Here is a 124,523-nt window from a genome sequence, read left to right as displayed (position 1 = left end):
AATATGTTACCCCATATGTGTTATAAAACGTTGTGAGTGCGTGCGTGTGTGCGTGCGTGCGTGCGTGTGATATCATATTGTGATCGTAAGTTTCTTTATGTTCTTGCAAGTTACTTTAATAACACGCCGTGCTTACACTTTGGTGTCATAACAAACTGTGTTGTGTTGCATGCTAATGTTCTGACAAGTTGTGTTCGCATGTTAATGCCACGAGGCGTTGTGTTCGCATGTTACGGTCATGAAATATTGAGTTCGCATTTTGATGTCACATCACGTTATGTTCGTATTTTATGGAAATGACACACTGAGTTCGCATCTTCGCCCCATGACACGTTGTGATGCATGTTAGTGTTAAGACAAGTTGAGTTTGTATATGGGTGTCATGCAATGTTCTGTTTGCATGTTAGCGGCATGACAAATTGAGAACGGATGTTTGTGGCATGCCACGTTGTGTTCGCATCTTATTATCAGAACATATTGTGTTCGCATGCTACTGTCATGACACGTCTTCTATAACACATTGTGTCGTAATATTGATGTAACAACACGCTGTGTTCGCATGTTAAAAAAACGTTGGACTGTGTATGTGTGTGTGCATACATACATACATACATACATACATACATACATACATACATACATACATACATACATACATACGTACATACGTACACACGTACATACGTACACACGTACATACGTATATATATGTATATATATGTGTGTGTGTGTGTGTGTGTGCGTGCGTATACGTGTCTGTATTTGTGTGCGTGTGTGTGTGTGCGTGAATGGGTGTGTATGTGTGTGAATATGTTAACAGAACACAACTTCTTTCGATTATCTATCCTAACACTTACAGATCCCATTGATAGTATGTCATACAGACCCTAAAACAAATATATCCAGGACTAAGATGTTTGGCAAGTCTAGATTACTGCAGTATCTTCTCTAAAGTCTCTGGGCTCCTTTTTATTATATTTGATAACTATAATTAAACAACGGTTTTTTTCTGTATAATAAGCTCATTTCAGAGACTAGATGTTAGGCTAACCCCATTAAAAACAGGCACGAAAGCGGTGAAATATATATGAATGGATCACTGACTAGGTCACTAGGACGCTATTAAGGGGGTAATTGGCTGTCCCAGCAAGTTGTTTTAAATCGTTCAAGCACCACTTTGTCTGCTGACAAAACATTTATGATGTACATGTATGGCAATTCAACACACAAGGCGCGCTCTACAACATCCATGCCTCAACACAGGAACCATGGAACATGGTGCTTACGTAAGGACAGGCTCCGTCTTACATTTTGTAAGTCACAAGACATAAAAAATGGAAAACAAATGAGGGGGTACGGGTGTGTGTGTGTGTGTGTGGGGGGGGGGGGGGGTATTCGAGCGCCCACGATCATCGTTTTTCGATGTCCAATTAGTGAAGTTTTACTTTCATGGTTACTGGCATGGGTTGTGGATACGGGAAATAGTGGAGACACTATTGTTTGACGCCGCAGTCAGCACTATTCCTGGTTTACCACGGCCTACGGGATATGAGCAGGGCGAGGGTATGCATTCTCGTCTTTTGTCTGAGTTTACTAAAGAGGATTCGTTCCTTTAGATATCTCCAAATAGTGTACATACATCATCTGCTATAATAAGAGTGAGTGAGTACGGTTTTACGCCGCTTTTAGCAATATTCCAGCAATATCACGGCGGGGGACACCAGAAATGGGCTTCACACATTGTACCCATGTCGGGAATCGAACCCGGGTCTTCGGGCGAACGCTTTAACCACTACGCTACCCGACCGCCTTGCTATAATAAGAAATATCTTACATAATCATGATCATTTCTAAATAACCGATTACATGTAGATAATAATGTAATTGCAATATGTTCTTCGTCTTTACTGACTTTGTTTATATATTTCTATTGCTATACCAAGGTTCCGTCCGTCCGTCCGTCTGTCCGTCAGTCCGAAAACTTTGTCCGCGCGATTTCTCTTAAACTATTCAGGGGATTCATCTCAAACTTAGAACATACAATCTGTGTCATATGGAGGGGTGCAGTCAAAAGACAAAAAATGTTTTTATTAATTTTCCATTGTTTATGAATTTTTCAAACCCTAACCCCATCTATTATTTGATTTGAAACTACTGACACAGTAGGCGGGTCGGGGGTATTAGCGAGCCACGCTCACTTTTGCCCTTGTTTGTTATCTATTTTGAATTTAAGTATTTATGAAAAAATATGCCAACTTACTGTTACACTGAAACACTTTGAAAACGCTTTGTTTTAAATTTTGATATATTTGGCAAAATGGCAACACAAACCAATTAAGTTGCTCTGTGTATTTAGATAATCAAAAACAACAACGTCGTTCGGGTTTCAATTTCATTCGACTTGAGCACAAAAAACACGTCGTGTCGGATCCTGAAATTATGATGAAGAGTTATTATTGTGTGTCAGCATATGATATTAAAAGATTACTGTACTATCATGTGAATGAATACATAGGCGGATCAAGAGGGGTGGGTGAGGTGGGGTGAGGGATGGGGGTGGGGGAGTGTGGATATTTGATATTTTGGTCCCCTCCCTTTTGAAAAGGCTGGATCCGCCCTTGGAATAGTATGTGTATGACATCATTAGAGCTGTTAATAGTTCATACATTGCTTGGTGTAAAATGCGTTTTCAGGAAACCTTAAGATTTGTTTGTTTTTTAATATACATATCCGTCATTTTTTATTTTGCTTTTGATGTATATTTTATCATGTTACAGATAAATAGACGAGTCAAATACTTCGCGCTAACTGTAAACAACACATGTAAAAACACTAAATTATTGAGTGTGTGTTCCACTGATGCAAACACAATAATCATGTCACGTTAGTTGATATTTTGTTTGAAGAAAAAGTGTGTGTATAATATCATTTTCAAACGGGTGCGACTAAATGTGGGGTGTGTGACCTCGCGCTCTCGACAATGACTGCACATGAGGGAATTCTCACATTCAAGCTCCGTATCACGCGAGGATGGAGATTTGATTACGGGCGTGAGCGGCTGGGCGTGACGGAACAGTCCCCACACAAAGAACCGTCACTATTATCATTCCACTCACAACAAACTCCCTGTCCTTGCGCCAGTACAACGGACGAGCTGGCCTCACAGATTTCCAAGTGACCTTGACATTGGTCGGAAAATCAATAACCCGAGTACCACAGTTGATGGAGATAATACAGTTCTAACTCATCATATACATCTCACGCGTTGCACGTATCGTGTCGCGGATCACGTGACCAACACGCGTTCATTGTCAAAACAGACATATAAAATAATCGATAATTTCAATTTATAAAACTTTCAAAATTTCAAAAATGGTCATTATCCCTGATCCGACATAATAAAGGATTTTTATGAAAGGTTTGATACTGTTTGGGCCTTGGACGCTGCCTTACAGAATCCCTTATGATTGATAATCTCTGGTCGAGGACGTGGTGTTTTTTTGCTATGCAAATTAAACTGTATATATACATATTTCTAAACAATGACCCTCACACACAAGCAGATGTACCTATATACGGTAATCAATATGGCCACGATCAGACTCGGAAACAAACTAAATCGATGAACGATCAATATATCTTACCGTGTGGATGATATATCAAAGATATACGTTTCTTAGTCCGATTATATGGATGACCCCCTTAGAACCATTAACTCCTCATCTGTGTAGAAAAACGCTCAGACTACTGCACATGCGCAGTGAGAACAGCAGCCGTTATCGATTTTCACATCGCCCGAGTTTACAGAACGCTCATTATGCCAGACAATCTATTTATAGCTCATAGAAGAAAGGGGGAAGTCTTTGAATCGATTTTCTGGTGTTTCCTTCGGAGTGGCGTGTTCCTTCAAATAAACAAAAGCGAGAAAACATTTTCATAATTATATTAAATCTATTCTAAAAGCAGAGTCCATTTTATGGTTCCGACCTAATCAGGATTATGCGTTTAGGATCAGCGTTCCATTATCGAGTCATGTGACCTACTACAGCGTACGAGTCACGTGATCCGTGGTGACCTGTAATGGATTATTTTCAAGTTGTTTTTATATTGTCAGCTGAATGTTTTTATTTTATATTACTATTGCCCATTAATCGTTACACTTTACGTTATTCGAGTGATTAAATCTATGGTGGTTGTAATAAAAGCGAAAGTAAACAACGATTGATAGAACACTATCGTAGCACGCGATTAACATGGTAACAAGAGTTCTCTCCCTTCTCACAGTTTCAACAATGAGGCGATTTCAGTAATGGCGATATTTCTACACACAGACGTGCCATTGTCGTGGTTCACTCTGGTATACTTCTATGTGGTGTGTGCATTAAATGTCCTTCTGTCCTGTTTTGTCGGTTATTATGTAATTTGTGCCGTAGGTTAGCCTTGCTGTGAAAGGGTTCGCTCGTCGAGCACTAAATGGTTTCGACCTGTGAAGATCCGAGGTAGAATAGATCTTCAGCAACCCATGCTTGCCGTAAGAGGCGACTAACGGGAGCGGGTGGTCAGGCTCGCTGACTTGGTTCATGCATGTCATTGTATCCCAACTGCGTGGATCGATGCTCATGATGTCAATCACTGGATTGTCTGTTCCAGACTCGATTTTTTACAGGCGGCCGTCATACAGCTGGACTATTGCTGAGTGCGGCGTTAAACAACAATGCTGCTGAGTGCGGCGTTAAACAACAATGTTGCTGAGTGCGGTGTTAAACAACAATGTTGCTGAGTGCGGCGTTAAACAACAATGCTGCTGAGTGCGGCGTTAAACAACAATGTTGCTGAGTGCGGTGTTAAACAACAATGTTGCTGAGTGCGGTGTTAAACAACAATGTTGCTGAGTGAGGCGTTAAACAATAAACAACAAAAACTAAACGGTTTCACTGTGAAACACCCGTTATTGGCATTCACTGACATTCCCCTCGTTCTCCTTACCCCCCACCCCCCCCCCCCCCCCCCCCTTACTCACCAACGAACCACTCACTCACTCACTCACTCACTCACTCAGTTGAATGTTTTCTCATCAAATCTATGTCTTTGTCAAGGGAGGAAGCAGCCGTTTCTTTGTAAAGGAGGAGTGAATGCTGTGCCCATAAGTTAGGAATACAATCCAGCTTGCTAGTCGCGTGATCTTTATTGAAGCAAATCACCAAATTAGTTACTTATAAATACACAATACCTTTCGGGAAGTGGTCAAATACAACAAATGTCATATTTGGGATAACATGTTCTTTGTAAACTTTTTTCAGCTTCCGTCCGGGATTCGAATCCAAACACTCAAACTCAACCCGAAAAGGTACGAGAACTTGTACTTAACTAAGAAAGTGTTCAAACCCAGATACAAACCCTGGTATGCCAGTCCACGTGGCAATGTACAGGGCCATGTAAAACCGTGTACATTTAACATGAATAAATTATGTCAAAAAATTAAAAAATAAAAAAAACTAAGAAAGTGTAATCCCCAAAATAAAATCTGTTGAAATATAGTTAGTTATAGTTTTGTCATATGTTTACACTTATTTAGACACATAAATGACGTCACATGTTTCTAAATACCGATAATCACAAATTCACTCACTCATTCACTGACTGACGCATCATCTATCCAACACCTCGTGGAAGGATATATATATAGTTGTATACAGCTGTCTGCATTGACGTCACTGAGAATGGAGGGTCAAATCAGGGTCAATCACTTTGTAATGGTAACTTCATGCATATTCATGATTAGCCATGCATATTAATCGTCTATCCTCCAAAAACAAAAATGTTCAATTGGTAGATGCGTGTGTCCGTCCCACTTGATCTGTATCAACCAGAAGCCAGCTGTTGTCTTTAGCTGGCTAGACAGCTGTGTCGTTTTAGAAATATGCCTGATGGATTCAAGAATCATGCCTCATGACAGGCTAACCGCTAGTCACAAGAATTGGAACTCATATTGTCGGCAATATTGGCCGACGTGAACATACAGAATATATTCAACCTCGCCACCTGGCGTAAATACGAAATCTTTTTCCAGCAAAATACAAGATATTCTTATGGGAAAATATCTTATAAGTTGTCAGGAACCTTTATGGAGAAAGTTTATACTGGTACAAGCAAACTCCGTACGTGAAGGATTTTTGAAGATTGTTTTTGCTGTGAAAATTATGCCAAGAGCTGAAAACCTTTGAGTTATCGTTCTTCCTGTGCTAAATATAGATGTGGCGGTGCACCTTTCAGAGACGAAACAGGCAGATATGTAGACTTAAAACTTGAAGACAGAGTGTGTTTTTACTGTTATCATCTTATTAAAGATGGGGAACGTGTTTTACTGTAATGTCCCCTGCACCGTTATATTAGATTTACGGGGCGGTGGGGTAGCCTAGTGGTTAAAGCGTTCGCTCGTCACGCAGAAGACCCAGGTTCGATTCCCGACATGGGTACAATGTGTGAAGCCCATTTCTGGTGTCCGCCGCTGTGATATTGCTGGAATATTGCTAAAAACGGCGTAAAACCATACTCACTCACTCACTTATATTCGATTTACATTATTAATTAACATAACGGCTACAATGTCCAACCTATTAACCTGTCAAACAACGACATATTGTGTGTCCTTTTAAAAATAGGTTATATTTCACGTATTTACTAAAAAAAATATATTTAGCATTGTCCATTTGGTTAACGATTTGTATATGTGTATATCATTTAGTTTCGTATCGTCCCTCATTCCTTCATATGAGTGGTGCTGCATTATTATTTTATCATACTTCAGCAGGCTAGTCTTTATCTGTCGGAAGCCAGCTGTTGTGTTTTTGTGATGATTAGAATGTTAATACAAATCGTCAAATAACTCAACCGACTGTGTGATACTCGTCCAGTGCTGAACACACATTATGTATCCCAGATATGCTGTCAATGACCTTGTGCACTGAGAGTGAGTGAGTTACAATATTTCAGCCACATCGCGGCGAGAACTTAAACATAATAAATATATTTACATGCATATAGGTGAGTGAGTGAGTGAGTTAAAATTTAACGTCGCATCGGCATTATTCAAGCCATATAGCGACGAGACCAAGTTTAATATGTTAACAATTGAGTCATCTATGCAAAGTAATATTTAAAATCAATTCATGCATACTATTTTTCAAAAAACAATTTATGAAACATATTTGAGCATAACAATATAATACAGTTTTAAGACACGGGCTATAGGCCACTACATGCATATGGAATAAAAATCTGTCTGCGAAGGACGGTAGAATAACTAGAGTATCAGAGTTTCGATTTTAAAACTATTTGAGAACATTTAAAAGAATACATTTTCAATCAACAATACACTATTAAAATTGGCTATAGATCACCAGCAACCAAAGTTAGGCCAGCTTACTGGGGATGGTCACTGTGAATATTGAGTGGACATGTCGTCTCCCGACTCCTGATACACATCCACGTCACAATGGCTCCCACCGGTGATATCGTTGGGTGAGATTAATTAAACTGGGCGGCAAAAGAAAGAATAGGTCGAGTTCCATGATCGATTCAAAAACAAAAACAAGAAGAGGTTTTGTTGTGAATTATAATATAATCTAGGGAGGGGTAACAAATGATTGATCAACCACAGTTTGAATGAAATTGTGCAATCACAGGTAATGTAAGCTCAAGGTAAACAATGGTGGGGTAAGAAACTTCATTTTCAAAGGTTGTCTGATATGTCACCAAAAAATTGTCAGACACACTACAAGTTCATTGTCGACACAGTTGCCTTCAATAGTGTGTATGACCTCCAGCTGCCTCAATGCATGCTGTGATACGCCGCCTCATCGATGACGTCAGTCTTCTGAAGACATGGACTGGAATCCGTTGCCACTCGTCTCTCAGGGCCTGCTGCAATTCTTGTCTGTTGACGGGAGGCTGATGGCGTGCCCTAATCTGTCTGTCAAGATGGTCCCACAGATATTCAACAGGATTCATATCGCACGAGTGGGCAGGCCAGGGCAAAACGTCAACGTTCTGCTGGTTTAGAAAGTTCCGAGTCAGTTTTGCAGTATGGGGCCTGGCAATGTCGTGTTGAAACAATGGCCCCTGGTGTTGGTTTTGTAAGAACGGAAGCACAACTGGCTGCAACACTTGGTCTCTGTACTGCACAGCGTTCAGGTTTCCCTGTATAATCACCAAATCAGTCTTCTGATCTCCACAAATACCGCCCCACACCATGACACCTCCCCGCCGAATGGATGGACCTCTCGAATACACGCCGGAGCCAAACGTTCCCCTCTGTGTCGATAAAGTCGTTCTCTGCCGTCATTTCGAAACAAGTTAAACTGTCTTTCATCAGTAAACAGCTCTCGACGCCAATTTCTCACTTGCAAGCGTCGAACCTGCCTCGCCCATCGCAGTCTCAGGCGTCGATGTTGAGCAGTCAGTACCATTTCCCGGAAAGGACTATACGCTCGGATTCCAGCAGCACGAAGTCGTCGTAGTACTGTACGTTGGCTAATGGGATGTCCCAACGCTGTTGCTGCCGTCGCCGTCGCAGTTACGAATCTGTTTCGGAGGTGAATGAGCCGTATCTGACCGTCTTCCAGTGGTGTTGTCACGGGGTCGTCCGGTTCTAGGCCTGTCCTGTGTCCTCCCTGTGTGCCTGTACCGTTGAATCAGCCTGGCTACTGTCAATGGTGTACAACCAAACCTTCTGGCAATTTGAACCTGTGTTGCCCCCATTTCGGCCATACCGATGGCTCTCTCTCTCTCTCTGCTCCTGTGACAGTCGTGGCATTTCTTTTGTGTGATTTCATCACGTGTGAAGATACCCTGCAGACGAACGCATTTATACAGCTAACATGCACATGCAGCTTATGCCATAGGCGGGAATCTGTTTCACCATTTTTTTGTCACCGCACGACCGCCGTCAAAGGTGGCGCGTTCGGGTGAGGTGTTTTGGGGTACCTGTTCCTGGGCAGTCATATTCCTTAATACCCACTTTCCACTAGTTATAGCTGTTTTTAGTAAAATTACAAATTGCCAACCTATACTTTCTTTTGCCGCTTAGTTTAATTGCATAACAATGCTTCACAGACCATTGTTACGTCAGTGGTGATCAGGACGTCACAATCAAATCACTATTATTTTTTTTTTTTTTTTTTTTTTTTGTAAGCGTATTTTTTACAATCAAGGCACCGGATAATAGGAAGAATGAGTTTTGATGATAGGTATAATTTCACCATTGTAGGACGAAGTTTTAAACTTTTTTCGACTCGTGTTGATTATGTTTCATGTGAAAAGACACTCAGGTGACATTGTCTATGTGCACAATAGACACAGGGGGCGCTCTAATCTCAACTTGCAATTGTGACAAGATGCGATGTGTATCGGTTCATATCCAAGATTCTTTCCAATTATATTCGTAGGTTTCGCCAAGTTGTCAGATTCTATGGTCTCCCATCCGACCACACTTCGTACTGACAAAAGCCTGGTTCATAGTCCGTCCGTAGTCTCACATAAGCTCACATACTCTCGCACTTTCTCACATAGTCGCACCAACAGTATCAGTCTCACATTGTCTCACCTCGTCTCGCGTCGTCTTACATTGGCTCAATAGCCTCTCCCTGTCTTAGTTAATCTTGCCCGAGTTTCACATTGCCTTACATTGTATTTCACAGTATCTATTGCCTATGTTATAGTCTCACATACATATCGTCTCACCTAATGACACCTGCAGTTTTACAGGGACGGTTGGGTAGCCTAGTGGTTAACGCGTTCGACTGTCACGCCGATGACCCGGGTTCGATTCCCCACATGGGGACAATGTGTCAAGCCCATTTCTGGTCTCCCCCGCCGTGATATTGCTGGAACCATGCTCACTCACTCACTCACTCACTCACTATGACATAAGTATGACATAAGTATGACATAGTATTACTGCCTTTGTTATAGGCACGTTTTCTCACACAGGCTCACATTGCCTTACAATTAATACAAGCGAAAAAATCCTTTCCATATTCATTAGATATATCTGCCAATCTGTGGATTGTACGATTCCGACTATATCATGACCGTGTGTTTATGAATCACTATCAAATAGTGTTGATACCAGGTGTTCGCGAAAAGGTAAGCGCATCTTGCCCCACCGATGGCAACCGCCACAAACACATGCAAAGGCAAGTGAATTGTTCACCTGAAAAAAAAGACGGGAACATATTGTACAAGTCAAAATGCGTCAAATTTGGAAATGTCCTCCAAATCCTCAATCATTTGAAAGCTTTACTGAGGCCTTGAATGTTGTAACCTTGATCAAACAACTTCTGAGCCAGACTCTTATGACGTTCTTTGAAATCTTCGGCATACTCGGTTGTACCTCAAAAGTTGTTAAATGTAAACACCAATGGCTGGAGGTGCAGAAATATTGCTCGACCCAAAGGAAAAGTTCACTATAACTGAAACGTTAAAGTTGAAAGAAAAGGTAGCTAAATTTGTATCGTGGACACTTAAGTTTAAGCCATTAGAATATTTTACTTATTTAACGTGAACCCAAGAGAATAACCAGTTTCAATTACCCACCGAAACAGATTCCACTGGACATCAAAGACAAAATAGCGGAGAAAATGATATGCATGGATCAATGAAAAAGTAAGCATTCACCTAAATAGACTTTCGGCATAGAAATCAAACATCTTAAGAACAAATTATGCATCCAAACATCTAGTAGAGAAACACATTCTGAAACCCCAAGAAACCCAACAAAACCACCCAAAGCCCAAAGCCCAAACCCAATGCCAAGCCAGGGCCGTTTCCTTAGAAACCGTTCAACAAAGAAATGAAATCTTAGTTCTCAAAACCGCTAAACAAAGAAATCAAATCTTAGTTCAGGAAACCGCTTAACAAAGAAATCAGACCTCAGTTCTCGAAACCGCTACACAAAGAAATCAGATCTTACTTCTCGCTCCTTCTAAACAAAGAAACCAGATCTTAGTTGTCGCTCCTGCTAAAGAAAGAAATCAGATCTTAGTTCTCTCTTAGGCCGAGACTATTTGTTAGTTCTTCCTACGGGCTATGCGAAGTCAATTGTTTATTCCCATTGAAGCGAGAGATTTAAGGACTTGTTTGGTATCAAATGCCATGAACACCTAGTATGATCATTATCTATTAGTTATTAATGATCACATATTAATGACATAGTCGGAATCTAGAAGAAGATGTTTATTCAGGAAATGTGGGGAGACCATCGGTCCATCACACAAAGCGTTGAAAACAGGTCCCATTGGAGAGAGAGAGAGAGAGAGAGAGAGAGAGAGAGAGAGAGGAATACATTTTCTGTTAATTCACTGTACATTGTGTTGTTAAATACACTGCATGGTTTACGTACATTGCAAGATGTCTCATTATACATGGATCAGAGGAAGACATCAGTACAGTACATTTTCAACGAGGAGGGTAACATACAGAAATGACAAATGTATTTTCCCCGAATTGCATTTGAAGCATTGCAAATCATAATAAAACGAAACTAATGTTCAATAGTGTTAGAGTTAAATAATTCACACCCTCGTAGTTCTCTTGATTGCCGAATATATCTTCTTGTTTCTCTGGGGTGTTTATATTTTGGTGTGAACTACATCTACAACTTGCAAGGGCTCCTCTAAAATTTAAACAATCAAAATTTTAAGGTACAAGTCCGAGAAAATTATAGGTTTTGGTGCAGGTTGGAGCGCAGCGTGCCAGTCTTTCGCGTAAATCGCCTTCACACGAAATACGATTTTTTAGATAAAAGTTGAAGTAGTATGTGCAAATTGTTGTTACCATATCAAGTCAAATCCTACAGAAAAGATTAATATTTTTACTTTTAGAGCACAATTAATTGTAACAAACATGGACATTTTCAAAAGCATCACTCACACACACAGACACACACACATACACACAAACACATACACATACACACACACAAAAAACACACACACACCAACATCCAACACTTTAGACAAACGTAACTTAATTGGGCTGTCTTTCGCCTCCAATATAATTGGATATGTTTTAGAATTACTGTGACTTAATGATACCATACATTATTTTACTGGTTTGAAGTGAAACATTTACAATATAATCGACCGTGACATTGTCTTCGAAAAGAGAATATTTGTATTTAGAATATTTTCAATTTCTAAACATCTGAAGTAACATTTTCCGTGTTCAGATATAATACCCCAAGTCATAGCTTTTGTTTTATCAAGAATTTCAGTTAAATGGTAATCTATACGAAACTTTTCAAATGTATAAACATGTCTCTATAAACCATATATATAATATTTATCATAACACATGCAATGGCAAAACCTATAGCTCGTAACAGGACACAGAGCGACACGCCCGACAAGAGGTATCGTATAGCAACTCAATTAACAATGTGAATATCGGGTGTGACCGCCATTTGCGCCACAGGCGAGGCAGCGGTGTCGCATCGGATACACCAGATGGTTGAAAACAGCCAGGGTATGTTGCTCCACGGATTGGTCAATATGAGCTGCTGGTTCTGGTCCTGTCGTAGGCGTCGACCATCTCATCCCGGGCATGTTCTGTGGGGAGAGGTCTGGAGAAATGTGTTGTCATGTCAGTACAGCAATGTTATGCTTAATGAAAATGTCTGTTAAAACAAGTGCAACATGTCAGAGGGCACTATCCTGCTGCAACGTGACGTTACGTCCGTGCTTTTGCACAAAGGGTACAACATGACCTCTTATGATGTCGTCCATTCAAATTGCCATTAACAATGATTCCTCCATGGGTTGAGATGCCACTTCATACAATGACACCTCCACCTAAACACTGACGACGTTGAGTAGCGTAAGAGTGGCTAAACCGTTCGCCTGGACACATGTAGGCCCTTGCACCACCATCAGAGCTATCCAGATGAAACATGGACTCATCTGGGAACAGTATGCTGTCCCAGTCTTGTCTTCTGAACCTCAGGTGCTGTCTACAGGCTAGGCATGCCTAACGATGACGTGGAAGCAAAATTGGGCGTATCGATGGACGTCGGGGTCGGATGTTGTGCTCCCTCAACCGGTTGCATACATTGCTTTCATTAATTGGCCTCAACTCAGGAACTATCCAAGCTGTTAATATGGCAGTTTTAATTCCGTAGACGTCTTGTTGCCCTGATGTAGATATCGTCGCCAAGGGTATGATTTCGATGAAACAATAAGTCTGGTAACTTCGTTTTACGCCATTCTTTAATAATATTACCCTGTTAAGGCAAAATCATATGTCAAAATATGACCTATTTACAAAATCAAAGACTTTTTAAAAAGCACCAATGCAACAAAAAATCTCCCAATCTTTACAAACGCTGGATAAGTGCGAGCGAAATAGGTATATTATCATCGATGTTATAACTATAAACCATTCTACAATTTTAGCACATGTATTTGTCAAGAACACAAATTGATTGACAATAGATGTGTAAAATTTACAATGTACACCTACCAATTGTATGCCTCTCTATATATAAATGGAGCGGGGGGGGGGGAGGGGGGGTGCACGGGAGGCTTAGTCGTCTAAGACGCCGCGATTCGCTGTGCAACCCGTTGGCACGCCAGAAATCTATGACTGTGGGTTCGAATCCCGGTTCCCATGCAAATATCAAAGGTCAAGTAGGGACTACTTTCAGTGTTTATAAACAAACATGGCGTCGCCCTAGTCATTCGGCAGTCAGAATTAACCATCGGGAATCTGGATAAACTACAGAGATAATTGCTATCATTATCAAAAGAACAGTCTAACATACTGAAAATCAGTGTCTAATTGTGACGTAGCCGAGGTATTTGCAACTTTGGCGATATAAATTTCGAAACAATTTTGGGAGGGCACTAGGCCTAGCCAAGCAGGATCAGTAGCCATATCTGTGCTTGTAGACCTCTGTGGCTTGGAACCTTTTCCACAAATTAAAATAGTTGCATTTGGCCGAAATATGTTGGAATTGTTACCTTGTTTCGTTTTGGCGCTGTGTGTACATCTGGTTGCACTTCTTAAATTTATGACAGGACAGGCCGACTGTCAACAACGTCTGAACGTGTCCGTGACGTCTGACAGACTAGGGTTAGAGTAGCTTCCCTTTGACAAAGGGCAGTTACTCTAGCGGACAGACCAATGGATTGCGGCGAAAGGCAAGTAAAAACAATTGTTGTTTTGCGTATGTTGTTGATTTCAGTTGAAACTATATTGGCTACTGTCACTGTCCGACTGACACATCACTTACCCTGTGACGTAATAAATATTAATGCGCGCATTCCAGGAAAACTCGCATTGTTTAGGTAATGTTTGCGAGAGAGGGAAAGCGATTTCCAAGTACAGAATTAAAGAATGACATTATATGATAAAGAGGTTATCACGCTCGCCAAGGCTCGCTAAATACAATGTTTATTCCTAATACAGGATATTTACAATTCCCAAACACTGTCGCGTGATAACCTCTATGTATGTTACCCAGTCTGTCTGCTATTTCGTCTTCTATAAAATCTTGTTCTATTTTGGTCCATGCATTCAAGTCTCCACCAATTCCCAAACATACGTCACCAATCATTTGAAGGATATATACTGATAACTCTCTAAGAGAGGAGTTGCTCGTCATATTGTCCCTCTATGAATATACCAAGTTGATAATTGTGAGTTTATATATGTACAAACGTAAAATAACAAACAAAGTATTTTTCACAAACATTTAACCATTTTTTAAGTAACCCAACTCTTGATCTTTCAACTCTGAGTGTACTTGGTTGCTTGTGGTGCTTCGTGTTCGTGTAACAAGTTTCTCATTTCAAGTTTTGATCTAATGTCTGATCCCACTGATGTAATCTGACCCGTGAACATCCGTGATAGAATAGGTCTTCAGCAACCCATGCGACTATGCTTTTCGGAAAAGGCGACTAACGGGATCGGGTGGTCAGCCTCGCTGGCTTGGTTCATGCATGTCATCGTATCCCAATTGCGTGGATTGATGCTCATGTTTTCAATCACTGGATTGTCAGGTCTCGATTATTTACAGACCGCCGTCATATAGCTGGAATATTGCCGAGTGCGGCGTTAAATAACAAACAAACAAACAAATCTCTCAAAAACTCAGGTGGAAAGAGCTTGTTGCACAATTATTTACGACTGCGTTTACCGAGACTAGTCCGTAGCGCAGACTTCCAAAGGCCAACACACCGATTGCGGAATGTCGATCAAGCACCCATTTACCTTCTAGGTTACTGAAAACACCCACATCTGCTAGCGAATGGATTCCTTAGCGAGGACATTAAGTATGACAAGTAGTTTACACTTCAACCTGTACTGGGTCTGAATTCCCCGCTTCCTCGCAGGTGTAGAGGTCTGATGTTAAACTTAACGGTAGGGCTGTGAGTGAGTGAGTGAGTTGTGTTGAACGCCGCTTTTAACAGTATTCCAGTTATATCACGACGTGTCAGCTCAATGTGGGAGGAAAGCCCCAAGAGATGCAGGTCTCAGACGTTTACTACTTCGGTGAAACCCAGGGGCACGGGTATGGTGCTGACAAACCTAGAAACATAATCGGGGCGAACCGGGATTCGAACCCACCATCATAGGTTTCTGGCGTGCCCAAGGGGCGCAACTCTGCACAGCGAATTGCGGCGCCTTAGACGACTGGGCCACGCGTGCCCCCCGGTAGGGCGCTGAGCTCATGAGAAGATTTTACACGAAGTAAAAATTCAAACATGAAGCTTGCAATGTTGCTTGCAAATAGATGTGTCAATAACTTTCCAAGTCCAGTAGAGAACCAGCGTTTAACTGATGCCAAGTTAGTCGTACCGTTATCTAACATTGATAAGTTGTGACATTTGTTTTTAATTACACCTGCTGTCATCACTGATTTTTAGTGACCATGCTTATAGTTTCCACGCCTGTTTTGCCTTAATGAGTTTGTTTCGGAGGAAAATCAAGATACAGTATACTACATTTATAACGAACACGCTTATAACGAACTGACGGATATAACGAAAGGTGTTTTGATCACCTCCATTTGCTGAATATATGCTGTATATATGCTTATAACAAACTACGGTTATAACGAACTAAAATTAGTGGTCCCTTTGAGTTCGTTATAACCGTAGTTTACTGTATTCTCATTCCTTCAAGGCGCGGTCGGGTAGCCTAGTAGTTAAAGCGTTCGTTCGTCACGCCGAAGACCCGGGTTCGATTCCCGACATGGGTACATTGTATGAAGCCCATTTCTGGTGTCCCCGTGATATTGCTGAAATATTGCTAAAAGCGGCGTAAAACCATTTTCATTCATTCTTTGGATTTGAAGTTTAATATACTTGGAACAATATTAAAGGGAACCCCCAAATTTATTCAGAAATCATTATGTAAAAAAAGGATTTGTGTAATTATATCTTCATAGTAGAGTCAATATCTGCTCCATGGCCCGTGAACATCGATACAGGCACAGCATCATCTGGACATAATCTATATAAAACACCGGATTATCTCCCATGGTATCCTTCGCCATTCTTCTCGTAAGGTCTGACCAAGCCTTTCCAAATTTTGGGGACGCTGAGGTCGGTTGCGAACCCTTCGGTCCCCATTCTTCTCGTAAGGCTTGTCCAAGTTGTTGCACATTTTGGGGACGCTGAGATCGGTTGCGAACCCTTTGGTCCAGAACATCCCAAAAGTGTTCTATCAGTTACATACATGTCTGGATACTTGGCTAGTAATTACAACGTTGTGACACCTTGCTGCTTTAGGCAGTCGACTACAACACGATATGTCTGAGATCATCCTGGAACTCAAAGCCACCATCATACATTTCGTGCTCTTGGACTGCTACGGGACAGTACCTCCCTCAGCGCCGCCTTCAAACACGATGTGTACCATTTGTAAAGCATAACGCATTGCTCAGAAACCATGGTGCATCTCAAACGCCGCTGTTGTCGAACTCCAAACTGTTGTGCCCACTAGTGTCAAAATTAAGATTTCTGTGTCAGGCTTGTAGTTCTGGTGCAGACAAGAATCTATTCCCGGTGAGTACATGTCGATCCTTTCTTGTAGTGGGCTTTCTAGACCTTCCTCTACCCACCCTGATGTTTAACAAATACCCCACACCACACCTACCCTCCCCACCCAACCCCTCTCCTCCCCACCCCACACTCGCCCCCGTTTAACGATATCGTTCCATCAGTCGAGATATCAGAAGTTAAGATTTACCAAAGTGTCTGGAAACTGTATCTTTTTATTGGCCAACTTCATTCAAGCCCATTGCGCGCAATAGTTTCTCGTCGTCGTGTTGTATTTATCAGATTACTGAAAATCAGGGATGACACCAGGTGTCTGCGAAATGAGTAAGCCGGTAGCACCTTCCACTCACACAATCTGCTTAAAACAGTATGTGTCATCTTCCCTAGGTAAGAGAGTTGAGTTTCCAGTTTCCCTCCTTGCCGAACTACGCTGGAAGTCTGGGCTCGATCGCAGCGCCACCATGTTGGTGCATTTTTAGCTACACGTTTGATTGGACTATGTATAGACTCGTTAGTCCAGCAAACTGCTACTCCATGATAACAGCCTAGTTCGGCAAGGGTGGAAACTGGACTTTGATAGTCAGTTAACTCTCTTGCCTCGGGGAGATGAGTATGTGTTAGTTGCCTGACACTCCATCAGAAAGGTACATCAGTGTGACTCTCACATGTTCATCAACACTTTCTCTGTCCTAATATAATCTTCCAAATTTCCCTAGCCATATTTGGAGTCACCTTCTGCGATGCAAATTTGAATGGTTGGTTAAAATCACATATTCTGTTGGAAGGTCCCTGTGGCAGGTAGGCTGCTGGGGAAACACCAATATGTTTTCCCCCGATGACTTTCATGAGAATCCCCGTGATGAAGGCGTCCTCTATGGAGACATAGGGCATGTGTTCCGCTGCTTCCAGAACTCTGAATGCTAGTTCTGTCGGCATTACGTAAAAGTTCCCCTTTACATGCGGAGGATAGAAGTTGAAAGGATAACCCTCCTTGCCCAACTGATGCTTGCCTCCTCTTTCAACTGCTGCTGTTTCAAAATACGGTCCCATGACAGTGTTTTTCAAATCTAAAGTTCCCAGAATTTTCACAAGTGCGGCCATATTGATAAACGTGTCCTCGTCCACCTTGAGAATGTACTTTGCCGCAGGACAGAACTGTTTTGCCCATTTATATCCCATTAAAACTTTATAGGTCAGATTATAATAGGATTCTCTAAAGTCTGCTTCGACGATATCGTGGTGTACTTCATTCTCCTGACGAATGAGATCGGATTTTGAATTGTTGTCTGGTTTTCCCAGCAAGAACAATATCATGGTATTTTCATGAATGTCCGAATCTCCCCATTTTTTGGTCTTGACAACGCTGCCCCACGTGTCACGAATTGCCTCCCTTTCTTCCACATGGTCGTGCATCGTCATCACCAGCACAAGCAGCAAAGGATAGGGGTTGCTATGGCAACCAGGTGACCCAGTAACAGTAAAATTAAAATCAAGAGGGGTAATTTGTTTGGGGCTCTTCGCAAAATATTGTTCCTCACTAAGTACTTTGTCTTGGTGAACCTGTTTCTTTGGGTTAGCTGTTGTACTCGTGTGGGCAATAGCACCTGTATCTTTTGTTTTGACCTCTGGCTTCTTTGGCTGTTCTTGGATGTTTCCCGTGCGAGAACCTATTACGTTAGATCTCGTCAAATCCCGGTGTATGGTAGAGCTGGTGATGCCAGGTGACCGTGTGTATCGTACGACTGCCAATGTGAGGACAACGACGACCATAGCTATTCCAAACTGTCGGCGACGGCGAACAGCTACTGCCATCGTTAGGTTCTGAAACATTAACGGGATGTAGGTGAGTTTCTGTGATATGGTCATCAATATTTCCGTGCCTGTATGTGGAATCTACAATTTGAATGTGTTAGTTTGGGTTTTGTTTGATTGTTGTTTAACGCTGCACTCAGCAATATTCAAACTATATGACGGCGGTCTCTAAATAATAGAGTCTGGACCAGACAATCCAGTGATTGACATCATGAGCATAAATCCACGCAATTTGGATACGATGTCATGCATGCATAAGACCTGCATCACATAGGACTGTCCTCCAACATTAAGCTGACCGCCGTGATACAACTGGAATACTGTCAAAAGCATTCCATCACGTACCCGGTGTATCTGTGCAACATCACATCACGTACCCGGTGTATCTGTAAAACATCACATCACGTACCCGGTGCATCTGTGCAACATCACATCACGTACCCGGTGTATCTGTAAAACATCCCACCACGTACCCGATGTATCTGTAAAACATCCCATCACGTACCAGGTGTATCTGTAAAACATCCCATCCCGTACCAGGTGTATCTGTAAAACATCCCACCGCGTACCCGGTGTATCTGTAAAACATCCCCCCACGTACCAGGTGTATCTGTAAAACATCCCACCACGTACCAGGTGTATCTGTAAAACATCCCACCACGTACCCGGTGTATCTGTAAAACATCCCACCACGTACCCGGTGTATCTGTAAAACATCCCACCACGTACCCGGTGTATCTGTAAAACATCCCACCACGTACCCGGTGTATCTGTAAAACATCCCACCACGTACCCGGTGTATCTGTAAAACATCCCCCCACGTACCCGGTGTATCTGTAAAACATCCCACCACGTACCCGGTGTATCTGTAAAACATCCCACCACGTACCCGGTGTATCTGTAAAACATCCCCCCACGTACCCGGTGTATCTGTAAAACATCCCACCACGTACCCGGTGTATCTGTAAAACATCCCACCACGTACCCGGTGCATCCGTAAAACATCCCACCACGTAACAGGTGTATCTGTGCAACATCCCACCCCGTACCCGATGTATCTGTGCAACATCCCACCCCGTACCAGGTGTACACTACTGCCTAGAAGTTCATTCCCCTTACACGCATGGGCAACGCGTTACGCAACCAGTGTGCATCGGGTTGGTCACGCGTGTGATACCCGTGTGCAACGCGATGCACACGGGTGTGCACCCCGTCCGCCACTCGTGTGCAACGCGTGACACACTCATTAGAGGGGGAACAAACTTTTGATCAAAGGAGGACCCGTCTTAAAGGGGCACTGATCTAACGCAATTCCCCGGGACTGGTTGTTGCCTTTGTTATTGTTTTTTCCCAGTGAGTACCCGGATGTAGAGCAGAAATCTAGACTAGCTCGCGACCTCTGTTGCGCCATTCGTAAGCGCATTAGTCACTTTTATGGATACCGGTAGTAATAAGAGCGTATGGTCACATTGATCAACAAAATGAAATACAGTTTTCGAGATAATAAGGAAATGTAGGTATTTTTGTGGGTAGCATCGGTAATGGTGACGAAGTTTTGATATGTCACTTGCTTGGTAATTTTGCGATTTTCGTTTACACTATTTTGACTTGCAACACAAAGTAAATATTTCATCTGAGCATTGCTTTTTTTATAGTGTGTATATTTTTTTACTGTCAAAATGTGTAACATATTTATTAAACGTATAAATATTCAGTTATTTTACAAAGTGACTGAAAAACATTTCCATCTGTATTATTATGATAACGAATTCCAAACATTTTGATGTTTAATGTCATCACCAAGAGACTGAAAATGTTACGTTGAAAAGTACATTTCTATGTTGTTTGGCTTCTAATCCTACATAATAATCTGTTGTGATGTTTGTAGGCCCTTTTGATCGTCTTAATCAATCTGGACAGATCTTTTAGTCAAAATGACTGAAATATTTACACATTTTATAAATTGCCTGAGAGAATCACATTTTACAAATTGACGGTAATCTATACACGCTTAAAAGGAAATGACCTGTGAAAACAATGTCTATCGCGCATTGAAGAATTTCCCAACCAAGACGTAGAGAAACAAGAACGAATCGGTTCAAATGAAGGAAAACAAAATGCAAATACCATAATTACAACTTACCAAATTTATGTGTATAAATAGGCAGCTTCCTTGTTCGAGGAATGTATCCGTGAATATCCACACAAAGGAATAATGTCCCACTCATCTGCAGCTATACAAAATAACTTATTCGATGTCACGTGTCTCTGTAACTATCAAATATTCTAAAAGATATATATCGTTTCGGGATATTATAACCAGTGTTCGTTTCTCAACTGATCACTTGGATTGTTTCCAAGGGTTGGCTGAGAAAGGCCACGTGACAACTATTTTCATAACGTCCACGGTTCCTAAAACATCCACTGAGTTTGATAACAATGAGCAACCAATCAACGTATTATCAGTTAACCCTTTGAACAAAGTATGTTGTTTTTACATCGCCACTTCACGCCATGACATGAGTGTATTCCCTTTGTTTTAGTAAACCTAGACATGTAAACACTCACTTTTGACATATCCACTGTGCAAGATAACAGTGATTAATCAATCAACGTATATTTTCTGTTAATCCTTTGATGACTAGGAACGATCCGTTGATTTACCTAAAAACGTAAATCAACTGATCATTCATCTCTTGCTGGGCTGCCACGTGCATATTACATAACGCACATTTCACCTCACTTCAAACCTGGATATAGATTGAATAATTACCCCAGACACAATAAATGCCAAATGAGAACCTTTGTCAGGTAATCTAAGTGGTGCTACCACTAATTGTACCTGTAATAAATTCATTAACTGAGCATCAAGTGAATGACGACAAATTCACAAGTGTAGGGTTATACGAGAAAACGTTGATGACAACAAGGGAGTAGTAATCGTATTATCGACGCAATCCGAAATTGCTTTCACTGCATAGATACTTTTTTTAGTATTAAACTATGACCATCTGGGTTATTTCCAAATGACGACATCCGATGAGCTCCGCCGTTCTTTTTGTCTGTTTGTTTAGGCTGAAGAAATTAATCAACATGCGCCCTTTGTCGAAATCTTTATAGATCACAGTTAACCAATCAGTGTGTATGCAAAAATTCGTAAAGCAAATATTGCCTCCAGCCTCCAAGTTTATTTAGCTGTCTTTGCAGACGGTAGCCCAGTCTCTGGTCACGCTCAGTTGCGTTGCGTATCATCCGGGTACTCAAGGGGGAAAAAACAATAACAAAGGCAACAACCAGTCCGGGGAATTGCGTTAGATCAGTGCCCCTTTAAGGCATCTGTGTACAATTGCTGTCGAAGGATGCGATTCACATGCAACATGCGTGTTCAGTGGGGCTACGTGCACGGAGTAGGAACACACATATTAGCGATATTTCTATTTCTAGGAAGTTTGAGGCAATAGAATAATGTAAGGCGGGATGTTTTGTAGTCAGGTGGGAAAGGATGATAATCTATTAATTAATTTTGAATGGCCTAAAGTAGCGACTATGGTGTCGTGTAAAAACATCGGACAATCTCATTTTAGCCGAATGCTACAAATTGGTCTTGGAGAATTTTGTTTAGATGAATAATAATGTGATTATTTCTGTAACTGTTACAGCAATACTGCTGATGTGGCTTTAAGCAATATTTACTCTATCACTGACAGTGATATATATTGTTTCCAGGTTCTTCACACTTTAATGTTTTCACTATCCATGAACATTCATGTACACAATTTCTTTTGTTAAATTATGTTTAGCATGTTGAGGGTTTTAATTTAAAGTACATAGAAAACAGCACCAAAGGGAGAGGAGTCTACTCTACTCTACATGGGTCTTTGTGTATGTAAATTACATGATAGCATTTTCAAGCTCAAGTCATACATTTTCTAAATGCTACTTGGAGAAAGAAGAGAATGATAGAAGCATGACCACTGTGCAGGACTACTAATGTGCGCATGCGCCTTGACCTTCTGATATCACGCATGCGCACGGACAGCGTCTAAAACACTAGAACACGAGAATGCGACATTTGGACATGATGCAAAATCTGGTGGGGTTACTAACTCTGACTATTGTTTCCTGAATAAAATATTATTGACTTCAGATATACCTCTTATCTTTTGGTGTCATGTGACACCAGATGTTGTTATCAACCAATACTCCTGTATAGAAATATGAAACATCAATGCTTGAGAATGCTAGTGAATAACCAATTTCGATTTGCCAACAAAACAAATTCCTGACAACGTTGACAATAGCGGTAAGAATATATTCATGGATCAGTGATGACCCAGTTGTTTCCAAAAAGAAGCTGTTGCCTCAGATGAATAGATGAAGTTATGCTAGCTGGGACCACGTCAATACATCATGTATGACTTTGCTGCAGGCTTCAATGCAGGGTTGGAGTACACAAAAATTATTCAGAGACAATCAATTCAATTCATTAATCAGTGTAACTACCAGTGCAAATGAAGAATGTTTATTATAATATGTCATTATTATTTTCCCAAAGATCAAAGATTAAAGCAGTTATCAAGATTTATTTTCCATATCTTTAGAAATACTTAATCGTTACATTGAAACTGCCATCATGATGTATTATGATTATGATTATGATTATGATTATGATTATGATTATGATTATTATTATTGATGTACATATGGTTCGCACCATATGAATATATATCAAGTTTCCTTTTGCAAGAACATATGCATGCTGTTGTGTTTTTTCAAGGTAATCTTCGTTCTCTCATTGATAACAATATTAAAAGAACAAGTATTATAAAATATGATACGGGAATATATTACACACGTTATTTACGCATCCGGTTGCTCATAATACAATGCTAGTAAACAATATTTTTGTTCCAGGGAGTGAATACCAATTAGACCAAGCCAGCTCAACATCTCATTCACTTATAAAAGACAACTTCATCATAAACATAGTCATCATCGGAGTATTAACAGTTTTTATGTGTGACGCCACATTCCCTGCTATAGTGCAAGTATCCATGATAGAAAACGTATGATGTCTGGAAACGTAAGATCCGACGATTGTGTTATGAATAATAATAAAGGCATGTTTGATGCTGAACGCTCTGAACGAAAACAGGACAATCCGCCATTGTAGTCCGGCAACACAATGTTTTCGTAGTATTTTTAAAAAATAATCTTTGATAATATTTTGTAGATGATTTTTGCAAGGACTACCGTTTTACGAAACGCGATTTTCCGCGTTTCCGCCGATATTTCACATTATAACAATGTATATCTACAATGAAACCGACAGCTCAGAACAAACCAAATTCAACATTTTTAAGTAGTGATATCATAACTTGTTTGATAGGCATTACTTAGAAGTTGACGGATGAGAAGATAGACACAATTTTTATGGATAACAACTTCTTTAATACTGTAAAAAGGCGACGTTTCGGTTTGGATCCTTATACCGTTGTCAAGCAAGACTGAATGAGGGACATAGTGCAGAATATATATAGCAAGTGGGTGATTAACAATAGAGGATTAACAGCAACAACAAGGGCTTACTTACTTACTTGCTTGCTTGCTTGCTTGCTTGCTTGCTTGCTTGCTTGCTTGCTTGCTTGCTTGCTTGCTTGCTTACTTACTTACTTACTTACTTACTTACTTACTTTGGAGATTTAACGTGCGCTTTCCGACTGATGCGTATTTCGCACACGGGCCCGGCCAGGCCATTTAATGTGTTTCCGAAAGGGGCGAGGGTGGTCTGTGCAACCCAAGAGGGGGCTTTAGGGGTTGCTTATAAAGAATTTGGGAATTTTGAGATTTGGAATAGATGCCGATGGGGTTGGGGAGGAGAACTAAGGGAGCTGGGTATGGTGGATGATTGTTTGTTTATGTGATTTTGATTTGGTAGGTTATTATGGTTTTAGATGCGTTTTATTAGTTCCGTTTTGATTAAGAATACGCCTAAGGCCTTGAAGTTTTCTAGTTTATTTTGTGGGTTTAGTATTGCTTCTAGAGTGAGAGCCTTGTTTAGATTGAGGGTGGTTTGTAATGCGGTTCGATGTGTTAGGTAGTGTGTGCAGTGGATGAGTGCGTGTTCTGGGGTTTCTGGTTGTTTGCAGTGTGGGCAGTTACCTGTAGTGTGTTTTTTTAATTTTTTTAGGTGGTTATTTAGGTTGGTGTGTCCTGTTTGGAGTTTAGTGATTACTCTGTCGATTTTTTTTGATGGATGGAGAATTTTTGGTTTGGTTAGTGGTTTGCTGAGCACTCTTTTGATTTGGCTATTTGAGTTTAGATATAGGTTATGCCATTTTTTGTGATTTTTTGTTTGTTTACACTATTAATTTCTGATTTTGAGATGGGTAAGTTTAAGCTTATTTCTGGGATTTTGAGGGATAGTTTAGCTGCTTTATCGGCGTTTTCATTACCGTATATTCCTACGTGGGCGGGTATCCACAAGAAGGTTATTTGTTTGCCTGCCTTAGTTAGGTCGTTGGAGCTTTTAAGTATTTGATTTATTAATTTAGGTCGGTTTTTGGTATTTTTGTTTTGTAGGGCTTGTAGTCCACTTAGGGAGTCATTAAGTATTAGGATTTTTTGGTGGTTTTTGGATTCTTGATTGTGGAGGGCTGAGGCCATGCCCATTAGTTCTGCCGTGAATATTGATTGGTTATTTGGGAGTCGGAAGGATTGTGTGGTTTTAGTTGGTTGTGTGGTATGGACTCCGAAACCCGTGTGTTTGGAGGTCGGATCTGAGGATCCGTCCGTGTAAATGTGACACCAATTTGGCCAATTTTTGTGTATGTATGCTAGTGTGGTAGTTTTAGCTATGTTTGGGTCGGTTTGTTTATTTATTTGGCTAGCTAGTGTTGTGTCTATTTTGGGTATTTTAAGTTTAGGGGTGAAGATATTTGATTGTTTGCAGTTTTGTTTAAGATTTTTAATTTGGTGTTCATTTAGGTAGTTTGTTATTCTTTGGGATATTGGGGTAAGTAAGGGGTGTTTACGAGCTAGAGCTTGGTTTTTAGGGCTGATGTTTTGGTTTATTAAGTTTTGGATGAGAGGGTTTGATTGGGACGCGGCCCAGAAATTTAAGCTTAGCTGTTCCCTGCGTAGACTTAGTGGCATTTCTCCTGTTAAGGCCTGAAGTGATGTGTAGGAGGTGCCATGTTGGGTGCGTGTAATGAGTTTGAGAGCCTGATATTGTATTGAGTCAAGTTTTTTAGATAGAGAGTTGTTTAGGGTGTTGTATATGGCGCAGCCGTAGTCTAGTTTTGATCTAATTAGGGATATGTAGAGAGAGAGGAGAGTATCTTTGGAGGCTCCCCAGTTAGAGCCAGTTAGGCATCTTAGGGTGTTTAGGTCTTTACTGCATTTAGTTGTTAGGCTTTGGATTTGAGCATCCCAGGTGAGATGTTCATCGAAAATAAGTCCTAAGAATTTGGTTTGTTTTTTAAATTTGATTGTTTGATTGTTTAGCTGGAGGATTGGGGAGGCGGGTTTCATGTTTTCATATTTGAATACTATTCCAGTTGTTTTTTCTGAGTTAAGGGAGAAGCCCCATTTGTCAGCCCATTGTTGTATTTTATTAAGAGATTTTTGGAGTAGATTTTTGGCCATTTTCATGCTTTTAGTGCGGATCCAGATGGCTCCATCATCCGCGAATTTTGATGTGTTTACAGTTGATGATATGGTCCGAGATGGCTGATTTGCTGTCGGATTTGATGGTGGAGGTTTTATGCTCTTTGATTCTGGTGTTGATTGGGCGGGATGTTTCACCTACGTAAGATTGCCCACAGTTGCAGTCAATTTTGTAGACTACACCTTTAGCCTCTTGGGGTTTAGATGTGTAGTCTACAAAATTGACTGCAACTGTGGGCAATCTTACGTAGGTGAAACATCCCGCCCAATCAACACCAGAATCAAAGAGCATAAAACCTCCACCATCAAATCCGACAGCAAATCAGCCATCTCGGACCATATCATCAATTGTCCCAATCACATCATCAGCTGGGACAACGTCCAAATCCTCGCCAACAACCTCCATGACTTCACCAAAAGAAAACTAACAGAAGCAGTCCATATTCGCCGCCACAAGCCATCAATCAACAGAGATCAAGGCTATTTCATCCCATCCGCCTACCATGAACTCATCAACCAATAATCACCTGTTTATTGACTTCATGCCCCCATTGGCTTCTAGCTATGTGTTTTCTGTCCATCGTGTTGTGACAGCATAATCCCTTTGTTGTCACACCTACCTATGTTATCCCACTCTTGTATGCCCTTGTTGTTACTGTTAATCCTCTATTGTTAATCATCCACTTGCTATATATATTCTTCACTATGTCCCTCATTCAGTCTTGCTTGACAACGGTATAAGGATCTATACCGAAACGTCGCCTTTTTACAGTATTAAAGAAGTTGTTATCCATAAAAATTGTTTCTATCTAGTGATATCATAGTTTTCATCCTCTGTGCAATCCACTCTGTTGGCATATGAGCACGAGCATGTTACAAAACACATCGCGGCCTCCCCGTAAAACGAATCCAAGCTCAAACACTTTCAATACAGAAGTTACCGCCAATGCAATCGCCCCCGACAGCTAATCCTCTCTGTGCATTTGACCATAAAGTCTACTCACATACCAAGCACCGCGCCAGGAAAAGTACCAGACGCCTCAACCGCCCACCCGTCAATATCATTGCAAGGACAGTATGTACTCCGCTAACAGTGTGGAGTACTAATTAAACATTCCAGTAATGTTACCCGCCACTATATCAGTTTTTTGTAACTTGCTGATACTATTTTGCACATACAAAACAATTATAGAGCAATACATAGCAATTATCCTCCTTTACCAACATCTACAAAGAAACACAGTGCTTAACTTAAAACACTTCAATTTGCACATATATAATAATTATACACAAATACATAATAATTATCTCCCTTTACCAATATATACAAAGAAAACAAATTTGGATACACCATATATACAAATTTGTCTATTTTTGTATATGTCGTATATACAAACTTGTATATTTTTGTATATATCATCATTCTAATCTTGTATATCCTTTGGAAATATCATCTTTCCAAAGGATATACAAGCTTGTATGTATGGATTTTTTTTGCAGTGAATTAATGCTGCACTCAGCAATATCCCAGCTACACTACTGTCTAGAAGTTCATTCCCCTTACACGCATGGGCAATGCGTTACGCAGCCAGTGTGCATCGGGTTGGTCACGCGTGTGATACCCGTAGGCAACGCGATGCACACGGGTGTGCACCCCGTCCGCCACTCGTGTGCAACGCGTGACACACTCATTAGAGGGGGAACAAACTTTTGACCAAAGGAGGACCCGTGTTAAGCTGAACCTGGGGGTGGTAACAAGGAGAGAAAATTTTGTTATCCTGACGAAAAATGATGATACACATGTATTTGCTAATGTCTCCTTTCTTTATGTGATTTTGTGGGAATAACATGAATACTGTTGTGTTTAAATAGATCTGTCTTGTTTTATACGACCATTGCTTCTAAATCCGATGGTGTTAAGAGAATACATGGTCCTGGAACATGTTATTGCAATTGAAATGCTTTTATTGTGATTTGACATTAACCGTCTGTAGTACGACTTTCAGTGATAATATGTATGAGGTTTGGCGGCGCATTGTTTTTATTGGACCCTAATTACTTTATGATGACTTGGACTCTGAGGCCGTGAGGCTGGAAAAGAGCAGCATGTAATTAATGAGGGTGGGTTATATCATTGAGGATACACTTGAGGGAGAGAATACTAATTACCGTACTACAGGAAGAGACCTGTAGACGTAAGCGCGGGGTGGTGTTTTAGCTGGCCATTCGATAATGGCCGCCAGGAGAAGTGAGCTTTGACTGCGTCATCTAAAATAAATAATAAGATACAGCAGTGTTATTTTCACGGGTCTGTTGAATAAACTCCCAGCGCTACGGTCAGTGTATCTTCTACTTGATCCTTGATACATCATTTGGGCATTCACAATATATTAGTATATCAACGTACTAAAGAGCACTGATCTAAAGCAATTCCGCGGGAGTAGTTGTTACCTGTGCATTACTGTATTTTCCCAGTGAGTACCCGGATGATATAGCAGAAATCTAGACTCGTAAGCGCATTTTTATTGAAAGTAGAAGGACGTATGGTCACATTGATCAACAAAAATGAAATACAGTTTTGGAAATGTAGGTATATTTGTGGGGAGCATCGGTAATGGTGATGCAATTTTGGTAAGTCACTTGCTTGATAATTGTGCGATCTTTGTGTACACTATTTTGACTTGCAACACAAAGTAAATATTTCATCTGAACATTGCTTATTTTACCGTGTGTATATGTTTACATTCAAAATGTAAACAGATTTCACTAAGGAAATTTATTAAACGCCTAAATATTCAGTTTATTTTACAAATTAACTGAAAAATATGCCCATCTTTATTAATATGATAACGAATTCCAAATATTTGTTTATATTTAATATCATCACCAAGTACAGTTCTGTATTGTTTGGCTTCTTTTCTTAGCATAATTAATATATTGTGATGTGTTTAAGCTCTTTTGGTCGTCTTTATCATTTTTAGTCAGTCGGTTAAATAAATGAATGGATTATTCAGTCAATTTGTAAAATGACTGAAATATTTAGATATTTAATAAATTGCCTGAGTGAATCATATTTTACACATTGACTGTAACATATACACGCTTACAAAAGAAAATACTTGTGAAAACAACGTCTATCGCGCATCGAAAAACTTCCCAACCAAACGGAAAGGAACAAGAATGATTCTGTTCAAAGCTGCAGCGAATGAATGAAAACAAAATGCAAATATCATTATTACAACCTACCAAAGTTATAATGTATCCGGGAATATCAACATAAAGGAACAATATCCATTGCGTCTGCAGCTGTACAAAAATAGTTATTCGATGTCAAATGTCTCTGTGAGAATCAAATACTTTGATAATAATTATTTGGAAACAATATTTGGAATATATATGAAATATATTAAAATATTTAGATATATCGTTTTTAAACGTTATTTAAATGTATCGGATATTATAACCCGTGTTCGTTTCTTAACTGATCACTTAGTTACTTACTTACTTACTTATAATGGAGATTTAACGTGCGCTTTCCGACTGCAAGCGTATGTCGCACACGGGCCCGGCCAGGCCATTTAATGTGTTTCCAAAAAGGGGAAAAGTGAGTTTGTGCAACCCAGGAGGGGGCTTTAGGGGTTACTTATATAGTAATTTTGAAATTTTGAGATTTGGAAAGAATGCCAAGAGTGGGTGGGGGACGAACTAAGGGAGCTGTGTGTGCTGGGTGGTTATCTAATAAGGTAGTTTTGGTTTTAATATTTTATTTGGGGTTTAAATGCGACTAATTAGTCCTGTTTTTATTAGGTATATGCCTAAGGCTTTGAATTTTTCTAATTTATTTTGTGGATTTAGGATTGATTCTAGTGTAAGTCCGGTTTTAAGATTTAGGGTGGTCTGTAGTGTTGTTCGATGTGTTTGGTAGTGTGTGCAGTGAATGAGTACGTGTTCTGGTGTTTCTTGTTGTTTGCAATGTGCGCAGTTTCCTGTTGTGTGTAGTTTAGCTATTTTACGGTGATTATTTAGTTTGGTGTGGCCTGTTTGTAGTTTGGTAATTATTCTGTCGATCTTTTTGGATGGGTGTAGTATTTTGGGTTTATTTAGGGGTTTTTTGAGTACTTTCCTGATTTGGCTATTTGAGTTTTGGTATATATTTTGCCATTTTTTGTTAATTTTTTGTTTAGTGACACTTTTGATTTCTGATTTTGAGCTGGGTAAGTTTAAGCTTATTTCTGGGAGTTTAAGGGATAATTTTGCTGCTTTATCTGCCTTTTCATTTCCAAAGATTCCTACGTGGGCGGGGATCCAAATGAACTCTATTTGTTTACCTACCTTAGTTAAGTTGTTTGAGCTATTGAGTATTTGATTTATTAGTTTGGGGCGGTTTTTAGTGTTTTTATTTTTGAGGGCTTGTAGTCCACTGAGGGAGTCGGTTAGGATGAGGATTTTTTGGTGTTTTTTAGATTGCTGATTGTGTAGTGCTGAGGCCATGCCCATTAGTTCGGCCGTGAATATGGATTGGTTGTTTGGGAGTCGGTAAGATTGTGTGTCTTTGGTTGGTTGTGCGATGTGGACTCCGAAACCTGTGTGTTTTGAGATCGGATCTGAGGATCCGTCTGTGTATATGTGACACCAATTTGGCCAGTTTTCATGTATGTATGCTAGTGTGGTGGTTTTAGCGATGTTAGGATCGGTCTGTTTATTTAGTGTATCGGCTAGTGTTGTGTCTATTTTTGGTATTTTAAGTTTTGGAGTGAAGATATTGGATGATTTATTGTTTTGTTTAAGATTATTTATTTTGTGTTCGTTTAGGTAATTGGTTATTCTTTGGGAAATTGGAGTAAGTAGTGGATGTTTCCGGGCTAGGGCTTGGTTTGTTTCAGTTGTTTCACATAGGTGCCAAGTCAGCTGAGAAAGCCCACGTGACAACTATTTTTATAATGTCCCCGGTTCTTAAAAACATCCATTGAGTTCGATAACAATGAACAACCAGTCAGTGTATTATCAATTACCCTTTGAACAAAGTATGTTGTTTTTACATCTGTACTTCACGCCATGATATGAGTGTATTCCCTAGGTTTAGTAAACCTACCTTCATATGTAAACACTTACTTTTGACATATCCACTCTGCAAGATAACAGTAATTAATCAATCAACGTATTTCCTGTTGATCCTTTGATGTCTGGGAATGATCAGTTGATTTACAAAAAAAGTAAAGCAACTGATCATACATCTGTTGCTGGGCTGCCACGTGCATATCACATAACTCACATTCCACATCACTTCAAACCTGGATTTAGATTGAATAATTACCCCAGGTACAAGAAAGACCAAATTTGAACCTTTATAATCTGAGTGGTGCTACAACTAAGTATACATGTTATAAATTCATTAACTGAGCAGCAAGTGAATTACGACAAATACACAAGTGTAGGGTTATACCAGAAAATGTGGATGACAACAAGGGCGTAGTAATTGTATCATCCACGCAATCCGAAATCCGAAAATGCTTTCACTCAGGGATACTTTTTTATTATTAAACTGTAACCATCAGGGGTATTTCCAAATAACGACATCCGATGAGCTTTCGCCGTTATTTGTCTGTTTGTTTAGGCTGAAGAAATTAATTACCATGCGCCCTTTGTTGAAATCTTCATAGATCACGGGTAACCAATCAGTTTAAAAAAATGCTTAAGCTTATTTAGCTGTCCTTGGTAGCCCAGTCTCTTGTCACGCTCGGTTGCGTTAACGAGCAAATTGACTCACGGCAGCTAGAAAGCCCAAGCGGAAATCCAAAGGTCGTATTACCTGAAGAATCAACCTTCATTTGCGAAATATCTACTGCTCTCAAAATTAAAGTCAGAACTTTCTAACCAAGGATTACCAGTTGAAACTGGTCGATGGCTGAACATTCCCAGGGAAGACAGCCAGTGTCCACTCTGTGAATCTTTCGCTGTGGGAGATGAATTGCATTATTTATTCCAATGTGAAGCTTTTCACCAACGGCGATATGAACTCTTAAATAAGCAATATCTCGAGTTTCCAAACATTTAAGAAAATTATGACAACTAACAGTGTAAGAAATCTGAAAGGCCTATCTAAATTCCTTAACAATGTGTACAATACAATTGGTAAATTGTATTAGTATCCACGTATCCTATTTTTATTATTTTTGTTAAATTGTACATAATAAAATTGTAGATAATTGTATGTCATGTTATTCTAAGAATAAATGAGTTTGAGTTTGAGTCCAACACCCGAGAAGAAGCCAGAGATTAGTGCCCCTTTTTGAATAGTTTACAATCATGTGTTTTAGGGTTAGCTCTGTTGGCTTAAACGTATTTTTATTTCAAAAGAAATCTGGATCGGTAAACAAGCAAAACTTGCTTATGTAATACCTCTCCAGGTAACAACTTAACAACAGCTAGATATATATAAGAGAGTGATGAACATAAACATACAAAATGCACAAATGAAATACACGAAGCCAATACACTGAAGCAAGTGGTGTCTGTGAAATAAGGTAATGCAGTTTTCCTTTACTACATGCATAAAATTAAGCTACTCAAACCTTTTGCTATTGACAATGATGTCGTGAACTGATTTAAGAAGAGTCATGTTTGTAGAACTGCTTAACTACTGCCACGTAACATCATTTTTAGACCATACCCATGTGTGTAGAAATACACAGTGTTTCTGATATTAGCGTATTTTTTGACAGTCATAAAAAAATTAATTGCATCTTCAAGGTGATATCCACAAGTGCAGTCTGGTATGTCTGATACATGTCGTCTAAACTTATCAGCGTTTAAGTCACTGCAGCTGAGCCTAAGGCGACAGTGGACAATTTGGCAATCTATGAAAATATTTGAAGTCAAAATTATTAGTAATTGCATCAGAACGATTAATTAATGATTTGATTTCTTTTAATGAGCGAGCATTAGTTACTTCATCGGATAGAGGGTTCCGCAGGTTGATAATATCCAGAAGAAATTATTATTAAGCATAGGTCTGTGTTCTACATTTGATTGTTTGTATGTTGAATCTATTTCTAAGTTTATATGTGCTGTTATCAGAGAATTGAATATACACTTTTCAAATATTTTGGCTAAGCAACTTGTGAGTGCTACAGGTCTATAATTTGAGCATTCATGTTCATCGCTGACACTGACACCGTATCAGCCCGGCAGTGGACTTGACACAGTTATTTGCGCACCGATTATATAACTCCTACAGACAGGGTGGGGGTGGTTGTTTAAAGCGAAACGGACGACCCCGTCTGTTATCTAATAAATGCTGTGCGGCGCCTTTGATCTTGCCTCAAAACATACACCTTATAGTAGTAAACGACGATCAGGATGGCCTGGAAATAAACACAATTCTGTCTGCCCAGTGTATCCACAATTAACTAGAATGCTTCATATCCACAAATATATATAGAAAATAGATATTTGCCCACAGCAAATATTCATTTGCTTAATTGCATCAGTGTGGTTTATCAGAACATATACAATGCTTTCTTACGCTTGGTGAGGCAGACTGAAATTGAACATTAGGATAACGTCACCAGGGATAAAAGAGGTCATACCAAAGAACTTTATTTACTAGTGGAAAAGTCAGACATTCCGATCAACCACTACAAGCCCCGGCCGGATCTCAAGGTTGACCAGATCAACACCCCAAAGGAACATCTCTACGCCAAACAAGGAGTCATGGTGCACAAGAAGGGGGGACAGGACATCGAGTACGACATCACAAACTACACAGACTTGTACCACTTCTTCCAGAGTAGTGGCGTACCGACCGCAAACCACTTCGTCGCCAATACCGCCGTCCTCCTTGCCAAGAGCCTCTACCAGAATCCCGACCCCCAGGATGAGAAGCTGACCAAGAGACTACTAGAAGGATACCGCCGCTAGACTTCTAGCCACACATGCTCGCCAGCCGACGACGTGCCTTCCCACGCTTGCCCCCGCCCCCCCCCAGGCCCAAACTTTTCCATATTATTGAATATTCTTTCATCACCCACTCCCACCCAGCCAAACCCCAACCCCCTTAACTTTATTAGAATAGGCTGTAGTAAACTTATACATTTTTTTGGGGGGTGCACTTCTTTATTTAATCATTACGCTTTTTTACCCTAAAAGTATAAGTGCTTCCCCGTGTGCGAGATAGGCTTAAGTCGGAAAGCGCACGTTAAATCTCCGAGGTACCTATCTACCAGAACTTTATTTGCTGTTCTGGTCATACATAAATATATGTAAGTTACGTACATGGAGAGGCTAGATTATTTACAGCTAACAGCAATATAGTGCAAATATTATGTTCAATAAAAGAAAACGTTGATATATCTATAACACACTTTTTGTACTATTAAACAAACTGTGGACTTTTAAGACATTTTCGCTTATTGTAATAACATCTAGCTAACAAATCATGTCTATCTCTGAAATCCACAAGCATAGTTGCTGTCAAACCTAAAAAACATATTCAGGGAGGTCAGTTTTGACTTGCCAAGCACCTAAAGGTGAGTTTATTTTTAAACTGTCAAAAGCGATTGTCCCTTCAATGCTAGTATATGGCTGGAAGCTGTTTCTCGGACTGTTATGAGTTATGATGTATTTTATGATATTACTTGGGAATGTTCAAATTAGTTACTGTCATTTAATCCAACGTTCTAACTGTCAACTGTCTCAACAGGACCATAGGTTTGGTTATATATCTCCTCCCTGTCTCTATGTCTTAAGTTGTTAATCGGTAACTGCGGTCCAAATGTATAAACTTATTCATCTATTGTTGCAAACTTGACTGATTTAAACATATCTAATTGATCATGAACTACTCAGTCAGTCAAGCACCTGTATCAGAAATGTAAAACCAGCCATGTTTCATGTAGTCCCAATATCATTGAAAAATGCCGATGAAACGTGACATATAAATTTACTCACAGACAATATATTTTTCGTGAGAGTGAAGCACAATTTTATTAAAGTTTTATTAACAATTTCATAAACTATAATAATATTAATATCAAAATTCATCATCACTTGCCAAGTTTATGAAAATGTCCCCATTTGGGAGATGTCACATATAAACAAGGTTTCGAACTAAGTTTGATCGTCTTTGACACTGAGGTTTATCCCCACTTTGTTTATACAAGAAAAGATGTTACGCCAAAAACGCTCACAGTAGTTAGTGAGTAAACTCACGGCCTGTCATGACCTGGTTGAGTGACTTCCTCCAATCAACGTGAAAGGATTACCCACAGAGAAAGAAAAGGATTAATGTCACCCATAAATCTTATCCTAACGTAGTACTCCAACTTCTAAATGCCTCTCAAAGAAGGATTAAAATCCTAAAGATATCCTATCTACGTGGTATAGGTACTCACAACCTCTAATAATAAACTGTTACGTTTGGTATCCCCAGCAATACTCACTATGGTCATTGGGCAAATGTAAAAATCAAAAACCCTAACGAGATTCTGTCTACATGGTCACACCCGGTGATTGTGAAGATCTCAAATTCTATCAACAGTCAGACAGCATGGCTGTTCATATTCATTTACAAAATCCTCTTATAATTAGTATAAAAGTGTCCCACACAAAACCTTCTTTTTATTTATTCTTTCAAAATACAAAACAGAAAGTGGGGTGTGGGGAAATGGGACATATTCCTACGTGAAATAATGAGACATTAGTAGTGGTGGCGGCTATATCATAATTGTACTGTCTAAAGCAATAATTTGGCGAACGAAAACGTTACATTTGCAATCAAATGGAATGACTCGTGAGGGCAAATGAATATGTTCGCAATCCACAAACAATCATTTTATTAATGGCGAACATTTACCAACCCGCGACAATCGTGTCAACACTCGGGGGGTTCCCCTAGCAATAAACTCGCATCTAAATTCACTACTGTTCTACTGTCGGCTAGCCACAATGGCTAGACGGGACCCTAGTGGAATGGTTCATGCCATAAAAGTCTAACAACCGAACACTAATTAAGACGGGCCAACCTTGTATTTACGGTCTGGTGAACACAGCTCAATGGCCGCTCATTAACTCAAATTTCACATCTCACTGTTTTGTTTTATCTCACTATTCATTTGATAATTTTGTCAACTTCAACTGGAACCCGGTCCCGTGTTACACGCGTGGCACACGCGTGTGCAACGGGTTGCACACGCGCTGCACACCCGTTGCACACCCGTGGCCAACGGGTGCTCACCCCGTGTGCAACCCGTTGAGCACCCGTGTCACATGCGTGTTACACGCGTTCTCAACGCGTGTTAGGGGAATGAACTTTTAGGCAGTAGTGTATCTGTGCAACATCCCATCACGTACCCGGTGTATTTGTGCAACATCCCATCCCGTACCCGGTGTATCTGTAAAACATCCCATCACGTACCCGGTGTATCTGTAAAACATCCCACCACGTACCCGGTGTATCTGTAAAACATCCCACCACGTACCCGGTGTATCTGTAAAACATCCCACCACGTACCAGGTGTATCTGTAAAACATCCCACCACGTACCAGGTGTATCTGTAAAACATCCCACCACGTACCAGGTGTATCTGTAAAACATCCCACCACGTACCCGGTGTATCTGTAAAACATCCCACCACGTACCCGGTGTATCTGTAAAACATCCCACCACGTACCAGGTGTATCTGTAAAACATCCCACCACGTACCCGGTGTATCTGTAAAACATCTCACCACGTACCCGGTGTATCTGTAAAACATCCCATCCCGTACCCGGTGTATCTGTGCAACATCCCACCACGTACCCGGTGTATCTGTAAAACATCTCACCACGTACCCGGTGTATCTGTAAAACATCCCATCCCGTACCCAGTGTATCTGTAAAACATCCCATCCCGTACCCGGTGTATCTGTAAAACATCCCACCACGTACCAGGTGTATCTGTAAAACATCCCACCACGTACCAGGTGTATCTGTAAAACATCCCACCACGTACCCGGTGTATCTGTAAAACATCCCACCACGTACCCGGTGTATCTGTAAAACATCCCACCACGTACCCGGTGAATCTGTAAAACATCCCACCACGTACCAGGTGTATCTGTAAAACATCCCACCACGTACCAGGTGTATCTGTAAAACATCCCACCACGTACCCGGTGTATCTGTAAAACATCCCACCACGTACCAGGTGTATCTGTAAAACATTCCACCACGTACCAGGTGTATCTGTAAAACATCCCACAACGTACCCGGTGTATCTGTAAAACATCCCCCCACGTACCAGGTGTATCTGTAAAACATCCCACCACGTACCAGGTGTATCTGTAAAACATCCCATCTCGTACCAGGTGTATCTGTAAAACATCCCATCCCGTACCCGGTGTATCTGTAAAACATCCCACCACGTACCCGGTGTATCTGTAAAACATCCCATCTCGTACCAGGTGTATCTGTAAAACATCCCACCACGTACCAGGTGTATCTGTAAAACATTCCACCACGTACCAGGTGTATCTGTAAAACATCCCCCCACGTACCAGGTGTATCTGTAAAACATCCCATCTCGTACCAGGTGTATCTGTAAAACATCCCACCACGTACCCGGTGTATCTGTAAAACATCCCCCCACGTACCCGGTGTATCTGTAAAACATCCCACCACGTACCAGGTGTATCTGTAAAACATCCCATCTCGTACCAGGTGTATCTGTAAAACATCCCACCACGTACCCGGTGTATCTGTAAAACATCCCACCACGTACCCGGTGTATCTGTAAAACATCCCACCACGTACCAGGTGTATCTGTAAAACATTCCACCACGTACCAGGTGTATCTGTAAAACATCCCACCACGTACCCGGTGTATCTGTAAAACATCCCCCCACGTACCAGGTGTATCTGTAAAACATCCCACCACGTACCAGGTGTATCTGTAAAACATCCCATCTCGTACCAGGTGTATCTGTAAAACATCCCACCACGTACCAGGTGTATCTGTAAAACATCCCACCACGTACCAGGTGTATCTGTAAAACATCCCACAACGTACCCGGTGTATCTGTAAAACATCCCACCACATACCCGGTGTATCTGTTAAATATCCCACGACGTACCAGGTGTATTTTTCAATCATCCCACCCCGTACCAGGTGTATCTGTGCAACATCCCACCCCGTACCAGGTGTATCTGTGCAACATCCCACCCCGTACTAGGTGTATCTGTTCAACATCCCACCCCGTACCAGGTGTATCTGTGCAACATCCCACCCCGTACCAGGTGTATCTGTGCAACATCCCACCCCGTACCAGGTGTATTTGTCAATCATCCCACCCCGTACTAGGTGTATCTGTTCAACATCCCACCACGTACCAGGTGTATCTGTGCAACATCCCACCCCGTACTAGGTGTATCTGTTCAACATCCCACCACGTACCAGGTGTATTTGTCAATCATCCCACCCCGTACTAGGTGTATCTGTTCAACATCCCACCACGTACCAGGTGTATTTGTGCAACATCCCACCCCGTACCAGGTGTATTTGTCAATCATCCCACCCCGTACCAGGTGTATTTGTCAATCATCCCACCCCGTACCAGGTGTATCTGTGCAACATCCCACCCCGTACCAGGTGTATCTGTGCAACATCCCACCACGTACCAGGTGTATCTGTGCAACATCCCACCCCGTACCAGGTGTATCTGTGCAACATCCCACCCCGTACCAGGTGTATCTGTGCAACATCCCAACCCGTACCAGATGTATTTGTCAATCATCCCACCCCGTACTAGGTGTATCTGTGCAACATCCCACCACGTACCAGGTGTATCTGTGCAACATCCCACCCCTTACCAGGTGTATCTGTGCAACATCCCACCCCGTACCAGGTGTATCTGTCAATCATCCTGTATCATTCGCGCGGTGACACATGACACCACGCGTGGGTGGCTAAAACGCCGTGTAAGAAGTAAAACCACAGAATCAAAATCCTAACAACGTTGATAACAACACAAAAGTTAAGATATCAACACGTTTTTAAATTCAAACTAGAAAACTAAAGGACCAAACCCACAAAGCCGCTACATTAAACCCATCCGTTACCAGAATTGATGTGAGTCAACCGTGGTTTCTAAAAGCATGCTCAATTGCCACAGCCTAAACGCAGCTCTCTAATCATGTTCTACACTCGCGTGCCCTCCGTCCGATTTAATATTTAGACGGACATTAATTATTTGTAAAATGTCTGGGGCATAATGAAATGTCCTAACTCATTACCATTTGCGAGCAGTACGCCTATCCCCTTTGGTACCTGACTGGTGATGTCTGCCGGGGGTCATTAATTAATAAGAATCAGTTCTAGGCAGATGATGATGCAGAGGACAACGGAGAAATCTGGTGGCTTGTGTATTATCCGTGTGATGCCCCTACAACATCTGGCAGCTACCAGTCAAGCGTTGTCACTACTACATACGTAAATAAGTGTATTAGATATATGGAACCTACTGAACACTTTCTTAATCTTAGACCTGTTATGACCCATAGTTAACAGACAGTTTGAGATTCTGGGGCAACTGCTAATGGGATTATGTTTATCAAATGGATTCACATCTGTGGACTGATATTATATCTACCTATATACCACTTTATAGTGCCTCCGATCGCGGTATTTAAAGAAAACACGTGCTCAAAGTGAGGCCATTTTCCTTATGCATTCTCAACAAAGCCTCTATCAGAAGTGTTTGGCTTGTGTTGGGTGCGACTTGGCCCGGACTGTCAATCTCAATTTAAACCTCACAGGGGTATCATCAAATGGATTTACATCTATAGACTAGCATTATAATTACCTAAAAAACACTTCTTGTTGATCTTTCCATGTTTTATATTCAAAAGCAAATTAATTAATTTTAATTAATTTTATTTAATTCTTTGAAACATGTAGACTAAATGTATATACATGTATGTACATACAAAATATTAAGTAAACAAGAACCTAATCAGTGAGGGGTCCTTTATCCACCTTATTCGACGGCTTGTAAAATTCTGATATCTCAACTCACAGCTGGTTAATATATATTTTCTGCTGAATATTCGAAACAGAGTGAGTGAGCTGGTTTGAACGGAATATATCACACTTTGAGTTTGGTAATCTAAGCGTTGATGGGCTATAACAACACAAGTTCGTCTGAGGTTCCACAACTGTTTATATAGACAATGCCACTTAACTAAACACCCCTAGGCCAGTCACTCCTTTTGAATTGTCACGGTCTACAATTTTCTGACAACAACGTCCACCTCAATTTATTGAACACGTTCTGATTTCCACCTGTGGAGAGCATTACCAATACCACCTTTTGTTCTTCCAGAACTACTGACGGGGACAGACAGACAGACTTTGATAAAGCCTTATTTCCAAATGAATGTTTCTCGTCATATCTTTCAAATACCTGCTCGAGTTTTATTAAGCTGTTTGTATTTCAGGGAAGTGGAAGTGAACACCAAAGAAAGAATCTTCTGGCATTCAATAATTTCGAAAAGTGTATGAATTTTCAATTATCTAAAAATATTAAAATGTCAACAAAAATGTGTCTTTTAACGTCTTTTGGTATGACGTGGCCGGGGATCGAACCCGGGCGTTTCGCTCTCCGGGTGCACGCTCTACCACTAGACCACGGAGGCGGTCCATAGTGAAAGAGGAACAAGTGAGTAAACAGCAGTGCGATAGTTGTGTGCTTGAACCTTTGATGACTGAAAAGAGTTGTAGATCTAGAGCCGACTTACAAATAATGAAGAGCAGGTGTACATGTGCCTCATTCATGTCCCGACACAGCAGATCGTTGCTTTATACCCAACACCCGATTAATTTCTACCCGTCGTTGCATGGCTGGTACGTTGCTAACTATTGTATAAGACTACATCACTTATTCACTTGGTCATTACGAAAGTCTAATGGTGTCACTTTGGAAGCATCATTTAATTTCTTTTTTAATCAAAATTTCTCGTTATTACAATTATTTGTATATTTCTCGATATTTCGATATTTCTCGCGTTATTTCGATTATTTTCTCGTTATTTCGATTTTTTTCCCGTAATTTCAATTTTATATAAAAAAAATCGAAATTTAGATAATTTTACATAAGCTTGAAAAAACAAAAAAATAATCGAAATGTGGAAATAATAATCGAAGTAATAATAAAGTAGAAAATTAGAAAAAAATAAGAAATAATTTAAGTAGCGAGAAATTTCGATTTATCTAAATAGAAATATGCTACGAAAGTGGCATCATCAGGTTTTTGTAGATCATGGAGAAGTGAGTGAGTTGGGTTTAACGCCGCTTTTAACAGCATACCAGTTATATCACGGCGTGTCAGCTTCATGTGGGAGGAAAGACCGAAGTGATGCAGATCTCAGACGTTTACCACTTCGGTGAAGCCCACGAGCACGGGTATGGTGCTGCACAGCGAATCGCGGCGCCTTAGACGACTGGGCCACCCGTGCCCCCTCATTGAGAAGGTTTTCTGTCCTGGTATTTCCAAGGCGCATGTATATAACCCATCACTATATGACATGCCCCTCTATGGTTGGGTATGATATATAAGCGACAAAACCCTTTCCATAGTCCTTGTTCCTATGAGAAAACACAGGAATCAAAATAGGGGATTGGATCGGACATCATTTTTGCCACTCATGCGTCAAATTTGGAAATACCCTCATAATGTCCACCATAAAAAAATATTGAAAACTGAGGCCTTGAATGGAATTTTTCTTGATAAAGAAAAAGTCTTACCACATGCTTATAAATCTTCTTAGAAAGAGCATGCTTGATTGTACCTCATGCACACAACGGTTGTGAGGTGAGGTGAAATGGGGTTTAACGCCGCGTCCAAGATTATATAGCGACGTGCATGTACGTGTGTGTGTGTTTGTGTGGCTGCTTGTACTAGTACGGATGCCGATTTATAGTGCTAGCACACTGAGATACCATGCCGCAGTTTAACATAAATACCCCACTCAGACACAGTATACTGACTCCGAGCCGACCAGTCCTTGTTTTAGCCCCTTAATGCCGAGTGCCAGACAGGGTAACAACAAGTTCCATCTTTAAACGTCTTTTGGTATGACGCGGCCGGGTATCGAACCCCGGACCTTCCGCTCTCCGGGCGGACGCTCTACCACTAGACCACGGAGGCGGTCACATCGGTTGTGAAAACAAAGCACTTTTGTTTCAATCATCCAGCATGCACATTCCATTATGCTGTTGCTGTTCAAAGCTAATGGGGCTGTTAATCCAAACGTGTTTCATTGTTTCGCGTGAGAATGTACCGTTACAGATGTTTATCAACTTTAAGGTATCGTGTGACAATTAGTTGCCATGGAGATGACTATCCAATTAATCTCTCACGCCGGAAAATACATAATTTATTAGTACCGTTGCAATCAGATTACCTCGGTAAAGAAAATACGCGACTGGGAAACTTGGTAACAGGCATTACCCGTACAATACAAGGTTAATCTGACCCTAGGGTTGTTTTACTCGAACAATAGGTTTACCTCGTACTCTGCACTATATTGTTAAACTGTACTAGTGTACATGACAAATGGGTAGAACCTTCCACAATACATGCAGAATTACTCACTGAGGAATGTAGAATGTGACAGACAGATTGTTTATTTGAGTCTCACCTTAAAGTTACACATTACAGCAAATGCACGGAGCCACCTGTTAAGGGTTACAAGCGACTTTAAATATATAACAGTATATACAACATAATTATATAACTTCTTTCAGTGGCATTTAGAAGTTTGTGTGATGAAGTATGAAGTTCTATGGATGAACAACTTCTTTATTACAATTAGTGCGACGTTTCGGTGTAGAGACGTTTGCTTGACAAAGGTGTTAGGATCTGCACCGAAACGTCGCCCTAATTGTAATAAAGAAGTTGTTCATCCATAAAACTTGTCTTACTTCATAAATATATAAATGTAAAGGAGTATTTAAACTGTACTACCGTTCACTAGCAATTTTTTTTTCTTCGTTGGAGAATATAAAAGCAGGTTTTGAATGACCAAATATACATAATATGTAAAAAGTAAATTACGTTTATCAGTTTTGCATAACTCTGGGAAGTTGGGATAGCTTAAACTGACCTGATGTGTGTGTCTGTATCTTGGAGTGTGAGTTTTCCTTTTTGAAGATGTTCTCTACATAGCAACCAAAAAAACACTGCTAAAATCAGAGTCTTAGTTAAGTCATGGTAAGGTCTTTCGATATGTTCAAGTAACACACCGGCATTGAGCAATTCCATCACATTATGATTGAGCAATTCCATCACATTATGATTGAGCAATTCCATCACATTATGATTGAGCAATTCCATCATATTATGATTGAGCAATTCCATCACATTGTGATTGAGCAATTCCATCACATTATGATTGAGCAATTCCATCGCATTATGATTGAGCAATTCCATTACATTATGATTGAGCAATTCCATCACATTATGATTGAGCAATTCAATCACATTATGATTGAGCATTTCCATCACATTATGATTGAGCAATTCCATCACATTATGACTGAGCATTACCATCACATTATGATTGAGCATTTCCATTACATTATGATTGAGCAATTCCATCACATTATGATTGAGCATTTCCATTACATTATGATTGAGCAATTCCATCACATTATGATTGAGCAATTCCATCACATTATGACTGAGCATTTCCATCACATTATGACAGCAATTCCATCACATTATGATTGAGCATTTCCATCACATTTTGATTGAGCATTTCCATCACATGATGTTGTCACTATTTCATAAGTGCCATCTTAATAAACACGGAATGAGAGGCTTAAGGCGGCTTCCAGTTCTAATTAACAAGGCTTTATGAAGCATTTGATTACGCTACACACTCCAATTCGTTTCCAATTTCAACATCTGCTAGGAATTGGTGGAAGTGATAGGATTCCTGGAATCATATTCATGTGCGACTACCCTTCAGAGGTAACGTTCAGAATGAGCGTTCATTTCATGTTATCTTCACATATGAAAAAACAGATCGATGTTTCTTTCACGGAATAGTATGATGTTTTGAAAACAAATTGAATGCAATATAGGTGTGTTGTAATCAGTTTAAGAATTGTTGTTGTAATAAATATTATGTTAGTTTACGTTATTTACAAACACGCCGAAATAACCTAAATCACGAGCGACGTGGGTGTTTTGTATGGGAATATATTAATCAATGCGTAACAGAGACATAATCAGCGTAGATGTGCACGGAGTCACCAGTGCATGTACAAATGATAAAATGATAAAAATAAGTGTGTGTATACATTAAAAACATAAGACTGAATATGACTGAAGCAAGATTGTCGAGGGTGGAAGGTAATCACTAACGAGACCACACAAAAGAAAAACAAGCGCACATCACTTACCTCTGACTACTGTGGTGCTACCTATAAAAGTGAGCCAATGTGACTTTTACAATACAAAACAATTGTTCCAACATTCCCGATACCACCTGACTTTACTCGTCCTGCCTCAACGTGTATAACAACTCCAACAGTTCAACTTAATCCTTAATCCTGGATTAAAGCGTTACACGTTTGTGTGGTACTTACTCGATCACTTCAGGCTGCGGGAACATACGCCAAGAAGTATGGTCCGAAACTGTACATATAAATTATGAAAGGCTGGCAACGCGTCGTTGTTCTGTACAGAGGAGGCAAAGACGTCTACCTCCGTTTCTAAAGGGTAGGTTGAAAAACAGCTGCAGGCAGAGATGGCACATATGGGGAACGTGGTATCTGGGTGAACTGCTTCGCCTTGATTATTCACTGCCCCTTCACTCGCCTTCACTCGCCTTCACGTACAATAGCTCATTGGATCTCGGCAGTCGATAGTAGACGATTCAGGGATGGGACATATGATCCCCCGGGATCACATCGTAGGATCACGACAGCTACTGAAACACACATTATATAGTCTGTGTAAAACTTGGATGACAAGGAATCTCCTAAATGCCAGGTGCCTTCCTTTCTTTTGCATTCTTCACAGCTATTTGGACTTCCTGGAAACAATTTCTTCATTAAAAGATAAATTCAGACATCCTTCCTTCTCCGCCGACCGCTCCCTGAGGAACGTCCCCCTTTAGAAACTTCGTATAATCCGTTTTCCATTTATGTAACACTGTTTCTTCATCTCTGCAGATTGAGCCATCTTCGAGTAGAATCCCCATTGGTATTTTCTTTTGTCGCCCACTCCCCACTCCTACATTTCCTATGGACTTCCAGAATACGTTTTGGTTTCCGTCAGATATCTACTCAAGGGGGGCACGGGTGGCCCAGTCGTCTAAGGCGCCGCAATTCGCTGTGCAGAGTTGCGTCCCTTAGGCTCGCCAGAAACCTATGATTGTGGGTTCGAATCCCGGTTCGCCCCAATTATGTTTCTAGGTTTGTCAGCACCATACCCGTGCTCGTGGGTTTCACCGGAGTCGTAAACGTCTAAATGCTTTCCTCCCACATCAAGCTGACGATATAAATGGAATACTGTTAGAAGCGGCGTTTAACCCAACTCAATCACTCATTCACTCTTCTCAAGGAACCTGTGCTCCTTATTTTATATTTCTGGGCACACCAATCGAACTGCTTCCGATGATTTATATAGACGGTCCATAAAAGCTTCTTTTTCGAACCAATAGCCCAACTCCACGCCTTTTCAGCAGCACACATTCTATTCCACATTTCTGTTAGATCATCATTCCACCGCGGTTGATTACACTTTATTTTTCGTCTTCTCTCCTCGGAGTTCACAATTCTCTTAGCTGGAAGTTGATTTTGCATTTCGCTGTGAATAATGCTCACACAGTGGTTGTACGCGCTGTCAATATCGGCCTGTTCTTAACGACATGAGGGGCGGTCGGGTAGCCTAGTGGTTAAAGCGTTCGTTCGTCACGCCGAAGACCCGGGTTCGATTCCCGACATGGGTACAATGTGTGAAGCCAATTTCTGGTGTCCCCCGCCGTGATATTGCTGGAATATTGCTAAAAGTGACGTAAAACCATACTCACTCACTCACCCTTACGAGATGATTTTAGATTATATATCACTCTACTTAACTGATCACAGACCTCGTCAGACTCAAAGAAATTCTTAGGAGGATTCTTAGTAAGGATAACCCGCTTTGTTATTCAATGACGACCTATTAGGAACATATTAACGTAAATGGATTACACATATTAAACGAACATTTGACAGCATGGACTATATCTGGTTTTCACAAAGAATAAAAAAACCTACTTGTCTAAAACATTGAGTCCATGAACAACTAAATGAAATTAACCTGTAGTGTTGAAAATGTGCAAGAAATAAGTCTTCAAAAGGCACAATGTATAGAATCATAAAAAATGATTGCCTAAATGATTTTGAATATTATTTAAACGTACTGAAGGAAAACGTTTGGCGAGTCTTACTTAAGTTTAGAACTTGTATCATAATCTACCAATTGAAACTTTGAGATGGAGTAGCATACCTTTGACCGAAAGGAAATGCCAACTTTGCAAATTATCTGACATAGGTGATGAATTCCCTTATTTGTTTATTTGTCCATCTTTAGAAAACGAAAGAAAACTTTTTTACACAGGTTCTACTACATCAAACCAAATATACATCAAATGAATTTACTGTTCAATAATTCACGACTTGGAACTTTGAGAAAACTGTCCCAATTCTGCAAAATCATCATGTCATTGTTTGAACCTATCAAGTAACTCTCCCTCTTTCTGAATTGCACATATATGGCTACTCTAGTGAATCTGTATAAATATGCATGCATGCTCGGCCATGATGTTTTTGTATCTATTTCATATTTATATGTATATGTATTATGTTGTTGAATTAAAGTTGTACTTCTGTTGCCGCTGATAGCGGCCTGAGTGTAAATTAAAACGTTAAGTTCAAAGATGTCACCAGGCGAAGATGTAAAAACTCAGCCGACGGCCAAAATGGCCTACGAGACACCAAAAGACTCAGAAATTTATATATATACACAACACATTTAGTAATATTTATAAATATAACTTTCATAATATCCCCGTATAAGCATCCTATATACACACAACCACATCCATTCCCACATCCAGCCCTTCACTCACAGCAGCTTACTCAAACCACGCAAACACACACGCTCATTCAAACACATCCAAACCCTCATTGACAACCGCTCAAGCACATCCAAACCCTCACCCACACCGTCACACAGTACCCCCACCCACACCCTATTTCTCAAACATCCCCTCACCTGTACCCATTCTCGCATCCACACCAACTCCCTTATCTGCATTATCATCCACGCCCTCACTCGCAACCACATCCGTTCCTCCTTCCACAAAAGGACGTTCCCTTGTCACATATGCACATCCCCAACTATGTAACACACATACACATACAATTAAACCCGACCATACGGAACAAGCATACAGCACAACCTTACAGGCAAGTCACTCATCACAAGTCGCATCATCTCCACACAACACACATACACATACAATTAAACCCGACAATACGGAACAAGCATACAGCACAACCTTACAGGCCAGTCACTCATCACAAGTCGCAGCACCTCCATTCAACACACATACACATACAATTAAACCCGACAATACGGAACAAGCATACAGCACAACCTTACAGGCCAGTCACACATCACAACTCGCATCATCTCCACACAACAACCATACAACACAGCAAAACAACAGTAAAAATGATAAGAATTATCACATGTCTACAACCACCCAATTTATTATTTTATGTTATATCTTCTTCTCTGAAACATTGAGAAGATTAAGGCAGCAAGTGGTTTAACCAGATCGTCGCACTGCATTAAGAACACGGTTTGGTCTGCTGGAGATATGGTAATACATGAGGGGTTAATAAGGGATAGTTTCTGCCAAAGATTAAGTCTTAGATCTCTATACAATCACACGTTACCAAAAGGTGAACTTCGTCTTCAACGGTTTGACCATTACATAATTTACAGACCGTTCAGAAACAGAAGTTTTCGGGCGTGTATAACGGCCTCTTTCTAATTCTAAGGGTAACGCTCCATAGCGAAGTCCAGCTAAAATGCTTCGTCGTGATCTATCCAGAATATGACGTACACAAAATGAAACATTCAGTGTATTCTTAAACAATTTAAACGTTCTAAGCTTATTACCTTAGTATGGCCAATGTCATTCCAAAGTCCATGAAACAAGTTTTCCCTATCAAGTTATATCAATTTTGATTTCAAAATTTGGAAATCTCTAATACCAATATTATACAAATCCAAAAATGGTAAATCCCAAGAACCAAACAATATTACAACTCTGCTGTCCCAGGACTTTCGGAATGACAGAGACAAATTTCTGATACAAGCTATTAATCTCTGATGGGGTGCTGAATTCAACTATTCCAGAAACGTACAACTTCAATTTTGTTTGTAGTAATAATCGATAACCAACCCGTTTCGTCTTTAAAATAGGAGTAGTTTTTCCTACACCCAAGAAAAAGCGGTAGGCTCTATTTTGGATGGCTTTTATGCAACTAAATATAAATTCTCTGGTCCCCAAAAATGCCGTACCATACGTTAAGATAGGCTGTACAAGATTATCATACAAAGTACTGAAAACATCATAGGTCATTCCGCCAACTTATTTAAATTTACCAAAGTCCCAAATATCTATTATATGCATTACAAATTTCAATATTCTCTCCTCCACAATGCATACTGACACTACTGACAGACTGCTCTCAATAATGGACAATTTTAGTTTTTTTGGGGTATACATTTGAGGACGCCATCGTGTGCACCAATTATCCAATTATTAGCATTCGTTGTAATGAGTGCTCGTGAGCACTATGAGAGCTATGAGGGCAATATCATCCGCATATTAGAGTAAACTAAGCATAGAATCATCGCTATATCAACACCACAGTGCAAGTCATTAATCTCCTCAGCCAAGTCGTTAATGAACACGGAAAAAAGGGTCGGTGATAGCACACAACCCTGCTTCACTCCACTGTACACAGGGAAATCCTCTGTCAAGTATCCGTTAACAGACACACAGGATCGAGTGCTACCATACAACGACTTCACTGCAGAAAAGAATTTTCTGTTAACACCAAGTTTAAAGAATTTTACTCTGTCAAACGCCTTAATTGCGGCTATATAAAATACAATATTTAATGTTAGTCTATCCGACAACCCAGAACGCTTAGGATAATTTGTTTTTACTTTTATCTCACTCATAAATTGAAAGCGTTCCCATGCATGATACCTTGAGTATTCTCCCTCCCTCTGGTACATACGAAGGATATATTACCCTCTGTACACAAGGCGAACTAGTGAGGATCCTGGTGCCAAATCTGTTTGACAAACAGTAAGTACATGTATCTCGCTGTAGAACATTCAATTCTATCTTGAAAGGGGAATGAAAGTAAACGAAATCCATAGAGCTATTTAGTTCGATCAGACTCCTTGGCTTAAAGCTTACATTGATTTCAACAATGAGAAATGAAAACAGGGCAAATTGAGGCAGAAAAGGTTATTTGGCAAACAACTCAATTTTGGTCGTATAATGATGAACGCACGTGAGCATGTTCATGTAGAATTAGTAAACACTCCAAACCAAGGTTATTGCCAAGTCAACACCTTAAGCGCTCAAAACATTAAATCCTAACTCGACGGTAGTTCATCGGAAGCAAATAAGCCTGTTTACACCGGATTCAGCATTTTAGATTACTAAAATTTGTAAAATATGATTTCAACTATAACTTCATCAAGGATAATGATGGCGACAGTTCATTTTTTTACAGACACATATTCCTTGTGTCACGCCATTCGAACTCTAGATCTTTGTTCGGATGTGAAGGAGCATGTCGACCATTTTATACCCTTTAGTATGACCCTAGTCACCCCTGTATTCAAAAAGAAATGCCAAAGTCTAAGGGAAAAAGAAAGACGTGTTAGGGGACTGTACGTTGGTCTCTATTTGTCTCAGCCCCCAAATGTACCCAATGTCCAAGAAAGACACACAGCAAAGGGGATATAACGTAGTATGAAACAAACAACAGCCAAGATCACATGTAATAATCTTTAACAACATGTTATTTGTAATTTAAATGTATGTCTCAATTACAACTTCAGTAGCTCTCTTGCACAGACTGTATGTCTTTAGGATAAAGTGACTTCAGTTAGAATTTGAACATACTTCAGTTACCACTTGAGTAAATAATGATTAAGTATTACTCTGTTTGTCCATATCTTCTGTTGTTGATTATGCTCTATTTACATACAGATACCTCTAATAAAACTTGGAAAACTTTGCCAATGCCATTTTGTTGTTTAAATGAAAACTACCTGTATGTCAAGGAAGCTACTCCAGCTATCTTTAAACCGACATCTATTCAAAAATCATGTTTCTACAACATTGGCGTGTTCATCCCACCACCTTCTGACATCCATTCTGGACATGTGGACTCCGTAGGTGACAGTACTTAAGGTCTGCTGTTACATTTTTATTACTTATAGTTTTTATAGATTGATCTCTGGGATTCAGCTGTTGAACTGATGAACTGTTTCATCATCTCTTTCTCTTCTCGAGAACGTTTTCCACTCGCCGCTTGTCAGCTGTCTGCATTTAATTTGCATCAACATCACCTTGAACCAGATCATCTGCCATGTATTTCACATGATAAACAGGCATGCCATCTTTAAAGTCTTCGAATAATAAATATGTCCTCAGTCCATCTTTTTTATAGCCTCGTTGAAGGTGTGTCTAAGATGAGAAGACTGTATTAATTAATCTTCAACTTCACTGTAAGGTTTTTCTACAGGCTTGTGCTTGGTTTGGGCTTTTGGTTTGACAGGTTTGATTAATATTTCCATCTACTGTCCTTACCAAAGCTTCATTATCCACATTATTGTCTGAGGTAACCTCTGGTCTAATGATCTGTGAGGTCAGTTGCTATTTTATGACAAGATCCTATAAGATATTTAGGTAATGTGTCCGCTTGTGAGAGAGCAGGGTATGTTGACGTAAAAAGATGCATATGGTACTAATTGTTACCCTTCCTGGCGCTCGAAACTAAGGGACTTAACAAGGACTGGTTGGCTCGGAGTCAGTATACTGTGTCTGAGTGGGGTATTCATGTTAAACTGGGGCGTGGTCTCTCATTGGGCTAGCACTATATTAACGTCATTAGTCCGGACTTGTACAAGCAGCCACATAAACGCATAAAATTGAAATTACAATAGTTATTACTGCTGTATTTCTTAAATAATGCACATCTTTTCTATTGAAATGTTTGCGACAGAGGAGAGTATTACGCTTGAATTTTTTAAACTTTGAACTTCACTTGGAATAGGAAGTTTACCTGAACCTGAAATATTATCATGCACAACACCTGTTTGCAGATATAGAGTTAATATTAACGTACAAGCTACGAGAAATTATATGTCCCGGGTGAACATTTACAGTCTCGAGCCTTGGGACCCGAGTTTCGAGTGATTTACACTCATTAATCAGTCTCGTTAATCCGCCACAGTGATCAGCGTACTCCGTGGCCATCTGCCTGCGAGTACACAGCCCGTGTTTTGATGCGAGATGAGTCGGCTGGTAGCTGCATATTACAACGGCTGCAGAGATAAACTTGCTTTAAATAAACAATTAATGCTTTAAATAAACAAAACAGGATTAATCACATGCTGAGATTACATCAATATCATTAAAATCAGATGCACGTTCTCGCTACCGCTGAGGACATCCATTTACAGGTAACGCCAGAACGAGCTTTGGTTTCGGTCGGCCTATTTTGCCGAAACACGTGAGGTTCCAGTTCTTGTGATTGGCTGAAAGCCTTTCCGCCCATAAAAAAACAACATGTTTATTCAATCGATCAGGCATATTTCTAAAACGACACCACTGTCTAGCTATTCACATCCACTGTCTGACAATCCATCCTGTATCCCCATTAAGAGCCAAATTAGGTGCATATCTACCCACGCCAAGAACAAACCTAATAGCACGGTGGTGTTCTGCATTACAGCAGATACATCACGGTTATCCCCCTACAGATGCGCCGTAGCTAAAAACAGACCACACCATGGTGTCATACAAGTTCTAAAAGTGCTAAAGTGCATACAGCCTATTGTCTTACACTTGGAAATAAGTAGGCCCAACGCTCTGTTAGCTGATTTGGCCGCAGTTTTTGCCATTGTGTTATAATCAATATGCTCAGTCAACAATAAACCCAGGTAGCTGTAACTGTTAACAATATTTAAAGCCGAACTACCAATACAAAACTGTTGTGTAGTTCTTGGGAAGCTAGGGTTTCTAAAATGTACAAGATGAGACTTATCAGCGTTAATAACAGCATCATTGGTTTCACACCAGTTATTCAATATTTGTAACAATTTTTTCAAGTCATCTTCAGATTCTGCAAATAATATAATCTCATCAGCATACGCTAAGGCAGAAATAATCGTGCCATCAATATTAATGCCAAGTTTGGAATACGTCATAACATTCAGCAAGTCATTGATGAAAAAATTAAACATTATAGGAGACATTAAACACCCTTGTTTCAAGCCACGATTAACATCGAACCAGGGCGTAAGCATACCATTTACAATCACACATTTGACATTGCGATAAAGTGACTGATACAACTTAATTTCGTTTATCACACTCATTAATCCGACATAGCCATATGCAACCAACCATGTCGGATTAAAGGTACTTGACTCTATATTGAGAGGTTACCACGCGAGCGTCTTTGGGGATGGTAAATATCCTGCATTAGGAATAAACATTGTATTAAGCGAGCCTTGGCGAGACCGCCACCTCCGGACAATTCACCTCCGGAACCGCTTCGTCACGGCGACGTTAACGGCAGCGACGGCGACACAGGATCACACGACAAACCGTGTACAGGTGAGCCCATGGTATCAGAACACATCGACCCTACCGAGAAGTGTGTTGACACCTCCACATCGCCTCGACAGATTCATATTGGCCAGGAGACTTCAACGTTGGCAACTGCGTGACTGCGAACGTGTTACGTCATCCGACGTTTGAAGTCATCGACCCGTCGACGTGCTCTTGCGTGCATTAATGATAAGGGTAACATACCTTGGACAGGACATCCCCACCCCCACCCCAGTACATTTGGATTAAAGCTCAATTAATTGAGCAACACAGTACGTTTGTGGACATATAACTAGATACGCACGTTTCGTTTTATTGTTCTGAAATCGATTTTAGTATTACCCGCTGGCCCGGCCCGGCCCGGCCCGACTTTTAGGCAATCCCTCTACAGTATCCCACAGCTGGGACACACAGACATGAACAAGTGACATGGTTTGATGACTAAGCGTAAATCTGTACGTACAGATTTTGGTGATTTTTGTAAAGATGGGTTCTAAATCTAATAGTTTTCAGTTAACATTATTCGAGTAATTAATCAACACGTTGACTGTAAAGAGAGCATAAGCATGGCAAGGATGGGATTTTGTATAGATGAGTGAGGGGAAGTTTAGTATTCGTAAACTGATGAATACACCTAGCTCAGGTCAGGTCAGGTCAGGTCAGGTCAGGTCACATAATTATTTCTTGTTACGTTTTCTGTCGACATGTCATCTGACACTAGCTCTAAGGTGTATAAAGCTGAAACCTTGTATGAACATTTCCAGCTCTTGCATTTTTGCATACATTCGCCATCTTGGATCGAAAACGAGGCTTGGAGGTGAATCAACGTATAGGGAACAGGGACTATGTTGTGATATAACTCCTTGTCCCTGCATTTCCAACAGGATCCTCTGTGTCTAATACTGAAGGTATTGCACATTTAATACTGAGGTACAACTAAAATATGCTTGTAATACTCCGGAATTCGCATTTTGCTGCAAGGAACCCGGAAGTACACCGGATAGTGCCATTCGTCACCACTCGCCCCTTTCCGTAACCTGCAAGAAGACTCGTCCCCCTATCGATGAATGTTATGTGCGAAAATACGACAAACCAATTATGTGCTTTAAATTGCATCTGAAATATATATAATATATTGGGAAAATGTGTGAACGATTACGCAACGAGTTGACAATTCTTTTAGGTATGCCCGTTTGCGCTAAGACGGAACCCGGTCGCAAAAATGGCCACGAGAGGTGCACGAGTCGCTATTCGGCTTGTCCCGGAATAACACGAGTTTGTCACGAATGCGGGTAGTACATTTCAGAAATAGATTGTACTAGAGGTGAAATGAGATTATTGCACTTATAAATAGTATGTGGCTGCTTGTACTAGTCCGAACTGATGCCGATTTATAGTGCTAACAAACCCACTGAGATACCATGCCGTAGTTTAACATGAATACCCCACTCAAACACACTGACTCCGAGCCGACCAGTCGTTGTTTTAGCCCCTTAATGCCGAGCGCCAGACAGGGTAACAACAAGTACCATCTTTCAACGTTTTTTTGGTATGACGCGGACGGGGATCGAATCCCGGACCTTCCGCTATCCGGGATGACGCTCTACCACTAGTCCTCGGAGATGGTCGATTGTATCAAAACCTCGGCGGCATTTGTATACAATGTGATAGTATATTCATTGATCTGAATGGTTAATCAGCCGCATTACATGAAACACTTCCATTTATTTTGCTATTTCTGTATCACGAATGGCTCAGTGACGAACTTGGGGTCGTCATGTATATTTACCGAGTTTTAAATTTGCTGCACCGCTCAATATCCTTTTGACATGAGGGCAGTAGACGTGAGGCACTTTTCTGATATGGTGTTCATCCAAACATATTACGATGTGAATGAAAAAAAGTTTACAAAATAACTCGTGTCTCAAACTATACTGATTGATAGTTTAGACAATATCATGCGCGAACACCTGAAGAAATACAGACTCGAGTATTGATACCTGTAACAGTTTGTGCACACAAAAGAAAACATTTTTATTCCACTTATGCCCATGAAGTCGTTTCATATTTTAAAGTTCGCCTGTGTTTGTTTAAAGTGAAAATGCACTTTTACAGACTGTTTTCTACCCAACATATACACACGTTCTTGGAAAGGTACTATAAATCATAAATTCATTTCCATGTAGATTTAAAATATAAACAAAATATTTTATAAGAATTAGAAAACACACCCTAAAATAGTTCTGTTCAACAAGTTTGTGTGCAATTTCTTAAACTTAAACGATAAAACTTTTTCCATTATCATGATAAATTTCTGCTAAATCCAGAGTCCATTGTTCATTTCCGACTGCATCATGTATATTAGTACGATTTGTGATACAGTGATATGGATCCTTGAAGTTGTGACCACTTTAACAGGGCAGTTCAGAATGCATCCATGTCTGAGAAAGCGTTGCAAGAATATAGGGGGGGATTTGTGTCATTCAAGCCACACACACCCAACAACACCAACCACATACGCCTCCAATAAATTGAAGAATTTGTACACAAACATACCAGAACATAAAATCAAACACGTATATTTGCTGGACATGCTAGCCCTTTTTGCGAACAACTGGTGTCATCAGAAGTACGATGCTTCGTCCACCTGACACATTTTGTGAGTGGCTGATGCTACCGACATTGCTGGACATGCTTCTGTGAGATTTGCCGATCCATTACGAAGAGGTATCACTCTCACGTTATTGTCCGGTACATTGCCTCCTGGACTATATTGATATTCGTGTGTCTATAGCAGCATACACAACATATGCCTTATTTGTTACAGAACAGAGAATGCCCGTTACTCGTGCAATATTTATAGCTCAACAACTGTAAGCCGCGGGATATGATCAACACTTGTTCAAGAGTGACTCCTTTAGGATCGGGGCAGCCACATCTTACACTTTTCCAGTTAATTGGCTACATGTCCCATTGGCTTCCACTTTGGTGTTCTCTGTCCATCGTCATGTGACAGTATTAGCCTTCTGTTGTCACTGCTTACTTATGTTATCCCACTCATGTATGCAATTTTTGTTACTGTTAATCCTCCACCTACTATGTATATTCTGTTCAATGTCTCTCATTCAGTCCTGCTTGACAACGTATAAGGATCTATACCGAAACGTAGCTTTTTAGAGTATTAAAGAAGTTTTTATCCATAAAGTTGTGTCTACCTAGCCACATCTACTTCCAGAGCAGTGGACCATCTTACTAAGACATTAGGTAGATGGTCATCTGACTGCTATGTTACATCCAGAAGAGTTATAACATCCTCTATTGCCAGGGCTCAGTCCTCTAGAGCTAACTTGCTCGTTTCTTAGTTATATAAACTTCTGTTTCTCCTTTGGGTATTATCCTCGTCGTGCTCAATAGGATTTCCATTCAGTCACAAGTGGTCGATGGTATGCATTGGACAAGCAGTAATAGGTTTGGGTAATCATTGAAAACACCATGAGATCATTTTGCTCAGCAGTGTAGTTGGTTGTGGACAAAGCTTACAAATAATCCACAACTGATCCCAAGCTGTTGCTTGGTACACACATTCCTAAGTCTCTATGTCCGGTGCATACTCTCTCAAATACAGAAGTGTCGTCAATTGTACATGTTGCTGACTGAACATTTAAGCCCCTAAATGGGGTTCATGTCATGTAACCACATTTGCGGTGTTATTTCCTGTTTGTACAATGTTTGCCTGTTGTTTTTTAAACATACATTTGTTATTTCAGAAGCAAACTTGTTTGATATTCACAGTCTGGGTTTGAGTTAGCAAGACCTTACACCAACATTGCAACCTACATACTGAAGGATAAACAGCCCATTTGTAAACAGCTGCAATGGATCAATCGTTTTATGGACTGACTTTTACATTGAATATAAATGTACTATATAAGTTGTTCTTTAAAATATTAAAATATTTTTACATACCTAATCACATTGGAATCATCAAGTATGTCCACGAAGGAACTAGCGTTGTACACCTATATGCAAGGTAACAGTAATGAATCAATCTACGTAACAGATAATTTACAGGTGTACTGGTCGCTAGGACAACCAAGGTCATCTCTTGTGTTGATATGGTGTACTTGTGTTACAAGCTTTTATCAGCTCTATTTGGCTTCCACGGGATATATCGCTTGGGTGATATCACACGATAAATTCTAGGAGATATTGTTGCAATGAAATTGCATCACAATGCTTTGCATGCCCTTGTGGCGTTATCGGCTACCATGACACCAGAAACAATTGACATCACTAATCACTAAAGCTTATCCGGGGGGCGTTGCAAACAGTCAATCGCTTTAAAGCGATGTACAGCATTCGCCTTACAAGGGCGCGCTATATTCAGCCACTTGCAATCGCACCGATCGCTGGCTGAGGTCGCTTCGAACTCAAACCAAAATGGCGGCTGACAGAAATTTGTGTTTGACAGCGGAACAAGAAATTCATGAAGGAAGAGAATATATGGATGTCAACTTCTTTATTATGAGGAACACAACGTTTCGGAGTATACGCTTACTCCTTCACCAGGTGATGAAGGAGTAAGCATATACTCCAAAACGTAGTGTTCAGGTGATGAAGGAATAAGCATATACTCCGAAACGTTGTGTTCAGGTGATGAAGGAGTAAGCATATACTCCAAAACGTTGTGTTCAGGTGATGAAGGTGTAAGCATATACTCCAAAACGTTGTGTTCAGGTGATAAAGGTGTAAGCATATACTCCGAAACGTAGTGTTCAGGTGATGAAGGACTAAGCATATACTCCGAAACGTTGTGTTCAGGTGATGAAGGAGTAAGCATATACTCCGAAACGTTGTGTTCAGGTGATGAAGGTGTAAGCATATACTCCGAAACGTTGTGTTCAGGTGATGAAGGAATAAGCATATACTCCGAAACGTAGTGTTCAGGTGATGAAGGAATAAGCATATACTCCGAAACGTAGTGTTCAAGTGATGAAGGAGTAAGCATATACTCCGAAACGTTGTGTTCAGGTGATGAAGGAATAAGCATATACTCCGAAACGTAGTGTTCAGGTGATGAAGCAGTAAGCATATACTCCGAAACGTAGTGTTCAGGTGATGAAGGAGTAAGCATATACTCCGAAACGTTGTGTTAAGGTGATGAAGGAGTAAGCATATACTCCAAAACGTAGTGTTCAGGTGATGAAGGAGTAAGCATATACTCCAAAACGTTGTGTTCCTCATAATAAAGAAGTTGACATCCGTATATTCTCTTCCTTATGTGAATCACTTCGAAATGCCTTTCAAAGAACTGTCATGTATAACCCCAAACTTGCTTCCACGGGCGATATCGATTGGGTGATATATGTTATCTTCAATGTAGGATGATGTGACTTCATCGGCTACCATGAATCAAATGATATCACTCATGATCGTCTCTGTCACTGAAGCTGGTTACCCGTACGTTTACACTCACGATACTTGTGCTTACTGTTTACACATTGAATGGTTGGCGGAATGATTTTGGATAATAATATGATTCTCTATCTAGTTTAGAAGACAATGGGCAGGATATATACGCAAGCCTTGAGGCAGGTGCTGGTGCTAACGGTAGAGCGACCTGTAAGAAGAGGACTTTAGCAACCCATGCTTGCTGTAAAAGGCGACAATGCTTGCCGTAAGAGGCGACTAACGGGATCGGGTGGTCAGGCTCGCTGACTTGGTTGATGCATGTCATCGTATCCAAATAGTGCAGATCGATGTTCATGATATCAATCACTGGATTTTTTGTTCCAGACTCGATTATTTAAAGGCAGCCGCCATATAGCTGGAATAATGATGAATAACACATCAAACAAACAAAACTGGTAGGGCAGTACATGCGAGAGCTTGGTGACGTTGCAAGATTTCGGAAATCCATTTTTCTGGTTTCTCCGCTGTTTCGCAGATTTCGCCAGTGGAGACTGTGTAGGCGTATGATCTGGACTGATTATTCTCGGGCGTTGATGTTTTGTATTATATTAATATGCATTTTTGTATTATATTAATATGCATTTTTGTATTATATTAATATGCATTTTTGTATTATATCAAAATGCATGAGTTTTTAATACACCTACATATAAATACCAATTATGAATGAAGGTTTGCATGCATTTATTTTCTTACACACTTATTAAAAATGTCTATTGTTGTTACTCTGCATCTGAGTGTGTGTAGTTTAATACGACGCACACCCGTTATGTCATAGCAGTCTTGAACAAGCATTTCATACCAATGCTCATTTGTGAGAAGATAATTCGATGTCGCTGATGATACCACAACAGTGTCCAGCATATTTCATATTTTTCATACATTTTTCACATATTGATGACCATCGCCCCAAACAAAAATCCGCTTTCATTTTGAAGGAATAGAGTGAAAAACGGCGTAAAATCTTACTTACCCACGCAGTCAAAATAGTGGCCTTCATACTCCTGATGTTGATTCTGGAGTATCTTATCCAGATAAACACTAACCACCTCGCACCTCGGCCTCCTTCGTCGTTATCATGACGATAACACCAAACACGACATGGCGATAAGTTCGTGATAACACGCTCGTGTGTGTACTAGTCTTGGATTTGGGTTTGTATGAGTTCCAGGATATTAGTAATAAAAGCATGTTTTTATTTATGTTCAAACAAATACTTGTTGATTACTTACAACAAACATTGTACAGCAAAGTCACCAATGTATCAAACTTATATTCTTATAACTATTTTAAATCCATTTTAAATATTGAAACTGATCACATGTATCTATGGACCCGTGAGGATCCTGAGTAGTATAGATCTTCAGCAATCAATGCTTGAAAAGCAACTATGCTTGTCGAATGAGGCGACTAACAGGATCGCGTGGTCAGGCTCGCTGACTTGGTTCATACATGTCATCGTATCCCAATTGCGTGGATCGATGCTCATGATGTCAATCACTGTCTGGTCCAGACTCGATTATTTACAGACCGCCGTCATATAGATGGAATATTGCTAAGTGCGGCGTTAAACAACAAACAACGAAAGAGTCTGTAGGGGGGAGGTGGGCGGTTTGCTTGCACTAGTCAGGACGATTGTTGGTTTACAGTGCTAGCCAATTGAGATACCAGTCCGTAGTTTATCATGAATACCAAACTCTAACACAGCATACTGACTCCGAGCCGACCAGACCTTGTTTTTCCCCTTATGCCAAGCGCCAGACAGGGTAACAACAAGTATCATCCCTTAACGTCTTTTGGTGTGACGCGGCCAGGGTGTGACGTTCTATCAACTAGACCCAGGGGCGGGAGCAGATGAATTGAATGAATAATATGATTTTAGAAACGTCATCGAATATTAATAAATGGTTTCAAATGCAAGTTTAACCTTCAAGCGGACTCGTGGAATGATGGGTCAGCAAGATGCATCTGTTTGAATCCCTTCTTCCAACGTAAATGTTTACAAGTAATGCGACTATACTGTGAGTCCGTCTCCCAGACCTTAGTGATTTAATTAAAATTGAATCCTACTCAAGTCTAGAATTATTTGGCAAGTCTACATTGCCTCTGTTGTTGGACGAAAACTCGACTGAAGTGATACAGGTCTTAGACGTTTACCCTTTTGGGGCAAACTCACGAGCACGGGTATGATGCTAACAGACCTCGGAATATATCGGGGCAAGCTGTGATTCAAACCCATAATCATAGGATTCTGGCATGTCCAAGGGACGCAACTCTTCACAGCGCCTTAGAAGACTGGGACATCCGTGCCCCCTGTCGGCTCATGTCGATGCCACATGTGTAAACACATAAACCGGGAATGTTTCCATACCGATCAGTCTTCCTAAACCTGACAATTATTACCGACAGAAATGATCCATAGTGGCGCCACTTTACTCAAGGTCGATCGATCTCACAGGTCTGACAATGCCTTAGCAGCACAATTTAATACGTATTCAACCTGTTCGTGGATATTACACATGGTTTGATTGATATCATGTTTCGTAATTTCGTTCGCACTAATGGAAAATCACAATCACATGGGAACCAAATAGAAGGATTCCACCATTATTCCCATGTTCCATGTGCGGCATGACATAATTAAGCATCTTTGGCTCCTCATCTTACCTCGCCTTTAAGAAAAGGTCTTCAGCAACCCATGCTTGTTGTAAAAGACGACTATGCTTGTCGTAAGAGACGACTAAGGGATCGGGTGGTCATGCTCGATGACTTGGTTGATGCATGTCATCGTATTCCAATTGCGTAGAACGATTCTTATGACGTCAATCACTGGATTGTATTATAGGCCGCCGTCATATAGCTGGAATATTGTTAAGTGCGGCCTTAAACAACAAACCAACCAACCAAAATTGTAGTGTCGCTTTTTAAAAGACTTGGTGAAGTCACAAAGGTCACAACCACAACATAAATCAGATATCACTGAGAGTTGAACTGTGATATCCGTGTAATTTTACGTGTGTGAAATACTAGCGAGCGTTTTGCCAAGCATATGACTTTGGATATATCCCCTTTCTGCCAATTGCAATTTGTGAATGATTACACATCTAACATACTTGAAAATAAATAATGCTTATGTTCTTTTAATTGACGTATTAGGTGGCCTGTTATTTTTATTCACAAACACCTTTTAGATATACCTCATTTTAAGGTACCAATACAATCTAATCAATTCACCCACATTAATCATGAAAGAATATGTTGCCTTTAATCAAGCAACGCTGACGCTTTCTCTCATCTCTTATACTCCGAAAGTTTCCCTTTACTCTTTAATTGGCTTAACCAAATTTGGAATGATAAAGTTCAAATAAATGGAAATAAACTACGCATTTATCGTTTAATTATCCCCCGCCCCAACGAAGTGTGTGTGTGTGTGTGTGTGTGGGGGGGGGGGGGGGGATATAGAAATTGGTTCTGTCCGTGCGTGTGTGCGTGTGCGTGTGTGGGTCCCGAAATCGTTTCCGGAGCATAACTCAGAAGCCATTAATTTTTTCTCTACGAAACTTTGCATGTCTATCAGACTCATGCTGAACTGGTGCCTTCTGCTATTTAGGAATTTAAGAAATTTATATTTTTTACGTTTCCATTGCAACAAGTTGGACTTGTTAGTGCTGCAATTAGGCCATTTATGAAAAGGCCCCTTAAACATAGTTCACAGGAGCTAATGCACTGCATACAACCGGACATGTCCTACTGGCGGGGGATATGAGTATGTCATGCTTGTTAAAAGTTCTTTTAATGCAGAGCGTTATGTTTCTGCTCCAATAAAAAGAAATCATAGAAGCATATTATGTAAACTACGTTGTGGCACTCTGCCGGTAGAAAGAGAAATTGGTAGTTTTTCAAAAGTTCCTTTACAAAACCTCTGTAAATACTATAAAAGTAATATTGTTGAAGATGAAGTTCACTTTTTGACCACATGTGACTTGTATTCTGATTTAAGATATGAGTTATGGAAATATATTTTGAATATTGATCCACTATTTATACAGCTTCCACCAATTGACCAGTTTATTTATTTAATTCAAATTTGTGATAGTTATTCATGTACACTCCCAGAAGAAGAAAAATAGTTTATTCAAGTGTCCAGCGGTGTAAACATAAAATTACATCAATTTATACAGTAGATAAAATATATTAAAAGATATACGTCGCCCGGCCAGCGTGGGCCTATTAGACACTTATGTTCTTAAAAGCAAGTGCTAAAATATTTATAGTGCACAATGATGAATTTATTTATTAATGGTGCACAAAATACGTGATAAAAGTATAATACTCATAAATTTATAACAAGCATTGGCATACAATGACATGTTTTATAAAATATACATTAATACTTTACGTTAACATTAATACTTAATAAGAGGTTTTTAAATGTTAAATATTTTATCAGTTATTTAACTACATGCATTTTGTGCATTTATATTGTTATCGTAGTGATACGAGTGTCTCGTGGGCCTCTTTGGCTGGATGTTGATGTTTTTTATATGAATAAAATCTAAGTTATCTGCTTATGTCCAACATGTGACGCTTTAATAAAATATCATTCTTCTTCTTTATCCTTTTACGTACCATTTTTTATTTGTTTTATCTTAGTTGTTTCCTTTTTTGTCCTTTAAAATATATTTCTACGTGTCTGAAACGGATAATATCGATAGTACTGACAGATTTCTAGAAGACGTTTTACGAAGTTAACATCCTAACCATATGTGTGACATTATTTGACATGTCATTGTCACTTATACCAATTATAATACGTATGCCACCTGTTTACAAATAAGATGATCTATACATACAAGTAGTTCAGAGTAGGTCTTTGAAAGGCATTTAGAAGTGATACACATAAGGAAGAGAATATATGGATGTCAACTCCTTTATGCTTACTCCTTCATCACGATTCATGTTGGGAATCGAACCAGACCGCCCCCCATAATTGAAGGCAAGAAAGCGATGACCCCTTTCGGCCAACATACATTTTGCAGAATGCTACAAATATTCTTGTAAGACTTTTTAACTGGTATTAACGTAGAAAATATTATGCATGTATAAATGATTCCCCGACCTCGCGTCCAAGTAGGCATTGAAAATTGAGCTGAATAATGTCTTTATAGAATGGAATTTTGAATTTTGTTGATACAGGAAGTCATGAATTGTCAGGAGTTGTAAAATGTACCATGTTGTTTGTTGTTATGTAATTTGAAATGATTACTAAATGCATTGATCAACAATATTATTCTTTGCAAAAGGCTTCACAGACAAATTGTGATTGTGAGATAAGGGACAGTGTGGGTGAAAAATCACATTTTGACTTTAAATCATATTTTAAAACTAAGGATTAAATATATTTATTACAAAGATACATCACATCGCATTAGATCAGCACATAAACTCCAGTCTAGTGTCCCTATGGTCTCACTCAAAACATTCGGCAACAGAACTTTTGCTCACATTCCATCTGTGCTCTGGAATTCCCTTCCAGTAGAAATTAGACAATCTCCAACTCTTGACACTTTCAAGACAAAACTAAAGATTTTTCTCTTTAGATGTGTTTATGGCCCTGTGTGAGGCGCTATGAGCGACTACGTAGACGGAAATGGCGCTGAAGAAATGGACTTTATTATTATTACTTTACATCTAACATTTGGACTCATTTTCCGACTTATATCTGTTTATGCAATAATTGTAGTTTTCAGTCATAATGTCTGATGAATTGATACTCAAATGCTTTGAAATAATGTGTTTATTACATTACGCACTAACGAGAGAAAAATAAGAAATTTGTGCACAATCCGATCTTGGCGATTTTCATTGAAGTAAGTTGACGTCAAATGTCTTTATGACGTCACAGCACAATTGTATCTTAGCACCCATAAGGTTCTTTTCCCCTTGGTGGGTCACAGTTAACACAAATACTGTTTAACATATCAAGTCATTGTAAAGTCCGTTGCCCTATTGACATTTGCCTTTGGAAGACGTTCTGAGGCTGGATGCTTGTCTCCAAAGGTTAGTTCATATATATTTAGAGTGAATGAGTATGGTTTTAAGCCACTTTTAGCAATATTCCAGCATTCTCACGGCTGGGGACACAAGAAATTGGATTCACACATTGTACCCATGTGGGGAATCGAACCCGGGTCTTAGGCGTGACGCTTTAACCACTAGGCTACCCCACCGCCCCTTATATATTTAGAATGGAATCTGGAATATCTCATTTTCTTGTCGTAAATCTGGTTGAAGTGATCGCTCATCTCCCTCGTAAACCACGATCGCCACGATCCCACCTGTCCTGAAAACAGAATCAGACTCAGTTATGAATAAAGTGTACTGCTTTGATTTGTTTGTTTGTTGATTAACGCCGCACTCAGCAATATTCCAGCTATATGACGGCGGTCTGTAAAATAATCGAGCCTGGACCAGACAATCCAGTGATTGACATCATGAACATCGATCTACGCAATTGGGATCGATGACATGTATCAACCAAGTCAGCGAGCGTGACCACCCGATCCCGTTAGTCGACTCCTTCGACAAGCGTAGTCGCCTTTTACGGCAAGCATGGGTTGCTGAAGACCTATTCTACCCCGTACCCCCATTCGACCATCGTATGCTACTGGGGATACATTTTACCCCGGAATTTCCACTGGCAAACAATTCTTTACCAGAATCCCAACTGGGTAACAAGCATAGGGTTGCAGGGGGCACTTATAAACCAGAATCCCCACCGTGGAATGGGTAAAGGTAAAGGGTTAATTAGAATGTTCTGATTTCCTATTTTTTTACCTTTATTGTAGTTAACGGTCTCTCCATTCAGTACCTCGGTGATGTTATATTTATTCTTCTTCATGTTCGAGATATGACACGCCGTTGCAACCTGACCACAAAACTCGTCATCCGCGTCCATGCCAAGAAATCTGTTCATTCGAATTATTTCTCCTCTCGGATCCTGAAAACGGTAAGGGTTTACATTATTGTTATATCGTAGCTATCAAGGGTTGAATTATCTAAGGGGCGGCAATGATTAAAATGGATATCGGCACGATAATGAAAACAAACGCACATCGCTCATTCGACTGGGTTGGAAGTTTAACTTCATATTTCTGTATGTTTGTTGTTTAACGCCGCACTTAGCAATATTCCAGCTGCATGACGGCGGTCTATAAATAATCGAGTCTGGACCAGATAATCCTGTGATTGACATCATGAGCATCGATCCACGCAATTAGGATACGATGACATGCATCAACCAAGTTCGCGAGCCTGGACACCCGATCCCGTTAGTCGCGTCGGATAAAATGAAAAATTACTTTTAATCGAGTCGAGTTAAAATGTAAGCTCGTATCACTGTTCGAGGGCAATTCTTTAACAAACATATCATTCAGTCGCCTCATCTACCCCAAGGTCCATGGCCTAGAGGGAAGGGTATCTGCCCGGAGAGCGGAAAGTCGGTGGTTCGATCCCCTGCCAGCAACCAACAGGCGACGTTTAAGGATTGTACTTGTTATTACCCTGTCTGGCGCTCTAAAGTGAGGGGGTGCAACAAGAACTGACACGGGGTCAGGGTACTGTCTGGGTGGGTATGCATGTTAAACTGGGGCACGGGTGGCCCAGTCGTCTAAGGCGCCGCGATTCGCTGTGCAGAGACGCGTCCCTTGGGCACGCCAGAAACCTATGATTGTGGGTTCGAATCCCGATTCGCCCCAATTATGTTTCTAGGTTTGTCAGCACCATACCCGTGCTCGTTGGTTTCGCCGAAGTGGGAATCGTCTGATACCTGCATGACTTCGGGCTTTCCTCCCACATGAAGCTGACACGCCGTGATATAACTGGAATACTGTTATAAGCGGCGTTAAACCCAACTCACTCACTCATGTTAAACTGCGGCGTTAAACCCGACTCACTCACTCATGTTAAACTGCGGCATGGTATCTGAACGGTCCGTTCAAGTACAAACACACTCACAGGCACGATATTTTACTGACGCTTCATAACTCAAATTGATTGCTTCAGTTTTATTTTTTGAAGTCTTTGGTTTGTATTTTTGGATAGAGTTAGCCTTGCTAGGTTGCTGAATTATTGCGTTTGAAGAGTTACTGATTGTGGTACCAGAGGTCAATGTCCATCGACGTTCACGGTCAACAGATCAATTCGAAAGGTTCACTCTCGACGAAACCATTATATAACCCAATCACGATTGGTACTGAATACCAAATTTCCTATCCCATACAATGAAACGGACATGCTTGTCGTAAGTGACGACAATCTCTTTTAAACCATTATTAGTTCTCGCTATCGCTTAACAAAGATCTGAGGACATCCCATTACGGGCCACGCCAGAGCGAACTTTCATCCGACCAATGAAAGCGTCGCTTACCAGATCATGAAAGTGACATTCGGAATGTGTTTTCTGGTCATGCAACCTCGAAAACGTTAACACGAGGTATTCCGAACGACAGTTGGGGCTGATTCCGTCAACATTATCTCTTGCTTCCGTTGGATAAACATTTGAACGGAGGAGGCGTTGCGTGAGAAGCACTGCCATACAATTTCAACCATATATTAGACATTCCGGAATGTTGGTTTGTTCAGTTTTCAAAAATTTAATCGAGAACTGTGTAAACAGATTTTTCAAGCGTAGTCGCCAGGTTGAAACGAGTGCCGTAAAGCCCGAGAAAGCTGCTTTCTAATTGGCTGATGTCGACTTCTTCAATTCAGTGGAGGTCAAAGTTCGCGAAAGGTCGTTCTGACGTGACCCGTAATGGGATGTCCTCAGATCTTTGTTTACCAGCAGCGAGAACTTAGATCTTAGATTGTAAGTGACGACTAACGGAATCGGATAGTCAGACTCGGCGACTTGGTTGACGCATGTCGTCGTATCCCACAGATCAATGCTGGTGATGTCAGTCTTTTGTTTGTCGGGTCCAGACTCGATTATTTACAGAACGCAACCATATAGATGGAATATTGCTGAGTGTGGCGTTACACAACGAACAAACAGTGCTTGGAATTTCAAAGATCAGTTTGACTGCTGTCAGCGCCATCAGAGGTACAAAATTATTTGTACAAAATTATTTCAACAACATAATATGTAGATGCAAGAACACAAAAAGTCTGAAACGCTCGCATCACAGGGAATTTATTGTCAGTGTCATATCGTTAAACGTTTCACACTGAAAGTTTCGTTTGCATCACGAACTATTAACGTTGAAATGATGCCTCCAGTGACGAAGTGACGAGGTTTAGAAAACTACAATACAAAGTAAAAGAAATTTAGTTTGTGACCTTTAGACCTTAATTTTCTATAAAAACATGTTTTTAATTGTTTTTAAATGTAAGCATTAATTTCCCTTTTTTCGACTCAAGAAGTACAATAGCATATAAATGCATTTACCTATCATCACAAAATGTCAGAAATACAACTCCAACTTACTTTCATACAGGCTGTGACAATGGGCATGCAACATGGAGGATCACACAGCACATGTACATCTAATGCATCTAATGCTCACACCTGATCACATGACAGGAAGGAGCGAAACTTCCATTTATCCATTTAAATACAGAACATATGCAAAAACATCTTGGCCGAGCATCATGCATATGTATACAGATTTACTACGGCAGTAATATATGTGCAATTCAGAAAGATGGAGAGTTACTTGATAGGTTTAAACAATGACATGATGATTTTATAGAATTTTGAAAGTTTTCTCAATGTTCCTAGTCGTGAATTATTGAAAAGTAAATTCATTTTATGCATATTGGGTTTAATGTAGTAGAATCTGTGTACAAAATGGTTTCTCTCGTTTTCTAAAGATGGACAAATAAGCAGATATGGAATTTATCACCTATGTCAGATAATTTGCAAAGTTGGCATTTCCTTTCGGGTAAAGGTATTTTTTCTCCATCTCACAGTTTCAATAGGTAGATTATGATACAAGTTCTAATAGGTAAGACTCGCCAAGCGTTTTCCTGCAGTACGTTTAAATAATATTCAAGGCAATCATTTTTGATGATACTATACACTGTGCCTTTTCAAGACGCAGCGTACCAATATGGGGAATGGAACCAGGAACTTCGGAATAACGAGCAAATGCTTAAACAATCGTTTACTCCAACCCCAAACGCTCAATATAAAGGAATGTTCACATTTTCGAAAAGGACGTCAACCTACTGATATGAGATCTTCATAGTGCACGACGAGAATGGGGTGATGTTGATGTTGTAACATCGCTCGTTCCCAGCTTGTCACGTGATCAAACCAGCTACCCCATTCCACTGAAACAGTTACAAGAGTGAGTGAGTGAGTATGGTTTGACGCCGCTTTTAGCAATATTCCAGTAATATCACGACTGGGGACACCAGAAAAGGGCTTCACACATTCTACCCATGTCGGCATTCGAACATAGGTCTTAGGCGTGACGAGCGAACGCTTTGAGCGCGAGGCTACCCGACCGCCCAAAAAGAGTGACGTAAACGTGAAAAGAGACAAGACAGCCATTCTACATGCATATGAACTGTAATTTTTCGCCTCGAACATTACTCACTGTTTATTTATTTATTAATAGTATTGTTTGTTGTTAGTTGTTTAACGTCGCACTCAGCAATATTCCAGCTTGGAATTGATTGGATTGTATTGTTACCTTAAAAGAAGCTATGTCTAAAAGGTGTTTCTGAATTAAAAAAAGGTCACCTAACACGTCATTTAAAAGAACTTAGCATTATTTATTTTCAAGTTGTATAATTCACAAATTGCAATTGGCAGAAAGGGGATATATCCAAAGTCATATGCATGGCAAAACGCGCAAGTATTATTTTACTCACGTAAAATATCACTGATACCTCTTTTCAACTCTCAGTAATATCTCATTTATTTGCGACTACAATCCATTCATGTTGTGTGTGTGACCTTTGCCCAGTCTATTAAAACGCGATAAATCTAATCTGGACCAGACAATCCAGTGATTGACATATCATGAGCATCGATCCACGCAATGGGGATACGATAACATGCATCAACTAAGTCAGCGAGCCTGACCACCCGATCGGGTTAGTCGCCTCTGACGACAAGCATGGGTTGCTGAAGACCTATTCTACCCCGTATCTTTATGGGTCTAGTAGTAGGAGTTGTAGTTGTAGTAGTAGTAGTTTTCAACTCACACTCGCCGTCTAAAAACAAATTCAGCCAATCAGGAAACGGGCAAATCGTAAGCCCGCCTCGGTACCGGAAGTTCTTCTCCATGAGCTGATACCATGACACGGCCACATCACGCGGGTCTCTCAGAAGGTAGATGACTTTCACACGTTTTTCAATGACCTGTTTCGGCAAGCGACAGAACTGCATGTGTCCATTGAATACTCGAGGGGAGGTCACAGCGTCCAGTGTCTTCCCATTCACTTTCTCCACGTGCAGATCGTGTTTGGTGTGGGGAACGGTTTCTGTAGTCTTGTTCAGCAGCATGTTGAGGATTTCGTAACACCAATGTGTACCTAAGTAAGGAAAGTCAAGAAATCGGTAATAAACGACGAGGAGTCTTTGAGGGGCATTTAGAGTGAGTGAGTGAGTATGGTTTTACGCCGCTTTTAGCAATATTCCAGCAATATCAAGGCGGGGGAAACCAGAAATGGGCTTCACACATTCTACCCATGTCGGGAATCGAACCCGGGTCCTCGGCGTGACGAGTGAACGCTTTAACCACTAGGCTACCCGACCGCCCCAAGGGCATTTAGAAGTGATTCAAATAAGGAAGAGAATTTTGTAAGTTCTTGCTTCCTGTTGTCCATCGCTATCAACAATCAGCACTAATTTACTGTTAAGTGTTGGCTTACATTTGTCCACATGTTGGCTTACATTTGTCCACATGTTGGCTTACATTTGTCCACATGTTGGCTTACATTTGATTGCTCATCACCTATCAAGGCCAATTATCAGTTGGCTTCCCTTGTTAAGTTTCCACCTTTGTTATCGTATTACTTTGGTTGTTCTTTCAGATACATATATATGTTCTTTGCCTCAGAACGTGGTGTTCCCCATTATAAAGACGTTGACATCCATAAATGTTCTTCCGAAGATAACGAACATTTAACAACGTAAACTCACAGGTTAAAAAAGGAGTGCCAGAAGAGAGGAAGGTCATACCAAAAGACGCTAAGAGATGGAATGTGTTTCTTTGTCCAGTGTTTGGCATAATGATTGAGGGGGTAAAGCAGGGACAGGTCGGCTCTGAGTAATCTGTATCTTAGTTGCGGCATAGCATCTCGGATGACTAGCAGTTTAAAACCAGACACTGGTCTGAACTAGTACAAGCAGCCCGTGCAAATACACAACGTGCATGCACGTCGCTATATAAGTGTAATAATACGTTAAACCGCATTTCACAACACCTATAAAAAGTAAATGAGAAGGTTTTGACAACAAATGTTTACCTCGTTCTTTCGACTACTGTCAGTCAAAAACCTCCCATTACGGTCGATTACTGCGACAAACATACACACGTCAACGTCTCCCCGCCGTGATATTGCTGGAATATTGCTTAAAGCGGCGTAAAACCATACTCATTCACTATTTGATGGAGTCATTAGGACATGCGCATGGAAGAGTCGGAACCGGAAATGGACTCTCCTTTCTGACGATTTCTTTCGCTTTTATTAACTCAGGTGACCTACTAGTAATGGTATACATTGGTAGAATATATAAGATTGAAAGTTTTAATATTGTTTGAACTAAATTCAATATTAATTAATATTAAAGGGTACATTATTAACATGTTATTCCTAGGAGTATCCAGATGCTGTAACATAGTATGCACTCAATTTGTTAATTTTGTAGCTAAAGTAATATGCGCTCTAATTACGCTCAATATATCAGGGAAGCATTCTGTTAAAAATGTATCACCACCGTAAAGTATCCATCTGTCACTATATGAATTAGAATAAAGGCTCAATGTCCTCCCCGAGGTAATAATTTGTATTATAATTATTTTGGTTTGGTTATGGATATACACACTCTCATAGGGAATTAGAAGAGACAGAAAGGTATATTCAGTATTGGGGCCATATGGCCTAAAGTACAATTGATACTAACTGATAATATGATGTCATGAGCATATACAGAAATTACATCTTCTTGAATCTGATAGAAAAAAAACATGCCTTATATATGTTGCCACTGCAAAGATAACATGTTTATTTTGTGAGTTGATAATATTGATCATTAACGTTTCCATTATTCAAGAAGGGGAGATATTTGGATCTTAATTTGGAAAACTTGTTACACTTAAATAAGACATGGAATTCATCTTCAATTTCACCTCTGTCACAATTGGAACAAACACTGTCAACAGCATCAATATCTTTCGATTTACGATACATATTTACATTACAATTATGTAATGAGATTCTAAATTTACAAATGATCTTATTAATGAATTGTCTGGTAAGACAGATAAATACATTTCCTGTTGAAGATGTGTCTTTAGTTTACTATAATTGCTAAGATAATACGAAGATGAAACAGTTTCGTTCCAGTTTTGTGCAAATATATCTTTCACTCGCTGCATAAATATTCCCACAAATACTTGAATGTTTCCAATATCCTGTGCAATCCACACACAAGAAAAACCACATGTAAATAATAGACTTCTTTCTTCAGATACTATGCATAGGGAATTCATGTACATTCATACTGAGGTATTCAGTCAGTATTGGCATTGTTCGATCATGCATAAAGCTGCATCCTTTGTTCCAGTTGTACCTTATAATGCAAAAAGTGTACGGAAATAATTGTGAATATAATGTTATGTGAATACAGTAATACTACGGTTATATCGAACTCAAATGGACCACTATTTTTAATTCGTTAAAACCGTAGTTCGTTATAAGCATTTGTCATCCAAAACTGGCTCCCACAGGAGATATCGCATGGATTAGATCAAGCGATTTATTACTTGCCCGTGATAGATCACCAGTTTGATAAACATACAGCTGTATTACACATTGTGTAATACCAGAGTACGTGCTTATGTACTGCGGGAACACGTTACTCTAACAAACATTGAAAGCTCTCAACATCACTTGGCTTATTCAACGACATTGCGTGATAGATGATAGATCACTGAGAGGAGCTCATACACACTCAATGACCCCAGCAACCCCGTTGCTAGGCTGACGTCACATGGCATTGTTTTTTCGGTGGATCTTGCAAAAGCAATTCCACAAACACGTCATAGAGTATTGTGACGAGATTGTAAACTTTGTGGTGCAGGTCCCGTTCCAAAAGGTGATTGTATTTTAGCGCAACGACAGTAGTAATTTTCTGTAAAAGTACTAGTATGTGAGGTACGATAACCTTAGCGCTACGATAACTTTGTGGAACGGACGCCTGAATTCTAAATGTAAGTCGTTGTATGATTTTAAGTGAATATGTGTCAAAGTGTGACGTGTTTGAAGTATTATTCTGTTAAACTCAATAGGATTACGTTGTGGATCGTGTAGGTGTCTGCCTATTCATACACGACAGTGAAATTCTAAAAAAGTTGTAAATGGCAAGTAAGAAATAAGATACTGAACTCGCTCCCGTGTAATACCAATTTTATGAAACTCGTGAGCAGTTCTTGTATCTGACTCGCTTTGGCTTGCCAAATACCAGAACTATTCACTCGTTTCATAAAATTGGTATTACAAGGGAGCTCGTTTAGTTACAATGACGTCACAAGCAAATGACATCACTAATGGCTCTGCTACTGAAGCTGTCAGCAGTACTTTGTACACTTAAGTCAGTGCTTATTGCTGTCTACAAACTGAAGAAGTTGGAAGAATGATATTGGATGATAAATAAGTTTTCACCTTCGTGTCTTTTGATATCAAATATATCAACACTCATTGATATATTTAATATCAAAAGACACTCGGGTGAGATTCTCCATTATTTACAGCATACATACAACAAATGGACGGAACCAACAAATAGTTCGTTATATCCTTCAGTTGGTTGTCATCGTGTTCGTTACAAACGTAGTTTACTGTATAGACAAACTTTTAGCTGCAACCAGACCCCAAGCATCGGCTCGACAGTTAAACCCATAATAATCGAACCTTTCATCGAACTCTTTTATCACCAAGTTGCACCCCTATGTTCAAACTCTAACATAGGAAGACGTAAGCCAGTTCGCAGGTTCCTTCCTTGTTGTCAGCAATATTACAACCATGTCAGGAGGCCTGTACATAATCAAGTGTTGGCCATGCAAACCAAGGGTTGATAGTATGAACAACAGTCCCCGCCTGGCCACCCGATCAATTCATTGACCTTCTGAGACAAGCATAAATTGCTGGAGAGTAATTCTTAGCCTGATTTACTACAGGGACGCAGCAGATATATAGCTAAATACATGTATAGCGGGTAGAGTGAAACGTATAGGTATAGCTGGTAGATAGATAAATTATGTACAGCAGGGAGATTGATACATTATGTATAGGAGGTAGATTGATACATTATGTATGGGAGGTAGATAGATACATTATGTATGGCAGGTAGATATAGGTATGGCTGGTAGCTGGATACATATAGGTACAGCTGGAAGATCGATGGAAGTTCGATACATGCATAAAGACTTAACACTGAATTAATTACCAGATCGCATGTATCCACATATCATGACATCATCATCCCAACACGTTACTTCCGACATGTTCCTAATTACGTCCTCGCTGTAGAAGAATGGATAGCGCATGCTGTCTACCTCCAATAGTGGAATTGCTAGTTCGGGGAAGTTCTTCGGCGATACGTTGACCTTCGGCATGTCTGGAAACCTGAAATAGATATCATAACAATCTTCCAGTTATATCACGGCATGTCAGCTTAACATGGGAGGAAAGCCTGAAGAGATGCATGTCTGGGATATCCAAGCCATGTTAGTCAACAACATCTGCCACGCCCTACTTCCTGTAGATGGCGACTGAATTAAGAAAATTCACCATTCCACATCATGTTCTCAAAAGGCTCTGCTCCACAAGAAATATGAAACTTGACCCATGTGAACTGTGCTGATTCTCCGTGCTGAACTTCAGGAATGTGTCAGTGGTTTTCAAATGGTCTGCAGTGTATTGGTGCATATAATTGTGCGTCAGCCTGTGAAAACATCAAAACATGTCTCTGAAGTACAAGATAGAGAGCCTCAGTAGATTGTGACATGTTAAAATGTTGTTCACGTGAAGCAGTATTATGTTTTAATGTGTTCTAGTTTAGGTTTTAAAATTTGGATTACTTTTCATTCCGCTGAAAGTCTGAAACACTGATTGTCTATATTTCAGCCTCACTGATGTTATTTGTTATTTCATTGCCAATCCATTATTTGGATGCTATGTCTCGATATCATCGTCCACTATAATGAACATATACTGACCACGCCCATACATTTATAAAGAAATGTCAGAAGGGGGTATAGCTGTAATATATAAGGATACGATACATAAATGTGTACAATATAATCACCTGTGTTTGAAATAACCATTATAAGTGAGAAAATGTTCAATTTTAGTCAAGATTTGCCACAACTGACTAATATCACCTTGACTTTTCACCTTAAAGATGCTTATCCAAATGTATTAATGTCATGCAGGATAACATGTACACCTGTTAACATCCTTGAAAAAGCAATGTTTAGTTAGCTAATGCTATTATATAATGTATTTCTATGATGCAATTAAAAATGCATGGTTTGCAATTTATTTACACATTCTGCTGTACTTATAATGTACTCAGCAGTTAAGAATGATGCATGATAAACATTGAATTTTATGTGAACAGCATCCAATGATTAATTGTTTAGCTATAAGTGCTCACAAAAGCACTTTAGCTTAACCGTAAATGATGCTTACGAAAGGCCATGCTGAAAATCAACATCTGTGTGCCGTGGGTAACAGGAATGGCGAAAAACGAAGTGGCCAGACATTAATTGTTCATCGCAACACAGTACCATCTCTTTTATATGTTAGCTACAGCAGGATAACACTCATGAGTTGCCGCGGGCCAGGTTTCCACATGTGCCGAACGTCGACGTGGGCGAACGTCGACAGGGAAACCATATTCGGTTGGTGGATCTGCGGAATCGATACCAAACTGTCACATTCACAGCTCGGACAATTCCTGGGTTGAGACAAATTAGTGGCAAAACCGCACGCAACCGGTTGCAGGAACACAAAATCTGGACCCGCTGTTTGCTTCAACGTCATCGGCAGGTACAGAAGACATGTCTGGGGCAGTATACTGTTCACAGATGTGTCCACGTTGCACCTACAAGGATCGACAGGTGTCCAAGAGAACGTTTCAGCGACGTTTTCGTTACTTAACGTCGACAGTTTGGGGTTGGAAGTGTGATGGTATGGGGTAACATCACAACTCATGGGAGAACACAAGTCATGATTGTTAGTTGGTTGGTTGGTTGGTTTGTTGTTTAACGCCGCACTCAGCAATATTCAAGCTATATGACGGCGGTCTGTAAATAATCGAGTCTGGACCAGACAATCCAGTGATTAATATCATGAGCATCGATCCACGCGATTGGGATACGATGACATGGATCAACCAAGTCAGCGAGCCCGACCACCCGATCCCGTTAGTCGACATTTACGACAAGCATAGTCGCCTTTTACGGCAAGCATGGGTTGCTGAAGATCTATTCTACCCCGGAATCTTCACGGGTCCAAAAGGGACAAAAAATTCAATGATATAAATGATTTCATTGAATTTATCAAAAAGGACAAGATCAGGTTTGTTGGCCTGGATATATCTGAGGTTGTAAATGGACCTATTCCAAACGATTTTGTGTTTATCATTTTCCATGACGCCCTCTACATATTCCGGGTCGTACCATGGGTGGAAAAACCACAAGCATGGCGAATACGGTAATAAAATGATCGAGCTACACCATCATGTTGTTTGAGATACTGTATTTGTGCCAAAGCTGGGCATCCACTGACAATGTGTTGGACAGTCTCATTAAATTCATTACATAATCTTCATTTCATATTTACAGTTTGATGCAAAATCACACACTGACGGTTTCGTGTTGAAAGTGACTGGTTCTGAGCAGCAAACAGAAAGCCTTCACTTTTCAGGCCAGACGCCTTCATCCAAGCGAAGGACTGATCTTTTCAACACACTGCACGTAACGTCGATGCAGTGGTCGTTCAGAAAGCCCCTCCTTGAACAAATGAGTCTTGGCCAATTTGATATGGCACTTTGCTTGGTTGACGCTCATTTCTGTACCTTCCAGCAGTACAGAACCATCAACGAAATCAACACCGACATTGAGATAATGTCCCACAAGCTTGGCTCGTTTTAGAAAACTGTGGAATGCCTTGCTTTCATCATGGGTCATTACATGCTTCACAAGAGGATCATCAGACAAATAAATGTGTGCAAAAGTGCACAAAACAATTCTATCATGAAGAGCACAACGTTAATCAAACCACGTCCTCACATAATGATTGGTAAATATAAGCGATTGAGGGAAGAGCAAGGGTGGTGGGATCTATTGTCTGACATGATTCTTCGTGTGAGGGTGTTAATACCCTGAATTTCTTTTTCCGTCCAATCAACAACACCAAAAGAATACGAAAGGACGGGCACAGCATAAGTATTTATGGCTTTGACTTTGTTGCGAGCCTCCAGCTCTGAACTCCAGATTTTCTTAAGTCTACCTTTGCCCGAAGTTTTTCTTTGATATGGGCATTTTGGAGTTTGTCCCTAATCTGCATCCCTTAGTACGTATATATAGGCCTGACCTTCCACGAGATGGTCAATAACTCATCCTCCAAATAAACTGACTGATCCTCCCTCTTCTACCTTGCCACGTTTCAGACGAAGAATGTTGCATTTGTTGAGTCCAAAAGACATGCCAATATCATTAGCAAAGGAATCGACAAGGAGGTTTTTCTGAGTGTGGATCCTCCATTAGCAATAAGTTCAAGGTCATCCATGTAAAGGGGGCGAGTAAGGGGTTTTGGGGATCTTTGCTGAGGAGGTCCAGGATGATAACCTTCCTCTTTGCTAAGCAAAAAGCTTAAAGGATTTAATGACAAACAGAAAAGCAAAGGACTGAAATATTCCTCTTCTAATAGAAATGGGTTACGAAGTCACCACCCGCCCCTGCGAATACATCTGAAGTTGAGTTGACCAGCAATTCATAAAAGACTTGAGTAAAACAAGTAGTCACTCGGGGAGGTCAATCCATTCCAGTGACTTCAAAATCCATTCGTGAGGTACAGAATTATAAGCTTTTCTGTAGTCTATCCAACACATTGAGAGGTAACGGTGGTAAGTTTTAGTCTCTTTTCTGAACCAACGATTGATCCTTACAACCCCAACATCCCTTTCTGACTCTCTTATGCTCCATGTAGATAATGTCATTCGAAGCACAGTACGATATCACGAGATCTGTAAGACACCCTGTAAATAGTCTGTACTGTGTGTTCAAACAAGTAATAGGGCGGAAGTTTTTAGGGTCAGTCAGATCACCTATCTTTGGGAGAAGTATTGTTCGCCCTTTGCAGAACCAAGGCGGAACATCCCCTGCATCCACAAGAGAATTAAAACAGTGAAGTAATTGCGTTTGGACACAGGGGAACAGTTTCCAGTACCGGTTTCGAATATCATCAGGCCCTGGCGCGGTATTTGGACATTTTTTAGGCAATGAGGTGTAAGGAAACACACCAATGGTGACCTTATGTTTTCATGTACACTATTATTGTCATCCTCTGCCCATAGTTCCTGGAGGTTACAGTTGCCGGGTATAAAACCTTTAACTAGAATGCGTTGTGGGTATTATTATTATTCATGTAACTAATAAACAAACCTGTCACTTAAGATGTTGGCTGTCGGGTTTAAATTACGAACCAAGCGTTGTTGCTGCCCAATATGTGGGACAGTGGGACACAATTTAGTGTGTATTTTGCACGGTTGGAAATTGAAATTCACTATCCGGATCCGCAAAGAGAGTTTCCGGATAAATGAAGCAGGTTATGTAGTATTTATTTCATTTCACATATATAATGTCCGGCAAAACCTTGTGTGCAGAACGAAGCTGCCGTATGACTCATATCGCTACTTGACGAACACATAGCATGGAAATGGCGATCATACATACTAAAACATTCACAAACACGTGTTTGTTCCATGTAATGTTTAGTTTTTAATTGTTTTGAAATCATATTTTAAATCACTCACCATATTGAAAACAGCATTATTTACAAGTATTTAGGTGCGAATCACAAGATATATAAACTTCGTGGGCTTCACATCGTAAGTATTTATCTCCCTTTGCATATACGGCGGCCCATTCGCGCCTCACGCTTATATAGTACATTGTAATCGCAAAATTCACTATTTTCGCCCCAATGGATATTTCTATACTTTTCGAATGTTAAACTTACATACATTCTGATTGAATTTCATCAGAAATTGTTTCTGTTGCAATTAGTTGGAGGTCAAACCGTAGAATGACTGGACTATTATAGTACCAAAAAAGGATAAGTTGATTGTTTAAGTTTAATGCTAATATATGAAGTAAGTTCACGACTGAATGTCTAGAATAATGGTTGGTCTCTGCAAATACAGTATTTGGTTAGCAATAAGCAACTACATTTAGTGTGAAAAGGAACTCCAGCGCCTTTGGAGATTCAGGACATGTAGAAAACCCTTCTTGCTTCATTTAGCTTCATAACATTGAAGGCTGAACAGAAGGGGAAATCAAATGGTTCTGGGACTGTGAGACGGACTACTTAATACCCCGGACCAAAAGATGTGTCATCTGTGTCACGTGTAGTGCAATAATAATGTACTTTACACAGACGTTTTGCTCGAACTGCATAAACCGTGAATTTTACACTTTCGCCTTGGTGGAGTTGGGTCTCAGTACTTGGCTGTGCTCAAGACAGATAGAGGCTTCATGACAGTACTTTACAGGAATACACAGGCTCAGCTGCTTCACCTCGCGCTTTGTTCTCACAAATGTATCTTTTAATCCCCCAAAACTACTATCACTCGTGTTCCATCTGTTACATGTCCTAAGGACGTCTTTGAGAATGGGCGTAACTATAAAATGCATCTCACATCCAGCTTTTGGTCCCGTGTACAATACATTGTGTACAACAGGTGCTCATAATATTCCAGTGAACTACATTCTTACCTGATCGTGAAGCGGGGCCAGACAGATATACCTCTACCAATTGCTCCAGCTTGTGTACAAATCTACACTGCATATGAGACGCTCAACAGACATGCATGAGGTGTGTTGATGTTATATGTATGTAGATCATGTACGTACCTGTATGATGTATGTTGACGGCGAGGTTCTAAACACGACATTAGTCTCTACATGAATCTTCATGAAATTTCCAACAGTATTTTTTTCCATTTATGTCGAGCAATATTCCAGCAGCTCCTGCCCTTCACAACTTTTGAAGTATAGTGGTCCTTATTTCAAAATTCAAATCTTACTCTACATAGGACTCTTGCTCCGAAGTTCTTTAATTACAGCATTCAAGCTTTACTAAAGCCTTCAGAAGGTTTTACGGTTTTCACCAATTGTTTCCGTGGAAGAGTTTTCCGCTGGTGCAGAATACGGTCACCTTCTCGCGAACACTTAGTTTCGTACAATGAAATTTATCGGAGATGGATGAATGGATGGATGGATGGATGGATGGATGCATGCATGCATGCATGTATGTATGTATGTATGTATGTATGTATGTATGTATGTATGTATGTATGTAAATCATTTTTGTAAAACATAGATTTGCCGTATCTGTATATATTCTCTCAGAAAAGTGGAGGATCATGAAATATGAATGAGAGGAAAGATAGTTGTCATCCTGTGCGAGAACGTTTGTGTCTGTAAACCTTAACATCAAAGTACATACTACAGTTTGCACGTGTCTCATGCAGTGGTGCCACACTCGTACGTAGGGCGTCATTCCTGATTTTGGCACTTAATGGAAGGTCGATTAATCTCTGTGATTAATGTTGACGATCGACCCCATTCAGGGTATACCAGTCAACGACAAGAATAAAGGATCGATTGATCCGAATCCAGGCAAAACGCAATCGAGCACAGACAGCGAATCAAAATGCTACAAACGAGTTATGGTCAGACGGTTAGAAGTCGTGTACATACTCAACGGTCACGTGTTCTGCCGCCCCTTACAAATCGTAAAAGTGCCAAAAACGGCAATGGTGTACATAACATGGGAAACGTGGGTAATCGTCGCAGGTCACGTGTCATGTTTTCATTTGTGTCCCGATTCCCTTTGCACTTCCTTAAAAGGCGTGTTTGTGTCTGGCGACGTCTTTCAGGAATCAGTCCGGACAAGGACTAGTACAAGCAGACACGGTATTACACAGTTTGTAGAATTCACTTCACACTCATTTATCATCATGGCTGGGGACGTGTTCATGAATTATATTCACAATTCGCGTGGTTTGCATACATTGCCAATGTGTTCTCGTGATAGTTCACAATATGTACGTAGGTTGGCATACATGTAGGTAGAAGGTAGAGAAATAGATAAAGATATGTTATGCCATGTTATGTTTTCAATCCTTTAGTTTTCTCACATTGAAACCATAAAATATATGAGCACCTAAAGTACAGGAGGACAACGCCCGCGCTCACCTCCAGCAGCACATATACAACATCTATAAAATGCAAAGACCAGCCATGAGCCAAGACCTTTCCCCCATGAACACGTCTAGGACATGAAAGGGAGAAGTGTGTTTCAACATCAAACGTCATCGTCCGCGTTGGCTGAACTTGGCCAGGCGCTCCAATAGAACTGGGACAGACTCCCTTAAATCGTCATTGGGAGACCCATACGCCCAGTCAGTCTCGTCGAGTGAATGGATGTTTGACAAATCGTGTCAGTATTATTCATAACTAATCTAAAAATGTGAACTTTGAAACTTCGCATCTTACCCCAATCGACCTTGAAGATCGTTAGCCGTCATAACAACTGTCATACTTCACTACCTGTTGCAAAGTGTTCCCAATAGGTTCATTTTTACCATACAAATATTACCAGAAACTAATATCAGTTAGAATTTTGAAATTTTCAAGTTATTTCCGAATACCCCCTACTTCTTTAAAGAGTACTATATTTATCATATGTTTCCATATTTCTGATATATGATAGAACGCCTTCGTGGTCTTGTGATAAGTAGCGGAAGGTCCGGGGTTCGATACCTGGCCGCGTCATACCTAAAGACGATAAAGGCATTAAGGGGGTCGGCATTAAGGGACTAAAACAAGGACTGGTCGACTTGGTGTCAGTATTTGGTGTCTGACTTGGTATTTATGTTAAACTGCGGCATGGTATCTCAGTGTAATAGCACTAATGATCGGAATAAGTCTGGACTGGGACTAGTACAAGCACACACACACGCACGCACGCACGCACGCTCGCCGCTATTTAACCGCAATAATCTTGGACGCGACGTCAAAAACCTTTTCACCTCACCTCAACTGATAACCCCCTGAATTCTGTTATTCTAATAGTCAAGACACGTACATGTATTTTCCACGGTATTTAGAATTCACTTCTACGCTCGTTTATCATCATGGCTGGGCACGTGTTCATGAATTATATTCAAAGTCATGTGGTTTGCATACATTGCCAGTTTGTTCCCGTGATAGTTCACAATATGTACGTAGGTAGGCATACAAGTACGTAGAAAGTAGAGAAATAGACAAAGATATGTTTTGTTATGTTATGCTTTTATTCCGGAAATGTAGGTCATCCGGCCAATATTTCACAAACATTTCACAAGAAATATATGGATAAAGGCCCGCCTTACATTCAATACATTGCTGTTGACATAAATCATCAACACATGCAATTAATTCATATCATGTGTTTTTCGATCCTATAGTATTCTCACATTGAAATCATAAAATATATTAGCACCTAAAGTAATGTCGGAAATGCTACAAAAATGCTTTTCTGGCTTCATTTAATAAATACAAATCATGTGCCACCAGTGAGAAAGATAGAGTTTGAACGTTCGCCAAAGATACAGTTGAACCTCTGTGCAATAGACTATCAGGCGGACATGACGTGTACTTTTTCTTGCTCAATGAAAGCAGATATATCCTGAAACAGATGAATCCATCTGCTGATATTGTTTTCATGTCTTCATGGAAGCAATTACATCACACACATAACACAACTCACATATATCATCAACTATCTTAGAATAAAGGTCATATGCATTCCAGCATAAGAATGAAACAGTACAGTAAAGTACGGTTATAACGAACTCAAAGGGACTACTAATTTTAGTTTGTTATAACCGTAGTTCGTTATAAGCATATATACATTATAACAACAGCAAATAGTCGGGACCAAAAAAATAAGTTCGTTATATCCGTCAGTTCGTTATAAGCGTGTTCGTTATAACCGTAGTTTACTGTACTATTATCATTGTTGTTTACTTTTTCGTTATTAAGATTCTGCACGGTATTGATCTGGCTTTCACTTGCATCAATGCTATTTGGAAACGATAGCTTCGTTTTAGTTTCCGTTTATATTATCACACCTTTGCTTCAGAAACACTCCAAATTACAAAGACTTTAGCTTCGTTTCAAACACACTCTCATCTTTGCTTCAGAAACAATTCAATTTACAACCATAATCTCGTAGGCCAAAGAAGAGTAAACTGTCACTTCTAGATTGTGTTTGTAACAGATGCACGTTTTATTCAATGAATTTATCAATGTTTCTGCAACATGTCCCCTTGCTCTGTAACGACTCAAAGAAATGTTACTTACTGTTCATTTACATCATTTGAGTGTATTAGCTTTAGAATTGTTCCAGTATTTGTTGTTGAACAGTTTCTAATTCCTTACTAATATCCTCTAGTGAGTGCTTGGCTCTTCGTGATCCAAATCCTGACACGGACAACTAGCTCCAACGTATCACCGTTGGACGGGAATGAGGTTCGACATTACCAGAGAAGATGGAGAAGAACCTTATTTTATTGTGATTGTGTTCCGCATTACTATAAGATATCAATCGACACAGTTGTTAACGTACAGGTGCCTATAAAAAGTGACGTCCAGCCATAGAGGCTTATGAGACATCAATTGCAAAACTGTAATAGTAATGCACTTGAGAAGTCATTAAAATGCTCCGCCATCCACTGGACACAATCTGTTACATACAGAGCAGCCATGCATAGTGATCTACCATAGAACATCATGTATAATGAGCATGACGAGATAAGCGCTCAATAAAAGAGTCCTCATTAAATAATTTGCAGTTGTCGGGATAATAAATTCCCACAACATTGCATGGCATGTGTAGTTTGCTATTGCATGCCATTGGATGCTGGAGACGCACGTGGTATTGCTTACATTACAGCAGTGCCACGCCTACTGTGCGTGAACTACGTCATGCGTGACGTCATCAGTGTATGTCGCTCACATCATCGTCAGTAAATGATTGAACCGCCCTTAAGGGTTTTCGTAGTTGTGAGAACCTCCAGTATGAACTACAGTTCAACATTGACTCCCTTGCTCATCTACACGTTCTTCCGTCGATATTAAGATTTTTCAATTTGTTCGTAATGAATAACAACAATGTGCATGTAACTTGAAACAAGACGTAAAAGTGACTCAAATATTAATTCATTATTCATCAGTTTTTATTCATTCTATCGTAATAACCTCAACGATGATGAGTCGTCATATGCATGCTATCAATATTTATTGTGGTAGGATTTGTAAATATTCATACAAATATAAAGTAGAGGTAATCGGGCCTCGGAAACTGACAATCGTGTACTCCAACACTTGAACGCTGACCTTGACCTTTGACCGAAACGTTCCCCAACACAGAGAATGCATTTACGAAGTTAAATGGCACATGTATTAATAGGTCTTGAGAAAAACAAATTAATGAGTGAGATCTATCTGTGTCGTGACCTTGGCATTTGACCTTCTCAAAAAAATTCCCAGTTCAATTGTAGGATACCCTGTAGTGTCTGGGCGACGTATTCAAGATAATGGATGATACAACTAAGTTTGGCATCAAAGTTTACCTTGGCCCTTTGTTATGTTAATACAACTGACATTGGATGTGGCAGGATTAAGAAACATATAAAACAAAAAGCCTGCAGAGGTAACCCTTCCGCAGCTGACAATAACATAACCATGTTTACAAAGCCCTTTTCAATATAATACCCCACCCCACCGAAGGTAAATACCAAGTTTGCAGACACATGCAATTTAACCAACGATAAAGAACACCCGCTTTGTTCATACTACTATGGTCAATATATCACGGCATAACAAGCTAACTACAGTAATATGAAAGAATCGTCTGTTCTATAACTTCTTCTGAGTAGTATATATAGTATATAAGGGACAAAAGCATTTCAATAATCATTATATCAAATGACAACGCCAGCATGACTAATCTGTCTCGATATCTGCCGAAACAGATTCCTTTAAGCTTAAGACATATTAAACATCATATACATCAGATTCCGAAATCTGTTAGTGACGGTTTCACAAATACCGATGTTGATCGTACGAAGGACCATCTATGATGTGTTGACAATCTCAGACTTTCTGTACAGATCGTAGAACTTAGAGTCTTTCATCTTTTCGTCGTAGACGCGGTTAAAATATTTGCTGAGCTCTCCTGAAAACCAGTTCTGCCATGATCCGATCTTCCCTGAAAGGAAAATCAAATAATTACAACCCAATGGACAAACATTGATTTTGGAAATAAACATAATGTCTAATCATAGTTTAGGGGTTTGTTCAGTTTATACTATGAATTCGGGAAATACTCGATTCTGATTGGTCAATCAGAGGTAGTAAATCACAAAAACCACCTCTGATTGAAACAGCCGATTTTAAGACCGCATCGCTGCGTAAGATGATATCAATGGAAACGTATTTCTTTCTAAATGTCAGTAGGCATTTTTTGATAATATTATGTTCAATTACGGGCTATAATGTTTGGGTGACTGAATTATCTTAAGTATATGTGGCAAAATATTGTTTTCAGAAAACACGACGGGAATCAACTGTTATAGATATTTAGGTTCTGTTGACAAAAGAGAACTTGAAATTTGGTGATTTCCTGCAGTCGACTGTGACGTCATATTGTCTGTGTGACGTCATGAACGGCATGACGTCATAATGGTGACTCGCGGTGAAGGACAAAACCTTGCAACGCCAGCCTAATCTTCTTTATGGGCTTTCACTTCATTTAAGGATTGAAGTCGTATTTGTGGATGATCATCAGCTAATGGAAACGACCATTTCTCTCAGCCACCATCCCACATTGGTGTATACGTTCTTTGTGTGTGGCGTTAAAAAAACAACAGGTAGTAATCGCAAGGGGGGCGAGGTTTTTTTAGGTTCTAGTGTATACAACCTTGGTTATAATGCACACTCCTCCCATTCAGCTTCTCCGTGACGGCTAGTTTGTCTTGCTTCATGTTGTCAAGGTTACACTTCTCTGCGATTCGTGTCCGAAACGTGTCATCCGTTTTCGTGTTGAGAAATTTGTCGATTCGTTCAATTTGTCGAACTGGTTGCTGTAACCATAAAATGTTAATTATATAATGTCAACGCCAGAGGATACTCGGTCTCGATCATCCGAAACAGATTCCATTAGGCGGAAAGAACTTACCAAGCTCCTCACAGCGCAGCTCTCAAAACTATCGCTGCCATAAATCAAAACACCCCTCTGTGATAGGTGACCAGAACCATGATTAGAGTTGAACTCGACTGACATTTATGTTTACAAATGAGTGAATACCGCCGTGACCCCTAATACTCTTACCCCAGCTTAATTATTATCTTTGTCAATTTGAATTTCTATTGCATTCCAATGTAATTGGTATAGTAAGAACCGCCTCCGTGGTCTAGTGGTAGAGCGTCCGCCCGGAGAGCGGAAGGTCCGGGGCTCGATCCCCGACCGCGTCATACCAAAAGACGTTAAAAGATGGTACTTGTTGTTACACTGTCTGGCGCTCGGCATTAAGGTGCTAAAACAAGGACTGGTCGGCTCGGAGTCAGTATACTGTGTCTGAGTGGGGCATTCATGTTAAACTGCGGCATGATATCTCAGTGAGCTGGCACTATAAATCGGCATCAGTCGGGACTAGTACAAGCAGCCACACACACACACACACGTACATGCACGTCGCTATATAAGTGCAATAATCTTGGACGCGACGTTAAACCCGTTTTCACCTCACCTCAACTAGTATAGTAAGAATGTAACTGGGAAATTAAGTGATTTTCCGTTAGTCTCGAACCAATCTGATTATACAAACAAAAAATAAATTCATCCGGAAAACATGGTGACATAAAGAAAAGTATAAGCGTTAGTACATTTGGGGTTAGAGGGCAAATTTAAAGATTCTTGTAATGGCCGCGTCCACACTTTTGGCAGCGATGCTACCAAGAGGGTCACGAAGGTCACGCGCAGGGCAGGAGCTTGGAACATGACCAAGCTCCTCACCGCGATAGTCCGTTCGCGGAGGTCTCTATACTATGGCTGCCACCAGTCAAAACTCCAATCGAATGACCGTTATGTTCACAAACAAGTGACGACTGTCGTGACGCCGAATACACTTACCCCTGCTAAATTACTTTCTTTGTTTGTCAATTTGAATTTCTATTATATTAAAACTATCATGTTATTGATATAGTTTGTTGATTTTCCGTTAGTCTGCAATCTCGAACCGATCTGATGATACAAACAACAACGTAAATTCACCTGGAAAACATGGTCAGTCGTAAACCTTTTCAAAATTCACTATGATGGCATTCCCAAAGACATAAACAAAAGTATGAATGTTACCACATTTGGGGTTAGAGGCCAAATATCAAGATTCTTGTAATGGCCGCGCCCAAACTGTTGGCAGCGATGTTACCAAGAGGGTAACGAAGGTGTCACGCGCTGGGCAGGAGCTTGGAACATGACGTGCAAAGGGACGCAACTCTGCACAGCGATTGCAGCGCCGTAGACGATTTGGCCCCCTGACAGCCATAACAAATATATGTGGACTCACAGCACCAGTGACCAGTACCCAGTAGCAGTGACCAGTACTATCTGCGTGATGATCGGATTGTCCGGGTGTTTCATCTGGCTTTCTGTTCGTCATTACACCATATATTGTAGATTGGTGTTCCTGTTTTCAAGCAAGTAACAAACTCTATTATTAATGCCTTCGGCGGTATAGCTAAAATATTGCTGACAGCGGCAATAAACAACATTCACTCACTCACTCACTTACTGTCACGAGATCTTCAAAGCGGACAACTAGAATCGATGAAGTGTGATCATTGGCCATAGCCTGCTCCCAGTTTGTCACGTGGTCGAACCAGCTGCCCCAGGCCACTGGCAAACGAATTGCGCATAACTATGAAAATATACTCAACAATGAAACAATGTAATACACTTACAATAATTGTTTGACAATAAATTGCAGCGCAATATAATAATAGGAACATCATAACACATAAAGGAACATCGTAACATAACATGCTTATTGGAACATCATTATACATACATAGGAACACCATAACATACATAAAGGAACATCATGAGACGCACACAGAAACATCATGATAAATAGGAACATCATGACCCACATATAGGAACATCATGGCACACATATAGGAACATTATAAAACACATATTGGAACATCATAACACATATATGTTCATATCTGTTTATTATGTTCCTATATGTTCGTTATGATGTTCCTATATGTGTTTTATAACGTTCCTATTTGTGTTCCGCAATATAATAATAGGAACATCATGATAGATAGGAACATCATGACCCACATATAGGAACATCATGGCACACATATAAGAACATCATGGCACACATATAGGAACATTATAAAACACATATTGGGACATCATAACACATATATGTTCATATCTGTTTATTATGTTCCTATAAGTTCGTTATGATGTTCCTATATGTGTAAAATGATGTTCCTATATGTATTACAAGCATAATGACACACCTGGAAACATGACACAAATAGTAGCATCATGACAGTCACGTATAACAACACCATAACACACATGTATGACATGTACCACTTGGTGAAACCTACTAGCACGGGGTATTTTGTTGACTAACCTAGAAACGATCGAGGCGAATCTGGGAGTCGAACCCACGATCTGACACTGCACATTCTCTCACATTCTGCGCCCTGACAAATGTGAACCTAATCGTACACATACATATAGGAACATCATAACGCACATAAAGGAACACCATGACACACATATTGGAACATCAAAACACACATATAGGAACATCATAACGCACATAAAAAGGAACACCATGACACACATATTGGAACATCAAAACACACATATAGGAACATCATAACACACATTTAAGGACATCGTGATACACACATATAGGAACATCAAAACAAACATGTAGGAACATCGTGACACACATGTAGGAACATCGTGACACAAATATAGAAACATCTTAACATATATATGGAACATCATAACACCCGTATTGGTACATCATTACACACATATAGGAACATCTTAACACACATATAAGAACATCATGACACATACATTAGCACATGAAAACATGCAGCAACACACACAAGAACACACATACAGCAATACAGCAACACAGCAACACAGCCATCTACACATACAGGGACGTGTGTACATACATTCGCCATTTACGAATAACTTCAGCCAGTCTGCGAAAGGGCATATCTCCACCCTGTCTCTGATCCGGAGGTACTTTCCCATCAACTGATACCACGAGCAGGCGATGTCACGTGGGTCCCTTAGAACGTAGACAACTTTCACCTTCTTTTCAATCGCTGCTTTGGGAAGACGATCAAAATGCATGTGCCCATTGAGAACTCTGGGTGAAGGATACTGTGCCAGTTCCTCATTGAATACTTGCTCCAAGTGAAAGTGTTCCTTCGGGTGTGGTATCGTGTCGTCACACTTCCTCAGTAGCATGTTGATCACTTCAAAGCACCAATGTGTACCTGTCGTAAAATATCAGATGGTAAATTAAAACAACAAACCCCTTTATGTATTCATCAAAAACATAGTCGATTGTACAATTCCGACTATATCGTAATCATGTGTTTAAGCATAACTATCACAAAGCGGACCGCCTCCGTGGTCTAGTGGTAGAGCGTCCGCCCGGAGAGCGGAAGGTCCGGGCTTCGATCCCCGGCCGCGTCATACCAAAAGACGTTAAAAGATTGTACTTGTTGTTACCCTGTCTGGCGCTCGGCATTAAGGGGCTAAAACAAGGACTGGTCAGCTCGGAGTCAGTATACTGTGTCTAGGTGGGGTATTCATGTTAAACTGCGGCATGGTATCTCAGTGTGCTAGCACTATAAATCGGCATCAGTCCGGACTAGTACAATCAACCACACACCTACACATGCATGCACGTCGCTATATAAGTGCAATAATCTTGGACGCGACGTTAAACCCTATTTCACCTCACCTCACCTATCAAAAAGCTATGTCAGGTTTTCGAGAAAGGGTGGGCATATCCTGACCCACGGGTTGTAGCAGTCACCAACACATGCAAAGGAAAGTCAAGTGTTCAACATAAAAAAAACACATTATTCTTGTCACTGATGCGTCAAATTTGGAAATGTATTCCAAATGCCCACCATTAACTGTAACTTTGATTTTAAACTGCAATAGTTTAAATATTTAACGTTAAACATGTTAAATGTCTTTCTGCATGGAATAGAACATTGGTACGGAACTTCAACATCATAGAGTTTAGAAGGTCGATAGATTTATCAACAGGTACAAGATGGGAGGAAGTGTTAGTGGTGACTCCATAACTAAAGCGACAGTTTCATAATCCTGAGTCCATGGTGCGATTCAGACTAAATTATAGCCATGTGTTTATGGAGCACTGTCAAATACTGATGATACCAAGGGCGAAAAGGTGAGCGTATCATCCCCTTCCGTCGGCACTCGTCACAAACTTATCCACAGGCATGTCAATTAGCATCCAAAGAGCCGTTACCATCATGACCTATGGGCTATTTTCAAAGTTTGGTCTGTAGCACGCATATATTGACACAGGTGCTATGTGTGTGTGTGTCTGTGTGTGTGAGTGCGTGCGTGCGTGTGTGCGTGCGTGCGTGCGTACGTGCGTGTGTGGCTGCTTGTACTACATCGAGTTCGATAAATAGTGTTGGCCCAGTGAGATAGCATGCCGCAGTTAAACATGAATACCCCACTCAGACACATTATACGGACTCTAAGCCGACCAGACCTTGTTTTATCCCCTTAATGCCGAGCGCAAGACCGGGTAACAACAGGTAACATCTTTTAACGTCTTCCGCTCTCCGGGCGGACGCTCTACCACACAACCACGGAGGCGGTCCATGTCCAATAATTACCATACACTGAGCAAGGGTCTTTAACATACGGGGCTCCTGTCTCGTTGTAGAGAAAGACAAATCGCATTGCCTACAAACATTTCCTATTACAGTGGGAGTGATTTGAATTTTACGCCACCTGGAACATTCCAGCCATATGGTGGAGAGGTTGGTTTCACACCAAATACCCATGTAGGACCTGGTCTTTGGTCTGACGACTGAACGCTTTAACGACTGGACTACCTATATATTTGATAGTAAAAGTGTTGCACTACCAGATCGCATATATCCGCACAGCAAGACGTCATCATCTCTTATGTCCACGTCCGGTATGTTTCGGATGATCTCTTCGTTAAAAACGCATGGGAAGCGACATCCGTTTACTTCCAATAGTGGGTATTTTGCTTGAGGGTTATTCTCAGGGGACACGTGAATAACTGGCATGACTGTGGAATGTTCAAGCGTCAGTTGTGACAGCAGGAGAAATGTCAGATCTGCAAAAATAACAAAAACATACGTACCCTTATTGATATTGTGTTTACCATTCTAATGAAAGAGGGGGGTACGGGTGGCCCAGTCGTCTAAGGCGCCGCAATTCGCTGTGCAGAGTTGCGCCCCTTGGCACACCAGAAACCTATGATTGTGGGTTCGAATCCCGGTTCACCCCGATTATGTTTCTAGGTTTGTCAGCACCATACCCGTGCTCGTGGGTTTCACCGAAGTGGTAAACGTCTGAGACCTGCATCACTTCAGGCTTTCCTCCCACATTAAGCTGACACGCCGCGATATGACTGGAATACTGTTAAAAGCGGCGTTAAACCCAACTCACTCACTCACTCACTCACTCACTCACTCGTTTGTTGTTTAACGCCGCACTCAGCAATATTCCAACTATATGACGGCCGTCTGTAAATAATCGAGTCTGGACGCTGTTTGACATCAGGAGCATCGATCTACGCCTTTGGGATCGATGACATGCATTAACCAAGTCAGCGAGCCTGACCTCCCGATCCCGTTAGTCGCCTCTTACGACAGGTATATTAGTGATAAGCGATTGTCATTCATAATAAATTGACCGTCTCAATAATCGAGCATTCATTCATTTGGTTGAGTGTAATTATATCATTTTAGAATGTATGGTATCAATATATGGTATCAAATTCTAATGAAAGAAGATTTTCGTCATCTATTCCATTTAACTCAGATGAAACTGCAAGAAACATTCCTTGTCGTGGTGCTGACAAACCAAGAAACATCAACAGGGTGAACCTGTATTCGAAGCCACGATCATAGGCTTCTAGCGCCTAATGGACGCAACTCTGCAATCTTACAAACAACACGAGTGCAGGTGGATCACAAAGCTGCCATCTTGTTCAGGAGAAAATAAAATCATATGAAACAAGAAACAAAAAACATGTTTTAAAAAGCAAAGCACCTTAATCAAACTCACCCACTAGTCACCGTACTCTTTCTCAGGGTCTGCAATATGCTGAAGAGCATTGCGTCCCTTACTCTTGCCAGGATCCGCTTGTCGTGGGTTAGAATAGTAGAAGCGTCATGCTTGTGCGGTTAGGTTCACCAAGTGACAAGCATTCATGAATTGCATCACTTCGGCCTTGCGCCGACACTGAGCTGACCAGCATACAACTGAAGTGTTGCTGAATGCTGCGCCAAACCCATCTCAGAAACAGAAACATTGGTTCTCCTTCTCTTTATTTGGTTTGGTTTAGTTTGTTGTTTAACGCCGTACTCAGCAATATTCCAGCTATATGACGGCGATCTGTAAATAATCGAGTCTGGACCAGACAATCCAGTGATTGATATGAGCATCGATCCACGCAATTGGGATCGATGACATGCATCAACCACGTCAGTGAGTCTGACCACCCGATCCCGTTAGTCGCCTTTACGACAAGCATAGTCACGTTTTACGGCAAGCATGGGTCTTCTCCTTCTCTACAATACAGATGATAAGACGTAAAACTGTCTGGTAACAGTACCCTGTTACCCAAGGTACCTGAGACCTGTTACCCGGGGTACAAGAGATACAACATAAACCGACAAAGTGGCAGTTGCAGAACCTTGAAACGGTTAAAATAACTTACCAATTTCAGGCTGAAATTATAAATAACCTGTCCCCAGTCCGATCAGGGAGCCGGCCACGACTGCACTAGTTCCCACAAGTCATTCAGGGTCAAGACTGAGTTAAGTCTCCTGTAATATCCACTTGCAAACATAAAATTGGCGATGCTTGTTCCGATTATATCGGATTTACCTTAACTGTGCCTTACCTTACCTAAACAGCCTTGCTCCAAATGAAACTGTCAGGTATTAAAACTGACATTCTTGGATATTGTCAGTATCATTGTAAAGCTATGACCTTGTGCACTGACAAAGTCTACTTGACCCGCTGCGTGCTGTCGCAAACAACCTAGGTTAGCAACTGGGTTAATGATATTGCGAGGCCTCGGCAAATGCTGTGTCAGATAAGAATAGAATCATCTCCCTTTATGCGAACAAGCACCTGACCCCTCGTAATGTCAAGAGTATTGACAGAGGCATTTGTATAGCATTTGTCTACTCGTCATGTGTGTGGCAAGTGCATATGCACTATATACCCTAGTACACAAAGACAACAAACAGACTTTTTTATAAAAGGTAGGGCGAGCACCTACACCAACCTTCTCTGTTCGTTTGTTGTTTAACGCCGCAGTCAGCGCTATTCCAACTATATGACGGCGGTCTGTAAATAATCGAGTTTGGACCAGACAATCCAGTGATTGACATCATGAGCATCGATCCACGCAATTTGGATACGATGACATGCATCAACCAAGTCAGCGGGCCTGACAACCCGACCCCGTTAGTCACCTTTTACAACAAGCATAGTCACCTTTTACGGCAAGCATGGTTTGCTGAAGACCTATTCTAATGGTGTAATGATGTAATGGTGTGAATCATTCTACATCGATTTATGACCACTGATGTTAAGGTTTGAAGGATAACATACTTGCCTATGTTACCTACTGTGAAGGTTGTCAACCCATTCGATGCACGCCTCTGTTCCCTTATGTTAAGATCTGAATCATTCTAAACAAACCTATGTTACCTTACGTTAAAGGTGTACATATACTTGTATTTACCCAAGTGTGAAGGTGTGCACATTTATATACTGGTCTCCTAACAAGCGTCACTGTGTCCATAACTGTATACTTGTCCGTTACCCCGTGTTACGGTGTCTGTAGCTATATACTCTTGCTACCTAGAGCTACGGTGTTCATAACGATATACGTGTCTGTTACCTCGGGTTACAATGTCTATAATTATATATTTTTCTGTTTTCTAGTGCTACGGTATATACTTGGCTGTTACCTAGTGTTATGGTGTCTATAACTATAAGCTTGTCTGTTACCTAGTGATATGGTGTCCATACGTACATGTTTGTCTATTACTTTGTGTTACGGTGTCCATAACTATATGCCTGTATGTTGTCTGTGGTTACGGTGTCCATAACTATGTGCTTGTATGTTGTCTGTGGTTACGGTGTCCATAACTATATGCTTGTATGTTGTCTGTGGTTACGGTGTCTATAACTATATGCTTGTATGTTGTCAGTGGTTACGGTGTCTATAACTATATGCTTGTATGTTGTCTGTGGTTACGGTGTCCATAACTATATGCTTGTATGTTGTCTGTGGTTACGGTGTCTATAACTATATGCTTGTATGTTGTCTGTGGTTACGGTGTCCATAACTATATGCTTGTATGTTGTCTGTGGTTACGGTGTCTATAACTATATGCTTGTATGTTGTCTGTGGTTACGGGGTCTATAACTATATGCTTGTATGTTGTCTGTGGTTACGGTGTCCATAACTATATGCTTGTATGTTGTCTGTGGTTACGGTGTCTATAACTATATGCTTGTATGTTGTCGGTGGTTACGGTGTCTATAACTATATGCTTGTATGTTGTCTGTGGTTACGGTGTCTATAACTATATGCTTGTATGTTGTCTGTGGTTACGGTGTCTATAACTATATGCTTGTATGTTGTCTGTGGTTACGGTGTCCATAACTATATGCTTGTATGTTGTCTGTGGTTACGGTGTCTATAACTATATGCTTGTATGTTGTCTGTGGTTACGGCGTCTATAACTATATGCTTGTATGTTGTCTGTGGTTACGGTGTCCATAACTATATGCTTGTATGTTGTCTGTGGTTACGGTGTCTATAACTATATGCTTGTATGTTGTCGGTGGTTACGGTGTCTATAACCATATGCTTGTATGTTGTCTGTGGTTACGGTGTCTATAACTATATGCTTGTATCTTGTCTGTGGTTACGGTGTCTATAACTATATGCTTGTATGTTGTCTGTGGTTACGGTGTCTATAACTGTATACTTGTCTATTACCTAGTCTCACGGTGTCCGTAACTGTATACCTGTCTATTACCTAGTCTCACGGTGTCCGTAACTGTATACCTGTCTATCACCTAGTCTCACGGTGTCTGTAACTGTATACTTGTCTATCACCTAGTCTCACGGTGTCCGTAACTGTATACCTGTCTATTACCTAGTCTCACGGTGTCTGTAACTGTATACCTGTCTATTACCTAGTCTCACGGTGTCCGTAACTGTATACCTGTCTATTACCTAGTCTCACAGTGTCCGTAACTGTATACCTGTCTATTACCTAGTCTCACGGTGTCTGTAACTGTATACCTGTCTATCACCTAGTCTCACGGTGTCTGTAACTGTATACCTGTCTATTACCTAGTCTCACGGTGTCTGTAACTGTATACCTGTCTATTACCTAGTCTCACGGTGTCTGTAACTGTATAACTGTCTATTACCTAGTCTCACGGTGTCCGTAACTGTATACCTGTCTATTACCTAGTCTCACGGTGTCCGTAACAGTATACCTGTCTGTTACCTAGTCTCACGGTGTCTATAAATGTATACCTGTCTATTACCTAGTCTCACGGTGTCCGTAACTGTATACCTGTCTGTTACCTAGTCTCACGGTGTCTATAAATGTATACCTGTCTATTACCTAGTCTCACGGTGTCCGTAACTGTATACCTGTCTGTTACCTAGTCTCACGGTGTCTATAAATGTATACCTGTCTATTACCTAGTCTCACGGTGTCCGTAACTGTATACCTGTCTGTTACCTAGTCTCTAGGTGTCCGTAACAGTATACCTGTCTATTACCTAGTCTCACGGTGTCCGTAACTGTATACCTGTCTGTTACCTAGTCTCACGGTGTCCGTAACAGTATACCTGTCTGTTACCTAGTCTCACGGTGTCCGTAACAGTATACTTGTCTGTTACCTCGCATTACGGTGTCAATAGTTATATACTTGTGTGTAACCTTGTGTTACAGTGTCCATAACTGTGTACTTCTGTGTAACCTTGTGTTACAGTGTCCATAACTGTGTACTTGTGTGTAACCTGGTGTTACAGTGTCCATAACTGTATTATCATGTATTATTTTCCATGTGGCCCTAAAAAGCATGCATCAGGCATGAGAGACTGAAAAAAAATAGAGTGAGTGAGTGAGTGAGTATGGTTTTACGCCGCTTTTACCAATATTCCAGCAATATCACGGCGGGGGACACCAGAAATGGGCTTCACACATTGTACCCATGTCGGGAATCGAACCCGGGTCTTCGGCGTGACGAGCGAACGCTTTAACCACTAGGCTACACGACCGCCCCGAAAGAAATTAGAAAAGGTTTTATAGATAATAGTCTAAAAACAATGTTGAGTTGTGTTATTATTATCTACATGTGTATAAATGTTCTAGAGCAATTAATTAGTTATAAAATGTTTGTTTGTTTGTTTACACTTTGCATAGTATTCATGTCACTAAAGGTAGTCAATTTTATCAGGTTAATTCATTTATAATGTCATTTTAATTAGTTGCATTAATGTATTATTTGATCAAAATAGTAATTATTGTCTATTTAATTTGTATTTCAGTCAATCTGAAAATAACACTTGTTAAGGAAAACAGGAAAGAATAAAGAAATCATAACTAGAGAGAAATACTTCAAGTTATTACTGTATACTTGTCTGTTACAGTGTCCATAACTATATACATGTCTGGTGCCTGGTGATACGGAGTTCGTAACTATATACTAATCAGTTACCCGCTATTACGGTGTCCCTAGCTGTATTCTTGTCTGATGCTTAGTGTTACAGTGTCTATAACTATACACTTGTCTGATGCCTAGTGTTACGGTGTCTATAGCTATACTCGTGTGTTGCCTAGTGTTATGATGTCCATAACTATATACTTGTGTGTTACCTAATGTTACGGTGTCTATTAATATATGCGTGTCTATTACCGGGTGTTACGGTGTTCATAACTATATACTGATCTGTTACGGTGTCCATAACTATATACTTGTCTGTTGCCTAGTGTTACTGAGTCTATTAATATATGCTTGTCTATTGCCTGGTGTTACGGTGTCCATTGCTATATACTCCTCTGTTACCTAATGTTACGGTGTCCATAACTATATACTTGGCTGTTGCCTTGTGTTACGGTGTCTATAACCAGTCAGGTTCAAGACGGAAAACCGTCTCTTTGTTTTAGACGGAAAAACCGTCTACAACAGTTATTACAGTTTATTGCGTGGTTCGCTTACGTTTCTCTGTGACAAACAACAGTTTTTTAGTTTCGAGGAAACCCCACTACTATAATTAGTCATCGCGAAGTCTCGCGGGAAGATACGTCATCCGAGACTGAATCAAAATGGAGACCTCCGAGGGAAACCCGAACATCGCCGGTAAGAAACAATTCAAGTTTTAAGATGTGTGTGCATTATATTAACCGCATGTGTATGTGTTCCATGAAAAAAGGGGCGGTCGGGTAGCCTGGTGGTTAAAGCGTTCGCTCGTCACGCCGAAGACCCGGGTTCGAATCCCGATATGAGTACAATGTGTGAAGCCCATTTCTGGTGTCCCCCGCCGTGATATTGCTGGAATATTGCTAAAAGCGGCGTAAAACCAAACTCACTCACTCACTCCATGAAAAAGAGTTATGTGACATTGCATAAAAAAGTTTAAACTGTAGAATAAAAAGGGAAAGGTCGCGAACGAAACCGCACGAATGTAGATTGTTTTGTCCGAAAGTTTGCTTCGATAAATAAGATGGTTTTTGCGTGTTGTGGTGTATGCGGCAACAAGACGGCTTTTCCGTCTATCCCATATTAGTAATTGATAACAGAAGATGGCTTAGCCCTCTTGACAATTTTTTATTGTAAATACGGGTTTTCCATCCAATTTGTCAATGACATTGGCCTACCGCAGGCACGTATCCACGGACGCCACTTGTTGCTAAAATGAAAATAATAGAGTAACCTCCCTTTGAAACAATTCGGAACAACCAATTAGACCTCTCATATCTCGGAAGTGTAAATTTATATATCAATATATTGCTTAATTTTTTGTAAAAATGAATTTGTTTTCGGTACTTAGTAGTTTTAGCATCAATTTTAGTCTCAAAATGTGTGTATTGTCCATTGGTTCCAGGCCTAATTTGCAAAGAAGACCAATTTCTGTACTTTGTTTACAGATTCTAAAATTATATTTTATATTTTTTTTAAATGGTGAAAATAATCCACAATTTCTCCCTCTTTTTGAACATTACTAATTCAGAACTTATGGAAAATATGTCAATAAAGTTTGTTATAAAAATTGATACTAAAGTTACAATGTACTGAAAAACAAAATCATTCTTTATTCGGACCCATTATTCATACAACTGTATTTGATTGAAGTAATTTCCCAGAAAACGGTATCTTATTGAGTGTATTATTGACTGGAATGACTGCATGTTTTAGCTTGCATTGACTGCACAGCAGTTGATTATTTTCTTCTTCTTTTTCAAAAAAGGTCACAGAGAAATATTCGGTAGAGCTACCGAAACAAATTCAACATGTTCAAAGGCAATATTTAAAAAAGAACTTTTGGAAGCATTTAACATTGATATTGATAGTGATGAATCATCCCACATAAACTCTGCAGTTCTTGTCGGTCTTGTCTACACCGGATTCGTAATAATATGAAGAAAAGGCGTTACTCATTCTCCTGTGGGTCAAACATCCAACCAACTGAATTCTTTCCTCATTCTGGTATATGCAATATATGTTTTGCATCTTTTTCTCCTGCTGAAAATGGAAAAACTGACAGTGACAAAATCTTGCAGCTCTTTCAGTCTCTTCCTTTGGATGAAAAGAATGTTTGTCTGTCACAATTAATTAAATGTGTCAAAGATGAGACAAACTGAATCAGAGATTAAAAGTTTCCAAGATAAACACCCATATAACAGTATGAAGGACATTGAACATTTCGACCTCTCCTGTTACCAAAAAGAGTTCAGTAATATAGTAACAAACATTTTGTGTGCCATTTCTGGGAAAAGTGTTACTGAAATATGTAAAAAGCAACTGGCAGAGCTTGTATGCATTTTGGAGTCCATTTATAGATTGTGTGACAGCAGTTTCATTGGAACTTGGTCTCTCATGCAAAACATAGTTACCTTTTCCTCAACTAGAAGCAAGGTTGCTTGTAATATTCTTGGAACTGCCACACCTGGTGGTAAATACTCCACTGTAACTAAGTAAAGTACAGATTCATTTTGGGTTGAGTCCCATGCACGATTCGAACCCACACTGCCAGAGTGAGGCACCAAATCGCCAAAACATCAAGTCAGCGATCTAACCCAATCAGCCATCGAGGCTTCCACAAAAAATTGAAGTCTGACAACTGGTAGTCTAGATCACATACTTTGTGTACCCCTCTGACAAGTGTAAAGTGGCATGGTGCCTCACTCTGGCAGTGTTGGTTCGAAACCTGCATAGGACACAACCCAAGATGAATCTGTAGTTTTTTTCTAAATAGCATTGTGTGTTCGGAGCATAAACATTGATCGCATTCGGAGCCGAAGGAACTGTACTGATATGCAGTTGGCAGTATTGACCATAAGTAAGGTTGCTTTGATTTAATGTCAGTTTGAAGTTTTTCATTGGATTACAAAGTTGAAACTCTGCAAGTATATACTGTAAGTAATGTAATTCATGTTCATTTTTCTATTGTGAAAGCATTTGTTGTTGTTAATATTATAATTATTATTATAATTACAGTTATTATTATTATCCCCCAAACAGAGTTTGTCCGTCTTTCCACTTCTTAAAGGGGACAATTATTTAAAAACTATTTAAGTTAGAAAACTAAAGCGATCATATAGTGCCTATCTATTCTTAAGTCTTGATAGGACTCTGGGTTTTTTAGAGTTTATATTCACTACTTTATGAACAAACTAAATTCTAATGTGCCCCTTGGAGGGGGTGGGGGTTGGGTGTTGGGTAGTGATAACTCTGTTTCTTGTTATTATTGCCAATTATCAGAGAATTCTCAAACAGGTCCCACTGAATGAACATTCTTCCCCAATGAAGTACCGGTATTTATTTTATTTTCCGCAATTAGGCAATGTCCATGTCCATGAGGGCCATATTCTTATACGTCTAGGTCAAGTGAGTTTTTATGTTATTGACTTTGGCCAAACGCCAATAACGGTTATATGCTCAAGCAGGCTAGAGGTACAATAATATCACAAATTGCAATGCAGTGGGATTTTGGCCTGACAAGCAATTTTTCCTGAGAAAAATATGTTACATATTTGGAATTTTGAATCTTCGTCAGGGGTGACTGATGCTTCATGACTTCAGACAATCTAATCCTTTTTATATTTGTATAAGTTGCCATGTTTCATAATAAATATCAGTAAGCATATTCAAATGCATGTTTATCATTTATATATTCTTCTGTTTATAGGACCACCAGGCTCTCCTGTCTAAGAAGTTGTATCAGTGTGTTCATTTGAGCATCAGACCATGATTATATTAAGCTTAATAGATACCGTTATGAGTGCAACCAGATTTCATCTGGTGCAGCAAAATGATGTGATGCGATCATGTGTGTCATTTCACACAACGTACCAGTGTGTTCGTTTGTGCATCGGACCATGATTATATTATGCCGTTACGAGTGCAACCACATTTCAACTGGTGCAGCAATGATTTTATGTCAACATGCACATAGTGCATACTAAATATATACACACCGCCAAAAGAAATGCGAAACAGAGAAGTATGTTCATTAAGAAGAGATGTTTCCAATGTGTACCACTCAATGACAAAACTAACAATCAGTCAAGTGTTACCACAGTGTCTTTATTCTTCTCACGATATGCTGCAGTTAATTTCCAAATTTAACAGGCTTATACTGCACCAGACAAATGGTGCATCTTGAGTCATGGATCTAAGACGTAACATGTGATGCGATCATGTGTGTCGTTTCACACAACGTACCAGTGTGTTCGTTTGTGCATCGGACCATGATTATATTATGCTTAATAGATACCGTTATGAGCGCAGCCAGATTTCATATAGAAGAAGAGATGTTTCCAATGTGTACCACTTAATGACAAAACTAACAATCAGTCATGTGTCAACACAGTGTCTTTATTCTTCTCACGATATGCTGCAGGTGATTTCCAATTTAACAGGCTTATACTGCACTAGCACGTCGCGAGTGCAATAATCTTGGACGCGACGTTAAACCCCATTTCACCTCACCTATACTGCACTAGACAAACGGTGCATCTCGAGTCATGGATCTATGACGTCACATGTGATGCGTTCATGTGCGTTGTTTCACACAACATACAAGTGTGCATTGGACCAATGTAATGTCTCTTGAATATGTGTAATACTTCATATATTAACCATCATGGATGGTCATCCCATTTCTTTTGGCAGTGAGTATAACTCCTTAATTGAAGCACTAATATTGCTGTGATATATAAATTGAGTAGGTTAGAGGTACTTGTTTGTAGTTGACATTAACATATTACATATATGTACATGTGCATAAAAATAGAACTTACTAGGAATATACTGTTGAAGTCAGTGATGTTTGGGGCAAACAAGCAAAAAATGATTTCAACAGAACGAAACAAACGCAACATATATTTAGGTATGAGGAACTTTAATTTTTTTTCTTATTTGAATTTGATGTGGATTGCAACAAAACTGGGCAAGGCATGCTCGGACGACAGAAGTGACAGAAATGCATCTTAAATATTCTTCAGCAACTAAAGATAACTTGAATGACAGTTTTTGACTGTATATACTATAACTTTCAATGTTGTGTTATCAAGATGAGAAACAAGATAGACACAATTTTTATGGATAACAACTTCTTTAATACTGTGAAAAGCGACCTTTCGGTATAGATCCTTATACCGCTTTTCACAGTATTAAAGAAGTTGTTATCCATAAAAATTGTGTCTATCTTGTCATCCGTCAACTTCTAAGTAATGCCTTTTAAACAATTTAAGATGAGAAACGGTTTGTTTTTACCAGTTGTTGTGCTAACCATACATCATGCTTGTCATAAGAGGCGTTTAGGAATCAGGTGGTTACATTCGCTGACTTGACTGATACATGTCATCGTATCCCAATTGCGTAGAGAGGTGCTCTTGATGTCAATCACTGGATTGTCAGGTCCAGACTCGATAAATTTACAGACCGACACATCGTATAGATGAAATATTGCTGATTGCGGTGTTGAGCAACAAGCAAACAAAATTCCTATCACAAGTATTACTTGGCCCCTATATCATGATTTAGCTACTTGAAGCCATATTTTTCTTATTGTAATTCAGGCAAACTGCTGTGTAATGCTATATTATACTCAATATTTCAAATATTTTCATTGTTGCCAGTCCTATGAAATCAATAAATGATGAATTATTAATTAACATTATTCTGTTTTTTGTTTATCATTATGAAGTCAGTGAAGTTGTTGGAAACTGTTCATTATGCAAATAGGTTGGCCTCCAGTTCAGTCCTTGGTACAATCTCTTCAATAAGTCTCATCCCCTCCTCAAATCTTGTCTTTCTTTAATACACTGTGTATGTACATCATGCCATTCATACAATTTGCATACAAAAGGAAGTATTTAATGCCTGACGCAGCACAGCGGTACTCCTGCCATACGTCAGCCTGTAAAGAAATCTCTGCAAGACGTCGAATGCGATCCAAACTTTATCATGAGCATGTGGTTATAAATCACAATCAAATGGTTGGTTGGTTGGTTTAACGCCGCACTCAGTTAGGAATGGATGTACCCCCCTTCGTTTAATTGTTTGTTTGTTTGTTTGTTGTTTAACACCGCACACAGCAATATTCCTGCTATATGACGGCGATCTGTAAAATAATCTAGTCTAGACCAGACAATCCAGTGATTGACATCATCAGCATCGATAAACGCGATTAGGATTGATATGAGCATCGTTCCACGCAATTGGGCATGGGACGGCTGTCTGTAAAATAATCGAGTCTGGACCAGACAATCCAGTGATTGACATCATGAGCATCGACCCACGCAATAAGGATCGATGGCATGTATCAACAAAGTCAGCGAGCCAGACCACCCGATCCCGTTAGCCGCCTTTTTACGAGAGGAATAGTCGCCTTTTACGGCAAGTTTGGGTTGCTAAAGACCTATTCTACCCCGGAATCTTCACATTCGTTTAAATCTAGCCAGGATTGATTTCCTGTATGTCAAATTTAACTCTATCAAAAATTATCCATATTTCAGACAGATCTACGAGAGTCCTGTTGAATCAACATTTTCTGACTAAACTGTTCCAGCTCTGCCGACATGGTATGTTATCTGTGCAGTTGGTATGGAATATATAATTATATACAAGGCATAAATAGTTTGGGTTATAAGTAAAATTTACACATGAGAATAATATCTGGTGCAAATATCAAACGTTAACGTCAGAGAAAAATCAATCTTGACAGTCCGTCGAAACCGATTCCATTTAGCCTTAAGTGAAAAGAGTAGTGAAAATTGCATCAGGTCTATTGATGTTTTATCGCAAATTTCATAGATTTTTAACAAGTTTGTTATCACATGAATGGTTAGTTTTTGGTTTTTGGTTTAACGCCGCACTCAGCAATATTCCAGCTATATGACGGCGGTCTGTAAATAATCGAGTCTGGACCCGACAATCTAGTGATTAATATCATAAGCATCGATCCACGCAATTAGGATCGATGACATGCATCAACCAAGTCAGTGAGCCTGACCACCCGATCCGGTTAGTCGCCTTTTACGACAAGCATAGTCGCCTCTTCCGGCAAGCATGAGTTGCTGAAGACCTATTCTACCCGAATGGATTCGAGGGGAGGTCGTCTTGTCAACAGTCTATTTTGAGACATATCAGCAAAGTTTAATTAATGCGAACAAAGACCACTAGCATTTTTCACATATATTTTCTGGCATTAATTCCAAGATTTACAGTATATGAATGGTTCGCAGAAATCGACTACTTATTTGTTACATTTTACAACATTCTTGAGTATTAGTGTTTTGTATTAGACAGAATGCCACCCACACTGAGAGGCAGACAAGGCAGAAGCCAGGACCCAGACTACTGGCCACAGAGACTCTCTCTGAGAGATCCACAACAAGACAGATGGAGTGAAACACAACTGTTTGACGTGGACATACTTGAAACAAAAGTTGAAAAGAGGGTTATTCGCAACAGGGTACACTACATTGGATGGTCCTCCAAACATGATCAGTGGGTTGACGAACCGAACATAGTTACTCGATCGTCCCTCAGAAGCTCAGGGCCACGGATAGCCATACTATACTGACTGTACTGATTACATTAAAAAAAGAGAAGGGAGGACACCTCCGCTGATCGAAAACCGAACAATGTTTCCATCCCAAAACAGTCCGATGTATTTCGTTTTACAACTGACTAGTAGTTTGTCAAATATAACTTTAACAAGATTTTGCACCCGAAAAATCATTTACCTTGTACATAGTTTAATCACAATTTCGTCTCAAAAAGTAAACGGCGAACAACGAACATTGAGACGCCCGGAAGTTGTACTCGGGAAATATTATTGAACTCTGGTCTAGATAAGGGCACAAATGTCATGATGTCTTCAGCATGATTAATCTTTGGTTGGGGAAATACAGCAATACATCAATTTATAGGGTTATGGGTTATTGTAGATTCATAATAAAATATTTATACATATATGTGTATATATATATTCCACTTCATTAAAATAGATAAAATATTACTTGCATAGTTGCATAGTTAAATTTTTCCCACCTTGGTGTTCATGTTTAATGCAGCCATCAAGAAGTGTTAAATGTGTATGAATTGCACTAGTGTACTATTCTACTCTTAATTTAGAAGCTCGTCATCTGTTGTACCCAATTACTATATCATGGAATTGAGATCACTGTGTACACAGGCCTACAGATTGCCAATAACAAGAAGCTATTCATGGCCCAGTGACTGTAAATATGACAGCTTCACATGTTTTGACTATTACTTGCATCATCATATCACAACACAACAGACTTATGATACATAAATGAGATATTTTATTAACTGCAAAACAATTAACTCATCAATATCACATCACACAATGTGAATTCATGTAAATTAGGGATGATGTAAATCACAGATACAAAAGCATCAATCTAAAAGTAAACTGTTATTACTTTAAAAAAGTATGCAGAAATTCATTATTAAACAAATATTAACTCTCAATAATTTTCCTTATTATCAATCCATCAATAAGATTATTTATATTGCATGCCTGAAACTTTTGTATACCTTCACAGGGCCACGGATAGCCACACTATACCTATAGTCAGTATAGGCCTAATAATAATTTCACCCCTAGATCCAATTATATCTCGCATCACAAATAGTGAAAATAAATGTTCAATCTGTAAAAACAATTTGGCAGATAACATAGATATCTCGTCAAGTAGGAGAATGTCGGTGTTAATTATGTTATCTTCATACCGCCTGCAGTCGTCATCATACAAAACAAGATGTGTGACACAACTGATCATCTGAATATCTTCCATCCAAAATTCCCCGCGAAACGATGAATTTTAACACCCGGCAAAAGCGATGCCGCCAAACCCGTTGATGCACAAAGTTGAACGGTCTTTCCCTCGTTTCCTAGTACAGATGCAATTTTCCTCAGCTCTTGACTTTTGTCTGTCCCTGCCTGGCTTAAAATAAGGAAATTATGCCCAGAAACAGCCGCATTTATGATTGAGTCGCTTGGTTGTGTCGCCATTGTTTTCGCATGTTTTAGTGAGTAACATACGGAGCGAGTAGCACTTCCGGGTGTCTCGGTGTTCGTAACGACAACATTGAACTTCCACATTAATTATAAGTCAAGGAAAAATAAATGTAGCAATAATTTGAGATTTAACATGAAGCTTAAAACACTTTTGTTTTAACCTAGCTTTTGTAAAAAAAAATTATCAACACGGAAATGACTGAAATAGCGGTTGCAGCATAGAGGGGTAGAAAATTGTTCGTTTTTCGATCAGCGGAGGTGTCCTAGCTCCCTTCTCTTTTTTAAATGTAATCAGTACAGTCAGTATAGTATGGCTATCCGTGGCCCTGTGCTCAGAAGCAACACACCCAATGATATGTTTACGTTTCAGGTCCGCACTTGTATGAGGGATCAGTTAATTTGTTAAAGGGGCATAGTTTCGTTGGTTGCTGTTACCATCCCCCTCTCTTCCCCATCGTAAGCACAAGAAATTATCAGTCTGGCTAGAAAGGTGAGATCATGGAAGGACTCTACTCCAGGTGAGGAGTTCAATTTTCTAGAAGTACATAGCCCTGTCATTCTCTTTGGCGATCACTGGTGGTTCCGCATTGCTAATGAAGCGGAGGTTTTCATTTATATCAAAAGTTAAACTGTGAAATTCCGTTTATATGAAAGAAAACCAAGAGAGGAATATGACATGAATACGAGAAAGAAACTTGTCCACATAGGGTATATGTTCAGACTGCAATTTGTAAGGGAAAAAGGCAACATGCAGGATATTCATGTGTTGAGGTACAGTTTGAAACATTAAATTCCACTTGTCCTTTTGAAGGTTTGTGTGTATGATAGTTTCATACAGATTTCCCAGAATGAGACAATGATTATTTGTTTGGTCTAGATTTTTTACAGTTTTTAATGGCTGACAATGATGTTTCATGAAAAGTGATGTCAAAGTGACAAAATCTTTTTTATTGAAAGAATTTAAGAGAATCACTCGAGATGTTAATACATTTTCAACTGAAGTATGCGCATTGATTTTCGTGTCAATCTGTGATAAGCATCATATTGAATTCCATTTTGTTATAACTGAGAAGGTGTTACCCACATTGTAGTCATATGTCAATAAGCTTATTTCCAATCATGATAAAACTAACAGAAAGTGAGGTAAACAATATCAACGTCTACTGGAAGTTTGGGACAGTGAACATTATTATATTAAGATTTTTGTTACTATAATTTGTCTTCCAAACATGCACACAAAGTTTTAAAAAATGCGAAAAGCATAAGAAAATCTTTGATGTGTAGATATAAATCTGCTTTCAAAAAGGCAAAACATGTGCAGTAGCAGAAAATGGTTTTGAAGAAAAAAAGAATGAATTAAATGCATTTCTATTGGAAAGACGAACAAATAAGTCAGTCCGGCCATTTAGAGTGCTGTCCTCCAATGCTTGTCTGTCAAGGTCACAGCTGTGTAAAAGAAACTAAATATTGTTAACTGAGTGTAAACAATTTTTAGAATTCATGGGTAGGTATGAGATGGAGGCATTGTTTTTACAAGTCAAAAAGTCGGAAGGCAGTCTAATATCTTTGTCTTTGTAAGATGGTGTTCCAAAGGAAGATGGTCCCCTTTTTATATGGATGGGTTAATAATTGTAAAGGATTCTGGTAATATTTCTAACAAGGCCTATCATGAGTTACCACTTTACCAAGATCACACAGCAATTAAGAGCAGGAAGAGCACAATGCCAACACAAACATAGTCAGTACACCCAATTTGTGTGAGGAGTACAGCAGTTTCTGAAGGATAGACTCACAAGGCGTATCTCTCAGTAACTCACAATAGGGAAAGGTAGTGAGTGAGTATGGTTTTACGCCGCTTTTAGCGATATTCCGGCAATATCACGTCGGGAGACACCAGAAATGGGCTTCCCACATTGTACCCAAGTTGAGGGAAAGTCCCGTGAAGATCCGGGCTAGAATAGGTCTTCAGCAACCCATGCTTGCCGTACAAGGCGGGTTCGGGTGGTCAGGCTCGCTGACTTTATTCATGCATGTCATCGATCCCAATTGCGTGGATCGATGTTCATGATGTAAATCTCTGGATTGTCTGGTCCAGACTCGATTATTTACAGACCGCCGTCATATAGCTGGAATATTGAGTTCGGCGTAAAACAACAACCAAACCAAAACCAAAGGTAGCTTAATTTTTGATACCGAAAATGTCAATGTGAAACTCCAGGTGATGCCACTGATCTTGGTAGGCGCAAGAAACTTGTCAATTTTGGCTTCACTATACTAGATGATGAGCAATGTGTCTCAGTGAAGGGTTATTACTTACTTGCAATGTTTTCAGCTAATGAAAGTTATGAAATACATTTATGTACAAGATGTTAGATTTCACGTCACATACTACTTGGTGGAGATCTGAAGTTTTTGACTATGGTCTCTGGTATAGCCTCTTGTGCTTCAACATTCTCCTGTGTTGGGTGTAAATGCCCTGCTGCAGACAGGTATGATGTGAAAAAGAGCTGGTCAGTTACTGATGTAAGTCAGGGGGCAAGGACTGTGGAAGAAAGTTCAGCTATGGCTAACAGAAAGGGTAAGAGGTACAGCTGTGTTATACCGCCGTTGTTTGACTTCATTCCACTTGTAAGAATAGCGCCGGATATAGTGAAGACCCGGGGTAGGACAGGTCTTCAGCAACCCATGCTTGCCGTAAAAGGTGACTATGCTTGTCGTAAAAGGCGACTAACGGGATCGGGTCGTCAGGCTCGCTGAGGCTTTATCCAGAGCAATGTCCGACAAAGTCATATGTATAGATAGTTGATAAAAGCTGATATAGACCATACTTGTGTACCTTTGACATGGGCCATGAATACCAAAAAAATATAAATATATAACCTGAGCAAATTCAGCAACCGTGAAAGGCGACTATGCTTGTCGTCAGAGGCGACTGATAGGATTGGGTGGTCAGGCTCGCTGACTTGGTTGATATATGTCATCGTATCCCAATTGCGTGGAACGATGCTCATGGTGTCAATCACTGGATTGTCTGGTCCAGACTCGATTATTTACAGACCGCCGTCATAAAGCTGGAGTATTGCTGAGTGCGGTCTTTAAAAACAAACTAACACACAAATCCTTTGCTGTAACCAGGGACATACAGAAGGTCTTCTTCCAAAATAAGTGTTCAGTGTTGCAGAAGAGATAGTTGAGTACTGACGTAAGATCAGACGAACGAAGACCCATAACAGAATCTCACACTGTCAACATGAGATGCATATGAGAGCAGGTCATGCAAACAAGTGGACGACAGCAAAGACATGTTCATGATGTAAATCACTGGATTGTCTGGTCCAGACTCGATTATTTTACAGACCGCCGTCATATAGCTGGAATATTGCGGAGTGCGGCGTTAAACAACAAACAAACAAACATAAATTGTACATGGTCGGATTTGATATGTTGGTATAATCAAGTATATATTGGAGTCAGAATTGTAATGATATTTTATGAGCGCTTCGATCAGTGGTATCGGATACTTGACTTGAAGACATTAAAAACAGAATCAAATTAGATAAAATTGTTTGCTGTGGTTACAAAATTTGTTTTTATACATATATTAATAAAATATGAAGTGATTCTTGATCAAACAGTATGTTTATCAAATAGTTACATTTTAAGCGAAATTAATATTGAGTGTAACTGTCATAGGGAATAAATTTTCTATTTTACTCTATAGCTGGAATATTGCTGAATGTGGCTTTAAACAACAAACGAAACTATATGTTATATTGCAGTGTATTCTATTGTTAAACAATTATTGTAACTGTATAACATTGTTTCTGTTGATATTCGGCTGAAGCTCATTGCATTGTATGTGGACAATTGGACAATAAATGTAGTATTATTTAGTAATGTAGTATTATTTAAGTTACTATTTTTGGATGTGATTGTGATGTGGAAACTTCCGGAAGAGTTTAGAGCGTTTTGTGATGTTCAGGTGACACTGGACTGGTCAGACACTGTGTAGAATATTCAGGAAGCGAGTTCGACTGAATATAAGAGCGTGCCTATCACCAGCTTTCGTGTGAAGATCACTCATCACCTCTGATTCCCTGCCAAGGCCTTTCTCGGAAGTTTGACCACTGTCGCTGCTGGTTGCATATATTATTACTTCTGAATTTCGCTATCACCACTGTTATTGTATTTGATGCTGGCCAGTGCCATCATCTTCTATACTGCCATTGAATATTGTACTACCACTCTATTGTGTACTGTCTTTGTAATTTCTGTGCAGTAATTTGTATCGATTTGTAAACCTAGTGAATTTTGTAATACATTTGTTGATTGTATACCTCTTGTTGTGTTGGTTGTTTGTAGGTCTCACACTTAGTTCTTTTAAGGGTTTTTTTAATCTAAGGCTTAACTGGTACACTGTCGCCAGTGACTGAAGGGATGATATAAATCCTGCCGGGGTCCATGTCCCCCAGTATGGTGATCTCCCTTCAGTTGCTGACGATTTCTAGCCCATTTTTATGTTGTGGTGTTCATTCATGCTTACTGCCTTTTAATATTCTCAACTAGTTTTAAATCAAGTCTGTGATATTCTAGTTATTCTACTGTCCTTCGTTGACAGCTTTTTATTCAGTTTAAATATATGTATCATAAATGTATCATAAATGTAACTTCTCGTCACAATATGGCTGAAATATTGCCCATGTGACGTTAAATAATAACTCACTCACTCACACTTTTCCGTACAGGTTTATTGGTTAACAGTTTTTTAAGTGGGATTCGACGCGTGACACCTATCTCAGTTGTGTGATGTGAAAGAGGAAATTGAACGATGTTACTCTTTCGCAACTGAGTGGCAGTCAATGGACATACTTGGTGTTGATGGTATCGAGATGATAGTTAAATCTGAAGTGACTTTGAGTTACATTCTCAAAATGAACATGATACTAATAGCCCGGCAGAATGTTTTGTTCACATAATTGTTTTAGCATGATTTCATTCCTTCATACACAACATATGAATAAAATATCGGATACCACTTTGAGACCCTTCAGGGTTCAGAAATAAAGTGTTTGGGTTTGTTTTTTCAAATTGGCCCCATTTGATATTCGGCTGCAGTTTTGTAGTCTCAAAGAAACATATTATGATAATTTCAGTTTGTTTGTTTGTTGTTTAACGTCGGACTCAGCAAGATTCAACCTACATAATCGAGTCGAGTGTAAATAATCTAGACAATCCAGTGATTGATATCATGAGCATCGATCCACCCTACTGGGATACGATGACATACATCAACGAAGTCAGCGATCATAACCGCTCGATCCCGTTAGGCGCCTCTTACGACAAGCGTAGTCACCATGGTAGAAGGGCTTTGAAGTGATAAAACATAGGCCATTACGAATTTGAAACCCCTTTGGCCAAACAAAATGTATTAATATCAATTTAGTATTGAATTGTAAATTATCAAAGTATTACAGATTAAAAATAGTTGAAATTTCCAATATGAAGTTGATTAAAACTACTTTTATTCTTATTAAGAAACAAAATTCGTAAACATATGTAAGATTTGTTTGTTTGTTTGTTTTTTAACGCCGCACCCTGCAATATTCCAGCTATATGACGGCGGTCTGTAAAAAAAAATCAAGTATGGACCAGACAATCCAGTGATATAATAGCTGTAATATATAATTGGTTGGTTGGTTTGCTGTTTAACGCCGCACTCAGCAATGTCCCAGCTATATGACGGTGGTCTGTAAGTGATTGATATCATGAGCATCGATCCACGCAATTGGGATACGAAGACATGCATCAATCAAGTCACAGAGCCTGACCACCCGATCCCGTTAGTCGCCTTTTACGACAAGAATAGTCGCCTTGTACGGCAAGCATGGGTTGCTGAAGACTTGTTCTAACCCGGATTTTCACGAGTCTAAGAGAAGATGTTAAATATACACTCAATAAAGGTAGGGGTCAGAAACATAAATGTTCTGATCGGTCGTCAGAAGCAAGAACAGCTTTGATAAATGACTGCCAGAGATAGATCTAGAACAGATTCAGAACCAAAACCTAACGCCCCAACACACCTGAAACATTGCAATTCTTCCGTGCACATGGTTAGAGAGTCATTCTTCATTTTTAATCTTCAGTGATCCACAGTAACATGTAAGCATTATACTCTTGCTTTAATGCAGTGTTTGTGATCGGAATGAATTGGTAATTCGTCGTCTACAACGTGATGAACACAGCGAGGGGTAGCCATTATGTTCAAGGTTTCTCAATCTGTGACAAACGTAAGACAAAATGACGAACTAGGGGTGGGTCTGTGATGATATGATGTAGGATCACTGACTGCCAAAACGCCACTGCATATCATGTGTGGATGTGTTTGTTGTTTAACGCCGCACTCCGCAATATTCCAACAATGTGACGGCGGTCTGTAAATAATCTAGTCTGAACCAAACGATCCAGTGATTGACGTCATGAGCATCGATCTACGCATTTGGGATACGATAACATTCAACCACATCAGCAAGTCTGACTGACCACCCAATCCTTTTAGTCGCCTCCTACGACAAGCATTAGTTGCGGAAAACGAATATCAATCCGGAATCTTCACGGGACTCTTTGTCCATGGAACGGTCACTGGACCGTACTACCGAGACAACAAACTGGAACCAATAGTTGTGTCGTTTGCAATCATTCATCAGCAAAACATCCCCAGATGGCCAGCCATGAGCTCCCTACCTTTCACCTAGATTCACCGGCTAAAGAATGCCATGTGACGTCAGCCTAGCAACATGGTTGCTTGGGTCATCGAGTGAGCATAAGTTCCTCTCAGCGATCTATCATCTCAACGGGAAGTGTATCAACAAGGATATTGATATTCTCAAATAAATCATTTATCATGACATTAAATAATGATGGGCTGATCACACTTCCTTGAGGGGTTCCTGTATCTAACACGTAAATATAAAGAAGTACCAATGCGTACTTCCAATCAAGCATACGTCCTTAAACTCCCAATTGAAACATCAAAGTTTGCAGATGACGGAGCGTTGTGGAAACGGTCCAGTTATTTTGACACTGTCTTCAAAGGCATTCAGCAATCACTCCATCTTGTACAGAATTGGTGTGCACATTGGGGTTTTAAAATTTCAGCTGCTAAATCTTCTGCAATCATTTTAACTCGGAAGAAGATTCCTCTTAATTAAAAATTTGTCTTGTGTGGTTCTGATTTGGAGTTTGTGGATAATGTCAAGTTTTTAGGTCTCTGGTTTGATTAGAGGCTTACCTGGAAACCACATATGAAATTTCTGATTCAGAAGTGCACTAAAGTCCTGAACCTTTTGAGAAGTATTTCCAGAACCAAATGGGGTGCAGCCAGGAAGTGTTCATTAATGGTAAATAAAGCCTTCATTAGATATCGACTTGATACCGGTTGTCTAGCCTATGGATCTGCATGTGCTACAGAAAAAGCAAGACTTGATGTTGTTCAGTCGAAAGCCCTTTGGCTTTACAAGTTGATTCAGGTGAAACGCCTTTAGATCTCAGGCGTGAACTGTTAGACGTTAAAATTGAAATCTTTTGGGAGTAAACACTCAACGTCAACCGTGTTGAATGATTGTTGAATATTTTCATGACTCTTGGAAAATTGGTATGGGTCCTTTTGGGATTCGTTCTCAGAGAACTGCTTTTCAACATAATGTCCGTGATGTTGACCTAGTTGATATTACTACTCTGCCTGAAAAGCCGCCGTGGTTGCTTGAACCTCCTTCAGTTTATCTTGATGTAATAGCACAAGTAAGTAAATCTGTGCCAGTACCTCGTGTTAAAGCCACAGCTGAAGAACATATCCGTAGTTTACAGTGGATAAATGCAATGCAAATCTACTCTGATTGACCTAAGTGCCCAGTGTCTGGTCGTGTTGGTGCTGGTGTCTACATTGTTGATGAAAAACGAGACATTTCTATAAGATTGGGTTATTACTTGTCAGTACTTTCTGCTGAACTTAGTGCTATCATTGAAGCATTGCGTTTGATTTATTTTTTTAGGCATGAGTCTGCGGTCATTTTTAGTGACTCTGTCAGTGCTTTACAAGCAATTCGGGTAGGTTCTTCCCCAGCGAGACAAGACATTATTCTCGACCTTTTTAGTGAACAAAGTAATGATATTTTAGATGTTGAATTATCATGGATACCTGCTCATGTTGGACTACATGGAATGAAAAGGCTGATTAATTAGCTGAAGATGCTTTGACGAGTCAGAACAAGATGATACAATATAAGCTTCCCCTGCAGAATTAGGCACAATCAGTAAGATCCATGTTAAAACTAACTGGCAACAGAGATGGCATCTTCCTTCAAAGGACGTCATCTCTTTTTTAAACACATTCCAAATATCTCGAAACAATCGGAGAAAGGAGATTCTATTAACCAGACTTCGTTGGCATTGTGGTTTTGGAGCTTATCTCATTATTATTAATACAATTTTCTGCACAGTTTACAGTGTGTAATCAGCTTGACAATGTGCCTCATTATTTACTTAATTGCCAAAAATATGTCAATCAGCGTAAGGCAATGGTGGAGTCTCTAACAGTTCTCAATACTGGCCTGTCATTGGCTGGACTTTTCTGTTCTCAAAATATCGTTCGCCATGACGTTCAGAATGTCATTTTTGCTTATATTAAAGCAGCGTGTGGCAGTTTCACTACTATGTGAACTATATAGGTAGTTAGCAAACATTTAATATGGGCAAGGTGTAAATGGGGCCCAGTTGCCCGAACATCCATATAACTTTTTAATAATCAACGGGCAGTGTCGTTGAATAAGCCACGGGATGTTATGTTAAAGAGTTTTCAGTATTTGTTCATGGAATTTGTTCCCGCAGTACATAATCATGTGTAGCACAGCTGTATATTTATGAAGCGGGTGATCTCTTCACGAGAAAAAAACAAACTCAGCTGTTAAATCAGCAGTACAGTACTGTGGGACCTCAGATGCAAAGTGAGTTTTGAAAACTGCTTTTAGCTACCTGACTATACTGAACAACAACAGTTCCTGTGACATTGAATAAGATTTGAGGCAAAGTTTTTACCAAATCTGAAACAATTTCGGTTTGCGACATATAAAAGACTCCGGAAAGTGTTCAAATGGTTTAATTTGCCATACTGACTTCAGAAAATGCGTGATTTCATTTAAAAAAAAATGAACATGACAAAATGTCAATTTACAAATCAATAGCGTGTGTCTCCATCTCTGGTTGCGATGCAAGCAACACATCTGTGTCTCATGGAATGGACCAGGCGTCGCTCAAAGTCCTGTGGGATATCTGTCCATATCTGCTGGAGCATGTTCGAAGTTACACACAAAAGGCTCCTTCTCTCTAAGACATAACTCAGTCTTGTTAAGTAATTTTCAGTAGAGAAAACTTGTCCCTATTGCAGACAAGATGCAACAAGTAAATAACATGGTTTAAGGGCCGTAAACATGTAAAAGAAATAATTGACGGGACCAATTTTCGAACTCAGTCCAGACAAGCATCTCTTCAATGCAAACTTTCATTTAAGTAAGTTCAGTGGTTTCTTAGAAATCTTGTCCCAATTTCACGCAGTATGCACTAAGTTAAAAAGTACGGAGCAAGGACAATAAATCTGTAAAAAAATGAATTTGAGACACTCAAATAAGATTATGACCATTAACAGAGAAGTGGAAGTATGTGCACAAACTCCGTTCCTGTATCCCCGTGCCGTTAAAGGCGATCATGCTTGTCGTAAAAGGCGACTAACGGGATCGGGTTGTCAAGCTCGCTGACTTGGTTGATGCATGTTATTGATCCCAATTGCGTGGATCTATGCTCATGATGTCAATCACTGGATTGTCTGGTCCAGACTCGATTATTTTACAGACTGCAGTCATATAGCTGGAATATTGCTGAGTGCGGCGTTAAACAACAAGCCAACCCAACCAAACCTGTATCCCCGCCCCATTTAGTGACAGTGGAAAATAATGTGACGATGATTTATTTGAAATAAATTTATTATTCCAAGAAATATCACTTTGTCATTTTTGGCGATAAAATTATTAAGGAGCGAGATAAAACATGGATTATCAATGCATTATGGATGCAACACTATGTTTTCTCTTACTCCTGTACTCCTGTTGGGTAAACGAATCCCTTCCAAATGAGTGGGTGAATGCCAATGACCGCTGCATGGTGAAACTTTCTTGCTAATCTAAGATCCTAGAGGCTTGCGGACACGTAGATCAGAAGGGTCGTCATCAATGACAGCACTGAGGTTGATGACCCTCCATTCTTGCCAGAGGGATATGGAACTAGGGATGATGTAGTTGGGGCCACAGTCGTAGTGCATGGCTGGCTGGCAAACTGATGACCCTGAAAAATACAGCTTTTGTCCATATAATGTCTGTCATTGACTTCCATATGAAATGTGACATGTTTATTTCTATTCCAGCTAAATTATGGCGGCGACCCGTGAAGATCCGGGGTAGAACATGTCTTCCCCAACCCATACTTGCCGTAATAGGCGACTAACGGGATCGGGTGGTCAGGCTTGCTGACTTGGTCGATACATGTCATCGATCCCAATTACGTGCATCGATGTTCATGATATTAATCATTGGGTTGTCTGGTCCCTGGTCCAGACTAGATTATTTAGAGACCGCCTTAATGTAGCTGGAATATTACTGAGTGCGGCGTTCAACAACAAACAAACAAATGATGGCGGCATGTAAAAAAAGTCTGGACCACATAATCTAGTGATTGATTATAACCAACTATCCACGCCGTCTCGGTACGATGATACGCTATTACGCAAGTTACAGAGGTGAGATGATGTGAAATGGGGTTTAACGTCGCGTCCAAGATTATTGCACTTAAATAGCGACGTGCATGTACGTGTGTGTGTTTGAGTGGCTAGGCAGGACTGATGCCGATTTATAGTGCTAGCTCACTGAGATACCATGCCGCAGTTTGACATTCATATGAATACCCCACTCAGACACAGTATACTAACTCCGAGCCGACCAGTCTTTGTTTTTAGCCCCTTAATGCCGAGCGCCAGACAGGGTAACAAGTAATATATTTTAACATCTTTTGGTATGACGCGGTCGGGGATCGAACCCCGGACCTTACGCTCTACCATAAGACCTAGGAGGGGGTCAAGGAACTGAGCCTGACCAGCATTAAGTCGTCTCTTACAATGAGCAGAGGGTGTGTGGTGGGGGTGTGGGGCAAACGCGGTTACGTATGTCAAATGTACATGGTGGTGGGGAAAGTATTCAATCCAAAATACATTATCACCATCGCTTTAAAACAGAGAGTGAGTGTATCCGAAAGATTCGGATTGTTTCGGATTGCGATCCGAGTTTTAAACTTTGCAGGGAAGAGAGCTAACTCCGAAGTTGGAACTGCGGTTCGAAGGGTTTGGTGTGCTTCGCTGCGGTGAAGTTTGCACATTGTAGGTATTTTGGGGTCAGACATTTTGTAAGTATGATTATGTTAAGTAAGCAACGCGTTTATCTATCAAACAATTGCATAATAGAAACCTGACATTGCCAAATTTAACAATGAATGTTTGTTTCTTTGTTGTTTAACGCCGCACTTAGCAATATTCCAGCTATATGACGGCGGTCTGTAAATAATCGAGTCTGGACCAGACAATCCAGTGATTGATATCATGAGCATCGATCCACGCAATTGGGATCGATGACATGCATCAACCAAGTCAGCGAGCCTGACCAACCGATCCCGTTAGTCGCCTTTTACGGCAAGCATTGCTTAAGACCAATTCTTCCCCGGATCTTCACGGTCCTCTGAGTACAACTGTCTAGATTTGTGCGAAGATGGTCCATGTGCTATTTAAGAAACAAACGACGAGTGGGAGTTGTTTATCGTACAATTGAACACTGCTGGGAGAATAAACCATGAGAGGCACAGACCCGAGTGGTTTATTCTCCCTGCAGTGATTTATTGTACGATAAACAACGAGCACGATTCATTTATTTCTTATATGAGATATCAACATTTGTACAGCCTTTTTAACAATGTCAATCAATTGTACAAGCTTTAAAAACATTTACCAGTACTTCAATAATGATGACTCCCCGAATACAACCCGTCGTGGGCAATGTCGGACAACTCCATTTTATATACGAGGTGGAGTATCTGCACCTTTTCTCCCAATACGGATTGTCATATTTCTCCCACTTTTGGGTTCGATCTTTCGGCCATTGTCTTCTGCGCTGTCCAGCCACATCTACGGGGAGCCACTCAATAGACACTTAATTCCCTCTCAAAATTAATGTCGTACTATTTACGAAGTCAAGTTGCGAGCGCATGATCGAATCTCCAGAAATGACGTTATGATAGAACAATGTTTTATCGTGAAATAAACCACGATTCGTTTTTCATTGTTCTGTGGGGTTTAGCGCGTAGCTATCTTATATCGTATTATATTCGAAGTGCAGGGGTTAGTGTGTTGTTGATGAGATCATCAAAGACCGAACAAACAGTTTTTCGTCGGAAAGAACGAAACAAGCAGAGCTATTTCCTTCCCTCGTAGGGCGGTGGGCTAACCGAATGGTTGAAGCGTTCACTAGTTACGACAAAAGCCCAGGTTCGATTCTCATTATGGGTACAATGTCTGGTGATGCCGTTGTAATATTGATGGAATTTTGCTAAAATCGGTCTTCGCATATCCGTACGGTTACATACAGATGAAACGGAAAATTCGTTAAATCTTTTCCAGTATGAAATTACAAAAACTACTTAAAAGAAGCTTAAGAGCACCCGATACGTGTGTTCGTTAACTACTTTTGAGTAACATATATTTGATATGGAAATATATTTATGGTTGGATACAGAACGTTTTCTCAGCGGGACGGCGATTAAGGATTTGCGTGAGATACACAAACATATACAGACGTCCTCAGACCTTCTTAAAGACATATGTGTTAAGGTTAAGAAACTTAATAACCTATGAAATGTACCGAATTTGGCAAGAATTGGACCCGTGAAGATTCCGGGGTAGAATAGGTCTTATGCAACCCATGTTTGCTGTATAAGGCTACTATGCTTGTCGTAAGAGGCGACTAACGGGATCGGGTGGTCAGACTCGCTGACTTTGTTGATGCATGTTATCGTATCCCAATTGCGTGGATCGATGCGCATGATATCAATCACTGCATTGTCTGGTCAAGACTCGATTATTTACAGACCGCCGTCATATAGCTGGAATATTGCTGAGTGCGGCGTTAAAAAACAAACCAAAAAGACTTGGGTGATGTATAGCCTGGCCCAGACTATCCAGTGATTGAATTCATGAGCAACGATTCACGCCGCCGGGGTACTATGACCCGCTATCAACCGAGTCACAGAGCCTGACTACCCGTTTCGGTCAGTAACCCAGACCATAACGTGTTGTAAACGTTTATGAAATTACTACACACTCACCAAGCTTCCACGTCGCACTTCCGGCAGTACTCCGCTCCATCGTGAGGAATGGTGGGTCGAGGTACAATCTGGTCATACTTTCTACAGGATAACTCGTAAGGTTACCTTTCCCCACTGTGCAACCTTCGCCAAGATACATGGTATGGGTAAATTCTGCCAAATTTCTGTTTACCCAGAACGCTTTATACCCAGAGCAGTAGTCACCTGCCGAAAAAACTTTTTCTGATGTCGGTGTGCAACTTTCCCCATAACAGACGTACGGTGTGGACCTGTTGGCATGCTCTGAAAATTCCAGTTTGGCGTAATAGGTGGCGGACTCACGTGTACAATCCCACAGGATATTACCTCGAAGAAGAAATAATCTGACTGGTTGTTCAAGAACACGTGGGAAGGTGTAACAAACGTCATCACGCCTTTGTATGTCACGAGCAGAATGCCTTGTACACTTGTATCTGGTGGAAAGGGAAAGGAAATATCAGTTCTGTTTGGAGCATTCACATGATGTTTGTTGTTTAACGCCGCACTCAGTTTTTCCAGCTATTGGACGGCGGTGTGTAAATAATCGAGTCTGGACCAGACAATCTAGTGACTGACATGAGCATCGATCCAGTGAGTTAAAAATTTAACGTCGCATCGGCATTTTCTCAACCATATAGCGACGAGACCAAGTCAATATATTTACAATTTAGTCATTTCTGCAAAGTTTTGTTTAAAAACAAGTTGTAAAAGAAATTTGAGCTTACTATATTTAGAAACAATTCATGAAACATATTTGAGCATAACAATATTATAAATACAGTTTTAAAAAACGGGCTATAGGCCACCAGTAACAAAAGCTAGGCCACCTCGCTGGGGATCATGGGGACTTACATTTGTACAGTACCTCTGCTTCCTGCATGATACCCCAGCAGGATTTACGTCCTACTTTAACCACTGGTGGTTGTGCACAATGCTAGCCAATATAAAAAATACTCCTCAATGAGTTGGTTTAAAAACACTAGTTGATGATAGTTACATTGATTGATATTGCAGGGGGGCAATATTTTTACGGTACTTTAACCACCTGGACAGAGCCTTCAATAATGTCAGTTGATAATAGCATCACACCAAAGTTAAAAACAAGCATTTAATTATTCACATATATTTTTAAAATTTATTATACAGACCAATTTCCTTCAAGTTGTTTATGATGAGATGCCCGCTGACACGGGAAAACAGATCTTTTAGATTTACACTTTGATAATGTGAATCCATTGCGATTGCAAAGTCCTCACAGTCAAGTTATATATGCTTGACGGTGAACCTTTCACCACAAGGGATACACTTAGAAGGTTCGTCCTCATCTGTCTTAAGCAGATATTCGTGTGTAAACCGACTGTGGCCAATACGACATCGTCGTAAAACGACCTCGTCATGTCTTGACTGACAACCCAAGTAGGTATGACCGATTGTTGGTTTCAATTCGTGTAGTTTATTGCCTCCTACTTGGGTGTCCCACCTCTTTTGCGTGAGATCCCGAGTATAAGATTTGATGGTTGGTTTGAAATCACTGTACGGGATGAGAAGTGGAGATAACGGTTTGTCAAGAGCTGCTTTAGCTGCAGCGTCGGCTTTCGAGTTACTTGTTATGCATACATGACTTGGTAACCAGCAAAAGACAATGTCACATTGGCCAGCTAGTGGAAAGATCATAATAGAGTTCTAAAATGTCAAGGATAATGGGATGATATGGTGAGACACATTTAAGTGCCTGAAGGCAAGATAACGAATCCGAGAAGATGATGAAATGTTTATATTGGTTTTGTTGTTGAATATAAGTCAAAGCTGTTAAGATAGCTTTGGCCTCAGTAGTAAAAATTGAACTAAAATCTGGTATTCTTGAGGAGACAGTTTTGGATCGAATGATGGTGGCACTTGCAACTTTGCCACCATCCTAAGGATGAGTAAGGATGAGACAGATGGACAAACAACTTTTTCATTACAATTAGGATCGATGATTTCGGTGTAGGTTCTATCACAGTCATCGAGTAAGTGAAGTACAGAGTAAGGTTGACATGAATATATACAGGATAGTAGGTTTAATGTAGTATTTGTAATGAGTTGTGTTTCTGCATAAAGTTAGTGAATGAATGCAACAACCGTGTCCATGACACATTTGGAGGAACATACACACAAGCAATGCAGAACTTACCAACAAGAATGGAAATGTATTCAATACTGCGAGATGACATTATGTGCCAAGTTTGGTGGAGAAATATGGTACGGTTTTCAAGATCTGCTCCGGAAACGAAATGTGATGGACGGATGAAAGAACGGACGGACGGCATCCATTCCTATATCCCCCTTCCACTTCATGGCGCTCATTCTACCCGCGTCATATAGTAAACTTGATGTAGGCGTTACAGCAGTGCTCAATTATTCCTGTTGTAAAAGTATTTAACCTCTCTTATATAAATACTTGTACATTCTGTTGTACAAAAGTATATTCGGCAAGCAATTCAACTCATTCATTCTCAGCTTTTCACGTTTTATTTGCAAATTAATCATTTTTAAATACGATATTAAAATAAGATGAAGAAAACTGACAAGACAAAGATGGTTTTCAAATTTCAAAAATGAAAGCGGTCTTCAGGAACCCATGCTTGCCGTAAAAGGCTACTATGCTTGTCGTAAGACCCGTGAAGACTCCGTGTTAGAATAGGTCTTCACCAACCCATACTTGCCATAAAAGGCGACTATGCTTGTCGTAAAAGGCGACTAACGGGGTCGGGAGGTCAGGCTCGCTGACTTGGTTGATACATGTCATCGATCCAACTTACGTGGATCGATGCTCATGATGTCAATCACTAGATTGTCTGGTCCTGACTCGATTATTTTACAGACCGCCGTCATATAGCTGGAGTATTGCTGAGTGCGGCGTTAAACAATACACAAACAAACAATAGAAACCAGAAAACCACCTTAACATATACGTATACCCATTAAATCAGTTTTTAAATATTTTACCATTACCCTAATTTGATATTTATAATCCATCTACACGAATCCCTTCGTTTTTTATAATAAAGCAAAGTTAAACATCATCGCTAAAGCACTACATGTAGGTATGGAAGTGGATTGTCTTTATATACATATGTCATTGATTGTTGGTTAACATTAAATTTTTATCCAGAGCAATGTCCGACAAAGTCATATGTATAGATAGTTAATAAAAGCTGACATAGACCATACTTGTGTACCTTTGACATGAGCCACGAATACCCCCAAAAAATATATATATATAACCTGAGCAAATTCAGCAACCGTGAAAGGCGACTATGCTTAAGCTTGTCGTAAGAGGCGACTGACGGGATCGGGTGGTCAGGCTCGCTGACTTGGTTGATATATGTCATCGATCCCAATTGCGTGGAACGATGCTCATGGTGTCAATCACTGGATTGTCTGGTCCAGACTCGATTATTTACAGACCGCCGTCATATAGCTGGAGTATTGCTGAGTGCGGTCTTTAAAAACAAACTAACACACAAATCCTTTGTTGTAACCAGGGACATACAGAAGGTCTTCTCCCAAAATAAGTGTTCAGTGTTGCAGAAGAGATAGTTTAGTACTGACGAAAAAACAGACGAACGAAGACCCATAACAGAATCTCACACTGTCAAAATGAGACGCATATGAGAGCAGGTCATGCAAACAAGTGGACGACAGCAAAGACAACGACTCAAGTGTAGTCTAAAACTAAACCCGGTCCCTCATGACAAGTCAGATTTACGTCTACTTATGACAAGTGAGAGTTGCGTCTACTAAGCTACCCCAAACAGGTCTTACCAGACAAGACTGATAACAGAGCGCCTAGATTCAGTAGGATCATGGCGCCACGATCTTCGTCTCTTCAATGTGTATGTTTGTATGCATATAATGTACTTCTCCGCCACCTATATATCAGTAACATGTTCGTGGTAAAATACAATCTACACTTAATTCAGTAAACCGAAACTCAGGTAAGATTCGTTTGATCTACAGGTGGGTAGTTATAGACGTTATCGCACACTAGCATGCCTTGTGTACTCTGTTGAGACAGGGGATGGAGTGTATAGAAATACTGTGACTGAAGCGTCGTTAGGGTGACAGGGTGTTATGGACAGCTGTATAAGTTAATCATGATAGGTGATCGAGTGCTCAGACATGAACTGAAATCACCCTTGGTGTAAACGACGTATATAGATTCGCGAAATTACATATAAGTGTTTCAAATCTCATATTTGCATGTCGAGAGTCAATTGTCAGTATGTTTTATAGACAACTGACACGTTCAGCTTTCTGCATCTCATGAATATTGTAAATCAAACTGCGTTCTGA

General features: G+C 40.1%; 3 protein-coding genes and 1 pseudogene across 4 annotated transcripts; all 4 read right to left on the bottom strand.

Annotated features, from left to right (window-relative positions):
- Nucleotides 1–17,284: 17,284 nt before the first annotated feature.
- Nucleotides 17,285–60,002, bottom strand: LOC139467137 (beta-1,3-galactosyltransferase 5-like). Of its 2 annotated transcripts, none has more exons than XM_071248853.1 (2): nt 59,962–60,002; nt 17,285–18,884 (listed from the first exon to the last, which is right to left on the bottom strand). In XM_071248853.1, the coding sequence occupies exons 1-2, from the start codon at nt 59,986–59,988 to the stop codon at nt 17,736–17,738; spliced, it is 1,176 nt and encodes a 391-aa protein (XP_071104954.1). In that variant the 5' UTR covers nt 59,989–60,002; the 3' UTR covers nt 17,285–17,735. The 2 variants fall into 2 exon arrangements, with proteins under 2 accessions (XP_071104954.1, XP_071104955.1); XM_071248854.1 differs by lacking the exon at nt 59,962–60,002 and adding an exon at nt 57,483–57,527.
- Nucleotides 60,003–65,203: 5,201 nt separating this feature from the next.
- Nucleotides 65,204–74,839, bottom strand: LOC139466853 (sulfotransferase 1B1-like). Its single transcript, XM_071248594.1, has 5 exons — nt 74,671–74,839; nt 70,203–70,532; nt 69,217–69,320; nt 65,826–65,988; nt 65,204–65,331 (listed from the first exon to the last, which is right to left on the bottom strand). The coding sequence occupies exons 1-5, from the start codon at nt 74,837–74,839 to the stop codon at nt 65,204–65,206; spliced, it is 894 nt and encodes a 297-aa protein (XP_071104695.1).
- A 9,916-nt stretch (nt 74,840–84,755) lies between these two features.
- On the bottom strand, nt 84,756–93,670 carry LOC139467136 (sulfotransferase 6B1-like). The gene is made up of 6 exons (XM_071248852.1): nt 93,592–93,670; nt 91,762–91,980; nt 89,786–90,115; nt 88,357–88,460; nt 86,484–86,646; nt 84,756–85,772 (listed from the first exon to the last, which is right to left on the bottom strand). The coding sequence occupies exons 2-6, from the start codon at nt 91,928–91,930 to the stop codon at nt 85,639–85,641; spliced, it is 900 nt and encodes a 299-aa protein (XP_071104953.1). The 5' UTR covers nt 91,931–91,980; nt 93,592–93,670; the 3' UTR covers nt 84,756–85,638.
- A 23,266-nt stretch (nt 93,671–116,936) lies between these two features.
- LOC139466973 (uncharacterized) lies at nt 116,937–124,035 on the bottom strand (annotated as a pseudogene).
- Between the last annotated feature and the right edge of the window lie 488 nt (nt 124,036–124,523).

Source organism: Haliotis cracherodii, unplaced genomic scaffold (genome assembly GCF_022045235.1).
Source record: "Haliotis cracherodii isolate W230 unplaced genomic scaffold, xgHalCrac1.p SCAF_19, whole genome shotgun sequence".
NCBI classification, from domain to species: Eukaryota; Metazoa; Mollusca; class Gastropoda; order Lepetellida; family Haliotidae; genus Haliotis; species Haliotis cracherodii.
This window is presented reverse-complemented; position numbering and strand designations above follow the sequence as displayed.

Coding starts and splice junctions, on each gene's coding strand:
- LOC139467137 (XM_071248853.1), bottom strand. CDS start 59,988: ATGAAGGCCACTATTTTGACTGCGTGG. Junction 18,885..59,961: donor CCACTATTTTGACTGCGTGG/GTAAGTAAGATT, acceptor TTAATGTTTCAG/AACCTAACGATGGCAGTAGC.
- LOC139466853 (XM_071248594.1), bottom strand. CDS start 74,839: ATGCCGAAGGTCAACGTATCGCCGAAGAACTTCCCCGAACTAGCAATT. Junction 65,989..69,216: donor ACTATGAAGATCTCATATCA/GTAGGTTGACGT, acceptor TACCGTTTTCAG/GATCCGAGAGGAGAAATAAT. Junction 65,332..65,825: donor GACCGTTAACTACAATAAAG/GTAAAAAAATAG, acceptor TTCTGTTTTCAG/GACAGGTGGGATCGTGGCGA.
- LOC139467136 (XM_071248852.1), bottom strand. CDS start 91,930: ATGCCAGTTATTCACGTGTCCCCTGAGAATAACCCTCAAGCAAAATAC. Junction 90,116..91,761: donor GTGCGGATATATGCGATCTG/GTAGTGCAACAC, acceptor ATTTTACGACAG/GTACACATTGGTGCTTTGAA. Junction 85,773..86,483: donor GAGTGTGCATTATAACCAAG/GTTGTATACACT, acceptor TTTTCCTTTCAG/GGAAGATCGGATCATGGCAG.